The sequence below is a fragment of the Aptenodytes patagonicus genome, chromosome 20 (genome assembly GCF_965638725.1).
Source record: "Aptenodytes patagonicus chromosome 20, bAptPat1.pri.cur, whole genome shotgun sequence".
Taxonomy (NCBI): Eukaryota; Metazoa; Chordata; class Aves; order Sphenisciformes; family Spheniscidae; genus Aptenodytes; species Aptenodytes patagonicus.
Window position 1 is genome coordinate 187,254 of NC_134968.1, and position 126,264 is coordinate 313,517.

The window sequence follows — 126,264 nt, forward strand, 5'->3', positions numbered from 1 at the left end:
CAAGGGCATACTCCCAGGCTGCAAAAGCTTCTGGGATCCAGGGGTTTGAGCGTGGACTTTTTGATTTCCTGCTCTAAAGTGTCTCTCCTCCTCCATAAGGCACAAAGCAGTGCCCCTTTCCATGAGAGCCTCTGACACGCTGGGACCAGGACAGTATGGATTCTTGTTTTTCAGGACCCAGGCATAGTATAACTTCACTTTTCTGACCACCGCATATACCACAAGTTACGAGAGAACCATGACACCTTTGAACCTCAGCTGCTGAGTTGAATGACCGAGATGTGTTAGTACTGGAGTGGTCAGGGCCACTGCAGCTCTGAGAGCGGCAGATGAGACAAGTTGGCTCAGCATTTCATGGGAACCACCATCCCCAACCCCAGTTTAGTTGGAAGCCTCTTAAAGCCAAAGAAGTATTTTTCCTTTGTCCAAGTCTGCAAAAGGATTAAATGCCAAGGGAGAAGCAAACCTTTGAATGATGGGGAAGTGTATATGGAGTGAAAGTTCAAAGCAACCCAGTGCTCTGCTGCGTTACTAATATTAGACACATGGCTTTGCCTGGCCCTGTACTCCATAACTTCAGCAGCTTTCAGAAGGGGTCATCACAGTCTCTTATAAAGAGAAATGCTCTGAAAAGGAGAAAGGTGCTGCAACAACCTGACCAGACAGCAGAGTTCCCTAATAAGTATCTGGCCAGTACATCACCATGAATTTACACTGAAAACTCTGACAAACAGAAGTAATTGGTAGGTGCTTTAAAACATTGTCAGAGTTGGTTGGGAAATTTATGGTTTTTTTCTTGTGAGCAATTCCTAAAACGTTCTTACACTGAAAATTATTACAAGGGAAAATAAAGGTTTATTTCAAAAACTTGGATTGTTGTTTTTAATTTTGGGCTACTAAGAAAGAGTAATTTCAATTCAGTTCAGAGCTGAGGATTTTTTGCACTGTTGCTGCCCTTTACACAGAAGAGAAAGTACAGCGGGAGGCATGAGATCTGGCCAGGCAGGCAGAGGTGCATGAGGGCCTGCAGCTCCAGCAGGATGTGGCCTTTGATCTGGTGGGACAAGGCTGTTTCTCTACATCTGCTGCTCAGGAACCTCACCATCCCCACACCCCCAAAGCATGCGGAGCTGCCCCCTTCCCCAGCTCCAGGGAAAGCACACGTCTTGGCCAGGGGTATCTCTTAGTGTCTTTTACCATTACTCACAGTGGGGTTAGGAAGGGGATTTTCCTAGCTTCCCCATATAAATATATCCACAATCAGAAAAAGAAGACACTATTTACCCCTTCAAGACCAAGAGTGGACTATTCTGTGAGGCGCATTTATGCTGACTTAAAATGGCTTCTAAATAGTGAATTCAAAATTAATTTCATATCAAATACATATTATATTTGTATATCTTCAGGTTTTGAGTATGCCATATACCAGTTTGCGTGGCAAAGAAACATGAACCCCACCCCATCAGAGGCTTCATTCAGAAAATGTGTTGTGCTGTAAATGGATGACTCACTTCTTCCCCTCACTAAGCACCAAGTTCTCTCTGGCAAGCCTACTTGGCCAAACACCAAGACTAAACAGTTTATAAAAAAAACAAGGTAAAAATCTGATAAAGTAGGATCCCCTTTACAGACTTTCAGAATCTGGAGTTTTAACATAATGGTTACTACAGGAAGAAAAATCTCAGCTCCTGCAGCTCTATGACCTTCCAGTCCCAAGGCAGCTTCTTTAGAAAATAAGTTTTCTCAAATTGTAATTCTATGGCTTTTTCTTACTGCTTTTAAAAATGGTATGCAGAGGTTACACATGTTTTTCACACAGCTTCCTGGTGTTTACAAGCGTTCTCCCCCCCACCCCGTTTCTGCTTACATGTAATAAAAAACTCAGAGGCAGCAAGTGAAGAGAAAAACAAAAGGGGCTAAGTGTCCCAGGGGGCAGATTTGCTGTATTACTTCCAATACTTTTAAAATTGAAAATGTGGAAACAGATTTGACTGATACTTCTGCTTCCACATGGACGTTCTTAGCTTCTTTACTGTGATTCATGTGCAAGAATAAAGTCTGTATTGATTGATCAAGATCTAGCTCTGGATAACTAATTTTCCTAGGTACCTGACTTATTTTGCATCACTGAACTTCTCTTCATTTTTATGTAATGAATGGGGATGGCAGATGGTCTAGCACTTCGTAGAAATATTTTACAAGTTAGTTGAGCCAAATTAAGCTTAGCTGGAATTTAATGCATAGCATAATCTGAATGATTAGATTTTCAGGAGGTCTGTGTTAACAACCTCTTTCAAGATGCTTTTCCCAGTTTTGTTGTGATTTAATTATGTTCCCATGTCTGTTGGATCCCTGTTTAGTTTCTGACATAACAGACCAATTTCCTGAGAAGAGGCAGTAGCAAGGCAGAGACTCTGCTTTTTGTCTTCTAGTCTTAACGATCAATCAATATGTCTAAAGCTAGACAACGGAAAGCTGCTTTTGGGACCAAAAGGAGAATCCTATGAGAAATGGAATAAATTTTTTTTTCAACTTCTTTTGCTGGGTGGGTTATTTTGAATTTGGGTGCCAGAAAACCCTTTCCTTCATAATGCACTCTTGGGTCCACCAGATTCATCTTCTGTACTGTCCTAGGCTCAAGATGCCGTGCTGATTACTAGGCTTCTGGCTGACTTCTTCAGTACAAAAAAGCGGAGTGATAATTCTAGGTATACTGTGAATTGACTGTTTGGCAGGAGAAGAAATTAGTTCAAAATCCCGCAAGATGAGCCTGTCACTAGACCAGCGAGCACCATTATCACCACCCACACCGTTGGGTACTCTGCAATTCTCTGCTGTGAACTTCTCAGCTGAGTCTGAAAACCTGACTGATTGCCCCGGTGCTCCCGCTGCTCCTCTTTCCACCTGACAGGCATCTCCTTGCAAATGTGCGAATTACCGAGGGGGAGCCGAGCTGTCTGCAGCGCCCTCTACTGGACAGCAGCAGGACAGAGGGCCTTTTTCTGGCATGACGGCATTCGGAGGGTTAAAAGTCTGCTGTGAGTTTTGTGGCTTCTTTCCAAAAGGTTTCAGTTAACACCAAAGGTCTCCTTATAGCTCACTCGCTTTAATAGATTTTTCCCATTGACTTCTCACTTTATAGACTATCATTTCCTTTTTCTGCAGGGGAGCTATTTTCTGGGTCACTGATCCAACCAACTTAAAAGGGATTTCATTGATTAGGTTTTATTGGTGGTTACTTCAACTGTAATGGGATAAGTTGCTAGTACCTGCTAACAGCTATGTGTCTTGCTTTGGTACCCTGCCTCTGTACATCTACAAGTGAAGTCTGGGTTCCTCTCTCCTGCCTTGATTGAGTGCTCGGTAATTACTAGCACCTTCTTTACCTCCTTATTACCTCAGTTGCTTTTGTCCTTTTTCATTTCCATATAGCAAGTAAGCTGCATGGCCAAGTGTTGCTGACAAAATCCCCCACTTGTTGCACGTGGCACCTTATTCCAGTAGTGTATCTGTGTTTATCTCTGGTCATCCCTGCAGTCACACAAATATCCCCCAACCGAAGAGCTGCATACCAGCCAGCATCACAAGAACAGATGAAGCCAGGAGATCACCACTTTCAAGACAAAACTGAGCGGAGTGTTTTAGGGCAGGGTTTTTTGTGTGGTTTTTTTGTTTGTTTGTTTGTTTTTAAATAGTGAAAACTGAGGAGTAGAGCAAAGGAAGGGAAAGAGAGCAGAGCTTGCAGACCCAACTACATTGAGGGGCCCTCCCCTTGTACTCTTGACTTTTAATGCTTCATTCTGTTGCCTTATCCTATATGAAAGAAAGGTTGGGAGTCTGAAGGTCATGTGTGTTAGAAGCACAAATTGGTAATCAAGGCAGGCATTTCTTCAAATGCCTTACAAAAAAGGTACAGCTCCCTTTTGACTCCTGAACCATGCAGGCTCCATGCTCTAAGCTCCTCCAAGCTTTTCTCAGCATCATATTCTTCATGTTGCTCAAGCTGTGTGTTGCTCTTCCAGCCTTCCAGACTTTTCCCCAAATCCATAACACTTTGCAGAGTGATGGCTTATGTCTATCTTTCACCTGCATATGCCTTTCAGTGCCTTTGTTTTAAGTGCTGACATGCAGACATTTAGGGAGAAGTTGCTATGATTTCTGCAATTAGAGCAATGAAAGTGCCAAACTGTATTATAAGAAAGCGATTACTATAATTATTATAACGTTCATTGCAACAGAATTTAACCTAATCCTTTCCCCTTTCTGGTCAAATTCAGTACTCTGGAAGCACTAATTAATGATGCATCTCCAGTGTCCATTAAGTATATAAATATCTCACCCCTCTGCAGATGAGAAACTGAGGCACAGAAATTGAAAGAGCTCACCCAGATCCAGGCAGCAGTGGAGTTGCAAGCAGGACTCCTTCCTGTCAGTCCCCTGCCCCAACGCTCCTCCCAGACCCAGAGACAGACTGGTGAGTTGCCTGTGTGTACACATGCTGCTGATCTGCCCTGGGGGATGCCATCTATGACCTGATACTAGTTTAATTTTTGTTTTGTTTTGTTTCTGAGCTTCATGAACGTGCAGGGCAGGACCCAAGCAGTCACAGCAAAGGTATGAGCCATATTAAAAAATGAAGCAGAAGAGGTGGTACTGCCTGTGCATAGTGTAAAAATCTATAAGTACCAGCAAGCACAGAGTTATCTTCAAAGATTTTAAGAAACTGATTCTTCAAAGCAACAATACAATGATTTGCAACTTGCTACTTCTAGCTTAATTTCCTTTCCTCTAATACAGCTGCTTTCCTGGCCAGAAACTACATGCTTCTCTTTGTGCTAAACAAAGTGCAATGGGCTTATGGGAAAGGATATAATTTTCTTCCAGCTTCTTTCACAAAATATCTAACAGCCCAGGAGGGTTTGCAGATTCATGAGCGCTCCCAGAAAGGAACGGGATTGCCGGTGGCAGGGCTACTACAAAGCTGCATGGCTCCATTCCCAGTGCTGATAGAGCAACCTCTGTGCTTCTCCCATTTTTTGGGATCCAATTCTGAAGCACTTCTGCTTCCCACATCACTGTCACGAGGAGAGCTAAATGTAATCTTGCAGCATCAGGCCTTGGAAGCTGAAGAGAATGATAGGCAATTTCTCTATACTTCATCTCTCTTCACATGATACGGGGAAAAGGAATTGAGGGTAGCAGACTGCTGCTCACTCCCATTTCCCTAGAAGACATGTCCCATTCTCTGCACTTCATCTCCATACATCCTGAGCAGAGATTTCTCTATTTGCTTTCACAACTGCCCTGGTACATTACAGCAATATGACAATCAATTAACTGCTCACTCTATCACAATAAAGAAGCCACCCAACCTTATATAATTCTTTTTAATTGTTTTCTTACATTATAACATTTTGCTAAACTTATTCTGCCATAACTTACATCATTTAATTTCTCAAAGTGCTAATAATTTAATTGCTTCCTTCCTGCAGACAAAGTGCCTGAACTGTCTTCTGTCATTCAGAACATTATAAAGAGTAGCTGGCATGGACACCTAAAAGGGGCATTTTATTCACAAGACCTTATAGAAAACTGGTTTCTCCAGAGTCTCTGTGTTGTGTCTTAGACAGCCACAAAGGTGCAAGAAACCTACCCAGACACTTCCTTACGTACTGGGACTACCTTCACTATAGAAAGCCACTTAGAGATGAAAAGCATGGCAAGTCTTATAAGCAAAGTTCTATGGGCTAGTGGAAATCTCCTATCATATCACCCCTATACAACATCTTGAAATTAAAACATGAAATTCAAACTATAAATAAATAACTCATGCTACAATAGATCCTCTTGCAGATTGCAGAAAGACAGTGAGCAAAAGTAATCTTTGCAATTTACGTATTCAGGCTTGAGAAAGGGAACTTGCTAGCAGGAAGACATACCGTGCATTTCAAACTTTGATCAATAACCAGTGTCTGCAATTTAGACTTCCCTAGTCTTCTGCTAATTATATCCACCCTGTTTCTAGGAAATATGGACTGATTATGCCAGATCTGGTTTTGGGCTTCATTGGGCACAGCCTTTCTTTACTTCACTTTTTGTCTCAAAATGAGTTAGGATGGGGACACTGCCAAACATCCTTCTTGGAAGTTGGATGACATTGTTTCTTTTACTCATTCTAGCTAATTTTAATGTTGCAGTTTGCAAAATAAAAGGACCAAGAGCAGTTTGTGACTTAGTCAACTGACAATACTCCTGATCTCTGGACATAGCTTTATAAGCAATTATCTGATAGCATTGTTAAAATTCAGTTGTGTTGATGGAGGGAGACTAACTTCAATAGTTAAAGAGAATTAACACTTTTACATCTTAATCTGCCAAAAAAGAAAAAAAAGCAGTTCAAGTATACAAAGTCATCCACATTACTAAACCAGATCATCAAGAACAGCTATAATATCCAAAAAAGTTAAGTGATGGACACATCAGAAAGCAGACTGAAGACTAGCCTGCATGTTACCGAGTGAAAACTCACATTTTCTGTTTCTGTACACCACCCCACTGTAGTCAGATGGTTAGCTACTAAGCTCCACACCACTCTTACCAGTCACTTGCTGAATATGTTGATTTGGAAAATCCTTATTAGGATTCTGGCCTGAATCACTCTTCATCAGACTGGATGGAAGATCGCACATACTCGAGAGGCAAATATCTTTGCCTACAGACTCATCAGCTGCATAGGCTCAAACTTCCATAGCCTGAACAGAGTTAACAAGAGTCTGCTGCAGTGACAGTAGAATGCAACAAAGCTGTGACTGACAGGTTGCAAGGACCCTCAGACCTCTCATGTCAAAGTGCAGGCCACTGTCATGTGTGCTACAGGAGAAAAGTAGCTAGAAACACAGACAAGGTATTTTCCCCTAGTGAAACAAGCAGCAAGAGAATCTGCACATGTAATGCCTGTATGTTGGACTGTTCATTAAAACATAAGCAGAGACATTCCCTCCAGGAACATTCTTTAAATGATGCTTCCTTCAGTTAGCAGTCTCTTGCATTTTGCTTCTCTACAGTGTAAGAAACCAGCTTGATATTTCCTGCCACATGCCAGACAGCAAGAGACAGAGAAGCAGTGACTGAGAAGATTAGGACAGCTCAGGGAACATGCTCCTTCTCCTGAGCCTCTTCTTTGCACACTGTCATTAGTGAGGTTGAGTAGGAACTATACACAACTATTTGGCAGGTGTTTCCAGTGTCAGGATTTCTGTGTTTTCTCAGGTATCGCATCACCTTACTAGGCAAAGATGGCTGATATCGATAGGCAATGACTAGACTCAGCACCTTGTTCATGATATTCCTGTCCAGGGAACAACAGGGTGTTGAAGAGTGGCTGGTCTGATTTCACACCTGATGTCAAGAAACCTAAGCTCTTCATCCATCTGTTTCTTTATTATTATTTTTATAGAACTGCAGGTCTGTTCATGCTCCATTCTACAGTACAGAGAGTTTTCTCAACTTTCAGTTTGTCACTTTCTAAGACATTTGCCATTTGTTCCTGTTTGTGTCAGGCTCTATCACTGGGAGCTTTACATTGCACTAACCATAGCTGGTACAGACTGCAGGGGATGCATCCAAAACTCAGGACTGGGTTTTCTCAAACCAGTACAATAGATGGAAATAGTTAAATCATGGTGGTGGACACAGGAAAGGGAGGGAGATTAGGCACAGAATTCAATTAGTAACTAAGAAAAATAAGCTATAAGCCCAGGGAAGAAATATCTCAGGCATTGTGGATTACAGTGTTGGAATAAATCTATTGCTAATACTTCATAAGCAAGAATCATCAGTTCCCCTCTGGTTTGTGTATCACTTGTGAACTCTTCACACGCTCTACGCTTTAAGAAAAAAATAATGGAAGATAATTAGTCACCCTGAATATTAATTGCTGAGCCTGCAAAGAGAAACTCCAGAATCATATTCCCACATCTGATTAGTCAGCGTTTGAAAACAAATGTGACATATTCATACAACAAGCACATGAGGAACAGAGGAGAAACTATCAAGCAAGCAAGTTATGTAATTTGTTATTTGTAACTTCTACTAACCTTTTGCGCATCCTAAATCTTTTCTGATATAAAGTCAGCAGCTTTCCTAGGAATCCAAGCCTTCTCTCGTGCCCTGTTTATAAACTCTGCATCCTCCAAATTATTAACCAACAATATTTTTACTATTTCAATTTTATGAAAACAGAAGAAAGGATTCATATGAATCACTGAGGAGAGTACAGAACACAGGAAGAGGGAGATGGACAGGAAAACTGATTTAAAGCATGATTCATCCCCTGAGGCCATTGTTGTCATCAAGGGATAAATCAGAGACTGGCCTTGCTCATGATCAGCAGCATCAGTTTCACCTTGTGATACTTAACTCACCATCAAGATCAGCTGTGCCATGATAATGACTGCTCCATTCTATTACTGCATCTCTTGTACTGTTGCTTAATGGTTTCTTTGCTTTTAAGGCAAGGTACTATGTGCTTTTTGTTTCCAGCCTAAGAGCTTGTAATACAAGTGAAACGTGTCAAATAATTGGACTAAGTTTCCCAGACCAGTGGAGGAAAAATATTGTTCTGTTTTTGTGAATTTTATGCTTCTTTTCTCTTTACCACTAATTACTGCCTGGATACTGGAACCCAGAAGTAGCCTATTGAATCCTGCTCAATGGAGTCAGAAAGTTTCCTAGAGACAAAATAAACAATATATCGGTTTATATTAATGTCAAACCCTGCTAATTGAAACTAAAAATCCTTTCCCCAAATCTCTTGAAATTGACTCAAAATCATGAGGTACTTTAAATGATAAATTTAGCAATTTAGTTCCATGTGTCCATTTGCTTTCTAATATTCTTAGCAACGGGATTAAAGCTTTCCAGCTTTTTACTGCTAGTGAATTGCTTTGACAAACAAAAGATGCTAAAACCTGAATGTACTCTAGGAGTTTGGGTTTGAAGGGGAAAAAGAGCTACAATAACATAAAAGTTATAATAACACAGCTTGATCTGGAAGCCCCAAGTTCTCAGTGATTTTCCCTTCAGTGGCCAGTATGTCTAGCCCTAATTAATACCGTCCTTCTAATTAGGCTGTATGGCATTTTTCACAGTCTCAAAAGCAATAAAAAAACCTGCAAAGTTTGCCCCAGATCCTGCCTCTGTGCAGCCCTTGAAAAAAACTTTTACGTAGTTCATCCTCTGTAGAGTACTTTTATAAGTGTCAGGAAAATTTCAGGTATCCTACATAGGTATGCACAGACATAAATACACATACATGTGTAAACATGTATATACATTCACATTACAGAAGGGTCGCAATACAAACAGGGATGAGCTGATCTTAATTTAATTCAAATAAATAGAAAAAGTCATTGATAGTACTAGCAACACATGTCAGTCACAGCAAAAAAAATAGCATTACTGCCTGGTTAGTAAAATGGTGACTTTGCTACCTCAAATGCATGCCATCAGTCACTGTAGCTCATACCTACGCTGTGCCCTTCTGCTTTTTCATTCACACATATGCACTCATGAACTGTAGTGACCACTCTGACTAGGAATCATAGAATCATAGAATCATTTAGGTTGGAAAAGACCTTTAAGATCATTGAGTCCAACCATTAACCTAGCACTGCCAAGTCCACCACTAAACCATGTCCCTAAGCACCACATCTACACATCTTTTAAATACCTCCAGGGATGGTGACTCCACCACTTCCCTGGGCAGCCTGTTTCAATGCTTGACAACCCTTTCAGTGAAGAAATATTTCCTAATACCCAATCTAAACCTTCCCTGGCACAACTTAAGGCCGTTTCCTCTTGTCCTATCGCTTGTTACTTGGGAGAAGAGACTGACACCCACCTTGCTACAACCTCCTTTCAGGTAGTTGCAGAGAGAATTAAGGTCTCCCCTCAGCCTCCTTTTCTCCAGGCTAACAACCCTGGTTCCCTCAGCTGCTCCTCATAAGACTTGTACTCTAGAGAGTCTCTAGTCTCTAATCCCTCTTCACAGTGACAGGAAAGTGAAAAGACAACTGAGCTGAGACCAAAGGCTCCTCCTACATCAGCAGTTCCGTTACTGCCAGTTGGATGGGAAATTAGAACATCATAAAGTAAACAAATTTTACAGTAGAAAATCCCATCTGGTTAGAGTTCAGAGCACAGCCATATATTGAAATCACATCTAAATTAACAAAGGTTCCATTATCTCTTAACCAGGAAATAATAACTGAGAGTCAAACTGCCATTTGCTATGATATGTATAGGTAAAAGTGCAAAGCATGAGTATCTGTTGCCACTTAGACTTTGTAAGACATTTAAAGTATAAATTGCCTAACAACAATCTAACCAGGAGAAATATTCTCTTCTAGTTCTCCAATAAAACTAGGTTAAAAGTAACAGCCTGGACAGTTTGTTACAAAATATATGGAGCAGAAAAAAATTCAGTCAAACTGAAAATTCAGAAGATTAACTCATATGCTTCAGTGATCTTCTCAAACCAGAGTAAGTTTAAATTCCAGTGCTGCATTTAACTACATGTCTACAATGTTTGGGGATGTGGGAGCAGTTGCTGGATGTAAACTTCCTGACAGCACATTTTCGTTCTGCTCCCATAGACAGGTCAGAACTGTGTTTCAGTCAGGTTTCCTGACAGAGTGGGGTCCTGAGAACACTGGAGCTGTAGCCTGCTAGCAGAAAGATCAAAGTATGTATTGACTAGATACTTAAACATGTTATTCTACATAACAGATACCCCTTTCATAATAAGCATATCAGTAGATTACACTGGTGGCATTAGCTATAGAGAAAACATCAAAAATGTAGTTTCCATTTAGCCTTAGGGATAACTTTCCCCTTTCCTTCTTCTTCTTGAGTATCTATTTCTCTTCCAGGAAATGACATTCCATGAATGATTATCTTATTATCTCCGGGTCCCAACTGTTACTGATATTTTTTGTAGGATAAATAGGATCAATAAATGTTAAATATGATCATGGAACTTTAAAGGAGAAATTTGAAAAAATAACAGGATGCATGCACATGGCACAGAAGACTGCACCTGGTATGCACAAGAGCACGCAAAACCACTTTTTTGGTGTGCAAATCCCAGGACTAGATTTCTATTCTGTGTTCTTGTCCCTTAACATTTGTAAGAGTCAAACTGACTTTGGTAGCCAGGGCTTTAACTATTTTCACTCCAGATGCACGAGTGAGATTTTTTCCAAATCTTGTTGAAACTTAAAGAACTTCCCCAGAACAGAGCTGAACATACCTGAAGACTGTTTTAAAATGACTGCAGTGTGCGTGAGAACGGGCAGGCCTGGTCGCGTGCCACGCCGGGTGGGAGTCTGAAAGTGCAGGCTAAGCATACTTCTGCCGCGCACGGCAGGCAGAGTTGGAGCGCCTTTGCAGCCTTTCGTGAATGAACTCCGGGAGGCGTTTTTTATGAATGGGAGCTCCGTCATGAATGAACACCGGAGTACTGCGATCTGATTGGCCCTGAAGGCTAAAGCTACTCCCACTCCTCGCTGGGTGAGGGCCAAAAAGAGCTGGGATTGGCGGGCGTGTCCCAACCCGGAGCTTCATTCACAAATTCAACGAAACAAAGGAGCAGGCGAGCCGAGGCCGTGAGCGAGGCAGTGCACCAATGGGAGGCCGCCCCCGGGCGCACAACGGCCTGACCGCCCGCTCGGGCGGGGCGGGGCTGCTCCAGGCTCCGCGTGGGCCGCGAGCAGCCGCCGGGTGAGGAGTGGGGGCCGCCGTCCCGGTGCGGCGGGGGCTCGTCCCGGCTGGAAGCTGGCGGGCTCGGTCCCGCCTCGCGTCCCAAGTTTCGGCAGCTGCGGCGCGATCGCCGCCTCCCGCGGACGGCGGGAGTGCCGGGGAGCCGTGCGGATCGCGCTGCCTGCCCGCCGGCGGGCCGTTCCGCCGCGGCCGCTGACCTCGGCAGGTGGCGGCCGCCCCGCGGTGCCGCCCGACCGCCCCGGCCCGCCGCAAGCCTTCTCCTGCGCCTTCCCCAGGGGCCCGCCGAGATCCGGCGACCCCGCGCCCGTGGAGGTAGCGCACGGGTGGCAGGATGAAGGGGTACCTAGACCAGCAGGTGCCGTTCGCTTTCCCGCAGGTGAGTGGCGGCTCCGCCGGGCGGGGGGCTCTGGGCCGGGGCCCGCTCCGATCAGGGACCCCGCGCTGATCTGCTCCTTCCGCAGCAGCCTCCGGGCCAGGCGGCTCCCGGTGGCGGAGCCCCGACGAGCGCTAGGAAGAGACCCGGGGACCCGGGCTTGCCGCCGGAGCAGGATTCGGAAGGTAAGGGGGGCCGGCGGGTGGAGGGACGGATGGGGTTGGTGGAGGCTTCTGGGCAGGGACCAGGTCCTCCCCCCGCGCCTCCGCCCCCACCTCCTCGTTTCGCCCGGCGTCTCCGTCGCCGGAGCATCCTGCTGTCCCTCCCCAGCGCTCCGCCGAGGTAACCGCTCGCTTTTCATGCAGACCTCTTCCAGGACTTGAGCCAGCTCCAGGAGACTTGGCTGACAGAAGGTAGGCTCCTTCCCCTTGCTCTGTTTTGTTTTGTTCGCCTTTCAGTTGTTTGTCTTTTGATGTTTGGACTGCTCCTTTGCTTGGTTTTCCTAGCTCCGAAGGTTATTTTTTTCTTCAGACTTGCCAACCTCTGGCTTGTGTAAATGAAGACGCATGAATCAGGCTATTGTGCTGGGTATTTACTTGTGAATGGAACTTGGCAGTTGGCCTGCTTTCCTGCTTACAATTTTCGTTTCAGGCTACTTGTAACTGGTTTGATTTTATGCTAATTTGTCACTTATCTTTGTTGGTTGCCAGAATGCTGATATTTTTTTAAACAAACAATAAACTATTCTTTTAATTTGGGGAACAAAGTGCTTCTCTTAACCCCCCTTTTTTTTTTCTTTAAGATTAATTATTTGAAGGGACTTTCCTGGAATTTACACACTGTTCAGTTTGGTGTCTAAATTGTTTTGCCTTTTGACTTCAAGGAAAAGAAAACTTAAAATCCCAGGGAGTCCCGTTAATTCCAAGTGAAACTAGTTTTAAGCAGTATGGTGAATTTGCTCTAATTCCAGTACTACAAATGATCCATTTTCTAGAAAATTCAAAACATATTCTCAAGTACAGACTCTTGATAAATATAAAAGTACTTACTGTGATATAGGTACTTAACAAATATTTAACAATAATAATATAAAAATATGCATGGCATTTTGAGCAGGGTTATTTCCCCTAATTTTACTATAAGTGAAGGACAATGCTGTCAAACAGGGGTTTTTTGGTTTTTTTTTTTTAAGCCTCAAAAGGTATTTGCCAACTAAGTAAGATTATTAAGGGGGGGGAAAAAAAGTGTTTTATGTTCATTTCAAACTGAAATGGAATTACATTGATCAGGCAGTATTCAGGAGTGTGAGGATTGTAAGGATGCAAGAGGAATTACCTGGAGGCTGTTCCAGGATTGAAACACTCGCCTAACTTACATAAGAGCAGAAAAATAGGTATTAATTGTTGGTCATCTAACAGATCTGAATGTGCACACATGCTTGAGACTGGTTTCTCTTAAATCTTAAAAAACCTTGAGCTGCCAATAAGATAAGTTTGCCTCAGAATTGATTTCTGGTAGACTTTCAATTTTAGGCTTTCTAATATTTGATAATATTTTTAGCTCACTAATCTAAAGAATTTGCATATAAGCTCTTACAATATGTTTGTCAGCAGCAGAGTGTTTGTAGAATGAATTCATAAGTACCCTGGGGTGAAGGGAAGGTCACACATGGTCTCACAGCACTGTATAGAAAGAGATAATCTGCTATTATACATGATCAGTAAATGATAATGCAAACTCTATTACATGTTTTTAGAGTATAGGAAGATATCTTTTTTTTTTTTATAGCTCATAGCATCTAGTCAGAGCCCAAGTGAAATCCTTGGGAAATTCAATGCATGTTTTAATATTCTAGCTTATGATTTTAGACCACATATATGGGGAACTACTTTCTCCCATGGTGACTCCCATTTCCAGACTTTTAACAAACAAAGTTGCCCTCCGAAGCAAACTATCGTTTGTTTTTCTGTATTCACTAGTATGTCAAATCATTTTCGCCATTCAGGAAAACAATTTTTTTTTATTAATGTCTTGTACATGTCTATATGTTAACATTTGTTCACGAGATGAAGGCAACTGAAAACTTAAGAGTACCTTCCTAAACAATGCAGAAGAAAAAGAAAAGAAAGTGAAAATATGAAATATGTTATTTATTCTCTGCCTCTACCACATTTAGTTAAGAAATTTAGCTATTTTATTTACAGTTCTTGGTGTTACTTTTGAAATAAAAGAGAAACAAACCTAGGAAGGAAGCAAACTGGAAATATAAATTCACAACAAGCAATCAGCCATATGAAAAATGTTAACAAATTTAAACCACATATACATGTGGATGTATATGTATGTATATGCGTCATTATATATATATTTGTGTGGTTTCATTCATAGGGGTATTTCTTTGTTAGCTTTTTAGAATATTTTTAATAGTGTCAATTAACACCTGATTTCTCCTTTGCAGGGTAAAAGAATAATGTCTGCATATAGATGACTCTTAAAAGAAACAGATGCTGAAAAATCCTAGGCCTTGTTACTAAAAATCTAAAGTTTTCCTCTACACCATTTTTACCAGAATCTGTTAGAATGCAACAATGCGAAGCTGGCAGTTGATAACTGTATGGAACTAATTTCAAGCCAAATAATTTATAAAAGTGATTTGGCATTCAGAGAAACAAAAAAACTTCCTTGGAGAAAAGTTGCACAGGAATTATCTGTGCTGATTGCAAGGAGGAGAGATGCACTTCTTCTTTGTGTATCCTTAGCCAGAGAGCTTTAGTTAAGGTGCTCCAGATCTTGAAAGCAATGTGGGAGATGGTGAAGCACATGTTGATACATGCAGTCTGAGTGACTAAAATAAGCCCGGGGTTGGGCTTTAAATGTCTGATTAGGTATCCCATTTATTTTAAATATAGATGCTGGAACAAGAAAATGTCTATCTGTATTGCAACTATATGAGGTAGATAATGAATATAAAAATTTATTTTTTTTTTTCTGGCAACTGGTACTTTAGCCTTCTAGTACAGGACTGTAGCTGTCCGCAAGCATCACTGTCTAGCAGTAAGGCTGCATGCGCTCACTCCAGCCATGCCCTTCATTTCACATCTTTTCTGTGGTCTATTGCCTTTAGTATGTAATTCTCTTAGTGAGATTGTCAGCAATGTGATAGACAGTAGTAGCCTCAAGGCAGTAGGCTGTGAAATCCAAGTTCAGCTCATACAGTGTGATCCCCGTTATATCTTCTATTACAATATTGCTTTTTAAAGATAATTCATAAAATGAATTTTGTAGGGTTTTTTTCTGTTCCCCACCTTTTATCGCTTATATTTCCAGTTTGTTGTCATACAGGTTATTTTAAGGAACAGTGATTGCAGTGCAAAGAGCTTGGCTAGTTCCATTCTAATGGCAGTGGCCTGTTGTTAATGTAGTGTTATTCCCTAAAGTTAATTTTTGGTATGTCTTGTCCAGCTTAGCTTCAAGTGACTGAGGTTAGTGGGCTTCCGTTCCTCATGTCCCTTTGACTACATCACCTTTGCTTTAGAGCTGAGAGAGTGCGATCTTTTGTCCACTCTGCACTAACAAAACCTCTAGGTTTGTCTGTTATGTACTAGCAGCAGCATTTGTTTCAGCAATAGTTTGTGAGGGATTTTGTGAAATAACAATCTGCTGCAAGCTCTCCCTTCCCTGCGGTAAAAGGGACATAAAATTAATTGTTAGAAGTAATAAACTATTTGAACATGACATGTGCTATGGTTTGGGTTCTCCCCACAGTTTCTCCCAGGGCACAACCAAAAGCTTAGTTCTTTTTCAGACCTGAATTTAACACATTAGTTGCTGACTCTGGGTAATGGAGGACTGCTCAGGAGGTGGACTGAGGCCATATCTGAGCTAGGCTCTGAGTAATAGAGGCAAAAATAGCTGTGTGTTAAAATACGGGCTAAATTCTGATTAGTAATGCATTCCTGACATCAGGATGGTGTGCCTCTCTTGCTTCCTTAACATCTTTTCTTTCTGTGGTAGGGAAGAATGCAAAGGTATTTGTAAATAAATACAGATGCTGCTGTCAGGGAGAAAGCCAGATTGGATCACTTGCTTTGGTGTCCTATTGCTTAAGGATGTGATTGAGATGTGCTTCAGCAAAACCATATGTTCTAGACTGTGTGTAGGCTGTCCAAGTGTACTGTTCTGTCTTGCTTATATAGCTCTTGCAAAGGAAAGATAGGCACAAACCATCTTGTAGAATGGGGCAAGCATGCACAATTATATTTACAGTTGGAAAATCTGAATTAATTGTTCCCTCTGTGAATGTGTGAGGGCAATGTTGATTAAGGCTTTTCTCAGGAAATAAGGGAAGCAGGAGCTAGAGGAGACTGTGTAGCTGATTGCTCTGTGAAATCAGAACACCACCAATTACATATACACTGTGAAATCAGAACACCACCAATTACATATACACTGTTTCAACACAGGAATTTTATATAATAGCACTATGGACTATTATAACATTTGATTTTGTATGTTGGAATGATCTCTCAAGGACACATCTTGTACCTTGCTGAGTCAACCTGTAGGTGAAGAAGGACAATAAAATCCTTTTTCTTCCACTGTGCCATTTCATTGTCTTAGTATATATTTTGCAATGGCTTCAATGCAACTCAGACATGGGCTAAGGCCACATTGTGGTAGGTGATCCATGAACAGAACGATCTAAGCTGGAGATCAGAAAAGGCAGGCAGCTATGTATAGGCAGATGAGGAATTTGCATGAATGATGCCATAAGGGTGAGCACAGCTGCCAGTCTTCACCGGGTACCAGCTTCCAACCACTGTTACATCTTTCATAGGCATCACAGGAAGAAGAATTCTGATATTTTAAGTTTTAATTTAAAATCAGTATTTACTCTAGGAAGTGATGAAACATACTGTGAAGTACATAACGAAAGACTCTTTTAGTGCCTCCATTTTGGATGTTGTGGGAAACTCTATCCATGTGGGCTTTACAGCTTTTGCAAAGTCTAGTCTTTCATGTAAATCAGAATAAATATGATCCCCTGAGTTATGAAGAGGCATCAACTTACAAAGTGTGCTGCTGACTTTTCAAGTCAACAGACAAACACATGTGAGCCTCACCAGTTTGTCTAAAGGAGGCATTAAGCCTGAAGCTTCTTAACATTGAGATACTAATGTTGTTAACTATTTCACTGCTTACCACATTCAGCAACATCCTGTTCCAGTGAGGTAGGCTGTTCCAACGTAAATGAGGCCTCTGCAGATTTTCAGATATCTTTGTTAGACAATCTTTGAAATACTCAAATATCTTAGACCTTGCTGTTATTCTTGGAGTTGTACTACCAATGCTGTCCACAGAGCAGATGCCTAGAAGTAAGCTTTACTGCACTGATTTGTGGGGAAAGAGCAGCTGTTTGCTGTCAGGTTCTCAATGACTACACCAGCACTTCCTCTTACATTTCCCATTTGCAAAATCACACATACATGCAAGGCACTATTAACCATTTCCCTCTCCTGCTACCGGATAACTTTATTTTTTTCTTCTGAAATGTTCTCCTTCTGCTGATTTACAAATTGTAGCCTATTCCACTAGTGCCAAGCTATCCACTGCTTCTGGAGCTACTGAAAAGATCGTGTATGAAGGCATAGATGTTTCCTGTTCTGCTCATCACTTTGGCATAGCCTTTCCAAATTCATCAGTTGGTAGTTGTTTTTCCCTATGCTAAATGCTTAAAAATCCCTGAATGTTACGTTTCTAATGAAAACTGTGGACCCTGAGCTAATAAACTTGCTGTTGTCCTTATTTCCAAGGTAAGGGAGAAAACAGCCTGACAGTTTCCAAGAGGTGAATCTGAGGCGGAAGAACTGTATTCTTTAATCCCAAAGGGAAACTATCTTTAGTCACTAAAGTTCATCCCAGCAGAAAGCTCAGATCTTTCCTGCATAGACTTATTTCTGCCTTACTGTAAATTATACCATACAAAGTGCCAAATCTAATTCTCTTTCTCTCTCTCTCTCTCCCGCCTCCTCCCCTCCTTCCCTCCCTCCCCTGGCAGCTCAGGTTCCAGACAGTGATGAGCAATTTGTGCCTGACTTCCATTCAGAAAACTGTAAGTAGCATGGGGGTGATCACACATCTCAGGGGAGAAGGGCAGGATACACTTAAACCAAACAAATACATAAATGCAACACACAGACATTGAGGCTAAAGTACTCATTTTATTTCTACATTGTTGTGACGGTGACAAAAAAAACAGGCTAACTGTCCACATCTGGACAATGCAGAAGTGTATTTGGTGGTGGTAACTACCACAGTCCCTTATGCAGAGTGGTTTCAACAGATGTGTATTTTAGTTGGTGTATTTGTGAATAATTCGGCACCCCTGAACAGCTAAGAAAATGCATTACTATGACAATCAAAGGTAAAATTTGTGCTATCACTCCTCCCAAAGCAAAAGAAATTGGACTGTACATGGAATTACAGGTGCTGTGTCTCCTGCATGGTGCTTTTTTTGGGTTCTGCTCACCTGTGTGGCCTCTGGCTGAGCATCTGCTGCCAGCATGGCCTCTGTGAGATGATGGTCCTGTCTGCTGCCTGCCACAGCATGAGGGCACAGTATCCCTGAAGAGATGTGCTCGCTAGCCTGCTTGCTCTCTGTTCTTAGGAACTATCTACTGAACAGATTGCATGTGTTTGCACAGGAGTGTACAGACTGTACCACAAATGTTTGCTCTGAGAACTGGTCAAAGCACTTCACCATACAAAGGAGCTGAATGTTGCACAGGTACAAGTGTACATATAGGAACCTTCCATGCAATGGCCATGCAACTCTTCCTGCTCTTCTCACACTGGGCCTGTTTCAGCTGGTCCTTGGAGCATGCCACCGTTTTATTTGGAAGCTGATGCTGGGCTCAGACTACATGCCTGAAGTGAATACAGGCCTTTCTGAATAGCTCTGTGTTGCGAGCAGCTGCAGGAACCTGGAGCCTGACTTTTGACAGGCACGTCAAGGCTACAAGAAGACGCCTCACTGTTCCCTGGGCATATACATGTCTGGCAGCTAACTGAGAGTAGAGATGTCCATTTAAAGCTGGTGCAGTCAACTTTGGTGCCCTTCCTATGCTGATACCCCTCTCTGCCCAGGACAGTTTTCCCCATGAAAACTAAAATGAAGCACTTGTAGTGGTTGTTCTTGTCTACCTCCTTCCCCTGGACTTGGCCTTGCAGCACAGCCAGGCTTGGTCCGAGTCATATATCTTGTTTCTTCCTCTTTTTGACCTAGAACTGAGGAGAGGGCTGGTCCCATGTTTCACTCTGAATGAATGAGCCAGTTGTAATGTGATAGCCTGCTCCAGCTATTAGGAGCCGGAAAGAACTGGCTGCTCCTAGCACATCTAGCTTCTTGAAACTTCAGTGTACTGGACAAGAGTAATTTGTTTTTTTTTTTCCCCCTGAGACTCAGCCGACACATCGGCATTTTTAGATGGGTTCTATATATCTGTTTACTCCGTACATTGAAAAGAACTGCTGCAGACAGAAGGGAAATGGATGCCCCAGGCATAGAAAGACCCTTTTCTCTTTTGACCCTTCCCTGGGCCTGGGCTGTTTGCACAGATGCAGGAGTGTCATGCTTGGGATACTGAATGCATCCCGGGTGTGGGGCAGGCCCGCTGGGTCAGCACACTCACACCTGCCATCAGTTTGGACAGTGCCAAGAGCTGTTTGTGAACAGGCCCCTCTGCTATGATTGATGGCAGCCCCAGGATTGGCTGTGGGAGCCAGTTGTCCCTGAGAAGGAGTAGGAGCCAGAAACAATATGAGGCTCTGGTATCTTATGGATTTCTTTATGTATATTGATTCTGCCAAGCTGTTTGGATCCTTTTGGGTGCTGGTATGATGTAAAGATGGGCTTTTCTGGTGTAGGCTGAAACCAAAGGCAGGCAAAAGGAGTCAGGTTTGGGTTGTTTTTTTTTCCCCTCTTGCTGAGAAAATTAATTTTGGGGAGGGATGCTTGCCGTAGAAAGTGGCCTTAATATCCTGTGCTAAGAGAGACAGCAGCAGCCCTTTCTCCAGCCCTTTTGATAGTTGCTTGCTGCAGCACTTCTGAAGGGACAATTAATCCTTTATGTGAGGGAGAACTGGCTTGAGGATGGCTGGTGCACATACAGTTCAGGTCGGTCCTGAAATAAACTCAGCAAAAATATGAGGTATTAACACATCAGGATGTTACTTTCCATCCTTAAAACTAACCACAGCTCTGAACATCCCAGGCTTTGTAAGCAACATCGTGTCAGCTTGAAGAGGTGGGAGTAAGCTGGTGAAGGACTGGAGCTAGCCTTATTAAAAGCTTACAGTTTTGATTTGGAGGACAGATCTTTCCCTTGTTTGAAAAATGAGCCTAGATCTATGTACCTTTCTGGGGTTACTTTTCTTTGCTTCCTAAGTGTCAGTGACCTTCTAACAGCAGCAGCAGAGCCCAGAGGCAAAGGTAGAAGATGCTTACCACGTCCTTCAGCCAGGATAAGCTTTTCTGAGGAACTAGCAAAGGAAGTTTTGCTCCCTGCTGGATTTAATTAGGCATAAGAAGTAACAATACCCACATCCTACTTCCTGGTGCTGTAAACTGCAACCCACATTTGTTATTCATGAAACTCTAACCAGCCCAGAAATATCCCTCCTCGTCTGCACCAGGCCATGACCACAGACCAGTGCACTGAAAATGAAAAGGAACCTTTTTACTTTTTTCCTGGACTGTCACTGATGTTTTGGATGAGCAGAGCGGTTATAAGATTCCCCCAATATGTTGGACTGTTAGCATAGAAGAGATTCAACAAAGGGAAACGTGCATTTGGAAATTAATGGGTAGCTGCTGAGTGCCAGCATGGCAGCCTCCTGCCCAGGAATCACAGTATCATGTAGAAAGGCCTGGCCTTTTTCCTGAGTCCTAAAGTATAAACCTGATACAATTAATGAAATTAGATACATCAAAGGGAGGCTACTGAGAGGACTGCAAGCTGCTCTTTGAACTTTGAGGTATATTATAGTGAAAGCAAGGACTTGGAAGTCAGACTTCTGTTTTGTACTGTGCTTTAACACTGGTGCAGTTCCTTTGGAAAAAGGATTTTAGCTATCTAAATTGGTTAGGTGCTTCTGAAAACACTACTTGTGTAAGTTGTCTGTGAGCGAGTTAGCCTGGTGACAGCCTGTAATAGTATGCAATGCATATAATAGTATTTTCCCACAGAAAACCTTCAGGTTTTGTAGCTATGTCTACAAAAACCTTACATTTATTGTCCTACAATACTATCAGGAAATCTACAATGTGTCATCATATTAGTGCATTATAATATAATGCAGTGCTACATGGTAATGCTAGTCACAAGACATGCTTACCAGGTATGTCAATGAAAGAGCATTTTGCATGATGCAAATCAAAACTTTGCTTTTATGTGTTGAAAAATAGAGTATGTACATGCATTTCATTATTTATGAAATAACAGAAAATGTCTGTCCCAGCCCTCAACAGCTTAGGAAATATCCACTCTAAATCCTTTTCAAAGTGCTCTGGATTATCACAGAGCATGTTAACACTACCTTAGATTTGCTTTTTTAAGGTTGATGTATCATACAAACCTTACTAAACCAAGGGCAGAGCTCAGGAAAGTCCAGTGAACAGTTGTGCATATTGGTATTTTGTTTCTCTCAGAGCCAGCTGAACAAGGACAAGGTGGTGGCATCTCAACTGACTTTTTACTGGCTGATAAAAATATCTCTCCATAAACAAGAAAAGTGTCAACTTGACCTTTCATTTCTCTCCCACAGTAGCTTTTCACAGTCCTCCTGCTAAGATTAAAAAGGAGCCGCAGAGTCCCTCCTTGGACCCCACACTGTCCTGTAACCATAAGCAGCCATTCCAGTACCACAATGGCGAGCAGTGCCTTTATGCCAGGTAACACAGCTTACACAGGGAAGGGACAGGAGGTGTTATGAAATCAAGTGCTACTGCCTTATCTAATAATGAGGTGTTATGACAACAGTCTGGTCTGTCTGCTGGGTAAGGGCAGTGCACATGTGCTGCAATACAAATTAACCAGTGGGTCAGCTCATGGCAGCCTGCTTAGACTGCCATTTATTGCACTGGATAGATCAGACCTGTGTAGAGTAGATCTGGGCTTGCCTCTTTTCTTCTCCCTAGTGCTGTTCCTCAGCTGTTCTGATGCTGAGAGCAGTCTTGACATCTGTCATGTGCCCCTCTCTCCCCATTGCTTTCCAAAATCTGTCCCACAAGGAGCTCCCTGACACCATTGCCCACAGTCCCAGCTATTTGCCTGAGTTATAGTATGGCTTCTTCAGTACAGACACCTTCTCCAGTTTTCTGCTTGAAGGGTTATTGCTATTGTGCATGGGGGCAACCAATAATCAAAAAGGAAGGAGTTTGTGCTGGGAGTTTTCTGGCCTAGGTGGCTGCACAGAGGGAGAGCGTGTCTGCCTGTGACGCGTTCTCCCCAGGTACTGCCACAAGTCCTTCTCGGAGAACTGTAATGCTCCAATATCTGTTTGACTGTCCCAGTGCCTATGATCAACCCAGACAAGTTGGAATCAAGTCCCCCAACCCAGGAACCCCGATACAGTCACCGCTCCAACAGTTTCCTAGGCAGGACAGGAGCTTCCTGACCCCTGCGGGGCCACCCCACCCCACGTCCAGCTGTGGATACCTCAACGAAAACAGGTGAGTTACTGCCAGGAGGAGGCAGCCCCTGGCAAGAAGGATTGCCCTCCTTGGTGATTCAGGGAGGAGGGGCTGCAGCATCCAGATTAAAGTGCTCAGTTTCCAGCAATCACAGGATCTCCCCCATCCAAAGTACCTGGGACCCACCACTGCTGCCTAGGGTTTGAAGAAGTCTATAACCTTAAGCCCGTCAGATTCTGTGAATGATGGGCTGTGTAGCTGCCCTTGGAAACATCTTTCACTGGCGTCCCTTCCTTGCCCCAGCTATGCATGCAGCTCCTACAGCCCTAATAACAGGCTGAGGCCGAGGAAGTTTTTGTCCCTCAACCAGCCCTGCACCAGGGCTGAGATCAGAGGGCCAAGAAAGCAGCCACCCCATGTCCTCTCCCCTCTTCTAGCTCTGCGTACCAGCCACCTGTGGAGATGTGCCGTTCCTTCCCCTCCTCCCAGGGCATGGCTCAGGAAGACCCCATTGCCTACCAGCGCCAGATGTCTGAGCCCTGCCTCCAGTACCCTCATCAGGGCTTCAAACAGGAGTACCATGACCTGCGGTATGAGCAAGCAAGCCGGGCGGGCAGCAGCAGTCAGTACCCAGCAGCTGTGGTGATCAAGCAGGAGCAGGTGGACTACGTGTATGACTCAGGTAGGCAGAACTAGCTCTTTTTAGCAGGGCCTGTTGTGACAGGACAAGGGAGAATGGCTTTAAACTAAAGGGGGGTAGATTTAGACTAGATATAAGGAAGAAATTTTTTATGCTGAGGGTGGTGAAACACTGGAACAGGTTGCCCAGAGAGGTGCCAGATCCCTGGAAACATTCAAGGTCAGGTTGGACAGGGCTCTGAGCAACCTGATCTAGTTGAAGATGTCCCTGCCCACAGCAGGGGGGTTGGACTAGATGACCTTTAGAGTCACCTTCCAACCCAAACTACTCTATGATTCTACAATTCTGACTGCATAAACCAGGCATCAATGGGGGTAAGCAACCTTGTGGGTGAACATCCATCACTGGTGGTCTTTGGGCTTTGAAACAGTACTACTTCATCTTCAGGAGCGTCTGTGGTCTGGGAAACTGGCTGCATAGCAGGAAATGCAAACAGTTTTGTCTGTTTACTGCATCTAAGAGAAGGCTGGGACATACACTTTCCATACTGTGTTCTGAGAAGGACTTTCTGGTAGATAGTGGAAAGCTTTAACAAGATATAGGAGCTAGAAGGTGATGTTAAACCCATTCAAACTAGATTAAAGGCATGCATTTTTTTTTTCCAAGGGAATAAGTAGCCATTGGGGAGACTCTCAAAATTCATAATTAGCCCACTCACACCATCAGAAATGGAGAAAAGGGCGTTCCCAGTTTCACAGGGTGTTTTTGTCTTCAGAGGGATGTGTGAGCTGGTAGGCAGTAGAAAGGGAGAGAAGTGAGGTCAGCTTTGAAGAAATTATACTGCAAACGTTCTGTAAATGGCAGCAGAAAGGAAGGAATCAAAATCTTGGAGCTCGTACAGAAAAACTGTCTCAGATCCCTGCAGCAGGAGGGGACCTTCAAGCAGTGGCAGAGGAAAGCTGCTCTGGGTGCAGAGATTGTGCTGCACAACCCTGAGCTGCAGCTCGTGACACTGTCTGGCCCTGTGCCTTTTCCCTGACTGGCAGCAGAAGAATTTAATTCACAAAATGGAGGCAAAGATGCAGCTCTCCCAGCCTAGCTGGTGAGTGTCAGCTTTCACTGCTGCGGTCTCTCACCAGCAGCTGACACCCACTGGAAACTCGCCACAGCAGGTCACAGAGAGAGCTGATGCCCCATTTTGGAGCTTACCATGCAAGATAAACCAGCTTTGTTCTGACAAACAGATCTAAAAGTCTAAAACTAAAACAGTCTAAAGAGACTTGGGTGGCTAATAATAAACTGGTCCAAGGACAGGCATAAGTGCAGAGCGGGATCTGGGTTGACTCAGCTAAGTGCAAGCGTGCAGCTCTGTGTCTCTTGTAGTGTCAACCTTCACCTGCTACTTCCCATAGAAACAGGGCACACAGAGCAGATAGCAGAGATTTCAGAGGATCACAAGAGAAAAAATTTTATAATTCAAAAAATTACCTGATCAATCAGGTAATCCTCTTATTTTTCCACAAGGGATAAATCTTATTTTTTCAGCAGACCTGTCCAAAGACTTGCTACCCTGACATCACAATACCCTCTTCTAGAGGGAATGTTACATGTGGTTTCCTGGTATTTTAATGGACATTTTGAGTTGTTTCCTTTAGCAGAAATAAATACATAAATAAAATGCTCCTATGAGGGTATAGAATCCACCACCGTGGCTATGCTGATATTACACTTTCACTGGGTACTTCTGTCCAGACAGGGGAAGAAAATGTGCAAACCCAGAAGAATGCTTTTTGTAAGAGTAGTTTACAATTGTAATAATACACAGTCAGTCACCTCAGAGTACCCTTCTGCCCTTAGCATCAGCAAAATGTCTGCTGAAAGCAACGGCTATACACAGGAGTATGAGGGAAACGTAAGGTAAATCTTTCCAAAGCTCCCAGTTACAGCTTCCATTTCAGCTGTGGACAGCAAATAGGTTTGATTCAGAAAACACAAGATACAGAAGATATAAATTGCAGTGCCCAGGCAACAATATATGCTGCACAGAGATCATGAAAAGACTTTCTGCTTGTTTTCAAACTCAGGCTATTTTTTCCTTTATCTTTTCTCAACTGTTTGTGAGAATGCCCTATCATGATGTGAAAAAGCCAAGGAGACTTAAGACATCTGAAGTGACATTTGTGAGACACTGTCTGTAGTAAACATTCAGATGCTGCCGCTTTCCATTATCATCATCATAGTACCCCTGGAAAAATGTAATGCCTTCTCACCTCTGAAAACAGTAGCAGAGTGCATAGTTATCTTAAACTAAGATGAGGGAGAGGTGTCATAAAAATTTAGCCTATTGTCCAAGATTTTGTATTGAGTGGTGCATAGGTGACTGGCTATCCTGGCTACTCTGAAGGAAGTCATGTGATAGTACCACAGAAATTTACTAGTGTAATTCATGATTGGAAGCATGAGGAAGACGAAGTTGTGGTGGGATGGCTGAGACATAAAAAGTTATCAGTCTGCCATTAACCCTTTATTTAAGAAGGCCCTAAGAGGACATTGGTTAGACAGCTGCACTTACCTATCCACCTCCGGAGAGCAAGATCATTCTGCCTCCTGTGCTTTTTAATTAAATGAGCTTGTTAATTGTTCTGTAGATGTTCCTGGCTGCCCTTCCATGTACATAAATGTTGAGAGTTATCCAAGCCATTCAAATACAGAAGATACATTAGGTAAGAAACTCAGTGACTGCCGTCTTTTCCCTGCATTGCATTGCCCTTTAGTACTACCCTGTCTTTGTCTATGACTGCCTATGTTGCTTTCTCTTTCAGGCTGCAGCTATGACAAGCAGATGAGGTCCTTTACTGATGATGTCTGTGTTGTTCCAGAAAAATATGAAGGTTGGAGAAAGAATGGCTTCCAGTTTGGGTGTAAGATAGGGTTATCCAGCATCTTTGCTAGCCACTTGACCACTGTCTACATAGTTCGTTACACTGTGTTCTTGCAGGTGTGTTAGCTGTGGTTCATACCTGGCTTTTTGGTATCCTGTTTCTTGAGCTTTTTTAGCAGCAAACAGGCCTTCTAGCATAAGTAGCTTAATTGTGAGGTTCATCAGAGCTCCTCTTGGAAGAGCTGCTGGTGAATTGGCCACTCTGTTTTATATGAACTGAAATAGTCCAGGTAAACATTTGTGAAATGTGCCTTTCCCCCCCCCCCCCCCCCTTCTTTTTGCAACTGTTTTTGCATTGTTACCCTTAGAAACGCCTTGTTTGTTCTTCTCAGCAGGAGACATCAAGCAGGAAGCCGGAGGGTGCCGGGAAGGACCTCCATACCAGAGACGGGGATCTCTCCAGCTCTGGCAATTTCTTGTGGCTTTATTGGACGATCCGACCAATTCTCACTTCATTGCCTGGACTGGTAGAGGGATGGAGTTCAAGCTCATTGAGCCAGAAGAGGTGAAACCATTTAGCTTCTCTGCAGGCTCAGGGGGAGCAGCCGCTGTTTCTGAGGCTGCAAATTCTCAAGAGGCTTTTCCTCTGCCCTGTGAAGGCTTCTGCCTACCAGTGGTACTCACTAGACCCTGCAGCAAGTCAAGGTTTTTAGATGAGGTCAAAACACTTGGGTGACACAAATATCAGGTTTAAGAAAGGCTGCTTGTAAGTTTAGAGTCTCAGCAATGCAGTCAGTCAAATTACCCACTGTCTCCACTTCCCTAGACATTTCACTCTCAAGCTTGCAGTAACTTGTGCTGTCTTATCACGCTTCATGCTTGAGGCTGACATTGAGGTTTGGAGTTTTGAACCCTACTGGTTGCAGAAGTTTTCATAAAAATCTGGAAGAAACTATGTCCTAGTCTAAATACATTTTTATATCAAAATGACGTTAACGAAGGTATAATTTCTAATGCTGCATGTTCCAAAACCCCCAATGATATCTGACAATATCTGGGAGATGTATCTGTATATCTGTTCATATCTTGCTCCAATTAGAGCTGCGTTTAGCACTGTTCTTGCTGCATATCAACCTTTGCGGGCACTTTCAGTCCAGAGTTGTTTTGGTGAGCTGGCATATGCTTATAACAGATTTCTGAGTCTCATGGACAAAGCTGAAAATCATGTAGCAGGAGGAAGAAAGGCACATGGGTCTTCCATTGGAGGTGTTCCCTCGTACTTGGGCTCCTGGTAAACGTGATTCTTGAAGATAAAGTGTAGCATAGGGTGAAGCAGTCCTTTAGCATCCTCAAGCTTTCAGAGTGCTGGAGACTGAGGAGAAGTGGTGACAGCAAATGAGCTCTGTAGTGGCAAGGAGAATGCCTCTCTGTGATATAGGGTACTTCAGTTTAAGTTCTACTCCTCTTGTTGAAAAGCTGCTAAATAATTATTGTTTGAGTCTGTTGTGTAAATATTTGTATGTGTTGTGGCACCATTCCTCAAAAAAGAATCAGCTGGATAATGTCCTTTTGCCCTTGGGCTGGGTTCACAGACATTCATGCACTTTGATGCTTTATTCTACAGGTAGCCAGGCTGTGGGGTATCCAAAAGAACCGTCCAGCCATGAACTATGACAAATTGAGCCGATCCCTTCGCTACTATTATGAGAAAGGCATCATGCAGAAGGTCAGTTTGCAAAGCAGATGCAGTTTTTATGCCTTTAGTGATGCTTCTCTTGTTAGAGACAGGAAGTCTTACAGGTACAGAATGTACTTGAGCTAGCTAGGCATCCTGAGCTTTCTTTCCCCATAACTTCTCTTTGTAGCAGTTAAATCAGGAATGTGTAAAGGAGCTGAATCTAGGCAACATATGGGAAATAAAACAAAGGGGAATCATGATGTCTTTCTTTTTCTGTATGTGTCTGCAGTCAGGAGAGTTGGCAATTATGCAGCTGCAAGGACATATAATCAGCCTGGACCTGCTGTTGGTGAGAGAAAGGCTGCCTGGGGGTTGGTCCTATGTGGTAGGGACGGTCTCTTCCAGATCCAGGGCACTGGAGAGGATAACCATGAGTGTAATTATGTCGCAGTACAGACTGGTCAGGGACTGTTGATGCTGTTGCTACCTGGACAAAGAGTCAGCTAGCAGCATCCCATTTCCCAGGAGCTGTTCCAGGAGAGACCAGAGAAGCAGGATGACAGCACAAGGAGTTTACAACTCTGACATGTCTCAGGGCAATGGGCTAGAGCAGCCAGATGTTTTTGCAAGCCTTCTCCGCTGCTGAGGAGCATTGCCTAGTGCTGCCTGTGTGCCTGCAGCATTCATCTCATGTCTTCCCTGCAGGTGGCTGGAGAGCGCTACGTGTACAAGTTTGTGTGTGAGCCTGAAGCCTTGTTCTCTCTGGCCTTCCCTGATAACCAGCGGCCAACACTGAAGGCAGAGCTTGACCGGCAGATCAGTGAGGAGGACACAGTACCTCTTTCTCACCTGGATGAGAATGCCACTTATCTGCCGGACCTTGGGAGCCTCCCTCCACAGCTTTACAGCAAAGGCTACACATACTAGCATTGCTGGGAGCACACTGTGTCACCCTTGCTTGTGTATATAAGGAGATGTCTGGTTAGTGTTCAATCAGTATAAGCATTTTTCCAGGCCAGCCTAGGGCGGCACTAAACTATGAATACCTGCTTTGGTCAGGAAAAGTGTTCAGGTACACACATGGATAATCACCTGACAACTGACAGGGATCTTGTACACTTGCGATAAGACCCTCGTATTTGTCAGGATGGGACTCATTCTCAGCGATGCATACATCTTCCCAGCAGTGGAGCTGCAGCTTTAGCAGCGTATCAGGTAATTGCTGCCTCCAGCCAGAACAAATGAGCTTGTCACAGTCCCTCTCTTTGGCGAGGGAGGAGATGCCGTCCTACTGGGCTTTTTTTTCAGATATGAGGATGCTACAATGCTGCTGCTGACTCCATTCCTCCAGTACATGTACTGAACCTCTGTATGACCTGCCCTCAGCAAGGGATAGCTCTGACCCACATGGACTCACCTCTGCAAGGCCAGTCTTGCCTTCTTCCTAGGATGGCTGCGACACAGTGGTCACAGATCATATGCCTTCCCTGTGAACTGCTTTGTGGGAATGGGGAATACTTGTTGTCTTGCACGTACATGCTCGTGCCTTATCACCTCCTTGCTCATAACACTTCATGCCAGGGCTATCTGGTATTTAGGCACTCTGAGCAGGGTAGCTGGAGGCACTGGCCAGGATTAGAGCAGTCCTGGAGTACATGGCACTACATACAATTTAGGGGAACTACAGAGCTGCCTGACTGCATTGGTCTGGGGCACAGGTCAAAGCCAGTATCACCTTCAGGTAGAGGGATTGCAGGAGGCAGCAAGGCCTGAGCCACCAGTTCATTGTAGTGTTGTGGCTTTCCCAAACTGAACAACTTCCTCAACAAACATCCTCAGGATCTTTGAAGACCTGTCAGGCTCCTGAGTGTGCCTATCCAGGGCTTGGCTAGAAAATCATCTGAGGCAAGAAAAGAACCTGGTGGAGGTGTGTTAAGAAAATGCTTTACAAAGTAACCTAAACCATACATAGTTCTTAATATCTGAATTTACACTTAACTTCCACAGATGTTTGCATGTTTGAGGGAAATCCTGATGTGTTAGAAAAGCAGCTATCTCTGCAGCCCAATGCAGCACATGCAACTTACTAGACGTTGACTGGTTTTCCACAATAGTGACCATTTATAATGGGCACCACATCCTCACTGAGTGCTGCCTCGCTTTTTAACTAGCAACTCTGACCATGTGCCCAGTTAGACAAGGAGCAGTACAGTGTACCCATACAGAAAAAGCCTGTTTCCTACTGCTTCAGATTGATGTTCCAGCTGCTGAATACAGAGCATCGCCAATGCTGCCAATGCGGTAGCCTGTAGAGGAAATTCTGTATGTTGACTAAAAGCCTGATTTCCCCCGATGACTCTCCCCTGCATGGCTAATGCCAACCCTCCCAGCTTTGTCCCTGGGCATGAGGGCCAGGAAAGGCAGCTCTCCCTGCCTGAGGAGACACCAGATACTCAGAGCAGCCTGCTCTGCTGATGCCTTTGCATGCCCTGTGCAGTCCAGAGACTTGGTGTTCTAGCAGCTCCTGGCCCTCCTGCCTTGCCCTGCTCTCACCTGGCAAGCACACTTCCTCTGGTGTCCCAGAAGTGAGGGTGAAGGGGAACCCTTCCATTGGTATAAGCTGCCTTTACTATTTATGAGTGTAAAAATACCATAATTAATAAATTGTTCTATGTCTTGGCCAGTGCACCTTCATTCAGCCCCTGGCTAGTCCTCCCTTACATTCTGAGCTTGCTTTGCCCATCTCCTTGGCACCAGCTTGCAGCTTTGGGTAGCCGATCCAGAGAGTTCAGGGATGCGTGTTTACTTCTGAATCTTGGTGGAGTTCAAGAAATGAACAGTTCACTCCCTTGACATCCTCACAACCAGTCATACAACCGGGACTGAAAAAATCACAATGAAATATGTAACCTCCGGCTGCACCTGGTGTCAGGGGAACAGTTCTCTGCAGCAGCAGAGAACACTGGCCACTGAGCCAAGCGCCATGGTTTTAATTAGCTTTTCCCTGAACTTCATTTCTGTCTTGAGCAGTGGCACCTCCAGGTTGCTTGCTAGGAAAGCGAGTGTGTTACGACCTGCTGAGCTGGTAACATGATCAGGGCAGTGCAGGGCACGCCAGCAATGAGAGTGGCACCCTGTCCCAGGTGGCAGAGCTGAGAGCTGTACCAGGACACAGCCACCCACATGGGCCTCAGCAAAGGCTACAGCAAGGATAGGAGTTACCCTGAAGTGGAGGAGCCCTTTTACACTGCACCTTCCTCAAGAGAGTCAGGTATCTCCTAAGGGAAGTATTTATGCCTTCTGGAGGCAAAATGTGAGTAAGGGCCGTACCCTGCTGCAACACTGTGTTTCTAATGAATGAGACTAGTAGCTTGCTTTTATTTGGTATCTCAATCTGCAGGATTCCCAAGGATTTTACATTTATCCAGTATTCTTTGGGCTACTCTCTGCCCAGCCAATCTTCCTTCCAGAAAGGGAATTCAGGGAGCTAGTTCACATTTGGAGGAAATTTCAGCTCCATGTTTCACTCAGGTTTGTCAAGTCAGTGCAACAGATCGATAACTGCAGAGCAGTTCTGGGAATCAGCAAGATCAGGTTCTCATAATTGAGGGGCAGTGACCTCCAAATGGCAGAGATTTATAATAACCAGATCAGAGAGTTGGGAATCAATAAATACACTCTGTGGTTCCAGTTCAGCAAGACAGAGAGGCAGCTGATTAGGGAAAGATGTTGGAGGTAATAGACAAGTGTAATAAATTTCTCATGCCAGCCCCATCCCACCAGAGAGAAGATGTTTCAGCTTTGCTATCTAGTCACTCACATTCCTGTTCATACAGCAAAGTTGCAACAACTCTTGATACAAACAGCCCAGCTGTCTTTTCCTGAGTTTAATGCTTTTGGCACTTGAGTGGGGAGAAGTGCATGTTACTGTGTGACAGCATATACAGCCAGCGTAACACACCTTTAACTCAATATCCCTTCACCATACAAATTCACAGCTGAGCTTTGCTCTACATTAGGCAGGTAAGAAAGGTAAGAAATACATCATTCTTCTTCATGGAAAACCCTCTAAAGACAGGGTTCTGCTCATGACAAACAGTCTGACATCTGGATGCAAATATACCTAACATTCTCACACTTTAACCATTGTTTACTCATTATATTCAAGATTTATTCTAGTGGCTTATTCCTCAAGATGTGATGATGCTTTGGGACCAGCCAGAAATAAATTCTCAGCAGTCATTTCTTCCTAATGTATTTTTTTCTAGAATTATTTTCTTTCCGTGTGGTTGCTATTGTTGCAATGGCTTTGCCATTACTCCTGCTATATGAACAGTACAAAGCCCAGCAGGAAGCACCATAAATCTATTACCCAGAACATGATTCAAAGTTCCTTTCTGGTCAAGTAATTAACTTGTAACATTACAGCATGTCCCAGATGTACCCTTAGAGTGTACTGTCTAGGGCAAAGGAATTACCCCTAGTATTAACGGGTTGCCAAGCGGAGCTGTACTGTCTGATGCAATTTGCTGAGGCTAACCCAGGAAGTATTTCTATTACCAGATTCCATACCCTGAAATAAGTATGAATAGTGATAATGAAGAATAAGGACAGCAACAAATCTCACTTTATGGGTTGAGCACTGAACGGGAAGGCAAGAGAGTTATTAGAAAGCACATTCATGTTTTTCAGACTGTATACAACAGACACGGCTGATGTCATCTGGTTAGGCAAAGCCTTGACAATGTGCCTAGGGCCTACAGGCAGGTTGGAAGGGGCAATGCATCATTCCTAGCAGTCCTGAGAAGAGTGCCAGGATGAGAACTGCCAGGAACTAATTCTGGCCTGGCCAGGTCAAGACTCAAAAGCCACATGAACTGAGCAGTGTCACCTCAAAAGATGAGGAGAGCAGCAGATACCCTTTTGCCCCTTTGGTGCCATTCCTGTCCCACCACAGAGCCTGGTGGGAGCATCTAACTCCCTGTACCAGACAGACACACCCATGTACAGCATATTCTCATTCACACTTATTTAAAAGGCTCAGCAGAGCAAAGGAAACCAAAGCTGGCCATGGCCCCTCCTGGTCGGTATTTTTAACCTGAGCCCAAGAGGGACTTGTCTCCTTTGCAGCACTAAGCCTGTCAGTTACAGTGCGGGGTCAGCGTGTGGGACTCGCCAGCTCCCTGCTCTGGTGAGCCACAAACCTTTGGCTTTGCCACAGTTCAGCTTCCAGGAGGGAGATAAGCAGCTCCCACACAACCCTGTAAAACACTCCCATGGAGGTTTCCATAACAGAGTCTTAGGGAGAACTTGTGCTTGCTTTGCTCAGCATTCAAGCTTGGGGATGAGCAGTGTGTAGTTTACACCATTAAGTCAGCCACAGGGGAGCATAGGTAACTCCAAGGGCAATAACACCATGACATTTGACTCCTTGTAACATTTTATGGAGGTATAACACTCCTGAGAAGGACATTGGCATTAGTTTTGTTGATAGACTCAGGAGATTCATTCTGATAAATGAATCAGCCCTAACAACGCCTATACACATCTCTCCATCCTTCTCTGCATTTGAATCACAGCAACGTTGTAATCTACCACAACATTGGAAACCATTTTGCACAATGAATATTGATATCTCTGTACCTTGACGGCTGACACGTTGATGAGATGGCAGAGGGGGAAGTGCCCACCAGCATGCTGAACACGGAGGCAGAGAAGAGCAAAGCTGAACTCAATGGAGGCCTCAGCATGTTTCGCCTCAGCAGGAGACTACCATTCAGCTGACCCTGAGGGCAGTGTTTACTGCCCCAGAGCAGTATTCGCCCCTCAGGCTGGCAAAGACAGCACATTCCTCTCCCTGCAGCCAGGGAGGGCAGCCGTGCACAGCCCGCCTCTGCAGCCCACTCCTCTTTCTGAAGAACACATCAACAGATACCAGCCTATGTAGTTGTAAACTCCTCAAAGGCTTTCCTGTGTCTGGTCTATTAAGAAAGAGTAGCTGAACAAACATACTCCTTTGAACCGCAGAGAGTCACTGCTTAGTCAGGGCCTCTGCTTAGGAGATTAATAACCACTCTCTTGGCTGTTATGGAACTATGGACAGGTATCAGGTGAGAAAGCAAAGCAGTAGAAAAGGGAGGTATCTCAGGGGAGCTTATTAGCTGAAATAGCTAATGATACTTGAAGTGCCTCTGATGTTCTTGCTAAGCTGCTGCTTTGTGGCACCTGTTTCCATTTCCCTGAATTAGCTTCAAGCATGTTTTGAAGGCACTACCATTGCTGTCCTTTTTGCTTTGACTCAGAGACAGAAATGCAGATCCCCCTCTCAGTCAGGGTTACCCGGGCACGTCCCACTGGCTGACAATGCATCTACTAAACTGATTTCTACCTATTTGAAGATTTCCACGTAATTAAAGAGTCCTAATACAAATGAACTAAACTCCAGGAAGGGGAAGAATTATTGAAGGAAAAAATGCTTTTAAACAGTCCAGCAGATATGGTGTTTTAAAAGCATTTGCAAGAACACGTAACAGAAATTATGAAATCTGCCTACTTTTGTTAAGAGAAACATAGCAAGTGCAAACTGCACTAACATCTCAGCACAGGCTGAAGAGTGCCTATTCTGACCATTTATGTCTGTAGGGACCAAGAGACCTCACCAGCCTACAGAGTCCTTGGGAAGTCTCCCAGGCTCTGAATCTGGAGAGGTTTCCTCAGGGATTGTTCCTAGAGGAAGAGATCAGTCCACTCCCTTGCCAGGTCAGGGTCCATGCCAGCTGGAGACTGCTTCACCCCAGCTTGCCCTGATACCACCACCACCACCACCTTGGCCCGGCCCTGTGACATAAAGAACAGTGGTAGCAAGGTGCCTTTGGCTACCCCAGCTCAACACCAGCACTTTTAGCTGAATGTCACCCCCACTTCTCGACACACAACAAATACAGTCCCGAGTGCCTCGTACTCTATCAGCCACTGTCTGTCCTTTCATAGACCATACACTTGTCTGTGAGTAGCAAGGGCTCAGGAGCTGGTGGGGCCTGGGGAAGCATCCAGGTCAGAGGCTTGTGCTGCAACAGAACAGACTCTGCGCACTGCAGCAGGAGACAGCCCAGCAATGCTGCTTTGGCACTGTGTGCTAATCCAATGCTACCCAAGATACCCTGAGGTAGGGCATATTCTACCCTGACTGCCCCCGAATCCTAAGGCTAATTAAACACAGAAGAGACCCTAGAAACCCAACAACCCCCGAGACGAGACGCATAGAGAACAGCCTCCAGCCACTTCCCCTCTCAAACAGAAGGCAGGGGCTGGGAGCTTGGCTTTCTATACTGGCAGCAGCAGCCACCTGTGTGCCCTCAGGGCACTGATCAACACCTGTGTCACCCAGCAGGTCCTCAGCCCCTCACTGGCTCTGCTCAACTCTACTGTGTAAATGAGTGCTCCTTACCTCTGCTGCACAAGAGCTTGTTTGCAACACAGCATGTGTCCTCAGCACATGGCTTTCTCAGAGGGCAGGCTACCTCCAGTCATGTGGTTGATGACAGCTGGTGTTTTTCTGAACACCCTAAATCCTGGATGCAAAAGTGGCCAGGGAATTCCTGCTGATCCTGCTTCAGAGCAAAGCCGAGAGCTTCATGTCTGTAGAGAAGAGCTTGAACGTGAGTGCAGCCCAGAGAATGGAGGAGAGAAACACAGCATTCAAATTACTTAAGTAAAAAACCAAATCCACTCAGGGCCATGAGTCCACCTCAACTTTTCAGGGAGCCAGGCTTATGTATAGGGGGATAGGGCAGAGCAGAAGCTTCTACAACATGCATGTTTAAGTCCTAAATGGACATGGTAGAGAATTAACCAAAGGCAAGAGAGGCTTAAGAATTTATAAGGCTTCTCCCCACACCTCTGATAGATTTTCTTCAAGTTTAGGAAACAAAATCTAACACTGGATTTCCATCAACAGGCTTTTCAGACACTGTCACTGTGGCAGACCTAAATGGTAGAAACTAACATTCATATTCCAAAACACCCAGGATCTGTCACTGACTGAGTGTGATCCAGTTCACTTCCACCTCCTTGCCTTTTTTCTAGTAAAACTGAACTAATATTGAACTCAAATAGGAGATTTTTCTACACTCAACAAAAAAGTGCTACTTTCAGTGTAGCTTGCAGAGCAGAGCTGTGTTTGGACAGACCCACAGGCCTATCAGCTACAAGAAGTACAAGAATATTTTTGATCCAAATAAACCAGCATATCCAGATCAGTGCAGCCCCACTTCTCTTACCCTCTGGTGTATGGACAGACCAGCCAGAGGATTTATGCAAGTTACAGAACATACACGTACAAAACACATTTGCTAAAATCGGATACTCACTCACTGTATTCCCAGCTGGCTTGAAAGAACAATACATTCATAAATGAAAAATTCCATGAAACTGCTAATGGGTCAGAATCACAGCTTTCTGCAATTGTCACAGAAATCTCATGAAAACTGAATTACTAAAGAACAAAACCCCCATTGTGTAAGTAACACATTGCTGTCACACTGGCTCTGGTAACAAGCCCATTAATGAGGTTAAGGTAGTTACTATAACAGATGGAGCATGTGTGGGGCTGGCTGTAAAAAAATCATATTTATCTTTCTTGCATTAAGGGCAAAAGGTTGTTTTTGGATGCGTGTGTGTGGTGTGTACACATGAATGTGTGAGTATTCTTTTGCTGTGAATCCTTTGCTTGTGACAATCAGCGTGGAAATTGGCCTACGGCACATGCTGCTGGAATTTGGAGAGCAAACAATCCTTTGTCTCATTCAGAAAGATTCACATCTCCACAAGCAGAATGAGGTCCCCAGCTAGGTGAGGAACACCACATCAACCTCTGGGGAACCAGAGAGGGGGCAGGAACCAGCAATGCTTAGTCCATGCTACTTGCATTGTGTTCCACAAGCCACAATGTTGTTGAGGAGCAGAGAGGTTCACAGATGGCTTGGAATTCCTCAGAGGAACCACTCAGCACTTCACATTGCTCCTTGGTCTTCCAGGAGGAGGGGGGGAAAAAAGAAAAAAAAAAAAAAGCAACCATAGCTTGAGCCTTCATCTACACCCCCTCCACCCCCCTGAAGGCTGGTGCCATTTTGCCAGCCTCTTGTGGGAATGGCACTCATTATGATCCTTCAATTTATTCTTGCTTAGTTATTCTCACCCTGTCCATATCTGTTTTTCCCCTCTGTTCACTTGTAGCTAACTACTGTTAGTTTGTTCTCTGCCAGGTATAAAAATAACCCCAGTGCTTTGGCAGCCTAAGCTTTTCCCCTTAATTACAGCTGAAGCCTCCTTTCAACACCTTAACCAAACATTACTGGAAGAAGGGAGCCACCCAAGCCTGAGGGAGGGCCTTTCAGTGGCTGTATTTGCTGCTGTTGCTGGCAGTAATGAGATTGGAGATAGGGCAAGCTCATCTCCTCCCGGCACATTTATAGAAACTTCCACCCCACACTAGCAGAGTCTGCAGCACAAGACGTGCTAAAGGCAAGGAGGCTATTTATTGCTGACAAAGGCACGCACGCAAAGAGTGCACACACACACACACATACTTATATTACTCAGGAAATTTTCAGCAGTTATGCTAAACATAACACCTCCAAAAACATTCCAGACTAGACACATGGCCTCTGCTGGCAGAATTTTTGCCTTTAGGTAAGAAACTTGTGTTACCAGTTCTAGTGCATTAACTCAGTACAGTCAAAATGAACCAGAAGATCTACAATTTATACCATTTAAAATAATGCAGTTCATTTAGACAGAGGCAGGTTGGCAAGTGCTTACACAAGCACCTCACACTGGAGAGCTCAAGGAACACCTTCCCCAGCAAGGGGTTAAAATACCTATTCAGTTATGCAAGTGCTGCCAGAATAAAGCATTAAGTCTGTGGTTTTATCCTAGGATCAGGCAGCTTATTTTTAGGTTTTTACAGAAGATAAACCAAATAAAAACCACAAACAGTAGAAGACATTAGGATGTTATGCTCAGAAACCTCAGAGCAGTTAACAGGTTGATAAAACTTGCTTTAAAAAAAAAAAAATGTGTAAGTGGTTCAAGTTTGTAAGCCAGCATTCTTGTTTCACGGGCTAGTTTTGGATGTGGGGCATTCCCAAAGCAAGCAGATGAGGTCAACATGGAAAAGTTTCTGTAAATGAATTAAAGGATATTACTGAAAAAAATTACACCAAGGAAAGAAATAATACACACAAAACAGATGACAATTGTTCACTGAAAAAAAAAAAAAAAGAAAATTTCCTCTGTTGATGCATTTTCCCCTCCCATAGTTAGAAAGAGGCTACACTGGAGAAGCAAATACAAAATGAATTTGGAACAGAAATACCTCAAAGTATGCTGTACAACTGGGACTTCCACTGTGTACATTTTCTCTTTTCCATCTTTCATTTGACTTTTGAAAGTCAAGTGCCAATTTTCATAGAAAACAGCAACAGATGCAGCTGCAGAGTTCGTAGAAGGAAAATATGCTTGGAAGAGTATTCAATAGGACAACCTTCTCTGCCTAATGCCATAATGAAAAACACCTCCAAACTTACAAACTTTCTAATTCTATTTAACTTTATGAAGATGTAACACCATGGGAAAGCTCAGGGCATTTATACAATGTAATAAAACGGTATATACACAACATCCCTGCCCACCTTTGTACGTAGATACAGATTTCCAATATAGCTACTTTTTAGTGTGAAACATTCTTCAAATTCATTGAGTGTAAAACAACCAACTTCATTCTACTAATTTCAACAATAATTTTAGCAACTGTCCCAGCTTTGGGGAAAAAAAAAAAAATTGCGTCTGCAGCTATACAGTCAAATAAGTTTCGTCTGCTTGCAACAGAAAAAGTAATTTACAGATAGCTTCAGCATGACATAGCACACACTGGATAGCCAATTTCTTTTTAAACAAGGAACTGTTACACAATGTTTTACAGACATTTTAGCTGTAAGAGCATATGCTATTAAAAAAACCAGCAGTTGTGATGTCACCAAACATTTTAAGTGGAAATAGAACACATGACACATTGTATAGAAAGTCTAAACATCTGTAACCACTTACGTTCACAGACACAGCCGTGCTACAGAGTGGATGTGGTTAATTACCATTTGATATACTAGCCTTCAGCACACAGGAGATGGTGATGAAGGATAAGACTTGCAGTCTGACCTGTGCCATTGTCCAAGTATAACTGACATTCTAGCTGGGTTTCAAGGGATCTTTCCTGCCTTATCCCAAAGCCACAGATACTAAATATCTCACCACAGATGGCTTGCATAAAAGACAAATAGTTACACTGAACAGGAAAACGCATAAAATAAGAAAAATGGAGAACAAGCAGCTCCCAAAAAACAGCCACTGTCCAAGAGCATAAGTAGAAATAAATCCCTTTAGTAGGGTAAACAAACTATTCCAGCCTCTATTTGTCTGGTCATTCAGAACACAGGTTGATGAACTACTTTTTAATCATTACCTTTTTGTTGCTGTTCAGCTCAGTGCCCAGATTTCCGAGTCTTAGGTTTTGTCTCTTAAAAGGGGAATGACTAAGAAGTGCTTCAAGAACCATTTCTGAAATGATGCAACACGCTGAGGAGACCCAGGACATGTCATGCAGCTGTGGAATCTGAGGGGCAGCTGACATGAGCACATATCGCCCCCTTGTGCTTTTGCTCTGGAAATACTATTTTTTGTTCATTTTGTAGGTAAGCTTCAATTGAATGTCCTTTCTTTCAGGACACTTGCAACAGTGCAAGAATCACAGTCCCACAAATATAAAACCAGTAAGAGTCCACGAGGGAACTAGGCTCATCGCCGTCTGAACGCACGTGATATCCTCCAAGCATTGGGCTCCTCATAGCGATTGTACAGGGGTTCCAGCCGCTGCTGCTTTTTCTGTTTGCTCAGTTTGGTTGGATCAGAAACCTTGAAGAAAGCTGGTGCAAATTCCACCAGCCAGCGAGGATCAATAGTCGTCACTTCACGCATATATTCCTTGGTGGTCAGCACCAGTTCATGATACACCACCCTGTGAAAAGGGACAACAACTTTGGAAATCAGTTTTTCCAAACAAGAAGAGACAAGGCAAGGGCTGGAGTATCTAAGCTTGCCCCTTTATCTCTGTTTCACCCTCCTTCAGCATAAGGCTCCTTATAAGCCCCAACGCAGGCTGCAAAAGAACCATCCAGAAGAGCTATCTTCTTTTTCCTCTCCTACCTCACAACTACTCTTCAGCACAGAAGTACTTCATTCCATTTAAAACAATTTTCTCCCTCCCCGTTCCCTCCCTCCTTGTACTCCTCAACACTCAGCATTTTAAACTCACTTCCACAATACAGAAGCACGGAACTGCAGGCTTCTGGCCTGGTTCTTGGCTCAAAAAGTAAGTCTCATCTCTGCATAGGCACTAATTTTAGCAGCAGAAAGATCCAAAAGCAGACTTGAAACTTTTCTCACTCTGCTCATTGCTGAGGAATCAGCAGCCTATACTTTGATCTGTACTCCACAAATAGTGCACACCACAACCTTTTCAGTTATAAAGTCTGAACTGAAATAGAAAATTACATGATACTGCCTTCCTTACCATTCTGGCTGCCTGTTGAAGAGAGCACTGGATGGGTGGATATAGACTACTTGTTGGTCAATGAGTGTCCGATAACCTTCCTGGGGATCCTTCTTTGCTGCATTTCGGAAGAAGCCACTACAGATGGCCTTCTGGACTCGAACTGTTGCCTTCCCACAGGATACCACATCCAGCTTGTGCCTGCCAGACAAGAGTTAGAGAAAAAAAAAAAATTAGAGTTCTCCAGATTTGGGTGCAGCTACCAACATCAGATTAGCAAATTTTGTTTAGCTACTGCAGTGTAAGAACACTAAGAAAACAAAGTCACTACTTGTCCTTCTCGACATGCTCACCTGTCCATAATGCCCAACATCTGCTTGCGGATGTCCTGCGCCCTGCGTAAGGATCGGGCCTGGATAAAATTTTCATAGCACCAGGGATTTGAAAATTTATTATTCTTCCAGGAATTGTACACAGCCAGCAAAGTGAGGTGGTCACCTTCCGTCTGATGGAACTTGGCTTTCTTTTGATCAGCAAGTGCTTGTTTATCCTAACACATAAAATGTGTATCAATCAGGTATCTACATTGTAGATACAATCCTTGTGCAACATGAAGGCTCTTTATCACTCATACCATGACTTTTTAAGTCTACCAAAAAACAGATGATATAAGACTGAGAAGACAACACAAAATTTTGAGTGGTGAGTGACTAAGGACCAAGTGATGAGAATCTAAAGGTCACTGGGACTGCTCTCACTAAGCCAAAACTATGCCTGTATGAAAGAAAAGCCTAGAACCGTTCTCGCTAAAGAGAGACCTCATGTGGAGTCTCCTAAAGACTCTCCCGTGAGTGACAAGGACCTGACCAGAAAAGATGAAGAATTTTTTTTTTTTTTTTAAACTGATACTTCTTAGTTGATTTCAGTCCCTATTGTTGAAAGGACACTTCAAAGTAAACAGCCCATTTATACTGTAGGAAGTATATGCATGCATTGAACTAGCTAGTTTTTTATTGCTCTAGAAGCAACCCCAATTACTCATCAACAAAGGTGCTGAAGCAGTAGCTTTGACCCTGCTGACCTACTCACCTCTCCCCACTTCTCCAATCTGCAGATAAAACATTAATCAAATACTGTGGCTACACAGATCAAAATTGAAGTTTACAGACTAAACCGCAGCAGGCCATCATAATGAAGAAATAATGGATTCAAGAGGAGTCTGCTGTTGAGGAATCCTACCACAGCATAGTCTGCTGCTTGCCGATTTAAAAGAAATCGGCACAGGATAGGATTGCCATGAAGAAATACTTTCTGTGTATCTGAAAATGACAAAGCCATTCTGAAGTCTAGAGCTGGGACTGATTTGGTTTAGGGTTGTATGTGTTTACTGGGAAATGCAAAAGAGAATGTGACACTTCTAACTACCATCTTCCAAGAAACTACCAACATCCACAGCTACAGGGTGTTTAACCAAAAGGTACATCAGAAATGTAATGTATGAGCACAGTCTAACCAAGCTACAGGTTTATTCTGGCAAATATGCTCATTCTCTAACACCTGAGACAGGCACACAAAAAACACCCAGACTGTAACACTGCTGCTTCTTGGCTGCATTCCTTACCTTTGGCCTGTAGAACACATTCTGTACAGACAGCATGGACACTATTGTCAACATTTCCTCACTGCATCCCAGATGTACAGACATGATCAACATCTTACATAACATAGGCTCCAAGGGGAATTCTGCCATCTGCAAGAAACCTGTTTCAGGGTACCCTGCAACATCTTGGAAAAATGTTGAGTTCTCTCAGTGCAAAAGAGAGCAATGCCCTTTCTTCCGTGCTCCCTTTCCACAGCAGTGTGCTTTACCCAGAATAACTTTGCTCAACACGAAACAAATTATTTGTCTGTATTCACTACCACAAGAATATCCCAATACTTACAGGAAATTTTTAGACATTGATAGAAGTAACCTTATGAACAGGGAGAAGTAATAGCTGCTCCTTAAAAAGCAGAAGATACGTAACTATGGTAAGTGAAAAGCTACCAATAAAACAAAAGAATAATAGGAAAAGGAAACCAAGAGTGCTAGGCAAGTCCTTATACACCCACTCTCATGTCACCCCCTAAATACTTGCAACCCAGCCAGTGCTAAGTAGTATTCTATTTTGCCTACCCTGCGCCCAAGTCGAGTGAGCAGTCCCTCATCATCCAGAGCTCCTAGGGTGTACAGCTGCTCCATGGCAGTTATGAGAGTTTCCATTGGGGGAGCATCCATAAAGTCAAAGGACAGCAAATCATTGATGCCCATAGCCTGAACAGGGGGAGTGGAGAAAACCCAAGTTAAAACACTGAGAAGGAAGACACCAAACTCCAGCCAGAGATATACAACCATCAGACAATGAGGCACTAAAGAACTTTAAGCAACCCTAGCCTCATGTCCTTATCCTGACTGTAACCACAGTCACAAATTGTATTTCTGTATTTCTACACTTGAGATAATCCGCACTGGCCCATGGCTTTCACTCACCATTCAGTTTTCCAGTCTGTTTCTTTGTACTGTTCCATACATCTCTCAAGCAAGATGATTCAATTGAGGAGACGTGCAGGCTAAATGCTGGTTTTGAGGGCTTCCTGCCTTGTAAACTAGTGTGGCTTGACAGCTCCAATGGACACTAAATATATCTCCACCCTTCCCCTTGTTCCCAGAAAGGGGGAAAGGTAGCAGCTTCCCCAGCTACTATGTACTGGGTTAGATCCAGTTTGAGGACTCCCAGAGGGATGGTACACACTTAGAAGATGCATATGTTTGGAGATCAAAAACCACTCTAAAACAGTGTCTTACCTGTTAACAACACAAATGTACCTTACATAGGAAATGTGTACTGCCCCTAAGATTCCTGTTTCTCAAACCTCCTGCAATTAACTGTTCTGTGCAGCTGAGACTTGTAATTTAGGTGGATATTCAACATTAACCCTCAACAGAAAAATGCAGGAGCAAGCTCAGTGCCTGAGAATTGCATTTGATGCAGTCTCCCTTCCAAAATACCTCTGTTCACTAGAAGGATCTGAAATTACAGTAGTACTTCATGAGGCTCATAAAGGCAGAGACTCATTTATTGAAACGCTTATGATCATGTCAGCTTGCTACAAGTTGGTGAAATACCCACCTTCAGGGAAAGTACTGTACTGGCCAAATTTGTTCTCTGGATTTCAGGCACATTGGTGGTTAGCATTTCATCTCGATAAGCACGCTCTGTATATAACCTGTAGCATTTTCCTGGTCCTGTTCTCCCAGCCCTTCCTGCTCGCTGCTTTGCTTGAGCCTAAAGGTTAAAAGGCATCTCAGTGAACAGGTGTAAACAGGCACAGGTGAAAACAAGTAAAATAAAATGATTAATTATTCACAATTTTACTTGTATTAATATAAAGAGATTTCCAATACAACCCAGGAAAGTATGTATTCCTTAGGCACAGCCTCAAGAAGTCTCAAGGTGTTATCAAAAATGCGGTTTTATTATTGCCTCACTTTGCTTCCATGTGCTTGGACACCATATCATCAAGATACACATTACCAGCAGGGAAAAACAAACAAACAAAGTCAAACACAGAATGCCTACCTGTGAAATGGGTGTAACAACCAGCTGGTCAATTCCAGTCTTGGAGTTATAAACTTTCTGCTTCACAAAGCCAGGATCGACTACGTAATATATTCCATCAATAGTCAAAGATGTCTCAGCAATGTTAGTGGCAATGACAACCTGCAAATAACAGTTTGATTCAGTACCAGTTCTGTCTCTGGTTGCCAAGCCAACCCATGCTGCCTAATTTAAACAATCCATTCTAGATGATACAAGCAGTTTGTTATTAATGCAACTACTATCATTTAACATCGAAAGGAGAAATGTGTTCACAGAGAAACAGAAAGAAGTGTTATCTACAGTCAAAGATGGACAGGTTTTAAGTATCTACATTTGTTTTAGATTTGGGCAATATGGGAAAAGAGCATGATAAATTTCATAATTAAAAGCAAGTGAAAGAGCATTATAAGTTTGTAGGCAGACTGCACTGACTTCAGGAAGAATTTTTGCCTATCACTCAAACACAGTCTATGTTTAGAGAAGAATCTTCCAGAGAATCTCTCTCTAGATATTCATTAGCTGTTTGGTAGGAAATTTACATCCAACAGGAATTGCATTTAGACTTCACTGAAGTTAATATCCTTTAAAGGCAGCATTAAAAAACACACCAAGAATATCCCACACAGAGGTTTGCTACACCAGATGTTTTTATATACATTTTCAAAGGCTTAAATAACATGTATAGGCACGTATCCAACCAAAAACGTGCTCTAAGCTACATATAAGCCACCCTTTCTCCAAAACTACATCATTTTCTCTGAAGTTGTAACTAACAGAATCAGAAGTGCTAAAGAAAAAAAAAAAAGAAAAAAAGATGTATGGTTAGCAGTGTAATACACCCCACTATTAAAATGTATCAGGAGAAGATGAAGCCACACTTAGCTGAAATTACCTTTCTGCTTCCTGGTGGGGCTGGGTCAAAGATCCTGGTTTGCATTTCACTGGGTAAAGCTGAATATACTGGTAGGATAATTAACTCTGGAACGTCAGGTCCTAGAGATTTCATCCTCTCATAGAGGATTTCACAGGCAGTGTCAATCTCTTCCTGACCAGTTAGAAACACCAAAATGTCACCTACACAGGAAGTAAATTAAAACATCCACAGACTCAATTCTGTTCAGTATAACTCCCGCATTACCACATTTCCATCCCGCACTTTTTCCATTTAAAGCAGAGGATCCCCAACTTTTGCTAGCCCCTGGGCAACAACTCTTAGCCAGAAGCAACATACTTCAGTCTTTCACCCAACTTTTTCAGCATTTTATTTACGTATTTGCAAACAACAGAGGATAGTGCTGAGAGCATTTTGCTCATGTTACTAATACATGACCCATGACTTACAGAAAGACCTTGCTCATAGGTATTAGTCCTTGAATCACCAATCACCCTAGACCATTCTCCACTCACCTGGTGGCTCTGTTAAGTGGATCTGCATTACTGTAATCAGACTGGCATCCAGATAATCTGTCTCTGGCTCTTTTGTGTACAGAATTTCTACTGGGTATGTTCTGCCAGGAATTGTGAAGATTGGAGCTTCGTAGAAATACTGAGAGAATTTCACAGCATCCAGCGTTGCTGACGTCACTATCAACTTCATATCCTGCCGTTTCTGCACTGTCTATAGACAGTGGATAGAAAGTTCTCCAGTCATTTATTGCCTTTGGGACTATTAACACATGGCACTTGACTTAAGTCAGAGAAATATGACCAGTAATATCAGGCATTTTGATGTCTGAGTAGAGGGGCAGCATCAGTTCATTCCAGTATCCAGAATTTCAAACAATTTACCGCTAAGGTCACATTTCAAACCTTTCTTAGCAGCACCTATCACAGAAAGCCTTTGTCAGAGAAGGAAGAGCAAAGCAAGAACACTCCTCTACTCATCCATCGTTATGAGCATCCTGGACTGCCAATTCTCATTGTTACTGCTGAATTTTGCTTGCTTTGTCTTCACACAGAGGCTCATCTTACGAAAATTTGGACTACAAACCCTTAGGAGCATTTGCTTTGCTTCAGAAGAGACTCTTAGAGCACATGAATGAACATGATTTGTGTGACCTTGCCTTTCCCTGTGCGTTCCTACCCATATGTAGGACAGAGGACATTAAAGCAATAAAAATCAAATGCTACATTACCTTCTTCAGGAGTCCAAAGAGCACATCTGTATGTATGGTCCTCTCATGGGCTTCATCCAGCATGATAATGGCATACTGAGTCAGATCAGGATCTATCAAGCACTCCCTGAGTAACATACCATCTGTCATGTATTTGATAACAGTTTCAGGGCTAGTGCAGTCTTCAAATCGAATGGTGTAGCCAACCTAGAAAGAAGAGTTGCACAGAAACTGAAGCTACAGAATTAAGTTATTAGCACCATAAATTCCCAGTTTGATTATTCTGCAAGGTCATTTTAAAGCCTACAAGGGAACAGACACATGGACACACAAGCAAACTAGCTCCAGTACTGATTCTTCCTACTTTTCCTCATGCTTATTTTGGCATGTTCTTCAGCATGGAAATTCACCTCTTGTCCCAAGCAGCAACCAAATTCCTCCGACACCCTCTTCGCAACAGACATTGCAGCCACTCTGCGAGGCTGAGTACATCCAATCTTTCCTCTTGATGTATATCCTGCCTCAGCCAGGTATTGGGTAATCTGTGTTGTTTTCCCAGATCCTGTCTCTCCAATAACAATCAGAATCTGGTTGTCATGCACAGCCTAGAAAAGGTCATAATAGATACACTTGTCAAAATTTAAAAACAAAAAGCAAACAAAACAAACAAAAAAATCAATACAGTATATCTTGGACTAGGCTGAGCACCTACTGCTCTTGCTCCAGCTGAACCAGACCAAAAATCATACAAGTGTTCTTACTGATCAAGTCAGCAAACTGCTTAACCATTTATCTGACTCATCCCTTGCCGACATGATCCTAGTTTCAATTTTGACTTACGTCAATAAATATCTGGAGCTTTACTAAAATATATAGATATATATAATCCTTTAAAATAATTATTCTGAACTACAGTTCTGCACTTAAAATTATCAACTGGCTATTCACCTGCCAACAAGCTAAACCAAGAATATTTATTTTGAATTATTGCTTGCTCAAACAAGAATACCATTTCAAGAGTCTTACTTGTATCAGCTGCTCCTTCAGTCTGAAGATTGGGAGACTCTCTCTCTGCTCAATGATGGAAAGCTGGGTCTTCTTACCATAAGAAGCTTTGTTGCCACCAAATGCATGTTTCTTCCACTCTGGGATATCATTGGGCATCATCCCAATACCTCGCATGTTTGCAGCTATTTGTCTTCCATCCACTAGAAAAGAAACAAATTTCACCATTACATTTAGATTCACACAGTACAGACCCTGACAATCCTGCTCCTATTGTTCCATCATCCATGCCTTCTATACTTGTGTTTTTAAGTATTTTTAAAGTTCCTACATGTATACCCCCACTATCGCATTAATTTCCATGTAAAAAATTGCTTCACCATCTACCACACCTTTTAGTAATGCATGCTTGGTAGATAGCAGGATATACCTGTACATTTCCCTTGACATTCCTATTTCCACTTCAGTGGAAAAGCATTTCTTCTTTGCCTCACTTTTAAAGTGAGGCAGACAAACACAATATCAAGAAATTGCTCCTGGGTTGCTCAACTATTACAAAAAAAAGAAAAAAGGCACAGTTCACACTTAGATGTGTTCAGAGATACCATCAGGGAGAGGATCCACCCAGTGTGTGTTGAGTCCCATGGGGATAGAATCCATCTCTGCTTCTCTCTGGGCTTGTTTAAGTTCTCGTCTTTCTTTAGCCAAAGCACTCTGCATCATTGCAGCCTGGGACAAGGATCCATCTGGATTCTGGAAAGCAAGAAAAAAGTTAAGATTTCAAGCACTCCCAATCCTTCAACTTCAATTATCTCTGTCGCCACTGTCCTTTAGAAGCCTCTTCTGAAGATGCTTTAGAAGATGTTAACATTTTATCTATTTGAGTTTCAGGATATTTCCATTAGCCCAGCCTCATGAACTTCCGTGGTCATGACTAATATGGAGTATCCCTACACTGTTCAGTCAGAAGGATTATGGGCACAACCAGTGAAAAATAAGTATTTCTCTACCACTTTCTACTTTCAAAAGGTAAGAAAAAGCCGAACAGAGAAAGTATGTTCTAACACACTTATGTGAAATGGTTGCTGCTGCAGGCTAATGCACATTTCGGTTCTATTATTCCACTTCACTATCACCAGTTAAGCAAGAAACCGGCTTTGTAAGTAAAGAAAGGATCTTCAGTTCAGCGGTAATGTTTTTCAGGGCTCTCAGTAATGTCCAGGTGGAAAAGTGGTTGTTAAATTCCCAAATGTTTATTTAATTAAATCAAGTATATCGGTTTTAGTCCTGGAAATCTCGTACCTTTACTATTTTGATGGGACTCATATCCATGCTCTGTTTAGTATGACCTCGAAGGAACGGTGGCTCTTCTTCAACTAACTCAATCTCAAGGTCCTCATCTAAAATCCACAAGTGACAATTTTTATAGAAAAGTTAAACATCTCCTTTCAGGTACATAAAAGTACCTCTTCAAACAGTGCTTCCTGTGTATTCTTATATTGTATGCATTATGATGTAATTAGATAGTTTTAGAAGTGAAAACACCACAAATAAAAAGAATGCATAGACAAGGCACATCCAAATGTCACTAATAATAAGGCCAGAGCAACCCTAGTTCCAAATGTTTAAGATGACAGCAAATTGTGAGATGCTTCACATCCACTTATATCATCATCTCTTTTTGAATCAAAACATGTCCAGAAACACAAGGAATTTACAACAACAGTAAGACTACTTGGAAATACTACCTTCTTCATCATCAACTTTAGGAAGAATCCCAGTCTCCTCATCAAAGTCAGGAAACTCTTCCTTGGAAAGCACGTTAGCTGCAATCATCTGGGAACAGAATGAATACAACATTAATTTGTCCCCATGAATGAAGACAACTCACGCCTACGAGGTCTCAGTTTTAATGCTATTGCCAGACTTGTAAAACAGGAACAAAGGAACGTTGTGATTTCAGAACAAGGGAATGGTCCTACATTCTGGCATGCGTCTCCCCAAGTCATCCAGTCTCTGAGCAAATAGTCCTTTTGTTATTCTAAATACCATCAGTGTGAGACAGCTGGCTTATGCATGGCAGGACTGCACTGATAATCAAATACCACCTAAGTGTTGCTGGATAAAGATCATGATTCCCCAGGTCAGAGTGATCTCTGGAGGTTGCCTGGTCCAACCTCCTGCTCAAAGCAGGGCTAACTTCATAGTTAGAACTAAGCTAGAAGTCAGCAATTTAGAAGGAATAAGTTACACAAACAATCAAGGAGCTGTATTCTAGTTCATGAAACTCCCTAGCAATTTTACTGACTGACACCCTATTTCCCTGAATACAAAACACACCTGTTTTATTTCCCATTTCTCTGGGTCTGAAATTCGGGTGAGGCGTTTCCGTTCAAGGCTATCATCCTCCACCTCCGGGGCATTCACCAGGGACAGGTGACTGGGTCTGTCTGGGTTTCTCATAGAGGTTTCTTCATTGGTTTCTCCAACCAGGTTTCTCCTTCGGTTTGGGTTCAAGTCTTCCCCAGTGTCTTGATCAACATCCTACATTAGATTGATTAATCAATCAGCTCTACGTATATTGAACTTCTCCTTATCTATTAAGATGGGTGCTTCCTCTAACACAAGAGAAAAAGCAGAGTACGTTTCTCAGAGAGACTACTGCCAACAACAGCCCATACACAGAAAATGCTATTTTGCGTGCTTTTTTTTTTTTTTTGCTGGTTTTGTGAGGCAGGTACACCCCAAGGCCTGGAACACCCTACTCTGCCTTGGCAATGGCAGCGCTTTCATTTAAAATGAAATGATTCTCTCATACTGAAAAAGGAAGACAAACATAGCAACAGCTTGAGGTTTACCTTGTCACTTAGCTAACACATCAAGTCAAACAATTGTTAGGAACGTCACATCAAAAACAAGAACCTACAGAAAATGAGTAAAAAGTAATAGGCCACTTAAACACAGAACAGTAACTCAATTTTTTTAACTCCCCCTTGAAGCGTTATGTATTCATTTTCATCAAAAAGAGCAAAAAATAGCAAAAAAGGCATAATCTTTAAAAATGTTGGCGCCACAAACTCTATTATAAGCACTACAGAATGTCTTCCATACCTTCATGCTCAGGCTGGTTTTGGATCCAGTAAAGGATAACACTTTGACTTTTACTCTTTGTCCTTTGCTCACAACGTCAGCAACATTGGCAACCCGTCCTTCTCTTCGAAGCTCTGAGATGTGAACCAAGCCCTCCCAACGCTTCCTGTAGGTGAAACAGAGGGGCATGAGATGTTGCATGTTATTACTCCGACAAGTCCTTCAGATCATTCAGTCTGGATTAAAATATTTTGTTGTCAACTGATTGTTTCTGTACGTTCATAAACTGTTTTTCACAAGGAGAACGTTCTCTGCTGTCGAATTTAATTTTCTGAAACAGACCTTCATTTCGGCATCAAAACCCAGCATACCTTACTGTAGCCTCATAACCTCTTTAAGATACTAGCAGAAAAGAGAACTCAGATGGAATAGTACCAGATTTATTGTGAACATCAGAAGGTACCTTAGTCCCTCCAGCTGCACAAAGCATCCAAATTGCATTATACTTGTGACTTTGCCATTGTAAATGTCTCCAATGGAAGGCTCCTCAGGTGGTGGACGGTCTATGTGCTTGTCTCTCCATCTCTCACTGCTCTTCTCGACGTACTTCTCTCGATCCTTACGGTCCCTACTGGGACTTTGACTTCTGCTCCTTGACCGGTATCTGGATTTTCCCCTGTTCTTATCCCGAGTCCTAGAACGAGACCTAGAACGAGATCTGTGCCTTCGTTTCCTGTCCCTGCTACGACTTCGGCTCTTCCTCTTTTTCTTTGCCCTAACAAACAAACATTACATATTTGCAGTGAGATTCCACATAAGAACAGAGCGAGCAGGCAATACCAACTGCCAATACCCATCCCCCAAAGACACACCAGAAACCTACCGGTGGTCACTATTCCTTTGCCTGCCTTGCCTGTCTGCACTAGGCATTAGAGCTTCAAGTTCTTTAAGTGCATCAGCTGCCACTTTCACATCATCTTCATCCAGCATATTCTGCAAGAACAGAGAACTATTCTGTAAGAAGGCTGATAAAAAGTCTGTCACAGAGAATTAATCTACAGAAAGGATAATCGCATGCATATCTATTTAGAAGGAATGTAAGATAAAGATCAGACAGAATACGTGATATAGGGGGGAAAAAAAGTAACAAAAAGTTACCGCCCTATTTTGCCACAATATTGAGACAATTCTGCTTTTGTATAAGACAGCTTCATTTCAACACCTCAAATTATTACAGAAATATAAAATGCAAGTCCCTCGTAGCACCTGAATGTCTAATATTTTTCTCTAGTTTGTAATCCATCATTACTTTGAACATTATGTAAGAAAGGCCAGGCCACAAGTTTCGTGTCACAGAATCTTCCAGGTATTCTGCAAAACAGTATCAATGTGGCAATTGCTTAACAGCTATTCCTGATAACTATGTGCAATAATACCAGCCTTCTGCTGCTTTTACATTTAATTTCTCATAGTCCACTTTTATCTATACATTAGGAGGAGACACTCAAATTAACATGAAAAAAAACTTGAAACTAAAGAGAAATAGGGAAAAAAAAAAATTATGTTTTCACATACTTACAAAAGAAATCTGAAATTATGACCTTACCCTGATGTTAGGATTGTCTGGCCTGCAAAGGGCTGGAAACAATTCCTTCAACTTTTCCTTCTCCGATTTGGGTTTGACAACTGCCTCTGATTTTGAGATTTAAAACAAAAAACAAACAAAAAACCCAAAACTTAGAAGAGCTAGAACGATTCACTCTTTTCTGTAATTGAATATAAAGTTTAACTTTCATCTGAATACAAAGATTGATACAGATTTTAGAGATTCAATTTAAAGATTACAATGTTACTTTCCTACAAATAAAATTCTGACTATTAGTGAATCTGTGAAATACATACTCTAAATAGTGCACTCAGTATGTTTTTAGTGCCTAAACAGCTTTGCTAACCTACCACTAACAACAGCGAGACTCCCACTGCAACAATAAGATACAAACTCTTGCCTTACAAGACCAGAACAATAACTACATCAATCTTACTAAACAAGGCCAAAAACTACAAAAGACTAAGAGTTTTGGTTTTCTTTTTACACTGAACTGATAACAGGGACAAGATTATGCGTACCTTTGCTCGTAGATGGCTTTGGTGGAGGCCGCATTGTCTGTATGAGACGGAGCAAGTTACTGATAAGGGAATCCTGAAAAATTTAATAAAATACTTTAAGAAATTACTGCAATGCTGTTTTTTATTATTAGAAGAAGGCACAAGTGAGGGCTTTCCTAGTGGGACAAAAAAAAGCTCAATTCTGAAGATGCAGGTTCATTTTTGGAAAGTGTCACTAGACTTCATGTACATCCTGAAAAGATATAGTAAGTTGAATCTGAAAATGATTATGATATTCCATTTAAGTGACTTTTCTACTTGTCATTTTTAATCACCTATTTAATCCAAGTACAGTTATTTCTGGGGAACTCATGAACACAGCATCTAAGTATCATAAAAAGACTTACAGCAGCATTTACCTTCGTGAAAAGTCTTTTCTTCCATATTTTATATGCTCAGTGAGATAATAAGCAGTTCGAGTCCTCAGAAGGATGCTTTGCAAAAACTACAGAAGTTTTTAAAAAGGAGGAGGGAGGGGGAGGCTTGACTTGATGAGACAGGAATACTCAAAAGCTAATTAGTGCATAGTTTTCCAATTGAAGAAAACCAATAATCACTCCTTGCACTTCTCTCTCAAAACCAAAAAGCTCTATGAAATACACCAGGACAAGAACACGTAAATAACATTCAGATCTGACTTACAGTGAACTCAGCACCATTCTTTAGAAGAACTGCTTTAAACGTCTCAAACGTAGTATTTTTCTCAGCAAGACTTATCACAAACTCGGCTGCGAAGAAAAAGCAGAAAGTAGATTAGAACAAATAATTAAAAGGCAGTACAAGCACTTCGTATTTGGATAAAAGCCGTTCTCCCGGCAGCGCGGTGACCAGCTAGGTCTGCCTACCTACGGAAAAGCTGCCACGCTGCTCGCAATAGTCGCGGCGTCGCCTCCCAGCCCTTTCGTAGGAGCCCAGATCGAAGCGCGCTCGCGACAAGTTTTTTTTGAAGAAAAATCATGGGGTTTTTTCTGAATTCGGAAAGCCCCTCCGCAAAACGCGTCCCGGCCGACAGGAACGGCCCCAACAGCCCTTCCCATAGCTGCCGTCGGGCCCCTGACGCGACAGACACCGAGCCGCGCTCGCCACGGGGATCCCCAAAGGCCCTGCCCAACGGCCCAACCCCCGGCTGAGGCCCGCCTGACTCACCCAGGTCCTTGTCGTTGATGCCCAGGTGGTTGTCCAGCTCGGTGCAGACCTTGGAGACTAGCGACAAGTACTCGAGCTTCGCGAGCTCCTCCAGAGCCGCCAGATCCGCCATGATTCCGCCCCCATCCACGCACGCGCACACCCGACACCACTTCCGCGTCCGGGGCGCGACGGAAGCGGTGCGGTGACGGCGCGGGAGTCGCGCCGGCACCGATCATAGAGAGGGCGGAGACTCGCGGCCGGGGCCAGTCTACGACACCGGCTTTGTGATTTACGGCGGGGGTGAGGGCGGGAGGAGGCCGCGCCCGCTCGGCTCCCCCCGCCGAGGGCGCGCAGCCGGGCCAGCCCGGGCGAAGAGCTCACCGCAAGAAAACCGGCAGGGCGGCCGGGGAGGGTCGCAAGGACGTGGGCAAGGAGAGCGGGCTGCAGCCATGGAGGCTTTCCAGCTCGCACGCAGAGTGAGCTGCTTTTTTCCCACTGGGATGCTTGCACCCACGTGTGCCGAGCGCACAGCTGGCCACAGCTGTCTGATTCGGCCTCAGGTACCTTCCAGGGAATGGCTATTCCCTGGTCTCAGCTCTGCCTCTTTCTTAAAGCCTTCTCCCCGTAAAGTCTCCCATCTCCCTTCATGCCCACGTACCTGCTGATGAGCAAGTCACTGTGTCGCTGGAGCTGTACAGCGGCTACAGCAAGGGTGAAGACCCACCGCACAGAGACAAGTCATCCACCTCTGGTTGCACAAGGCCCTTTATTTGCGAACAGACAACAATGGTACAAGTGGAGGACAGCAGTATAGAAGCACAGCTGGAAACCCAGCAGCAGGGGAGGGAAGTGCACAGCAGAATCAACAATATGGCAAATACCAAAAGCACTGCAGAGATGCGACGAGCAGGGAGGATTTCAGTATGGGACCTGGAGCTTCTTCATCCCTGCTTCAGGGAGGAAGCTGACTAGTTACCATTTCAGGGTGATCTCAATGGATGATATAGTGAGGAGCAAGACTCCGCAAGAGTGCTCTAAGAAGTGCTGGTTTAGGAAGCATTATTTTGAAGACAGGATCAGAGACTTTCTTCAACAGTCTTCAACTATTCTGATGCTTTGGTTCTATCCTTCAGTGGGACAGACGCAGGAAAATGCTGAACCGCTGAGTAAAAATTTTAGTCCAGCAACTCCCAGGCTCTTATTTTACTATCTAGAATGCATCAGGCAGCATCTAAACTAGAACCTAAAAGAATAACGTTTAACTCCTCCATTGTTTGGGGGATACAACTGCCAGCTCTGGGAGGAGACAAGGCTGCCAGGGCTGTTCCTCTTGTAAAGTCTGTTGGGTAGTTTTCCAGCTTTAGACGAAAAAAAAAAAACAAACCACCAGAAAAAATCCCAAAGAACCCCAAAACACCACACCCCAGAACCAGCTGTTTCCTGATATTTGTGCAAACTAAGCTCTTCCAGTCAGAGATGAACTCTCTCATGCTTGTTCAGGTTGAAAGCATTAAATGCCAAAGCATACAAGAAAACAATACAGCAAACAGCATGTGCTGGCCACTACACACCACTGCCTGGAAAGTAGCAATCTTTTTGGTTCATGATACAAAATGCATTTTCTTCTCAGTGAAATGGATGCCATTAAGGAACAGCTAGCAGATGAGCTTGTTTTAAAAATACATATATACAAAAATGCATATTCTCACCTCCTATACTGGACAGCTTAAAACAGCAGTCACCCAAGAGTCACTTTCACAAGGTGTTTTGGCATGACATGCAGTAGTTTTTCTTAAGACCCAGACATATAGAGACATCAGTCCTGTTTCTTGCTCTTGTTGCACAGGTTGTACAACGGTCATTAGATTCTGGTGATGTCGATGCAATCCAGCCAAAAAGTCTCATCACAGTCCTTTTTCAAGTTATAAAATACTTAAATTCAGGACAGAAGTGCAAAATTACGCAAGGAGGAAACAACTAGGAGTTAGTCTGACTAACAGGGCACTGCCTCCAAAGCAGTAGTGAAACAGGAGTGTGGCCCACTCCCATCAGCCACGCAGAGACACCCCCCCATACACTGGTCACTCTGCTGAAGCATCAGCCATGATAAGGCACTGAAAAAAGAAAGCTGCAATCCGAGGGCAGCAGAGTCCACATTCATAAGGCCAAGTACGTTACCATCTTCGCACAAGACATGGAAGTCTTATCCTGTTTAAGGCACAGAATGAGAAGAAGCCCCAGAAGTTTGTCTCCCTATGACTTGCCTTTGTGGTAGAATATGCTGCACCCAAAAGCTCTGCCAACCTGGCCCTGTCATGGCAGGCAGTGGTACAATGGGCGAGGTAGCGTGGCATTCCCCTGGCAGTCCACGTACTGGTAGTCTTCAAAAGTCAGCTGCTCTGAATGACACAGGTACGTGCAGGTCAGGGTACCCCTGCAAGGCAAAAGCAGACCAGAACTGCACTTGTGATTGTCCCAGATGAGACTTCTCATAACGTAAAGGTCCCATGGTGAGCTCCCACTGCCATCCTCTTTTGCCTCTATTACATAGCCCCAGAACACAACAGTCAAGATACCCTCAGCTCAATTTCACATGTTGGAGAGGGAAAGCATCTTTCAGATTGCATTAGAGACAGCCTTTACAAGATGACTACCATCACAGCCAGGTGCTTTGGCCATCCTAGAAGCCCATTAAGACTTCCTACCCCAGCATAACCCTCATGTGCCATTTCACCATTTACCTGTTCCCAAAGTGCTAGTGCATGTCACAGTGGGTGGCTGTTTATGGAGTTAGCTAGACAAAAGCATGTATCTTTCAATCACTATCTGTCTGTGCCACCTGCATCAAGTAGTTTCTCCTAACACTATGCAATCCATCAGTGGGTAATATTGGCAGGAGGAGATGTGGTGCAGAAAAGTGTAAAGATGACTGGAATCATCTTCAGCTTCTGGCTAATGGAGAGCTTGCAGGTAGAGAGATCAAAGGTCTTATCAGCCCATAGCATCAGCTAAGAAGGATAAAGTTGCCTTAACAGCCAGAGCCATTCTCCATGCTGTCCAAAATGCACCATTTTTACCATGCTTTGAGTAGCATGGGGCTTCTCTGCGTACTTTACCTGCTTAAACTTCACATCACTCAGCACTGATTACAATTAAAACCTGCATTAAGTCCCATAAAACAAGAAACTTGACAATACAGCCCTTCAAATTGCAACAGAAGACCAGTATTTAAATATTTGTGTTTCGGGAGATCGCCAGTGACATTTCTTTAGTGACTTGGGAGAATTCCAGCCTGGCATGCCTCCAAGAGATTCACATACTTTCTCCAATCAAATGCTTTTCCTAATATTCACAGTCCATTTCCAGATAGAGCAGGTGAAGCCCTGGCTTTAGATCAGCACAAAAGACCATGATGCAAAAGAAGTTCCTCCTTCCTGAAGAAGTCATGGACTCGGTGACAACAGTCTGCAGATGGTGAACCTAGAGGTCCATCTTCAAGAGTAGGCTCACAACCTGGAGTCTGTCAACACAGATGTGCAGGGAGATCCCTCTAGTGGACACAGGCTACACAAGGAGACAATTTCTGCTGCAGTTCTCCAAAGTGCAATTGAGTTAAACTCAGCTAATGAAGACCACTTCTTTCACGGCTGCATGGAAGCCTTCTAGCACTGCTATACCTCGCAAGAGCTTCCCTGTCTCACACACCGGGCTTAGTGCTAACTCCAACCAGAACAGTAGCAACCTGTCCCAGCAGGATCTGTATTATAAAACTGCAGTTATACTCCTTCCTCCCTGGCAGGGAGGAACAGCCAATCTGCATTTGCTTTCCTAGCAGGGCCTGTTGTACTCTAAAACACAGTCAAGCTGAGCATGGTCCTCTGGTCCATCCCCCAAACAGGAACTGCCTCAGGCAACAGAATCTGCAGAAGAGCCTGCTTTCTCCTGCCTTGCTCTCGGCAGCTGCTGTCAGAACACTTGGAGGCAATCATCCACACAGAGTCCAGGCTGAATGAGTCTGCCCCAACACCATGAGGCAGGCAGGCATAATTGAACTAGTCAGTACTTCTAGCTCTAGACCAACAAATTACTTCCCAACAGCTACAATCACTATTCCAGAAGGAAGTCTGCCAGGCCAGCTTGCCTTAAGCAACAGTGACAGCTTGAGCTGTCAGTAAGCCTGAATCCAGGGGACTCCCCAGGGCAGTGATGGCTTTGGAGAACCATCTCCTCCTCACACCTCAGCACACCTATCTGGGTAACAGCACATTCACACTGCAGGCAGTCCTGCTCTCAAAGAACAATGACTGCAGACGTTCTTGCAGGGAGCTGAGAAACAACGTAGATGACATGGATGTTAGTTATAGCTCTGAACCAGGCATCACTTACTGTATATGCAGCAGAATATTGTGAACTTTGACTTTTGTCCAGGTGCAAATGTTACTACGAGAGAAAAAAAGAGAGTTAATTTCACAGGAGCTGCCTGCACCATGTGTCTCCTGTCCCCAGTTATTCCATTGCTTCTCTGCTTCTCCAAAAAGATCCGCCTTTGCAATATTCTGACAACAGCTACGTAGGCAAAGTTCTTCAAGCACAGCAGCATGTACACCAGTAAAACATGTTTTTGCTGGTGTTAACTCTGTAACTGTGGATCTAGTAAGCATGGGCCTTGTAAATATGCAATGCACCACCCCGTCTGCATAGAAGCTTTGGTTGCTCTGAACTTCATACAGTTTGCTGGTCATTTGCAGAGAAATGCAGTTTGTACAAGGTACCCTTAAATGCTCCATTTGTGAGCAGCAAAAGTTGACAACCTAGACATCAAATTGATATCATCACTTACTCATCAGAATGTATGGAAAATGACATTGTTGAGCCAACACTAAGCAGAGAATACCAATAAATAGAAAAGGAAATGAGTTTAAAAATGGATGTGCCAGACTTGTATCCAGATCAGCTCCACACATTAAACTGAAAAGGACACGCTCACTCAGCTTCACTCTACAGACAGGACCAGCAGAAGAAATCTAGTCATGAAAAGCCTATAAGCATTAATGTTATTCACTAACCAAGGGAAGAAATCTTCAAGAATTACTCACTAGGTGTTGTCGTCCAATATCCTACTGGCCACCATATAATAGATCTGCAAATGTGAACAGAAGAGAAAGCATGAAGTACACAAGAACTACAGTTATGTTTGTATACAATTCAGAGAGCTGAAATAGGGAGAACTGGACTCTCGTTAGATGTCTGAACCTGAATTTCAAGATCTAGCCTAACAATTGTTTTTAACAGTAAGTAAGAAAATAGAATCAGAAATTAGATCTAAAAAGGCCTTAAAAACGTCATCTAAGCCACACACCTGACCTTTACACCAATAGATCAGCTGTGCTCAAACTGTTCCCACCAGGGTTTTGTCTAACCTGTTTTTAAGCTTGCCATCATTTTATGGCAAGCACACAACCCAGCCCACTACTCGAAGAGCAGACATATGTTCCTTGCCCAGGAATGTATTAGCTTCAAACTCAGCAACACGTAAATTCTTACAACACCCCTTCCCAAAGTGGGATGTGGGAAGCTGCATGTGGAAGAGCTTTGAGTACTTGGCAGACAGATGACAAAGAAGTGGGTCAAGTATACAATAAGCACCTCCCTTACCCAGGACATCCAGATTAGTTTAGGAGAAAATGCAAAAAACAGCAGAGTTCACCTGGCCGCTCTGCAAAGGGCTCATATTCAGCAGGGTTTTCATGGTGGTCTTCCCTACTACCAGGGACTGGTGCAAAACCTCTATGTCTAGCTGCACAACAGTGACCAGGTAGAAGTTGTTATTAGTTATGTTCAGCACGTTCTAGGGAGAGAAACAAAAAAAACCCAAACCACAAATCACCTTGCAGCAGGGCTATATGTTACTGATGCAAAGCTACTTTAAATATACTCCTGCTATGACCTTACAGCAACACTGGACCACATCATCCCTTTCAAATCCTCAGACGTACATCCAGCCTGGCCACAAAAGCATGTACGCTGCAGTGTCTCCCATGACAGTCAGAGGGGGGCAACCAAGCAGCTCAAGGATGCAAAAGAAAAAGGATTCCCAGAATTAATCACAGTGCTTCTTCTACACAGCCACTTTGTGCGACTTGCTCACTTGCAGCCAGGCCAGCCACACCTCTGATGCTGTAACACACTCCAGACATTGATTCCAAGCAGCCAGAGAGTGGACTGAGATGGTGGGAATGGTATGACTAACTTCAGCCAGTGATCAGTTAGTTAGCCTACACATGGAGTGACACAGGACATAAGCAGGGAGCCCTTCAGATCCACTCTTTGACTGTGAGCTGAGCACTTACCGTCATGTTGAGATATATACTGGTGGTGGTGGCATTAAAGCCAATGGAGGAAGCTTTCAGCCCTGCAGGCAGCACAGTAATGGAGCGAGGAAACAGGAAGAAAATACCGAGAGATGTTGTCAGCAGGCAGATCGTCACAGCAAGACATACATAGAGTTTCCTGCAAAAGAGCACCAGGGCCACAATCATTCTCTTGGTTTGTCAGCTGCAAGCACCTGCAGTTCTGCTCCAGCTCAAAGGGAGGAGACAATAAAAGCTTGGGTGCCAGAAAACCGGAATGGGTTTGTGCAGAACTATTTGCCAGCTACCAAATCACAACAGAGGCAGGGTAGAGTCCCACACACTGACAATGGTGCATTACAGTACAAACAGCTGGAGATCCCAACAACTGCACACAGAAGACTGTCCGATATCTGCTGTTGCTGAAAAGACACAGTAAACACCAAACTTACTGCAAGTCAGAGCACAAAGAGCAAAACACCCAAAGTACTGAGGCTTTCCTTCATACGCAGAAGAAACATCCAAAAGATGAGAAAAGGGGAAAATTTAACAGGACTTACGTTCGTCTAGGCTTCAGCCTTTGGTCACCATATGGAATCAGAGCCACCAGCTGCTTCTCTTGCTCTGAAAGAGGTGGCAGCAGATCAGAGACCACGCTAAGCACACAAGTAAATAAAGCAAATTGCATTGCAGGACATTGCACAGCAGCCTAGTGTCCATCTGCACTCACCTCACAGGTGATGCTGTCCAATTAGAAGGCAAGTGTGATGCAACTAAGACTTCAGTTTGAGCATTCCCATCTCTGGGCAGAAACAACAACTCCCCAGGGGCTCCAGGGTGGGCTTTGAGTAATTATCTAGAAACAGCACTACCTGCCTTCCCATCCCATCCTCCCCCAATAGAGGCAGCCCACAGAAGTCAAAAGTGAGCTGGTGGTACCAAGACAGGACATTCCTAGACTGGATACAATAAAACCAACTGGTTGAACCAAGGTCTTTAGGCAGAGAGACACATACCAACCTCAGAAGACTCAAAAAGCACTGACACAGCACGCAGAAGAATCACCTACCCCCGGGGATCCTTCCTGTTCCCTGACACGTTGGACAGTTGACATAGCTTCGACGTGCAATGCCCACACAGGGCACACAGGATGTAGCAGAGTCATTGATACTAGCGTAATTGGGGATTTCATCTTCAGCATCCAGTTGCCTGGGTAAAATCGGTTTGCTTTCACTCTCCTTTTGGTCAGGTGTTTTCCAGAATGGTGAAAGTTTTCCACCCATGGTGGAAAGAAGAATTCTCACTAGGTATCCAACACAAAAATGCATTAAGAAAATTGTCTCTGTAACTCAACCTCCAGGAGCAGCACCATTAGCATTTGTAATAGATCACAAGTATCCTAACATTTAGCAAGTTTCTTAAAGCACAGCTCTGAAGTTGCTTTAAAAGCTGACTTACTGCAAGTAACTCGCTCTTTTAAACATTCAATCTTCTAGATACCCTGGTTCAGGAAAAGTGTCTGAGAATGCCACCCTACAGAATAGCATACCAGATTCTTCTTTATCTCATAGTATTTGGTAAGAGAGGGGAACGCTGACTCAAAGCTCCTGAAAGTTTCAAGATGACCACATAGCCCAGAAGAACTGCCAAGTTCTTGACTGGTCGTTACTCACCTACATCCAACAGGGAACTCACCTGAACATCAAGAGCTTGGCATTCCCAATCAAGCACAGTGTTATTAACAGTAACAGTAGCCTAACTAAAATCAAATAGTGTGCAAACAGAATCTAAAAATAGATAAAATAATAGAATCTAAAGATAGTATATTTTTTAAAAGTTAAAAATACAGTTGAACTCATTTTCCCAGGCTTCTGACCATCAAGAACTTTTACATCAGCTCCTAGTAATCCTCCCAAAAGCATTAACAATACCAAGCTGAGGAAAAGCAACTGTATTTTCATCACAAAGACATGAGTTGAATGCAGTTTCCTACCTGTGCCAGTCTTTCCTCCAGGCAGTCTTGTTTCAGCAACTCAGATATAGGTAAGATGTTTAGCTTTGATAAACAGCAGCTTCTACATTTGCCCAGATGAGCCAGAGGCTTTGCATGAATAACCCCTCAGGGCTCAATTATAAAACATACTGGAGATGAAAATCACCATTTGGCAGTGGAGAACCACCAGAGTTGCAGAGCATAGTGCTCATTCCACAGCCCACAAACCTGGGCCACAATGGCAGGACACGGGCTGATTCCAGGGGCAGCTGCTGTTTTCCTTGCTGACAAAGGAAGAACCAGGATCTCATTTAACTAGCAGAGGCGGACACGGCTGCAGCACTGCCCATTCAGCCGTGGAGGGCCACAGAGGGACCTTTCAGCAGCCCCAGTACCTCAGACTACAGAATTCTGCAAGACACTGCTTGGAGGCTCAAGGTAATTCAGTCTTCCCCACCCCCTTGCAGCATGCAGAGGGGAAGGGAAGGACAAAGATGCCTGAAGGATCTGGGCTTTTCTAACACGGAAAGGGCCTCGTTATATTGTACCACAAATCCCCATCTCTGGTCTCTTGAGGGCCCCAGGCAGTGAAGCTGCAGCTTTACCTACACTCTCAGTTAACGTTTACTAGCTTTTCAGAAACAAGCAGCGAGGAAGAGCGGCAGCCTTTTCACAGAACTGTGACAACCAACCACGAAAGCTAGGAAAGTCATGAGTACGTATCAGAGACACCAAGCGAAAGGCACAGCGGGTAACGTTTAACCCCTTCATGTACTGCCCTTAGACAGCCTTTCAGGTTCACCATAACCCCTACCACCCCCCCCCACCACCTCGCGCACCAGTGCCGCCAGGGAGAGTCCCGAGGTCTGCAAGGGGAAGCAGAACGCAAAGGCAACCAGCTAACGCAAGCTTCGAGGACCTGCGCCCTGCTACCACGAAGCGCCGCAGGCGCAAGGGGCACCGCCGGCTCCCGCAGGCCCAGCTCGACCCCACCGTTCGCAGCGTGCTCCTCCGGGCCCCACCCCTCGCGCCCCCAGCGGGGCAGGGCGGACCCCGCCCGGCCCGCAGCTGCTCCGCCGCCCGGGGAGGGCGCTGCCGGGCCCCTCCAGCCACCCCCGCTTACCGGGCGCCCGCCATGGGCGGCAGCCGAGCCCAGCGAAGCGGAACCGAAAGCGCCGCGGGGCGGAACCGCTCCGGCCGAGGGCACGTGCCCCTCGTGGAAGCGGGGGCCCTCATCACGCCGCCGCGGGAAGGCAGCGGTCCAGGGGAGCGGGGCAGGCCGCGCCGCCCACGGGCGCTCCTGCCGGCCCTGCCGCTTGTAAAGAGCCCGAGGGAGAGCCGGAGGGAGAGAGAGTTTTATTGTAATGACGGAGGAAAAGGCGCTGCTCCCCCTCCTCCCCCCCAGTCGCAGCTGACTTGAAAGTGCTCACCCTAAATAAGATACAGAGGTCATATCTGCACTATAGAATATATTATAAATTATACCGTGCATCCATTAACAAAATATACAAAGCCAACAGAAATATAGCTTAAGCCTGAGCATACATTATCTAAGCCCTAGTAAAAAGTAACTTAAAGAAACCAGCATTTCACACTTCACATTTCAATCTGCAATGAAGTGTTCCTCCTCAAACATTTTAGTGTTTTGTTAAATATAGAACACATTAACATTCCAAGTATGAAGGTAAACACAGAAAGAACATGTGTCCTGCTGGGCATTCCAGATCAAAGCAGACAACCATGCTACGCTTAGAAATTTCACCAGCTATCACACCTTATCCATGTCCTTTCCTCCTCCTTGAGTAGGCATAAGCCCAAAGGTACTCAAAACAGTACGCGTAAGTTAGGGTGGGAAAAACACAGTAGTTCTAAGTTACAGAAAGATCTTTATCTGGTCCACAGCAGACAGTTGTATTGGTGTACAGAGAGATGGGAAAACACTGCAAAATAGTTCTACTGTATTTCAAAATAAACATTTAAGAGTATATCTTCCACAATCTATAAAAATAGGTTTAAAACAAAAATGGTATGATACATTTTTTTTTCTTCAATTATTTTAATGGTATCTTATCCGTAAGGGTATTACGTCTTTTAAAAAAGTTACTACTACTGATCACCTGGTCAGTCACAATACTGGTACTGCTTCAGCTATGTTGTGACAAAACAGGAACACCTTAGTTCGAAGCAGCAGTAATAAAATATTTTAGGATCGATGGTCTCTTACTGCAGCAAGGAAAAAAGTTTGCTTAAAAGTAAGAATATAGCCAACACTGCTGTCACCTTCAGAGGACTGGACTCTGAAAAGTTACCTATGGATACACCACTGCACAGCAGTGTATGTTGCTCGTTTCTCGTGATTCTTCAGAATCAAATCTCTCTCAGCACATTTAGAAGGGAATTCTTAGAGTTCCAAATTAAATATGGGCATCTAAAGCAAAATCTTGTGAGAAAAGTGAATCCTAGATGTGTCTATGGAAACATGGGAGCAGCCAGAACCATCACAGGAGACTGTACACTTAAAACTGCTTAAGTTAATGCATTTTTCAAACTATAATGTAAGTCACACAATCCCTACCTCAAGCACTCTTCCCGTTCCTAAACTCTACCAGAATTTGTACTCCAATTCAGGCCTAGGTTTCTACACATTCTTCAATTCTTCTATGTGGTATTAACAGAATAAGAAGTTTGCACTGTACTGAAAAGAGATAGTGGTCAATTTTTTATCACTTTTACAAAGAGCCTATAAAGATTCTTAGAAAGACCTTTCCCACCCTTACACTCCATTTTTAACAAAGTATTTTATGTAGGCTGTTAGGGATATGTTTTATGCTGTCATTACTAGAGATGGTTCAACTGCTGCTGGTAAATTCACTCTCCTGCTTCATTCTGCTACAAGAAGCAATGACTTTCCTGGTATTCAGTTTAACAGTGGTTACACCTTCAGACTTTTCAAAAGTTGTTTGCTGGTTCAAGATGGCTTTTGTGTATGAGTAATCTTTTTCTTCTAAGAATCATTTGTAAGGTTTAAAGTCTGTTACATTACTATCATGCACTGGACAAATCAATCACTAAATCATATCAGAAGAAACAACTTGCTAGGTGTGGGCATCTCTTGTAAATTAGGCAAGACTACATTTTACAGCAGCATTTTACATTGGTTCCTATTCCAAAGCTTGTTAAAAGTCAACAAAACAAGTTTCCAGCTGCCTAAAAAAGAAAAATCTTACACACAATAAAAGGGGAAGTTCTCATCTGGGTGGAAGGTTAAAGTAATGCTACAGGATTCCCTGATAAAAGGATTCAGTATGAAATTAGAGACTTTAAGATTACTCATTTAACTATGAGGTCCAAGTAACAGTTGAAATTCTGGTCTCCAATTCATAAGATGCTGTGACAAGCACTGTTTGACATTTCCATGACAAAAAAAGTCGAAAGCTCAGAAGAAAGCCAAAGTTTTAGTCACACCTCCAAAGAGAAAGCAGGTGAGGAGTCACCTGCTACTGTTGCAGTGTTTAATGACAGTTTATGCAATGAAAACGATTCCTCCCTCCACCATGAAGGTTCAGCATCTACTGCTGTACCAGTCACTGTTACTGATCTGAAGCAATTCAGTTACCACTTGAACCATATTATTGTTGTGTTTCTTCAGCAGCCGCAGGTTTAACTGCCTGTCACAGAATCCCATCTCACACAGACTGGATAGAAGAGTGGCAGTGTGCTCTTCTGTAGCTGCAGGCTGCTGAAAACAAAAGATTGTAAGATAAGCTATAAAAAGATAATTTTTGCCATTTGAAGCAGTGGTCCTGCGTTATACTGGAATATAATTAAGGCACAGAGGACCTTTTGTCTACAATTAAGCTGTTAATATTGACTTTCACTCTTCACTCACAAAGGTGAATTACCACTCTTGCATGACGCTATAAGAGACATGCTTCTATCCCCATGGTATGGATTTCCCTATCTGCTGGTGGAGCAGCATACTTCAAAGGGACACCATCAAGCTTAATGTTTTACTGTTGCATGAAGTCCTATACAGAATATTGATACATTTATAAAACATAGACCTATAATTTTAAGGTTGACATTCTATGCAACTCACATAGCATACAGGAAAGACATTTACCTGTTCTATAGTGAGTGGTCCAGCAAATAATGCTTTGTAGGCAGAAGCAGCAACTGACAAAGCTCCTTTAACTAGTTCTCCTGCAATGCTGCCTCCTTGAGGGTATCTGCAGAGAAGTCAGATACTACTTTAGGATCAGTACAGCCAAGTGTCTGTTACACATGAAATGCAAGTCTCTCCCTGTTGATGTGCCATCTGAGATTTAGTTCTTGTTGGAGAGAACAACCTATGATCCAAAGGAATCATTACTGTTTGGGACTTGAGCTATCCAGGAAGCTCATTCCTTCTTTCTTGGTATCTTCTATTTAATTGTGGTTTTATGCTAAAGCATATTAGGTTGCTTTCCATAACATGGCCGTTTGTAAAGAATTAAGTAATCTCACCCAGAAGAGTACATCTATACACGAAAGCCGGGCACTGCGATACAGCCATTCAGGCCAGAGTAACTTCCATTTGTTTTCCATCAATTCTTAAGTCACTTAATATTCTGCCCAATGTTTTGTCTTATTCCTCCAGTCTCAGTATCTTAAGGTGCTTAACTTTGTAGCTAACTTACAAAATCCCTATTTTAAAAATCTTGAGATTTTCCAGGAAAAAACACCCACAGAATTTTAGGATTCGGCTTGAGCTCTTCATACACTTTTGCTTGCCAATTCTGCATCCTTCATATTTGTGTCTAAGTAGAAACTGAGATCTTATGAAAATACAGCGTTATATAATTCAGCATACGTTTCCTTTAAGGAGGCCTTTCTACCAAAATACTGACTACAGGAAATCTGTAAGCCTGTGCTTTTTCCTAGGTGCCTAATTTAGCAGTTCTTAGTTTAAAACAGTATCTGGGAAGTCACAGCTTCAGCTTCATTACCTTGGGTATTCTGAGCACTTCTGTTTACTAGTTAGAAATCCAGAAGATCCTGGTCCATGACTGTCTTCACCACTGGGTTCTGGAACAGGAAGAAAAAAGTATCATATCAACATGTCCAGTTAATGAGAAGCTGAAGACATGCAGCATGTGCATAGAGGGAACGGAGTGGGATTCAGTCCAGAACTAATACTTTCAAGTTTAGTTATCCAGACACAAACTAGGTATACAGGATTCTCACTACAGTCAAGACAATCAAAAGAATCTCAGAAGTCATTTGGCTGATTAGTCAGTGGGTGTTTACTTTAAACATGACATGAACTGCTGTCTGAGCTCCCAGTAACTGTAACAACAGCTTAAATACATAGCTCATTAATTCCAGAGCAAGGTAATTTTTCAGACGTCTACAAATACTTCTGAGTACCCTCCTACCATTTCTAATTAATAGATGCTCTTAGCTGATCCACAAAACTAATTATTCCTTTATTCAAATCTTCTACATAGTAAAATTTCAACACCCAGAGAAAAAACAATCATTACTTGTTATTCTTGAGGAGAGCAGAATCTACCAAGACACCAAATGCAGTACTAGGCATAAGGAATAGGCGATAACAACTGTGGATGCACCCTTCATTAAGTACTGTCAATACCTTCTCTTATTTGATTATGAGAAGTGGAAGAGAGATTCTCTGAAGCAGATATGTTTGGTTCTTGGAAGATATGATTCTGAAGAGATGCAAGATTCCTGAGAACGTAAGGCAAAAAAATTACTGCTTTCATTCTACATGTAAGTAAGTCAGGATCAACAGACAAAAAAAAGAAGCTTCACATGCTCCCTTCTTTCCCTCTCTCACACTCACCTAATCAGCGAGTACAGGCCTTATAAAAAGTTGCAGGATTTAGGATGTTCACTCCAGTATGAGACAAAACTTTTGTTGCAACAATTTCTGTTTGGATGCTGAACTTCAGCACAACACCCAGCAACACTAACATAACCATGTTGTTCTTGTCTAAGAAGCATACCTTTGTGTCTGGGGTAAGGTGTCCGCAATCTCTGGGGTTAGTGGTACTACAGCCAGCGTTTGTGAAGTTGTCAAAATATCACTGACACTGTGGATCTGTGGCTGGCTGCCCCCTTCTGGACTCTCTGCTCCTGTTTCAGGTTCTCCTGTCTTTTCCAAACTGGGCTGAGAAAGAGCAGAACTATACATAGACTCCCCTAAAGGACGACTGGTGTCAAAGCACTCGGGGAGAATAATGATATAATCCTCTGATGAAGCAGAGGAGCCTTGACTTTGAACATCATCTTCTTCTTCTTCATCAGAATTGCCGGTATCACTACAGGGGCTTGCTCTCTCATCAGACAGTGGAAGGTCCCCTAACAGGAAAAAAAAGTGAAGTATAAACAATTGTCCGTTTTGTATGGATAACAGCAAAGACAGTATTGTCCCAGATATAAAAGGCAAGTATTCAGAAACAACTGTAAACCTTTGCTGCTGATATTAATGGTATAATTTTGTCTACTGGAGGGAGGGTAGGGGTGCAACGTGAAAGAGTAATAGATCTTACTGTTAAGCTGTACTGGGTTTGCATAGCAAGGTTTTGGTAGCAGGGGGGCTACAGGGGTGGCTTCCGTGAGAAGATGCCAGAAGCTTCCCCCATGTCCAACAGAGCCAGTGCCAGCCGCCTCCAAGACAGACCCCACCACTGGCCAAGGCCAAGCCAAATCAGTGACGGCAGTAACGCCTCCGTGATAACATATTTAAGAAGGGGAAAAAGTTGCTGCACAACAGCAACTGCAACTAGGAGAGAGGAGCGAGAATATGTGAGAGAAGTGAGAATATGTGAGAGAAACAGCTATGCAGACACCAAGATCAGTGAAGGAGGGGGAGGAGGTGCTCCAGGCACCAGAGCAGAGATTTCCCTGCAGCCCATGGTGAAGACCATGGTGAGGCAGGATGTACCCCTGCAGCCCACGGAGGCGCAGATATCCACCTGCAGCTCGTGGAGGACCCCATGCCAGAGCAGGCAGATGCCTGAAGGAGGCTGCAGCCCTGTGGAGAGCCTGCGCTGAAGCAGGCTCCTGGTAGGACCTGTGGACCTCTGGAAAGAGGAATCCACACTGGAGCAGGTTTGCTGGCAGGTTTGCACTGTGACCCCGTGGGGGACCCACGCTGGAGCAGTCTGTTCCTGAAGGACTGCACCCCGTGTAAAGACCCACGCTGGAGTAGTTTGTGAAGAACTGCAGCCTCTGGGAAGGGCTCATGCTGGAGAAGCTCGTGGAGGACTATCTCCCATGGGAGGGACCCCACGCTGGAGCAGGGGAAGAGTGTGAGGAGTCCTCCCCCTGAGGAGGATGAAGTGGCAGAGACAACGTGTGATGACCTGACCACAACCCCCATTCCCCATCCCCCTGCGCTGCTGGGGGGAGGAGGTACAGAAAATCAGGAGTGAAGCTGAACCCAGGAAGAAGGTGTTTTAAGATTTAGTTTTTATTTCTCATTACCCTACTCTGATTTGATTGGCAATAAATTAAACTAATTTCCCCAAGTCGAGTCTGTTTTGCCCGTGACAGTAATTGGTGAATGATCTCTCCCTGTCCTTATCTCAACCAATGAGCCTTTCGTTACATTTTCTCTCCCCTGTCCAGCTAAGCAGGGGAGTGATAGAGCAGCTTTGGTGGGCACCTGGCATCCAGCCAGGGTCAACCCACCACATAAGCCTATGCAGATATACTGCTGATATTAATGCTTATAATAAAAACAGGAATAAGAGCTACACTGAGAACTTAAACAGTAGTTTTCAGCTCCTAAATTACATGCATCAGAAAGTTCAAAGCACTGACTTCCATATTTTGTACATGTAGCTTGAAGCACCAGCCATGCTTAACATACGAGTGCTTATTTGAATACCCCACTGGAACCTTTATGTCTCAATCTCACTTTCTTTTTAAGCAGCTGTTAAACTAGCTGCTTGTTCAGAGTACTGACACCAATTTTCTGATGTAATAATGATTCTCTGGATCTAAGAAAGATCAATTTCCTGGAACAGTGTCAGATCTTTTTACACCTGATTTTTTTTGTAGTCCTTATTACAGCTTTATCTTAAATTCAAACCTATTTTACTTACCACAGTCATTTTCTGTCATTGCCTCTGACTGATGAATCTTTGCTTCCTTTTTAGAAGTGGAATTAGTTTTTATCCTAGGAGATTCTTCATTTATGACATTGCAACTGAAGGTGTCTTGTGATGTTTGTAAAGAATCTAATAAAATCATCAGGAAAAACAATTAAAGTGATATCACCACCTGCAGTGCAGGGCAATTTGTGGCCAATGTCCGACTGCAAAAAAGTAAAGCCACAGAAGCCAGCTAAAGACAGTACTTACTCTGGAGGATTTTCTTTTTTTGTGGGGGCTTATGGTCAGGTGCAGCATCCAGGGTTAGAGAGCGAATTACAGTTTCACAGACAAACTGAGTCCCACTCATATCTTCTTCCCCTTCCTCCTGGTTCAATGGATGTTCAGCTTTCACTTTCACTATACAAGTATCTGCAGGAAAGCAGGCTTCCGCCATTCCTTTGAAAGGGAAACATAACATATTATTTTAACACCACCACAAGGAAATGTAAGTGTAAGAAGAATTTTTTAGGCTAGCCAAGGCTAATAAAAAGAATTAACACACAGAGTTGTTGTTAAGAATTGAAAGATTTTGGAATTCAGTTCAAGTTGAATGTGAAAGTGATTGAGAAGTATGGGGGCCACACCTGGAGTGTTTGAGTATGATCTCATCTATAAAGGGCAAATTGTTAGTTCTCCCAATTTTAGTAGTCGGACAATTCAAGAGAAGCATTTGTATTTCTGAATTCTACATGTATTATGCTCCAACCTCTACAATCAGAGAGTAGCATCAGCCTACAGGTTTATGAGCCAAACAACTGTTTGTTTTTACACAGAAGGGAAAGACAGGAGTTAGAATTCTTTTTAGATATCAAGACTACTGACCGCACAGAAGTGACAATATGCTCCTCCCCTCACCCCCAAGCTCCCCATGACTACTACTTACCAGGCACTGGTTTAAATCCACTCCCCTCATTCTCCTCCTCTATCTGACCTAAGCCAGGTTTCTCCAGCAAGGGGCTATCATGTGGCAAAGGGGACATGCATGGAGTCATGTCTGAAAAACAAAGGTAGCAAAGATAATTGGCACTAAAGGAGTAGGAACTTTCCTTCCTCCAGAAGGCAACCTCTTAAGAAGTTATCCTTTAAGGGATATTCTTCCAAGACTGAAGAAACCCAGTTATCTTACAAGATAATTTGGTGAAATAAAGAACTAGCTTTGCATTACACTGGCACTGGTTGAGCAAAGAAAATGGCAGCCTTCTTCAATGTCTGGAATCTTATGGTCTTGGGGATGTGAAGCTGAAAAGAAGCCAAGACTGAAAAATACAAAGGATACAAAGCACTATCAAATATCTCCTCTAAGACTGCAGTAAGAATTAAAATGAAGAGACAGGAGAGCTGGGAAGACACTCTAGCCTGAAGAACAAATAAGCCTTTTGCACAAGTTCAGCTTTTCATTGGGTAAATAGTTAACTCAGAATGCTAGAGACAGCACACAGAATATGAGAAGAACCTTACCAACAGGAGTATTGTGTGGCACTCGCTCCAATTCCTGCACAATATTTATGTCCAACAGCTCAAAGGACAGTAAATCCTACGGCAAGAAACACCACACAGTTTTCATCAGCAAACCCTGAAACGGAATCTTATGCTATACTTCCCATCATCAGATCCCATTAACTTACAAATAAGTCTACTCCACTTTGTTAGTTACTCAGCATGATCTCAGACAGGGGGCAGTTTTCCCATAACTTACATCCATGTCATAGAATACGGTACACAAATTATGGCAGCAAGAGGCAAAGCTAAGTACTCCCTTGTTAAGAGCCACAGAAAGACCCAACCCCGTGACTCTTTATTGAGAATCTTAGTCTGTCCTGCACGTACCTTCCATATAGTGACAGTCCCCGACACTAATTCAAGAACACAGTTCAGCTATATAAAATGCAATATACTCTTCCTGAAAATACAGTGGCTATTTTAGAGCTCAGAAGCTTTTTATTCTTATGGATGTCTATGTACCTAGATATCAAACCCAAAGTGGTTTTTTTTATCTCAACCTGAATTTTAGCACTTTACCTGTGCAGTGAGGAGATCAACAGATGGGATATAAAATTCTCTCTCACTTGGCAAATTTTTGATCTTTAACGGAATAGTTGGCAGAGGTATTTCAGCCTGCTCCATGATTTCACCCATCAGTTGAGCACCTGCTTCTGTCTTTAAGGAAGCATCCTGCAAAAGCAAAAAAAAACACATCCCAGAAGCCCCTTAGGGCAGGCAGCAAATAAAACAATTACAGGAAATGTAAAGCCTGAATATTGTTTATAAGAACACAAGTAACTTGAAGAGATATAATTCAACTCATTTTAGAGCCAAAAGGACAAGATGTAACATAAAGAGAAATCCTGCAGCGTTTCAGTTTAATCAAAGAACTAGAGAAATAGCTGCTACAGCCCAATAACTAATCCCGTGCCTGTCAAAAAGAATGACCATTTTAGAACTTAGAAATGCAATAAAAGTTGTGTTTCTTTTCTATTAAAAATAAAAATTAGAAGCAAACAACTAAAAGAATCCCCTGGAAATCAATATAGTTAGAGACACTACACCATTACACCAAACAATATTCATTGCTCCTTCTGCTAGGCAATTCAGAACTGCCCCAAATACCGTGTGAGTTACTTGCCTGTTTGGTGCTGGAAGCTTTATCCTTCTGACAGGAGTCAGAACCCTTCCAATTGCTTTCTAAATAGTCAGTAGCTGGGGAGGGATCCACAACAATACTGCACCATATCCTGGGTCCAAATTGTTCCCCTCTGTGTGACAGCCTCCAGTGAGAGGTGTAAGTTCCTTCTATATTAGGAGCTACAAACTCAACCGAAACAGTTCCTACTTGTCCTGATGGAAGGGATGGCACTAGCACATCTTTTTTTTCAGAAGATGCCAAGGTCAGATTTCCCCACATAAGTTTCAGCTGAAATATACAACAGAAAAAGCAAAAAAGTTAACTTCACAAGCTTCTCTGCAAACTGTGGGCAGTAAGGAGCACTTAAAGTTCCACCGCTGAAAGGCCTTGTAGATACTAGGCATGAAGAAGACAGGCTGCTAGTAAACATTCTCACATTAGTCACTATCACCACAAAGTAAGAAGATACCCCCATCTTTAAACATGAACTCGGTCACTTACAGAAGAAAAGCTTTTTGAGTCATAAAAGCAACACGCCTGTTGTAAACAAGGTCGAACTGTAACATTATAACAGCACTGGAAGACATGTTCAGTGATGTTAATCTTGATTGCTTTCCTCCTATAGTCTGCAGTTGTAAAGAATACCTAGACAGCTTATTGCCCCAGAATTCCCAGCTTGTGAATTAACAGGCCAAATGAAATCCTAAATGGGTTCTGACAAAGAATTCAGATTCTTAATGCATACAAATATTATCTTCCAGAACTATTTTAGTGTGTAAAAGTAATAGCAAAGGAAAGATACCTTTGTGTCTGAGCTCCATTCCACATTGCCAGTATTTTTCATTCGCCAGTGTTTGATAAACTTTGTTCCTGGTTGCAAGTGAGTCCCATCTGGCAAATTCTCATCCACAAATACTGCACTTAGTGTTGGGACAATTGCTTGGAAGGGTTGACTAGGACTCCTGGGATTGGGGGGGGAAGAAACAAACAAACAAAAAAATACACCAAAAAACCACCAAAACTGAGGAAGTCGTTCAGCTGCTATTTCACTGGCCAAAAATGGAGGCCATTTAGTTTGTTTTCTTCTTTTATCTCTACAAGTGTTTCAAAATTCTAACATTTTAGCTACTGTTTTCATCTTGAAGTCTAAACACCACATAGCAGTTTGCTTTCCTTTGCTTAAGGTAAAGAGAAACACATCAAACCAAGATTTTCTTATTTGGAAGAATATTATTATAATTACAGAACTCATGTTTAACAGAGGAAAGTTCACTGTTCTTCACTTGATTTGATTTAGACTGACAGCACTTCGGGTTATGCTATTCTGTTAGAGAATGAAGTAATTATCTTTATGATGTTGAATCAAAAAGATGGTGCTATAGTCTAAGCGCTAGCGTCCCTTATTTGGCCTTATAAGCAACATTTTTCAGCAAGATACTACAGTTTTCTCCTGAAAGGGGCTCAAAAATAGATTTAATCCAAAGCTTTACTGTTAATTTGGGCGCACTGAGAGGGGACTGGTGAAGCAGCTCATATGCACGCCAACTTTAAAAGATCTAAAAAAAATTAATTTGGACCTAAATTAGCATTGGTTTTGTTCCTGTAATATGCCTGTTCAGCAAAAAGGAAACAAAGATAGCTATTTCAAGCTCCCTACAAATGTAAGTAACTGGTTAATGTTAATTTGACTTTTAAATGCCCTAAATGGAAGGGATGAATTAAAGAAACTAGAACTATACAAGTTTTACACCTGTACATTCATAAAACCAAAGTGAACAGAAAAGGCAAAGTGGCTGCCTGCAAAGGCTGCTGTCTAATGAGCCTCAGCCTAGTATCACATGAAAAAGGAAAAAAGAAGAGAGAGCACTGAACATAAGCACACAGAACATACTTGACTTTATGCAGAGGCAATATAGCAGGAAGATACAGACTTTTTTAAAACTGGCAGTAATGTTAATTTACGCTGTATGCGCATGCATGCATATATAAGTAATCCTACGCATTCGCCTTCCTCCTAAATCTGTATAAACCTGTAAGTTTCTGGTAATAACCATGAGTTGCTTTTTTTCTTCTCCTACTTTCCTCCCAAGTAAAAACTATAAAAACACTCCACCTTGCAAATTCCATTTAGACAAAATTCTCACAGGGTCCAATGACAAATGACACTTTAAACAAGCAATTTCATAACCTTCCTCCTGTTACTTTAACTTGGTCTCATCACGAAAGGACAGACAGCACAACTAAGAAATGCTCAGCTAACAACATCTCTTACAGGAAGGTATTAGGTTGGAGACTCTCAGATTTCAGAGTAGGTGAGCCACTAGTTTCCAATACATGGACAGAGTTCCATAGATGAATTTTCCTGTGCAATTTTAGCTGCTTTTTGAGCTCTCGGACCTCTGCCTTTCGCTGTTTCTTCTCTGCTCGTAATCTTTGCTTTTCTGCCTTCAGAAATCTTTTGTCCATCTGTTTCTGGAGCCTGCAGAGAGAATAAACCACCTTGTTACAATACATTAAATTGATTAGGATTTAGCTTTAGCCAACACAGTCTTAGTCTCAAAGGGAACACTTCAGGAAATGTCTCATGCTTCTAGACTGGATACCAGATGATTTTAAAAGAACGTCTCCACAGCTGCTTGTGAAGATATTTTGAATGGCCTCAGTGAAAGAGCAAACTTAAAGGCAGATTAGAGTATGCTCAAAAAAAAGCAAGCTCTCAAAGTTTGCTACCCACCTATGACACAAAATTCTGTCTTTTCTACTTTGTTATTAAAAATGCTGTAAGATTCGTGTCTTAGGCCATTTATATATAAGCTATTTTTAGCTACTCACAATAAAGTTTGAGTACCATTTTCATTTCTTGTTATCTCTAAATCTAAAATAAAAGCTGAACATCAACCCCAATACAGGTGTCTCCACTTTGCTATCAGGAAAATCTTGTCAGGAACTGACAAGTGCCACCATTTACCTAACTTGCTCCAGAGTAGCAGGCAGGCAAGGTGAAAACTCTGCAAGGCTGTAATTCTCAGCAATACATAGTACTGGTCTTCGCAGCTTTAACAAGACATGATTAGGATCATGTGCATATGTTCCTGCTTCACACTGTTCACAGATATTGTAGGCTGGACAAAGGCTGCAAAGCAGAAAAGGCAGAAGGTTATCAAGAGGCAGACAAAGAATTAATGCACTAGAAAAAGACACTGAAGGATAATTAATCCTTACATTTCTGCAGGGAAACAACTCTGTATCATATTACCATTCTAAACAGTGCCTGAGTGAAACAGAAGCTGGTTTTCTCACTTATACATCAATATTTGGAGCCATCTGGAATATCTAGATCAGTATCTCTCTTCTTGGCAAAACTGCAACACAGTTCTCACTTCCTTCTTAAATACACATAGAAAAAACCTGATGCTTCCTTTAGCATAAGTGACTAACAATTATTGCTATAAAGGATAAAATATTATACTGAAATCCAATGCCAGAAACAGCCTCATACTTATGAAAATACAGAGGATAAGTCAACTGAATATTCAGGGATGCAAAGCAGATTGCTCCTGCAGGAACAGGACTGGTAAAAAACAGACTGTCAACTCCTGCCAGCAAGAAAAATAAACATCCAAAGAAAAACCCCTGTTAGCATTCCATTCACTGCTGCTGCCTAGTCCTAAAATACTCACCTTTACAGCAATTGCCTCATTCAAATAAAAGCCTCATTTTTGACACCTCACTTAAGACACTCATGAAAACCTATTTCACATTATTAAACTGACAACAGTGAGATCATTTAAAAAAAACCCACATGACATGCTTTAGTCTCATTGACTGTCAGAACTAAATAAAGGACTATTACAAAGTGGTGGTTGTAAGTTTTGCTTTTTTGTTTAGTTAACTGAACGAAACATTCTCCTTTACAATTACTGCATGTTATATGTAAAAAAGGTAAACAGTGTTTGAGAATATAGCAAGAGTTATAAAGTTCTCTCACTTTGTTTTAACAATCACGTTTTCTCAAAATAGTATTAATCTTGCTCTTACGCAGATAAGGTCTAGTCACCACAGCAGAGAATATAAGCTGTTTGTGAGACACATACTAGAGGTTCTGAAATGTACAGCATGCTGCAGATTAGAAATCTAGAAGTCTACAACACCAAGATAGTTTCTCAGACTCATTCACATGCCTTACATGTTAGAATATGATGGGAGTGTGGGAAACCTACCTGCACTGGTAGCGAACTCCAACAATTCGGGCCTGGCAGTTGCAGCAGGAGATCAGCCAGTCACACTGGTTGCCATTCCCTGATTGGCTCTCTGAAGTTGGAGGTGCTGCTGTAATAAAGCTCTCAGAAAAATCTGGAGGCTGGTTGTGATGAACAAGCTTCTCATATAGCTTCTGTTCCAGTTTCTCAACAGTTTCCTTAACTACTTGTTCCCTGAACTGGAAAAAAAATTGAAGCAGTCATGGATGAGACCTACCTATGCAGCTTCAAAAGTTGGATTACATTATCGCAAGTCTCCCAATCCATAAATCATAAAGCAGCTCAGAATCCACTTCCCATCCCCCAGCACATTCCAGATGAAATTAAACAAGTATCACATTCCTCAAAGAGGATCTGTATTTTAGGAAATACCAGCCCATAGGTTTTAACAAGGCAAATTAAAAATCATATATTCATGGAAGAACCTCAGTATTGTAAGCATAACCTTACATGAAGGGAAGGAAACTAATCTCCGAGACGATTAACAAAACTCCCAACAAACCCCTCTGGAGTCTCTATCATTAAGTCCTGATTTTGTCCACCACAGATGTTTTAAATACAACCATTAAGTTCCCCTTTTTTTAGTTTGTAGAAAGAGGTGGCAAAGGAAGGGAGATGCTAGAAAAAAAAGCTTAAAGATAAATCCATATACTATTGTACCGCTGTACCTTTTAAAGAACTCACTAGCTAATTCTCAGCATTTGTATCTAACTGCTTCTCAGTGATGTTTATTAGCTGTTCAAAACAAGTTAGCACCCACATCTTATTAATCTATAGGTTATACTCATTGGCCTCCTGGAAGTATTTTCTTAAACTGAACAATCAAGAAAAGCAAGGTCATCAAACACTATGCTTCAAATCTCAGGAAACCCTAAGTATTACCCTACTGAAACTGGTCAAACAAGAGTCTCCAACAGCAACACCGTATTTCATGCTCTCTCTCATCATGAGTGCCCTGAAGTTCCTATGACTATCTGGAGTGCAACAAGGATTCTAGCATGGGAGCTACTTAAAACTACACTCAAACCAATCAAGTGCATAAACCAAACAATCCACTTCCGACAAGAAGTGGCATGTATCAAACTTTTTTTTTTAAAGGTAACACCTACACTGTACAGTCATAGTTAGACATCTAGTTTCCATTTATCACTACCAAAGCAAAGTGATTAGACACCTAAATGCCCTTTAAGATCCTGGTCACAAGTACTGAGAGCAAGTGTGATCAGATGTATAGAGTTAGGCATCACAGGTATCTTTTCCACCCACAGCCTCTTACATATGCCTTTAAGTATACTAAATTCAGAAGAAAACACACTTACTGTTTCCAAGTAGCTAGTAAACCATCCTGGAGGATTTTCATTTGCTCTTCCTGTTCTAGTGTGATTTAACTTTTGCTGGGGAAAAACAAATAAACAAAACAAACAAAAAACACACCACAGAAATAAGTCACAAACCTTAAGTATGCAAAGCTGCAAAAAACACTCAATACAGCAAGTTAACCACCTTCAAATAGCTCTCCCCTCAAGTGTCTTTACAAAAAAAAGATTTCAAGTTCTTTGGAAAAGAGTGGAAAAGCAACACAAGGAAGCCACTGACATTTTCCTGAGAGATTTCTGCCTTGTTAGCATTTGAGTGTAATTACACATCAAAGCCAAAGAAATTAAGTCAACCAGAAGTTACTAGATGGCAATCAGGGCTTCAGGAGACCAATTGCTTTGTTTATCAAAATACTTAAGAATGGTCAACATGAAAGAATCTGTATTTCTAAATGCAGCATCAAAATATCCTCTTGAAGACATTCAAACAATTTTGCGAGCTTCAATGGGTGCAGGTAGCTGCAAACCAAAGGACCAGCTGCAACTTCTGAACTCACGAGTTTTTATGTATGGGTAAAGATGACTATCAGTCTATAAAGTGAATTACACTTACGAATTCTTTGTTTTAATGAATATATAATCCAGCTCTGCATCCTACCTGAATTGTCAGCTCCTTTTCATTTTTTAAGACTTCCTCTAACCCCCGAGCTGGCATGGAATACTGCGAAAGAACTTTCTTCTCATCTTTAAGAGGTGCCAACTTTTCTGTCACAGTTTTTTCATGTAGTTGCAAAGAACAAGAATATGAAGTTTCTTTCAGAGAAGAGTTTTCTTCATACACATTCATCTGAAGTTGATTTCGTTGTTTAACTGCAATCTAAACAGTACATACATATACCATAGTCACTCCACTTACAGCCAACATACAAAATCCTGTAAAAATACAGCACTACACTACACTGGAGAGGTTGGGGAAAGACTAACACACACAAAAAGAAAAACTGAGTGAAATGCCAAGGTACAGTCAGCTGATAGTCTATTCTGCCTTTCTTAAAGGTTACCAAATTAAAAAGTTTATTATAAGCAAAAGGTTAATTATGCAGATATTCTGCAGGAATTTTTCAATCTACAATAAAGCTGTTCATATGAGCCAGTAAACAATACAGATTCCGTCCAGGAATTTACAGTAAATTTTAATTTATGATTATTTTCAAATTATCAGATTTGAAATTCAGAGCATGAGCAAAAAGTTCTTGAAAGCATTAGTACTGCACAACTGAAATTTAAAGGAATGCAATTCTTATTTTGTCTAAGTAAAATTAACTGCTTATAAAGTAACTAAGCATTGATACCAATTAAAGTTTTATTGCCAGAGTACAACATTAGAGTCTATGTAGCAAGATTTTTAAAGGGACCCCATTAGAGCCCAGTATCTCCAAACATGGGATTAGTGTTTGAGAAAGCCAGCCATTTAACCAATGAATTGGCTGCTCAGGGCCCTGAATCACAACTGCCTATTCAACTAATTTATACAAATCAAGATTAGCCTGGATGGAAAAAAAAAATTGTAGCAAAACATTCAAGCTAGCGTCCAAAGCTAGAGACCTGAGCTATTCTGATTTCCATGGGCCAGGTAATGCTATTTTTTTCTCAGCTACACCAATTTTAATTGGAGAAGGATGAATATATTGAAAAAAGTCAAAGAGAGCATTTACCTTCAGAGCTTCTTCATATTCCTCTAAAGAAAAAGGGAAAGAAATGTGAGTTTTCCCTATCTCAAACAATAGATGTAAGTTTAGCACACAGTATTTAGGGACCCTTACATCAAGGAGTGTCTCCCATACCTTCTGTAAATTCTTTTAAAATAGTGCTACTGAAGGAAGAAGTATCTATGACAACAAGCAAACATGTTCTCACAGCCTAGAGACTTAATATTCCATTAATTTTGTCATTTCCAATTTGTCCCTATGGATCAAAACCTCCTTCCTTTGGGAAGAATTTGATGCCCAACCATACATAAAATTCAAAAAAATCAAAGAGCAAGCATTCTCAACTGCTTCTCCAAAAACAGGAACAACAGTTGGGGTCTGTTTACTGATTTCACTTCAGTAAAATAGCAGCTCACCTTTGCTATTCACAGAGACCTGCAAAGAGAAATAATAGTGAGTAATAGCCACTGATACGTTTTTGTGATTGTCTTAAGAGTAACACACTTTCAGAATAAATGTACTTTTATTCAGAGTTGCTAAAATACCACTCCTTCAGATACTTGTTATTGCTGCCATGTTTAATCATTAATCAATGTTGTGGTGTTCCAGAGTAGACCATGTTCTTTATTAGATTTACACAATAAGCAAGGTCTCTGGCACCTACTAGCATCCAGAACAACTGTGGTCTCATCTACTGGAAGTAAGCTGGTGCCGGTAGCACTGGGTTCGCTATCAAAGTACACAGAGGTTGGACCCAGTTGCTTCTAATGCCCAACATGAAACACTTAACCATTCTTTTGATCTAGGTACAAGCCAAGCCCATCTTCTACATGTGCTCATTTATCAATTTTGCACACAGAAGTTACTAATACAAGAAGCTATTTAATCACTACAGAATTGCATGATTCTGAACAATGTTTACTCTATTAGTATTTGAAAACGATCTTTAACAGATGCATCTATATATTTATATAGATACAGGCTGGAAAATACAGGGAGAATCTTCCCCTGAAATGTCGCTGGAAGCATCTTGACATTTCCCCTTAGGGGGAAAAAAAAAAAACAACAACAAAAAAACCCAAAAATCCCCATCTCTGCAATTTAGTAGAGCTACAAACCAAGTAGTGAAACACAGAGTTTGCAAAAGTTATGTTCTGTTTGAGAGCTATATTCTACTCTAAATCTCTAGATAAACAGAGAGAATATGAGAGGGTAAGGTTATGCCAAGCAGGAAGTTACTCAGCAAGGACAACTACAAGTAACCGATTTGTTTTCCGAGTCAGTAATCTGCTTGGAGATTATACCATTTGCATAAAACAAGCAGAGGATTTGCGTACACCAGATCACTGAAGTAAACGTATGTTAATGACAGGGGACCTACGTTTTTCAGAAGAAAGAGTGTAGATTGAAGAGACAGGGCTTCACCATGGCTGCAAACATAAATAGTTACAACTACCTTATTCTGATAAAATGAAAAATTGAAAAGTCCCTCAACAGAAGCATCCCTCCCTCAGAGCACGTAGAACCACTGGCTGTTTCTATGGAGTAAGAAAGAGAAAGGCAGTAGCTTCTAAAGGAATATTTTAAAATAAGTATGCTACATTAAGAGTGAAACCACAAGACTAATAGCTATTTTCTTAGAGGGGCAAAAACATCACCTCTGATCTGCATAATAGACACTCCTGAAGAACCCACTACAAGTTATCAAGAGGCAGAAAGGTTCACACCAGTCATATTTTCATAGACCTGTTGGGAGGGTGGGGGTTATTTATTACCTCATCATTATCCTCATCAATGTATTTGATCTGAATGTTGTCCAGGTCAAATGAAACTTTAACCTGTAAGGAAGAAAGAACACAAAACTACAATGAGACAGGACTACAGATGTTTTCAGTTAATCATGATTATTAGTAGGGAAAAATCTTTTAACCCTTCCACCCCTCCCTTCAGTTTCTCAGTTGAAATAAACAGTTTTACAAAATCCATTCTTCTGGAGTTGAACAACTCTCCCCAGTGCCTTGCCTCCAACCTTTACTAACTTGTTATAATGAAAAGAAAAAATTCATTTTGTTCATTTTTCACCTTCCCTAGTTAATGTTTACCCCAAAATAAATAATAATAACCTTTCCATTATAAGGGGACTAGTTTAGGGTTAACGAACTCAGTCATAGTAAACACTGCAATATACAAAGGCTAAAGCCAGCAATCACTGAATGCTAACTTTTACATTAAAAAGCACCAGGAAGACAGCTCAGACAGGTGAGCCGCCTTTTTTCCCCAAAAACTATTTGTGTTTTGAGAAACTAGGATTAATTCAAGTACTAAAAAGAGCAGAGTATCTCATTCTGCTACTCACTGACTGATGCACTGTACATCTGAACATATAAACCCATTACAGAGAGCAGAATTAGGAGAATAAAGCTGAGCAGCTATTTTGTATTTTGCATTAATAGGGCAGAACAAACAGCATTAAATGACCCATATATGAAGGCAGTTGTTTGCCTATGTTGTATAACAGTTTTTGAGGCTCATGTGCATTTTTGTATCATTTAGCTACACAAGCTGTATTTTTCTTGACAAAAACTCTCTCTGAAAAACTGCTATACCCAAGACACATTCTGCTAGCCTGGACCTAATAGAAGAACACTAGCAGCCTTAGAAGACAGCAGGTGCCTGGGATTTACATAGCACGAGCACAATGACATAGTTACATACATTCTGCAATGCATGTGGTACAGGCAGGTTCCTCCAGTGATATATCCCAAATTAATTTTGGGAGTGCAGCAAGAGAACCAACTCAGCTTGTCAAGAAGAAACTGTGGTCTGTGTCTACATTGTCTAGTACCACAATTTGTTCCCCTAAAACTCAAGGTAGAACCAGAAATCAGGTTATCCCTTATAAACACCAGACATGTTTAATAATACATTAAAATATAGGAAAGACACAGTTTAACTGATACCACCTTGAAACAGTAATTTACACAACATAGTTCAGAGACACACAGTGGTACTACCTTGATTAGAGAAACATTATTGTAATAGAACACCACACCTTGAACAAACACACCCTCACTCTCAGACTACTTAAGATTAAGGGCAACACCATGCTTACATAGCAATCTGCTTCCAGCTTTGATGCAAGTAGGATTCTGACTAGTTCAGACATTCCTGCAGGGTCTACTTGCCACCAAGTATTTTAAGCCTGAACTAGCGCCTCTTCTAGAAGACTGAAATACAATGAGTGAAGATGATGCAGTTCAAACTTTGAATTTGAGTAATTCACAATACAAGAACCTCCTACAAGGTACGCTGGAATATGTTAGCTAAAAAAAGAACTGAAAGAGAGAAAATAAAATACTGGCAAGATCTCTTAAGATGCAACTTTGAGAGTAAGCTAAAAAACCACAACAGTTGCTACAGAATTTAAAAAAAAAAACCAAAACATAACTGCAGCTTCATCACAACCAAGGGAATCCTCACTACACAATTTTAACCTCGGCCAATACTGGAATTTTCACTAAATAGCACTGGAAATAAACATCCAAACAAAAACTATTCAATATACCAAGTGCACGATATACAGCCCTTCATAAGCAACTGTCTATGCATGCATGGCCCACTAACAAGAACAGTTATATCCAAACTAACACACAAGGCACTAGGAAACAAGAAACCAAAAATATATATTAGAGACTCAGTACCCCAGAAAGCAAAGATAAATCTTCAGGAAAACGTTCTATAAGCAACAGAAGAGTGTTACTTCACCATGTCTACTTAAGTGAGTAAGAGAATGGCATATAAGAGGAACAGACTGTACTTTATAGGGGTACAGTGCCAAAACCAAGTATCCGTAACTGTGGAAAAGAGCAAAGTACACAGCTAAGGCTACCTGCTCACACAGAAAAACAAGCGACCCGTAAGAAGCTTTATCCCAAACAGACTTTTCACGCCACTCTAAGTATATAAACAGGAGTAAAAGTTACTGTTAACGCTAAAAGAAAAACCGAGACCGCAGCAGAACAAAACACCAGTTCTAACAGCCTGTGAAATAGGGGAAGCCAAGAGAGAAGACGCTGGGGCCTCGGAGAGGCGCTTACACTCCCAGCGCTTCACCGAGACGGCTCTCCACGGCTGCGGCACCGCGGCTACAGCAGCGCTGCCCCTCGGCGGGCCCTCCGCTCTGCCTCCTATGGCGAGGCGGGACGGGCAGCGCTTACCATGGCCTCCACATCCGCCCACGTCGTGTGCGCCGAGTCTGACACCAGGAAACTCTGGGTCTCCCCACGGCAGGTGACGCGAAGGTTCACCTGCGGCTCCATGCCGCGCTCCTGAGGAGGCAAGCGAAGCCCTGTCAGGCGGCCCGACAATCCTAACATGGCGGACAGAACGCGGCCAGCCCCGCGCCCTCCGCGCGATACTATTGGCGGTCCCGCCTGCCACTCATCCTCCCCACCGCCCTGGTTGGCCGACGGGGGCGGGGCCAGACGCCGTGGAATCACAACAATAAACACAGCCGGGAGCGCGCAAGCGGGGGGACGCGGCGCGCCGCCAGCAGACACGCACTTCCGAGGCCGCACTGCGGATCCCACAATACGCCGCGCCGGCCCCTGCGCACTACCAATGAAATACGTGCGGCGGGGTCACACGGCTGCGGCAGAGCCAATCAGCCATGCCCTTCCCTGCACCGCCCCGCCGTGGCAGGGGCGGGAGTGACACGCGACAGGAAGGAGCTAATAAGAGGACGCTTCTCGACCCACGTGCTGTGGCCTGAGTGCAGGATTGGCCGCTCGGGTGCGCTACGTTCCGGGGTGGTGGAAAGGGCGCGAAATGCGATGCTGTAGGGCGGCTCCTGAGGGTGGGTGAGCGAGCGGCTCTGGGCCGGGCGGCCGCGACTCGGTTTTGCTTCTGTCTCGGCAGTGTCCCAGTGGGCCGCACCAGCAGCGACCGGCTGTCCCTGCAGCGGCGGGACGGCCGGGGCCCGGCGGCCGGAGCGCGGCGAGCTGGGTGCTGGACGGCTCCGCTTCGGCCTGCTGCAGGGCCCGTCCCTGCTCCCGAGCTGCAGCCGCGTAAAGGTCTAAGTGGTTTCTCTTTGTTTTCAGGATTTGTGATACTTGCTGTAGGGTCTTACCTGTGCCGGTTGGTGTAGGCAGTTCCCAGGGTCCTTTGTGTAAGCGTGTCTGCTGTCTCCTTTACATGCTTTTCCACCTAGAAAGCTCCTTTTTTTGCTGTGTTATGCTTGTGTGTGCCTTTGCCGAGTTTCTGCTGAATGCTACTTCTGTAAACCCTTTCAGTTTGCCCCTTTGACTACAAGAGACTTGACAGGTTTTAACTGTAAACATTCAGAGTAAGAACTCCACCAGCGCTGTAAAGCCTCTTCTCAAGAAATAGCAGGTAAGTATTCGATACTGTTCAGCATGTTACAGAAAAGCCATATAGGAGAAAACATGGTCACGGGATGCAACAGATCAGAAACAAAGCTGATTACTTTTTTTTTTTCTGTAGAGTATTTTTGGATGTGAAGGATGGACTTCTCAGTGATTGCTATCAGAGATGTACAAAATGTGCTTTCAGCTATGCAGAAGAACTTGGAGTGCCCAATATGGTATGCCAGAATAATGTGAACTCTATATTAGTATAGTAAATGAGCCTTTTGTTTTTCTCTCTCTTTCTTTTCCTTTCTTTTCAAATGCTTTGTCGGTTCTATGGGTTATCAGAAAGCAAGAAGAATTGTATTTCAAGGCTAAGTATATTGATGTTTTGTAAGGCTCAAGTGAGAAAGTGTAAGGCAGAACCTGTATTTTGCTCTTATGTTCTAGTAAATTTTGCTTTTCTATTACAACCTAAATGTGTCAGTAGTCCTCTATCCAGTGAGGAAAAAAATGTAACTGATTGGATTAGAGTATTGTTTGTATGGATCTTTGTCCTTTGTCTCTAAAAGGTAAGAGAGGTCTGTAGTTCTTTAATGCAAACAAATGCTGAAATAGCATAGATTCTAATTAAAGCCTAGATACCTGGAATGTCTGGTAAGCTTTTGAAAGACTCTTGCTTCCATTGAACCAAACTGCTGAAGTATTTTTTGTCTATGGTGGCAAATGTTTTTAAATCCTTACATTTTAAATCCATTTGGAAAGATTTTACTTTACTGCCATTGGAAAACCAAAATAAATTCTGTGTTGGTAATAACATCTATTACAAAGGCACAGAGCAGAAAGCATAGAAAGTCTGCAGCACTATGCAGAAAAAAAAACTTGCATCCAAACTTTTCTGAAGAGGCAACATGCTTTTTGCTGAGGTATAGCCATTGGATGGTTGGCTTGGTTATTCGTTGACTTAACAAACAATGTTACAAGAGCTAGACTAGAAACTGTTTCCTACATCTGCTGTTCTTTATTGCATGTGGAATTCGACGGAATAACGAAATATCTCAGAAAGTGACTTTACACAGTCTGGTACTGCTGATTGATGGGAGGAAGCCGACTTCAACATGGAATGGAGATTTTCAATGTCCACTTTTTTTGCATTTGTGCAATAAAGATCACAGAAGTGTGTACTGTTTAGCTTAAATAGCAAGACAAGTTGTGAATGGCAGTTCAAAACCAGGGTTTTAATGCACCTCGCAGTTTTGTTGGTAATTATTAACTGGGCAGAAGGCTGTGAATATGGTGAGGTTGGGCCTGTCTCGCTTTATTTCCATATGTGACATCAAGGCATAAAGGTATAATCTTTCTTTTCTATTATGGCAAATTAAAATATTAAAACATCCAAAAATATGAATGAATGAGATTGGGGAATGAATAATGCATGTAAAAGTAATGCTGAGGCTGTTTTTGGCTCTTGGTGTATATTTTACTATAGGCACAAGTTAGACTGTTCTGCAATAATAGCGTTATATTTGTTTTGGCCGTTTTCGTCCAAGTTATGTTGTTGTGGCAGTTTAATTGGAATCATTATATAAACTTTTTTACATACTGCTAGGTTGTAGACAGAACACAATCACAGAGAGGCTTCCTTATGTACATACACAGTCTATGAAACTCATGAAACCTTTCTTATGTAACTGGTATATGCCTAAATTAGAGCAGTATTTTTTAAAATTATTGTTTGTTTATTTGTTTTTAGTATGTGTTCAAGGTAGATTATATTTTAAGGTGAGTTGAACAAATTAATTGGTTAGAGCTTTTCTGAAAGCCCTAATATCAAGTTAAATGTTAATTTTCACACTGTGCTAGACGGAATGGGTTTAGAATAGAAAACCAGGGGGGAAAAGGAATAACTTAAATATTTATTTGTGTTGACGCATTTGTGCATTTGGTTTATACAAACATAGTAAGAGTCCAGTGGGCTTCTGAACCCAACAGAACTACACTGTCCTTTACTCTTGTCACAGGAGGTCAGCATTGAAAAAGAAGACATTGGTGTTCTAACACCAAGTTTCCTGCCCTGCTGAACTGGCATTTCCAGAAAATGCTCTCTTCTTGCCAGAGGCAGACAAAGATTGTGAAGAGCTAGTAGATATGTATATTTCACATAATGACAGTATTTGTTACTGTACCTGGTTCTCAAATGAAAAATTGTCAAATGTGTCCTATTTTTCTTCCTGACCAAGATTTTTTTTTTTAATTTTTTTTTTTTTTAAGTTCAGAAAAGTGACTGTATTTCTGAATCTTATTTTGTTGCTTCTATTTTATATATAACTTCTGTGTTGTTGTTTTCCTTCATTTTTCTTTTTGTAGCTTGGATGTGGTAGAAGAGCCAGTTTCAACAAAATGTGATCACATATTCTGCAGGTAAGTTTGAAAACTTGCAATTGTGATGCTTAGTCAATCTGTTCTTATTCTGCATGTATACTTCTTTAGTGCTGATGGTGTATACTGTGTTTTGATAATTTAATGTGTAGCTATTTTAGGGGAAAAATCAATTCTGAATAAGAAATAACTGCAGTTTCACAGACGTGTCAAAGGGGATTGATTAATTCATCATGACACCAAAACAAGAATACAGGCATTCAACTTGATAATGAAGGATTTCTACTAAGTGGTGCACACCTAGGCTCAGTTTTAAAGAAAATAAAATTCTCCCTTTTGTTACCCTTGTGATTATTCTTTTTTCCTAGGTTCTGCATGTTCAAACTCCTCAGCAAAAAGAAAAAAGGTGTGATACAGTGTCCGCTCTGCAAGACTGAAGTTACCAAGAGGTAATGCATCTTTGCAAGTGGGCTTGAGGATGAGAAGTTTGAACTCTGAAGAAAAGTTAATCATTGTCTTAAAAATGTCTTAGCAGAAGACAAGGAAAAAAGGAAAGGTGGTTATTAAGTAAACTGTCAGTTTCTAAAGGAGTAATTCTTTAGTGCCTTACCTCAATATAAACTTTTTTCAAGTGATTGCAGGTGAAGACACCATTCTTAGCAAATGTTTGTGCTATCAAGTATAGACTGTATTATTGTTCAATCATTACAACTAGTTTCTCTGTCCTAAACCTACATGAGGAAAAATAGAAATTTTCACTTTGTGATAGTTTTAATTCCCGTAGTAATGGTTGTTTTGGGGAATTGTGATGTTCTTCCTTGGCAACAATTTCTCATTATCTCATCTTCCACTATGCAGTTTTACTCCTTTTTTTGTTCAGCCTAAATTCTAGGAGAACTATTAATAGTTTACCCATACATTTGTCTTAAAACAACTCATGTGGTGATGTTATTTCAGAAGTCTGAAAGAAAATTCCAGATTTAAGCAACTAATTGAAGGATTGTTGGAAACTATCCATGCATTTGAGCTTGACACTGGGGTAAAGTGTAAGTGTTGTGAATATATACCACCCCTTTTTTTAATTAGATTTTGACATTTGTATCATAATTATTTGCAGGGTATCTCATTTACTGTGCAGTACTCAATATGGAAAGAATTATCAAAAGTTTTTTCTTGGATGTGGAAGCATAAGTTCCATTAAGTTCCCAAGGTTTTCCTACAATAACCTCTTGAATAGTCTTAAGGGTTTTTACTGTGCGTTTGATGACTCCAACCAATCTTATTTTCAATTCCTGAAATATGGCTGAATGTGTATCAAATAATCTTTAATCTATAACTGTGTGGCACAGTCCTGCTCTTGATTATGCCCAACCTTGCAGATTTAATTTCTTAGACAGTCTTAGAGCCTGAATTAGCAAGAGCTGTAAAAGTGTATGTTAACTTGTCCCATTCAGATATATCCTTTTGGAATCCAAATTTTTCCTTTCTAGTATTCAGTGCCTTGTAAAGAGTATTGGCAAGTCAGACGCATGCTGTTTTATATTTTGGGAAACAAGATGATGTTGGTGGTGGTGGTTTGTGGGTTTTGGTTTGGTTTTTTTTTTTCTTAGTATATTGTGCTATAAAAACTAGACTTTCTTTTCAAATTCTTTTCAACTTGTTCACTAATTCTAAAATCACTAATAGATCCTGTTCTTGCTAGATTATCCATATAAGCAAAATTGGTTGGGAAAATTAGTTGGCAAGATCAAGATTTTACTTAATACTTGAAGAGTACTCATAAAGAACAATCAGACTAATAATTCAATCAGATTTCTCTCTGATAATTGTATTTTAGCTGTATATGTGCTAGTTGCATAGGGTCTATGCAAGGCTATTTTATTAATATATAATACCTGTTGTCATGCTCAGTGTAAGAAAATATTTTTGCTTTTTTTCCTATTGACATTTTTCAGTTTTAAACAGTCATCACTTTCCTAAAACATCCACAGAAGCCACTGCTGCTGAGTTCCTGTGTAAAGAAAGTTCTGTCATCCAAAGTAAGGGCTTCAGAAACAGGAAAAAAAGTGCTAAAGAAAATGGACAAGAAAACTGCAACTTGGTATTATTTTTTTCCCCCCAATTTATTTTTGTGGATTATTTAGTGTTTTATTTGGAGTGTGTATACATGCATATACATAAATGAATGGAATAGGAGTTTTTGGTTTGTTTTCAGATTGCTGTTTGACTTGAATATTATTCCAAACAAGGACATCTAAATATTGTCTTCCTAACCTACTTTAAAAAGTTTGCATAAATGACCTGAACTTAAAGATAATATTGCCATAATGTATTCTGTTACTGAAACTAGGGTTGAAAGCTTTTTTTGTACTGCTTGTTTAATGAGGCTGTCTAACTCTTGGTAGGCTTTTTACTTTTTTAGAGGCAAGACCATGAATATGTCTTAAGAATTCTTAAGACATTACCCAACTTAGGGTGATTGCTGTGTGTATGAGTTTGTTCATGGTACATTGTTTCTTGTCTCATCTGCTCGATGCTGAATAGAATGTTAAGTAAGATAAAATTGTTAATGATTTGAGCTGTTAAATGCATGATAATTGTTTCTATTAACACATTCAATTACTGATATCAGTATGATAAATTACATGTATTGGATTTTTGCATAGAGGCTGCCAATTTAAATACTTAGTTCATATGTATCAGCCCCCCCTGCTGTAGTTTAAATAATTACTACTCATTTTTTGAAAATAGCCTACTGTTATAAATAACTATCCCTTTCTATTCTTCTGTCAGCAGGAAGCTAATGTGGATACACAGCTTACAGATACCAGGGTCAAAAGGTGTCCTCTAAGAAACAAAACCCAGAAATGTGACTCTGAAAAAGGGATTTATATAGAGTTCGGTAAGATCTGTTGTAGATCCACACTGGTTGAGCTTATATATAATGCTTGGAAAGTAATAAAAGGTGATGAAGTTTAAAGTCTTATAAACACTAATTTCTCCTTAACACCCAAAATGAGAACAAAGGGACAAATCAAAGTTGGTAAATCAAAAGGGTTTTTACATAATTTATTATATTGCAGGAAATAATGCTGCTGTAGTAAACCTTTAAGGCTCAGTGTACAAGATCCAAAGAAGAGAAGATGCTTACAGATGTGAAAAAAGTTGCAGTTGTTATAACTAATGATAACTACTGTTTTCTAAAGAATATTAAGCCTTGTCACCAGTGCTTGAGGCTCTAGTTAATAACCGGAGATAACAATGAAATCTAGCTGAGAAAAGAATATTTCATTTCTTTCTATCCTAGCTTTTCAAAACTTCCTTTTTATCTGGTGCTGACTGCTGTGAGAAACAAGATAGATGCTGTGCATAGTTTATTTTCTCCCTGTTCCTTCAAGGAAAGAATTGCTCCTTTTAATAGAGAGCGTTCATTGCCTCTCTCTTATCCTTACTGCTTCTGCCAAGATCAATCAAGGGATCTGAGACGGAATTCAAATATATTGCTCTGACTTCCAGTTCAAAATTCTAAATACTAGCAGCTGTTTCATGTATAAATTTAGAAATTAGAAACTAACTCTTAGCTAATTAACTTTTAGTAGATCTCTGTTACCAGTCACTGTATTTAAACATAAGTTTATGCAGGAGCCGTGTAGATATTAATACATAGAAATAATTACAATTAGGCAAAATCCTGTACAATTGAACTTGATTTCATCTGATAAAAGTTGAAAGCATCTACCTCTAGAAAGAACTAAGCATGCATGCTTCTGTGATAATAAACACTGAGTCTGGCAAGTCATCTTTCTCTGAATCATTTCAACCAGAGTAACAGCCGATTTGTTTTTAGGCTCTGATTCATCTGAAGAGCTTTTTAAACAGGCAAGCAATGCTGGGTAAGTAAAGGTGATTAAGGAATTCATATTTTCTAAAGACAATAGTTCAGTATTCTCATTCCTATGTTTTAGTTCTTAGCATAGGACTGATAGAATTCTTCAAGCTGACAAGTGATTTTCAACTTCGAGGGCATCAGGGTAGAATGGGTAGCTGACTCCCATCAGTTTCTCATGTAATATGCTTTAAAGCTCTTTTCTAAATGTTTTGTTGCTTACACAGACATTAGATCTTCAAGAGAAAAGCATATACTATGCTTTAGAAAGTAAATGTAAAAGATCCCCTCCCACATTCCTGAATTTAAAAGACATAGTCTGAAACTCTGAAGGGATCTAGTTGTGGCAAGTGTCAATCATGAAGCCTGGCTTCTCCAAAAACTATTTCAGAGAGCAAAAAGGGAAAATTAAGTATCATCTTCTATTAAGTCTATTGTAGTTTTCTCTGTAGTGAAAGTAGATTTTCTTTCCCAACAGGTTAGAAGACAAAGAAGCGCTTCAGGTTTCATCTCAAGAAAAGCTAGAAGAACTTAAGAGTGCTGAGAAGGGGAATGAATATTCTTGCAATACACAGCCTGACGAGCTGGGTGCTAAAGAAATAATTCTACCAAATGTCATAGGTGTGTTTGTTATTTTGGTGACAAAAATGATTAAGCTTGAAAGAAAGACCACAGGTTAACATTTTGATTTCGCATGATTAAATAGATATACTTGCAGTCTTGTATGTTGTAGTTTTGTTGATGCCTACAGCTAGTGACAGTATAATACGAGACTGTACCTGTAGACTAGATACTTAAAATGTGGATATTCTGTGCACAGGAACAGAAGGGAAAAAAGTAACTTGATCAAAGTGCAAAACTTACTCTATTCTACATAAGCCATATTATCCCTTATAATACAAGTTGAGAGCACTGTCTGGTAATTCATGTAAGAAGTTGGATGAACATACGTCATGTAATTTGATCTTTCTCTAGAGGGAGATTTGTGCAGTGTAATATTCTGTTTTGGGGGGGAAATAAGAACAGTTCTTTTAAAACAAAGTAGCCATTAAGCTTGTCATTGTTCTTGTGTGTGTAAAATAGGGCTTAATAATTTATAATACCTATAAATCTTCAGGTGAAAGTGATTTCTCGAAGGAAGGCTCGAGCAAGAAAAGCATTCGGAGCATCACTGAATGTACCAAACCTGGCCAAGTGAATATGACTGAATACCAGAGTTCTCCTTTAAATGTTCTTGCTGTAGACGTACTCACAGAGCAGTGTGACAGAATAGGTAATGCCAGTGCCTTAAGGAATGGGGACACATCTATCTTTAAGAACACAGAAGAAATGGATGCGGAGCAAACTCGGTGCAATAGTAAAAGCAAAGAGTTTGACTTAAAAGATAGCTCAGAGAGCAGGCTGGATAAAAGCAAGGAAATAGATGATGTTGTACAAAGTGTGGAAACTGTGGAAATGTATGAACCTGAGAATGATTCTTTCCATGAAAAAGAACTTCCTCTAGTGAAGCTACTTCAGCCAGAGACACTTCACTGTGCTACCCTGAATCAAGTCTCGAGGAAGAGACTGAAGCGAAGCATTCAGAAAGTCAATGAATGGTTTTCAAAAAGCAACGAGATTCTGTCTTCCAGTTCTTCCCAGGATGATTCTGCTGGACCAGCTGATGATTCAGGTGAAGGAGATACATGTTTATCAGATAAAGATTCCTGTATTTCAGAAAAGACTGACCCTATGGTAGATTCCATGGAAATTGCAGTGGTTGAAGGAAACAAGAGATGGTCAAAACAAACAGCAGATAGCATCAAAGACAAAATATTTGGGAAAACATACAAGAGAGAGAGGAAGTCAAATCCCCCTACTATCTTGAAAGAGATTTTACCTACTACAAAAGAGGAAGATGTGGCTGCTGATAAGTGCTTGAATAATTCCAGCAAAGACAGACTAAAGCGAAAAAGGAAGACTGCCCGTGTCCTGCAACCTGAGGATTTCATCAAGAAAAAAGATACAGAAGAGGTGGATGGGTGCCCTCAAAGTGCTAACTGGTGCCTTGGAGATGCTGAAAAGAAAAGACGTGATGAAAGTTCTGCTGTTACTGAGAGTCACCTCTCTGAGAATAGAGAGGATAATACACTAGCAGAACTTGAGGAAGGAGGAGGATCCATATGGAAAAAAGCTACTGAAAAGGTGACTGGCAAGTACTGCGATGGGGAGCTAGAACTGAATAACTGTGATCAGAAAAGCACTAAAAAAAGAAGTTCTGCAGCAAAAAGATGCAGGCATTCTACTAGAACCATGTGTGCCCAACAGTTAGTAGTGGATAGAAACTCTGTTTCCCCTGATCCAGCTGAGCCACAGATTGATAGCTGTCCAAGCAGTGAAGAACCAAGGAAAGTTGATTCTGAGCAAAGACAAGTCAGGCGCAGCAGGAGGCTTCAGTTACTTTCTGAAGAAATGACAAAAGAAACAGGAAAAGGAGTAGTAATTAAGGGAGCAAGAAAGTATGACAGTGATCATGAAGGGTCTTTCTCTGGAGACCAAAGGAATGTGTTAGTTCACGCTTCTGAATGCAAAGACCTGTGTGAGCCCCAGGGTATGTTGAGTTACAAGCCACTCACTAATCTGAAGAGTGGTGATTTGAAAACAAATGAAACACAGATTAGTCTAAAGAATTTATCTGACACTGCAGAAAGTGGAAAAAGTCTCTTCGATCCTACATCTTCATGTCAGCGTTCAAATTGTAGTTCCATTGCACCTGATGTAGGTTCTCAAGAAGGTGAAATACTAGGTAGCCCTTTCCTCCTACAGTCTCCTTCAATGACTGTTGTGCAAACTGCTTCCCACCCCACTGGAGAGATGACTGAATCATGTCCACTGTCCCGGGGAAAAGTAGTACATGATACACAAAATGTTCCAGGGGACTTCAGAAGCGAAAAGTTGCCAATGGCTAAAAATGTTTTGGAATTGACCAAGGAAGCTGAAGATAGTGACTTGGACACACAGTATCTGCGAAATATATTTAGGCATTCAAAACGCCTATCATTTAGCCTTTATCCTACTCCCATGAAGGCGTGTGCAGTAGAAGATGCTGCTTCTGAAACTTTAAAGATATCATGTGCTGATCAGTTAGAAAATAAGCATAGCAAATATTTTAAAACAGAAAACTCACAAGAAGAGAAAACAACTGCTGAAAGCTTGAGTAGGGGTTGTGAGAAAGAGAAGCTTAAGGCCTATATATCTGCTTGTGTTAGTCCTGTGACTTGCTTTGTTGGCAACACTGAATGTATGCACACAGGGGAACATCAAGAAGATGTTTCACAGGTTGCAAATCAAGAGAATGTGACACCAATAGGAATGGGTACTGCTAGGACTGAAGACAAAAACAGATCACAAAAAGGAGAGCAGGGAAATGAAAAGACAGTGTCAACTGACATAGGGATAGAAAGCAAGTTGAGACAGAATCCAATAGAAAGTAATGGAAGCCAAAGTGATCAGAGTAATATAGAAGAGCACGTTTTCAAAAGAACTGATTTAAACACAGTTGATGAAATACACTTCAGTTCAGAAAGGAATCAAGCAGGAAAGGCCAAAGTTGTTGATGGCAAAGAACTAATACTACATTTTCAGTCCAGATCAATGATTTGTTCTGCAACTTGTCAGCAAAGGCCTGCTGAATTCAGCTATGAAGTCACTGGAAAAAAAAGTGGCAAAAGAGAAAGAAAACACATAAAGGGGAATGAAGAACAAGCAACCCGAACTGCTAGCACAGGGATGCCTGAGTATTTAGTTACAGAGGCTCTAGAAGAACCTCTTAAAGGGAGTAGTGATTTTACAGGTTTGTCTGAAACCCCTGATGGCTTACTGTGCTCTGATGACAATATTGAAGAGAGCACCAGCTTTTCTGAAACTGATAGGAAAGAGAGATCTGCGGTGTTTGTAAAAAGAAGTGACAATGCCCTGGTAAAAGAACTACACAATAGAAATGTTGGTTCTAAGCCAAGATCTCGAGGTATTCAGAGAACTCGAAGAAGAGCACAGAAACTGCAATCTTCAGATGAAGAATCTAGCGAGGATGAAGATTTACCATGTTTTCAGACATTAATATTTGGCAAATCAGTAAGCACACCTTTGCAGATCAATAAACAAGTGACATCTTTGGTAGATTCTTCAGTAAGTCCCATCACATTGCCTCACAATGGAAGTCATGATGACAATAATATGCAGAAAATGCCTGAAGCTGCCCTAAGTAATGGGTGTGTTTCACCAAGCCAGGAGTCAGAATGCTCCGTCAACTTATTTTCTTCCCAGTCCAATGTGTCTGAAGCATCAGTTGATGGAGCACAAGAGCTGAAGAAAGCTTTAATACAAGTTTTTACATCCAAACAAGTGAGCAATGTGAATGAGAGTAAAGAAACTTTTCAAAGTTGTAATGGAGGGCTGAAGATAAGCAAAACTAACTTCAAAGATCAGTACCAGGAAGACCCAAACATGAGAGCAAACCTAGGTACAAACAAGATTTTTATTTCTGCAGCTGTGTTTGTAATGTCATTGCACCTAGGTTTTTGGTGTTTGCATGGGAACTTTGTTCTGTATTTATGTGGTGCTTGCTCTTTTAAAGGAATGTATCAGCCCTAAACAATCAAACAAAAAACCCTCAGTGGTTTATTTCCTGAAAATTAAGTTCTCCTAGTATTATTTGTTCAGAGCAAAAATGAATAGATTGGGCACTAGAGGCTGGATTGAGTCTGTCTGATGGGAATTAATTTTTGAGTGAAATGTGAGCTCTCTTACTGCAATGTGATACTTGCATCTATCAGCAAAATTTCATAAAGCCTACCTAAGCTGTTTCACCAGATGAAATGTTTGTTGAAATTGGCTGTAGAATTCTGTAGTGCTTATTTTGACCTTTTTATGGCTTTCATAAATATTTAGGACTCTTTCATCACTATTGAAACGCTTTGAGTTCTATTTACTTTGCCACATGTGTGACATGGTATTCTTTGAAATGTTCACTTAAAGTAGATCTGTGCTTCTAACTTAAGTGTTTTCAAAATTTGTCTGAACTTTGGCTAAAAGGTCTGTGTGGTAAGAGATTATGGATAACGTTTGTTTGGGTGTTTTGTGGTTTTTTGTTTGTGGTTTTTTTTTTTCCTTTCACTAACTCAGATTTTCTTCCACCTTCTTCAAGGTGAAGCATCTGGATATGACAGTGAAACAAGTAATGTAGAAGATTCATGTGGACTGTTCTCTCAGGGTGAAATCCTTACTACACAGGTAAGTGAGTTTATGCACTAAATTCTAAAAGTAGTTTGCATTCTAGGATATAAGCAAGTACATGAAAGCTGTGAAGTCAGTGTAGTGGAAAACTGCTTTCATCATAATTCTTTGTGTCGCTAGGTTCCAAGAGCATAATTAATGAAGAATTGTAGAACTGCTTCTATGCTACTGTTTGTCCAACTTTGCCTTCCATGGTAACATTACATGCTAGTGGCCATCACTTGTTATGTGGTATTGATTACAGTGCTTAATTGTGGGAGATGTTAGGTAATGAATCTCACACTTGACCACTGCTGGAAACCTCAGCTTCCTGTATTGAAAAGCTTCATTGATAGGAATATATAATGATTGCTGATAAGGATTGGATTTGCTACATTATGATATTTAGAAGCATGGAGACTTGCCATCTAAGGGTAAAGATTAAATCAAATCATTCCATATTAGAATATTATAGATATAAGGCCCAACAGGCAGTGTCCAATGAAAGGTGTGTCTAGCACAGTATGTTTTCTCTGCTATTAATTTCCTGATTACTGCTTAATGGCCTGACTGTATGTATTGGGTGATTGGTGTGGGGGTTTTTCGGTTGGGGGTTTTGGGGTTTTTTGTGTGTGTGTTTTGGTTTTTGGGTTTTGTTTTGTTTGATGGTTTTTTTTGTTTTTTGGTTGTTGGGGTTTTTTTTTGTGTTGGGGTTTTTTGTGGTGTGGTTTTTTGTTTTTTGTTTTTTTTTCTCCTCTGTAACTTCAAGGTAGGTCTTATGCCAAATCTCTCTCTTCAGCATTAACAGCCTCATGGGTTTTAATGTATGTCAAAGAAGAATGAATTTCATTTTTGTGCTTTATGGGTGGTTTTTCTGTTTACTGCATCAGTGCAAAATGTGGTCAACTGGCAGGACATTGCTCCCTGATGTAGCTTCATTGATAGAGATTCTAGGATAAGCCTGGGTTGAATGGAATAGTGGCAGTATGGATTGGTGGGGACTTCTTTGGTTTGTTGTGTGGTGGGGGTTTTCTGTTTCGTTGGGGGTTTTTTGGTGATTCAGTAACAAGGAAGTTCCACACGGTGCCAGTGCTACAGCTACAAATGTAGTATTCAGTGCTGTGGAAACTCCTTTATCCTGTATGGTGAAGGTTCTAGGTTTTTAAAAGGATCCTTTGAAGCCCTGAGCTGCTCTTATGAGGGGGTGTATATGGCATGTTTTTAAGAGAGGTTATTGTAATTTTTGAGAGAGAAAGTAAGGAAGAGTAGGATGAAATATTTCATTCCTTTTAAACGGTCTTTGGGGCTTTCAGTAATGGTGGAAAGTGCAGTGGCTCAATACTTGGTGTTCATGATTAAATTTTAAATTAAGTGGCTAATGCAAACTAACGCAGTTGGGGCAAAATGACTTTAAAAGAAAACTCTGCAGAAGTTTGTGGTTTTTTTTTTTTCCCCAACTGATTAAACTGTGGTGAGCCATCTAAACTGAAATAATTTGAACAGCAAAATGACTGTGCAGTTGGTTATTTTTGTTTTTTGGGGTTTTTTTGTTTGGTTGGGGTTTTTTTGCTTTTGACTTAGCTTGTGTGCATTATTTGTTACAGTAAAAGCACCACAGTCACCTTTTGAACACATGGTAAAAACTAATTCAAAATAATTTTGCTGTTTCTAATTTTCAAGCATTTGTTAAAGAAATTAGTCTTACTGTTTAAAACTGAGTTTGCTAATGTTGGCACAATTGTGTATCCTTTGCAGCAGAAGAATGCTATGCAAAATAACCTAAAAAAACTTCAGCAAGAAATGGCTGTACTTGAAGCAGTGCTAAAGCAGCATGGAAGTCAGGACTGTGAATTTTTACCTATTTATAGGGAACTGCCACATTCCAGTAGTGAAGGAACACTTGGAATGGAACAAATGAGACAAGAAAGAGGTAAATAGCGATGAAAACCTTTCCCAGCTTTCTTACAGTTGTGTGACTATTACTAGTTCTTTTTTCCCCTCTAGCACAAATTATAGTGTTAATTTAAAATTGATATGTTAGCAGAATTTTACCTAAATTCAGCTGTTCAGTGAGACATACGTGTTTTATTTATAACTTAGGTACTACACTTAGTCTAAAAAACTCCTGTTACAGATCTGTGTGAGATTACATGATGTAATTGTATAAATGGTGTGAGTAGGCCTTGTGGCTTGGCAGTACTAATCCATGTTGCTGTTCTGTCAGTTCTAGTTACACTCTTGTTTTCTGTCACTGGAATGGGTAAGGGACTGGGAGAGTGGCTGAACACCCAAAAGGACTTGGCCTCTATTGTTGTGGTAGAAATTGTCCTTTAGCATATCAAGGAACAAGACAGAAATTAGGTTAGGTATGTATTGGCTGTCAAAAGTAGTACAATACAGGTCAGGCTGCTGATGGGCAAAGAAGAGAAGAATACCTATGTGGTGTGTAAATCTCCTGAACAGGGCATGAACACAGAGTCCCTAGCTGGAAAGTGCACAAGGCAGTAAATAAATGGTGAAGAATACTTCAGTAATCGCCAAAGGCTTATTGTATATTGAGGATAAAGTGAGTTGCTGCCAGCTATGTAAGTGATGGTGAGAGGGCTTTATTTAAGGTTTTTCTTTAAGGCAAGACAGATACTGAGATTACTGTTCTGACAATCTATGTGCAACAGAGCATAGAGCATTCTTTGAACAAAGCCTACAGTAAGTCCAGATGTTCATTTTTGAACTTTTCAGTGTTCTAGAAAGGCACCCAATGCTGATTTCAAGATTTCCAAAGTTGTAATGCTTATTGAACTCTTAGATAAATGGCACCAGTGCTTTATTATCCTACTTGCTGCTAAAAATTTATTTCTAATTCTGTGGTCTTAGTTCAGTCAGTTATCTTTATTTTCTGAGGGCAGCTACAATAACTTAACATCCTGGAATTCAAAGTTACTTAGTGTCTTACCATGCCTTTACTGTGTATGGTTTTCACTGTGGAGTCTTTTCTATCTAAATTCAAAGGCTTTCATTACTGCTGTAGGTGCTAGCCAAATATCACAAAACGATCTGTAGATTGCTTTTGATCTCCTGAATGATAGTGTTGTACAGTGTGAGGTATGAGGCCTTTAGATTAACCTCTATCTTAAAAAAAAAAAAAAAAAAAAATACAACAAACATGAAATTGTTAGCCAATATGGTGCAGCTATACCAATGGGTCTTCTGCTTGTGTGTTAGTAAGTTAGTTTTTGTTGTCAGAGTGTCATCTGCATCAGGAAGCTCCTTCATGGAGAAAAGAGAGCTAAAACAGAAAAAGTGAAGAGGCTGAGCCTTTGAAAGGTACGCAGTGGTTTGTTCAATTCATTAAAAAATCTGAGGTAACAGCATCCTTCCAGTGGCTGCTGCTTTGATACTTGGATTCCTGACAGGAAAGTAGGGCCATTTATTGTGGAAGAAATTCGCTTTAATCCTGTCCTGGTTTCAGCAGGGATAGAGTTAATTTCCTTCCTAGTAGCTGGTACAGTGCTGTGTTTTGGATTTAGGGTGAGAACAAAGTTGATAATGCACCGATGTTTTAGTTGTTGCTAGGTAATGCTTACACTAGCCAAGGACTTTTTAGTTTTCCATGCTCTACTGACTGAGAAGGCTGGAGGTGCACAAGAAGCTGGGAGGGGGCACAGCCAAACTGGCCAAAGAAACATTCCATACCATGTGACGTCATGCTCAGTACATAAACTGGGGAAAGCTGGCCAGGGGGGGCCGCTGCTCAGGGACTGGCTGGGCATCGGTCGGCGGGTGGTGAGCAATTGTACTGTGCATCACTTGCTTTCATTATTATTATTATTATTATTATTATTATTATTATCATTTTATTTCAATTATTAAACTGTTTTTATCTCAACCCATGAGTTTTTCTCACTTGTGCTCTTCCAATTCTCTTCCCCATCCCACAGGGTGGGGGGAGTGAGCGAGCGGCTGCGTGGTGCTCAGTTGCCAACTGAGGTTAAACCACGACAATCCTCTTCTGATTTTGTGTTACTGATTTAACAGCTGCACTGTGTTTTCAGCCTTCTATCTCACCTTTTGGACATCTTGAGCCGTTAAAACATTAACAGTGTATTTAACACTAAAAGACTGGTTACAATCCATACTTAGTTAACAGAGCTCGTTGAATTGCATGGCATTCAACCTTACTATGTTTGAGAATATTATTTCATAGAGAAGACTTTGAAATGTGATATTTCTAAGCCCCGTAGGCCAAATTGGTAAGATGACTATAAATAGACTGCTTGAAGATTAAGTCAGCAAATCAATGGTTAGTTTCCTTTGGATGGGGAAAACTACTTAAAATAATTTCATTAATACAACGCATGTTTACATTGTTATGCTAGAATATGGATTTCTGACTCGTAAAAACTTAAACTGATTAGAGTTATTGATGGTTTGATAAAAATTACAGGCATCTTTAGCTATCAAATAAATGCCTCTAGTGCTTGTGAACAGATACGGTAATGTGTTGAGGGGATTCATAAACAAACTGCGCTAAATAGTGTAAATTTGCCTTTGGCCTATTTTATATCCTACTTTTTCCACCTAAGACATAACTGACATCTTAGTTTTGTAGATGATATAATATGTGAAACAAAATGTAGTTGTTAGCTGTGCTTCAAATGGCTTAGTATTTTGTGTAGACTTCTGTTCTGGGACACTTGCCTCTCTGAAGGGTATCTGGATTGAGATTTTAGAGAATGCTTGACTTCTTACCTGAAGAAACAATTAAGAACAGTTACTTTTATTTTGCTTATTTAAGAATTATTTTTCTTTTTTAAAGGGGTAGAGTCAACCTCAGAAGGAAATTTTGAAAATCATAAATACAGCAGTTCAAAGGGATTTTCAGCCAATGATTTCCATGTTATGCCAAGTGATTCTCTCAACAGTAAAAGCAAAGAGTTAGAAAAAGAAAGGTAAATGTTTTGTTTTGTTCTGTTCTGTTTTGGGTTTTTTTTGTCTTCTAATCTTGTATTAAAAAAAAAAAGAAAAAATCTTGAAATAAATACCTCTCAGCTTTTGAGCAATTACAATAGCTTAGCTGTTGCTACATGATTCTAATACTTAGAAGAGTAAAAAAGGTATTAAAACCAATTTCCCTCTCTCAAGGTCTCCAGAATTGTTGCTTCCATCTTCTAAATCCTGTTTGTTAAAGAGAACAGATTTGGAGAAAGGCCTTCAGTGTGACAGTGTTCTGAAGAGCAAAGCTTCTTCTGAAAAGGCAAAACCTGTGCAGGAAGCAGTGCAAGAATATAGTCAGTGTCAGCTTGAAGCAGGTAACATTTAAGAAGGATCCAACACATTTTGCTTTCTGCTTTTTTTCCTGCTTGCCCTGGTTTTGGCTGGGATAGAGTTAATTTTCTTCCTAGTAGCTGGTACAGTGCTGTGTTTTGGATTTAGGATGCGAATAATGTTAACACACTGATGTTTTAGTTGTTCCTGGGCAGTGCTTACACTAAGTCAAGGACTTTTCAGCTTCTCATAGTGCCCTGCCAGCAAGGAGGCTGGAGGTGCACAGGAAGCTCAGAGGGGGCACAGCCAGGACAGCTGACCTCAACTGGCCAAAGGGATATTCCATACCATATGACAACTGACTGGGCATTGGTCAGCAGGTGGTCAGCAATTGCATTGTGCATCGCTTGTTTTGTCTGTTCTTTTATCATTACTATTATTTTCCCTTCCTTTTCTGTCCTATTCAATTGTCTTTATCTCAACCCACGAGTTTTACCTCTTTTCCGACTCTCTCCCCCATCCCACTGGGGGGGGTGTGAGCGAACAGCTGTGTGGTGTTTAGCTGCCTGCCACGTTAAACCACAGCACTGCTTTTTTTATGTTTTTACATACCAGCACAATACAACTTTTTATTGTAAATCAAGGATTTTAATTTATATATTCCTGGTCAATTTAAAACGATGTTACTTCTTGTTTGGTTGGTTTTGTTTGGTAGCCCAGCTGTATCGCTGCCCATCAGGATGGGGTTGGACAACATTTTGACAGTAATGGGAGTTATTATCTGTCTCGCATATAAATTTATCCTTCTTGACAGATATGCTACTAAAAGTTTCACAGGTATTCTAGTGTCTCAGCTATAGACCAGGAAAAAGTAATGACAGAGGCAAAGGTGAAGTAATAAACAAATAAGGAGAGGAAGCGACTGCAGCATTTAAACTTAAAAGGTAGGGCAACAGCCTTCCACCATGACTACAAGAAGGATGAAATTGTTTCAAGGAGTAATTTCTCTTTTCCTTCAGAAAACGCACATGAGCAGAAATCTGGAACCAGGCTAAACAGTGCATCTGTCTTACCAAATCTCTCTGGAAATGTGACCAGGAATCTAAATAGCTCTTCCTCTTCTGTAAGGCTTCTTAACCCTCGAACTGCAGAAGCAACAAATAGTTCTGTTATAGCTCAGAATGCTAATAAAAGCTGTGCTCAAGAATGTAAATCGAAGAGAAGTGTGTGTTTTCCTATATCTGTTCCGCACAATGCCGCTGGGAAAGAAAATGCTACAAGTCCAGTTGTGACTAACAGGAAAGAAATGTCAATTGTGGCATCAGGTCTGAATCAAAGTGAACATGTAAGTATATTTCAGAAGTTTTAGAGATCACGTGTTAATCGTTCCTGATTACCACTGTAGTCCTCAACATAGAGACATCTAAGTATAGTGGAAGCTAATCTTACAGGAATTGCAGATCAGTAATACAGCAACTCAAGTCAAACTTTTTCACTCCTAAAAGTATGAAGAATGCTGCCTGTAAATGGCACTATTAAGCCTAGTGAGGTTTGAACTTTTTAAATGACTGCCTACTGTCTAGGGGAAAACCACATTATTCCAAAGCAAGAGGACTTTATTTCTAGAAAGCCCTGGTGCTTGGGGGGGAGGGGGTTGTTTGGTTTTTTGGTTCCCTTCATGTTCTCAGATGCTGCTTCTTTACTCAAATTCAGATCCATAGTGAGGATTTCTATAATTAATCAATTCTGAATTGCTAATAAACTTGTTTCTACAATTCATTTCCAGGAGCATATGGCTTTTGGTTTATAAACTACTTACTGAGAGCTCTTCTTTACTTTAGCCTGTTGAATGGTGCCAAAATTATTGACTTTTAAGGAAATGTACATTCTGTGTGCCAACACAAATAAAACCATTACTTTAAAGTAACTATCTTCTTATGTTATACTCCTATAAACTGGAGTTGTTGGGTATTTTTAATCTGTTTTGCTAGTTATTAATTTTCTTAACTACTTTTCAGTTGGTGGTCCAGAAGTTTGCAAGAAAAACTGAGAGCACTTTATCTAATCACATTACTGAAGGAACAACCCATGTCATAATGAAAACAGGTTTGTTGGGAGCTATGTGAGCAAATCCTCTATTTATACACCATATAGAATTTTAACTCTAGGCTAACCAACAAGCAGACAGTTCAGCAATAAATTTGAATAAGTTTGAGGGGAAGGTATTAATTGTTTTCTTCTCTATCATAATTCTTTTGTTTAAACTTGGGAATCTTTCTTATTCTATTTCACAGAATCAGAGTGAGGGTATGTTTTGTTTCCTTGTGTGGTTTGAAGTTAGTGTTACTTAATTATTTTTCTTTCTCCAGCTGTTTGGTCACAATTTTCAGGTGTTTACAGCATGTTAACATGAAGTAGTTCAGAACCAACCAAAAAGAAAGCAAGATAGTTCCTAAAGAAATGGGATACAAACATTCTGGAAATAAGATGCTATTTTGGTTTCCTAATTCATTGCAGGGATTATAAATGCTGTTTCATTCTAAATTTTGGAAAGAAACCTTATCTTTAATAGAAAACTGGAAGTGGGACTTAACTGTATGTGTAACTGATGGTAGTTGATAGTGAAGGTGTGCTTGTACAGGAACAAAGCAGCCCTACCATTTCATCATAACTATTATCCACATGCTTAATTAAGGTATTTAAATTAGGTTTTGCTCTTTGGTAGAGCTCAAGAATCCCATTATTAAAAGCTTCAAGGAACTTTATAGAAACTTCAGTAAAATACTACAGTTTCAAATTTGACAAATGTATTCTGAAACAGATAGCATTATATTGACTTCAGGAAAGCATAACGTTCATCAGTAACATTAAGTTACTATATCGCTGTGTGTAGGCACAGGTTATATTTAAGCTCTCTACTGAACCTACCACTAGCTTTTAACCAACATTTTCTTAAAAAGCAAAGTATTTTGAGCCAAATCTGGGTGTGGGTATGCTATATACTGTGCTTGCATTTTGCTTCATAGAAGCACTTCTAGCTGGCTCATATTTGGATACAATCTATCACATCAGCCTTTCTTGCTTGTGAAAACCAACATAGAAAAGGAGCCAGAAAATCCTGTTACTTCAAATCTATGGACTCCATTTTTGCCTTTTTCTTCAGGAAGTGTATCACAGACACCGTGACCATATGTTTTTGGAGAGGTAGATTGTTCCGTCTTCATACAAAATAACAGATAGGATAAACTGCCTTCTGAAGTTGTGCCTGTTCTGGTAGAGTAGAAGACTATCTTAAATGGCTAGTCATCTAAAAGTTTATGCCAGCATTAGGCACTGAATCCTACTGTTAGCGTCCTCTGTCTTGACTAGTATTCATGCTTTTTCTTGCTTCTTATCTTTACTGAATAACTAAAAAAGCGTTCAGAAGTTGTACATGTAGTTAGTTTCTGCTCATTTCCTTCAGTTTAGTAGAATCAGGACAGTAGAATTTTGGAAGCTTTCTATAGATGGTCTTGATATTTTGCTGCTGCACTTAGCAAAAAACTTTTGCTTTTAGGTACAAATAACGCCAGCTGTTCTTGGGTTTTGGTGGGTTTTTTTCACTAATGGCAAAACTGAAAGAGATCTTATTCTTGTTTGCTCTGCAGATAAGGAGCTGGTGTGTGAACGGACACTGAAGTACTTTCTGGGTATTGCAGGAAGAAAATGGGTAGTTAGTTACCGGTGTAAGTACTATTTGTTTTGGAGCTAAATGGTCTCTGCCCTTCTACCACAAATGTACTCTTCACTTGTTCCAGTTTAAAAAAAAAAAAAAAAAAAAGGATCTCTTCATGTCTTGGCATCTGATGTTTTGCAGAGTTTCTTCTAAATACTTTAAAATAAATAAAAAAACAAACAAACAAAACAAAACCAAACAAACAGCAACATCAAGCTTCTTTCTCTTCTGAATACTTTTCCTGCTTTCAAATAACCACATTGGATTGCTCGCTACCCTGACAAAAGCCTTTCCTCCCTCTTAATTTAAATCTTTGAGATGCATGGCATCAGTTAGTGCAAAATTACTATTATTTATAAAAGGTAAAAAAATTATTTAAGTTCTTTCAGGCATCATACAGTATTCAGTTTCCCTTAGTACAAATACCTTCTGTTTAATATAGCAATGAAGTTAGACTATTGGCAATGGAAGGACAATTTTGCTGGATAAAATGACTTGTCCTGTTCTGATCTTTTTATTTAGGGGTAATTCAGTCTTTTAAAGAAGGAAGGATACTGGATGAGGTAGGTCTTTTATCTTAAGACTGAAATGTCAAATGTGTAAGCAATGCTGTTACATTGATAGACCTATTAGTAGCCTCAGATACTGTCTAAACATTTAATATATGGAAATTTGGCTCTGAAAACTGGGATTCTAGTCTTACCAAATGCTAGGACCGAAAGCCACGCTTAAGCTATATGTATTCATTGTTACTGAAGACATAATGGGTCCCTGTTATTTTTTTGTAACAGATTATAGGCACTTTTTTTTATAAGTGTTCCTACTGATGTTGATGGATTACAGCATAGAGGAAAAGATCTGTTGTCTGCTTAAGGAAATAATGTCAGAACATAGCTATATACATAGTTTTGTTTTGTTTTTATACTTTAGAAACTCGTTCCAGCATTTATTACCTTTCCTAGTAGAAATGGCTTATTTGATACGATCCTGATTTAGGTGGATTTTTATATTCCCAGGTAGTACTTGGATTTTCATTCTCTAGTACAGATTTCTGGATAATGTCATGTTAGTGACACAGTACGGATTTCATATATCTAATGAGCAGAAATGCCCACTTTCTGGTGTGAAATCCATATGCCCTTTTGTCAAGCCAAGGGTGAAGAAGAAAAATCTTAGTCCCAAAAAGGCCCTAGGAAGGGTTATTAAAGGCCCTCCTGTGCTTGGGGTGAAAGGGGGAAGTTGCTACAGAACTTACTGGGAATGCTAGAATATGGGACAGCTGTTAACATTGTCACACACTCTCACATTGCTTTAAGCAAGGAGAAGAGCCTCCAATTACAATGAAAACCAAATTTTTTTTTTTTCAAGTAAACTGGAAATAATGCAGCTGCTCTTCATAATCTAGTAGCAGGTTAGACTGCATGGAAGTTTTGGAGAAGTTTCAAGAAAGTATTGGAGAAGTGGGAGTTTGAGTCAGATGTAGGCCTGAAATTATCAAATGCAGCACTGTATTTGTTATTAATCTATATACTAAGTGAATGCCTTGAAATAAAATAGATGTTGAAGATCTAGAGGTTATGTACTGATGTCTCATTTGATAGAAATTAATTTTTACTGATGGAAGTTAATTATAGTCTTGGAGTGTGCCCCTTTTACACAGTTTGCTAGACTACTATACGGTTTGACTATAATTTGTTTCTTTAAAAATTGTCTGATGCTGCAGGGGTTTCATTACTGCTCTCCATCATTTTTCTTCAAAAGCCTTTTAATTAATTTTCTGCACACACCTAATTGTAAGGTTTCCAGTTCTGAAATCTGACAACTTCTTCCTGTTCTGATCCAGAATTCTGACCAGCAAAGTGTTCTCGGTCTCTAATTTCTGATTGCTTGTTTATGGTATGTTCCAGGAGAACTTTGAAGTTAGAGGAGATGTAATCAACGGAAGAAACCACCAAGGTCCTAAGAGGGCTAGACAGTCTCTGACTGAAAAGGTATGAGCACATCAGGGAGGAAAATCCTGTCCTGCTGTGACTGTTTCAGATATGTGGCTATGCTAGCTGAATATCTGGAATGTCTTCCAATTTCTCTGCTGTTCTGTATATACAGAGTTGTACAAATTAAGCATTTTTATACATGAAAGGTGAGCTCTGTCAGCAGCAGTGCAGATATGCTCTGTCAGCAGCAGTGCAGATATGCTCAAGTGACTCACTACGCTTAGAGTGAATGCTGTCTTTTTATAACATCAGTATAGGATAGCACAGGGTTGGGGGTTTTTGATGATGATGTTCTGTTTTGTAGGTTACGAAGAGCTTCAGATATACTTTGTGAAACAGCGATAGCTTGTTAACCAGTCCTAGAAGTGCAGTGAAACCAGCATATTAAGTATTGTCCTTTAAAGATGCCATATGTACTCTGTTAACATGTTCCTTGTTTTTTCAGATCTTTAAAGACTTTGAGATCTGTTGCTATGGACCTTTCACTGATATGACTACAGGTGTGTCATTTTAGTGCAATTAAATGAACTCTAGGATAAAAAAATATTTGGAGGGGGATTGTGTGCATTCATCAGAGTTTTACATTTGACCTCTCCTTCGATACTCTTGTACCTCTTTTACTCTGAAAGTTTCAAAATACCTACATGAGGTATAGTGTAGGTAAAGAACTTTATCCAGTTCTATCTCCAGATAGAATGGAAATGGTGTTCTCTGCTATTTGGACGTCCTCAGAGAACTGCTCTGGCAATTTTGCTGCATTTCCAAACAAGCCTTTTATCTAGTTTATCTCTGATTCTCTAGCAATGAAGGAAAAGCAGTAATATGCTGTCTGGTAATTGGTTTAGATGCTGTTGAACACTTGTATTTGAGCATTTTTTTCTTCTGTCTTAGTAAACAGTTCCTAAGTATTGTTTTTCTAGCAGTTGACACATCCTCAGTGTAATCTTATCTCTAGCAGCAGATGTTAAAAGTGAAACAGACAACAAAGCCAGGAGTTTATATATAAAGAAAAAGCTGGGCAGGATAGCTTCTTTTTGTTAGTTTAAAATTAAATAAAGTATTGTAGATGTTTTCAAAATTTAAGCTAGAATTTTTCTACTTAAAATATTTGTACCTCTCTTCCCATTTTTGTAGCTTATTCAGCAGGTACTTTCTGACTTGTCCAATATAACTTCATTTTTGACTGGAGAAATATCCTCACATCTCTTGACATTTACAATCATTACTACAGAGGATGCAGTGCTTTCACCTGCTGCAGTGATCATCAATTATGGCTCTTATACTTGAGAGACTTACTTATCTTCACTATCAATTCAACAAATTGGTGGAAATTAAATACTTTGGCTACTTTTGTTAATGAGATAATCACAGTTCCAAATTCTGATTTTTAATTTTAATTTCATGTCTTATATCCTTATGATAAGAGGAAATAAATTGTTAGTGACTTTCTCTTTAAGTTTTGGGCATGTGGTGTTTTGCTTTTTCAGGGTTTTTTGTTTTGTTTAGTCCTGACTAGAGGGTGAGTTGATGTTCCTCAGCAGGCTAGAAAGTGAAAGGACTTATTCTCTACTAAGGCTTTTACATTTCTTTCAAATGGTGATAGTTTATATCTTGGAACAAACACATGAGGGCTTAGGGAATAGTATCAGTTTCAACGTGATAAAAACATCGAAGTAATAGACTGTTTATCTGATATCTTCAGAACATCTAGAATGGATGGTGGAGCTTTGTGGTGCCTCTGTAGTGAAGCAACTTCATCTGTTCACACACAAGACAGTAAGTATTAATGAATGTTACACTTAACACAGTGAACGGTCTATAGTTATGTAATACACAACATGTTGAAAGATTACATGGGCTTGTCAAAGACTAACATACCTGTATGCACCAGAGAGAACTGTCTGCGCAGTAATGATGCCAAACTGGCATGGCAACAGTTCTTGTGTTCTAGGCCCTGGCCACTCTCTATTAGAAGACAGGCTAACTTGTAGTGGAAAAGTGATCAGAGTACTCTATGTAGGCCAGATAGCTAATCTCTCTTGAAATCAGCACTGAGCCTCACTTCCCAGCACAAAAAGCCTTTAGTGCCTTAACTTAGTCACAGCATTCCTGGAGAGAGATCACAGAAAAATCTTAGAACTAATGTCTTTCTCTCTCTATTACCACTTCTTAGTCCTCTCTGAAGCAGAGTTAGCCCAGTTATCACTCTCTGCAGTAGGTGTGAGAGTGATTTAATGACAGACAGATAACAGTAGCATTTTTATTTTCTTATCTTGAAATCCTAGAATTCTACTGCTGTTGTGGTTGTGCAGCCAGATGCGTGGATGGAAAACATGGATTATAAAGGTAAAATGACTCACTGTCATGGACTGTTTTATGATACACACTGAATGTCTTTATCACCTCAGTCCTTTTAATAGTTAAATATCAGAGAGGTTTGTAGAGGAATCAAAGTAAAATCCTACTGCATCTAGAGATGAAGGTATGTCTTGGAAGAAAAATCTGAAAGGACAAGGTATATTATCTCAAGAATCAGCAATAGAGTCTTAAAAGATAGTCTGGCAGGCAAATCCTATTCTTGGCTCAGTTGCCCTGCATATCATCAGCTTTACGGAAACTTTTCTGATTGGAGATAGTTTCCAAAAGGTGGGGAAGCATGCCCCATGGAGGACTAGTAAGATCTAGGAGAAAGCTTCAGATGAGACAAGATTCTCTTGGTCTGGAAAGAATATCTAGCTACGAAGTGTTAACTGATATAGCTTTGCCTTTTTTTTCTTTTTTTTATCAAAATGCTCCAGAGAAACCATGAGACTTTGAAAGTGCAAGTGTTCCAGACTAACTTACTTTTAAATGAGAGTGGGAGTTATGGGATGAATGGGAGCTAGTTAGGCTACAGTGGAGTTCAACAAAAAAATTGAGCAGGAGGATGATGTAAAAACAACAGCTGTTTCCATGGCACTGGGAAAATGAGAAAATAAAGAAAAAGATCCTGAAACAGTGAAGAACAGTCTGGGAGCACTTCAGTAATTTTCTGTTGCTTCTCTCTTAATGAGACTCATTGCTTGTCACATACTCAGTATGTCTGAGCAGACAGGAACTGAGGCTCTGTCACCAAGGTCTTAAATTAAAAGATAACAAGGACTGCACTCTTTGCTTTTAGTGTTTATTCCATGGTGTTCAAAACTTCCTGCCTGACCATTTGCCAGACAGCTATTCTTTTTGGAGCTGCAATATTACCTGCATTGTTAAAAGGAGTAGTAGTGCCACATCACTGTTTTTAGACTCTTGTTTTTTTATCAAGGCCTTTAAAATGTTAAAGCAAATAGCTTAATCTGAAAGACATCAGTAAGCTCACCTTAGGCTTGCTCTGACTCATTGATAATAGCTTTATCGTTTGTGTCTTTGTCTTACAGCAATCCAGCAAAAGAACAATGTTGCCATGGTGACTCGAGAGTGGGTATTAGACAGTGTTGCTTGCTATGAGTGCCAGGAGTTCGATGCTTACCTTGTGTCCTAAGGGTGATCTGCAGTTCTTTTTCCCTTGCTCAGAAATTCTCATCAGTGCTGATATTTTGGTAATTATTTTAAGGACTGGGAATTTTTAAGTCACTTATGCAGAGGTTATGTGCATGTAGTGTTCTTGTTCAGAGTAAAATAACTACATTTTTATTAACAATAAAGTTACTTAAACAACGTTGCCATATAAAGATGGAATTACCTGCTATTCTTTAACATTTCTAATTTCAAAATAGTCCATTAAAATTAATGTAAAACAAATTTTAAAAGTTAGAAAATTTAGAACACGGCCTCCTTGGAGAAATGGTGATGTATTATTTACCATTGCAGCCAGTTCCTGTTTATATACTTGAGGACATTTTGGAGGCAGTAATTTACAAGAGTAATTGGGCTCAGGGCTTGAATTAAAACATACTTGCACTCCCGAGTAACCTCCATATTTTCATTTTGCATAAATACATACCCTAAATAAGGGTGTATACCAATACAATGGAATATTATTTTGTGATTACTAATGCATCAGCCTTATCTTAGGCCATGAATTACAGTTGTGTTGAAAACTATACAAACAGCTTTCCTGTTGTATATAAAAGTGCCAACTTGTCCTAACCAGGAAAATCATCCACAAGTACCGCCCCTGAAAAGCCAATACTTGATTCTCAATGTAAATCAATCCTTAAAACCACAAGCCTATACCAGTGTTGTGTCAGTCTTATTTCTGAGAAGTGTAAGTGGCACCTATGAAGAGATAATAAACAGATGCACTTTAGTATCCCAGTGACCTATAATAAGCCCTATAAGAATCTGCTTCTAATAGTCCCTGCCTGCAAAATGAGACTGCAAAGAAAATAAATTGCTTTTTATGGAAGAAAATGTTGCTTCTTTCTGTTGCCAAGCAATTCAACTTCATAAATAATTTTGTACTTTCAGAGCGGAAAGAGAACCTGTTTTCAAAAAGTTGTTTTAAAAAAAAAAATGTAGCTAAGTTCAGAGAATTGTTTGGTGCTCAGATGCTGCTAGGTTGTCTTGGAAAGTTATAGAAAGTATGTTTATAAATATTGGAATGCTCAAAGGAAATAAAATTATTTTGGCAAGTATTTTACTTAATTGTTTAGCTCTTCTGTGAAACAGTCACTCAGTCTCTGCATTGAGGCATATATGAAAAAAAGTATCTGAAGCCCAGCCTCCTGGAATGGGGGAAGGGAGTGGAGACTTGGAGGAGGTCAAAAATGTAAATTAGAATCTCAGAGCTGGAATCAGAATTGTAATTTCCATCAACCTGAGGAGCAAATGTGTTACCAAGTGTCTTGCAGTTGCCAAGTGGAAGCAAATGTAGTCTAACTAGGCATTGCTACTGGTTGTGGAAGTGCTGAAGCATTTGCTCAGTTGACATACATTACTGTTTTCTTCTATGTGACAGTATTTCATAACTATCGAGGCTGTTCAACACAGCCTCACCTTCAGACTGTGCTCCTCTTATCTCTAGAGCCCACATTGTTTTTTTTTTTTTTATAATCTACATTTCAAAAGATAGCTGGGGGAGACGACTAAATGCTGCCTGTTAGATGCGAGTAAAAGGCCAAGCAAGACTGTTTTGCATCTGCCACTGTGAAATTGTCCCTCAGATCTTGACACAAAGGTTGTCGTTTCTAGCAGGTAAGGTACTAGCTCCGGCTAGATAACTGTCTTTAGGAATGAGACCTGTGATAGTGCCCTTCTTCCCTGGAGATGACTACACTAGATCTGTGGAAACTCTGTTTCTAATAAAGTAAGTATAATCGTTGAACTTCTGTAGTAATCTGCATCTCATTTAAGATTTGAATGAAATGAAATGGTTTGAATAAACAGATAGCTAGATAAAGGAAAGATATGCTTCCAGAGAAGTAAGACAGTTTAAGGGGAGCTGACATGGCCTCCATCATCGAATCCATATTGACTAGTCTGACTTCCATCTTCAGTAATAAAGCCCCATCACTTGGAGCTTCACAGCCACCATATGGGTTGGAAATGCCATTTTATACATGAGGATCAAGCTGCATTTCCTCCCTGTTTGCTCATATGCAAGAGCAGCTTGCTTTATGACACTTCCCAGGGTAGGAAGCCTCTGAGGCGAGTGCATATGAGACATAGCTAGGCCATACTGTGCCATACTGTGCCTAGCCTGTAATTACCTGAGGACAAGGAGTAGCAGAATCAAACATCATTAAAGAACTAGACATCTAGTTAAAGGGGCTGCATACAAACTGTCCTAGTAATTGGCCTGCGCCTTGAATGCTATTCACTAGGATGAGGGAAGAAACAAAGGAAAGGCTGGTGCTTGCTGTAGGTTTGCCTGAGGCTTTGCCATCAGGTAAATACTATATTTGTAATTAAAACTGTTCTGCTTTTGTAATTTAACAGGAGCTTTTCTTGATGCAGCTGCATCAGGGTCAACTTCCAAGAAACCTGAGCTCTGCTGTTCAGTGTACATACCTCCTCCCATGGTCCCAGCTGCAGGGGGAATCTATTGGACACAGAGCTTTGACCCAGGCTTTCTGGTCAGTACTTTCTTGACATTGTGTTCAGGCTATGTTTTCTCTGAATCAGTAGGAGCCAGTGCATCAGAGTAATGTTTTACTGTATGGAAGTTTTCAAAACTACATGGGGGGGCTGGAGCAATTGACTTCTTTCCTTCCCCTTTTCTCTAGGCTATTAGATGCTAACTAATTCCTAATGCAAAGGAGAGGAATTTACTACTTTTGGGGAACAAAGTTCATCCTGTGCTAATGAGAGCTAACCTTGCACTGGGGCAGTAACAGGCTGGCTTTGTCTCGCAGCCACTGCACTAGCATTGTTGCAGCCCATCAGTTTTTTCCCCTTAAGGTGTTGTTGAGAATCCTTAGCGTCTGATTCTCGGTGATACATTTTGCCTGATGCCTGGCTATGCCATGCACGGTTTCTGTGGAGCCTTCAGCTATGTAGAGTAGGAATCACAGCTGTAGCACCAGGCAGGCTCATCAAAAACATTTAGCCTGGATCTTGTCTACTGTAGCATCTGAGATCAGGCACAGCCCAAAGCCTCAGGCCCTGCAGGGGTGTTCTGGGGCTCTGTTCCTGCCTTTTCACCAGCACAAATGAGTTGAAGTATTTCTGTGAGCCTGCCTTATCTCACCAGAGAAACTGTTAACAAGCCATGGAGGGGCAGAAGCTGTCCAGGGCTTATTTTCTAATATATGGGAATGAATTCCTGGTTAAAATTCATGTATGTTAATTAGGTATAGCTTTGTCTTGCATCGTTATCAGCTATGCTGATGTGAAGGCCAGCAGAGAGCAAGCAGCCTGTTACCAATTCAGACTGTCCTTTACATTTTGCTGCTAGGCAGCATGGAGTTATGCATTAACAGAGCCCACTCAGGTTACATTAATGTTGCTGGAATAAATGTGTAATTGCTGTTTGCTTCATAGCTATTGTGGAGCCTGCAGACTGAAGCAACGGGGAGAGGTTTGTGGACTGTAGGGGGTAATTAAGCATCAAAGTAAAAATATTACTCAATAGTTAAAAGCCCTTTGCATTCGGCAATACTGAATTTTCACGTAGGATTCTACTGCTTCTCAAAGGGAGTTTCTGGTCCTTAAGAGAACAAAACAGCAGACTTTCTCCTGGAACATGGTGCAGCATATCTGTGTCTAAAACGTTTGTGCAGTGCCTCTGATGCCTTTCTCCTTGCTATACCAGGTGCTTCCTGCATAAGGGGGTGAGAGTGAACCATATTGTCACTCCTCTTTTTCCCTCCTTGGTCTAGTTCCTTGCTCAGAACTCTTTAACATGCAAGAGTCTGGGGCCACCACAGCTGCTGCTGCTGATACTGGAATACCTGCATGGCATGCATGTTGAAGACTGATATGCTGTAAGAGTCCATATGCTAGAAATTCCAGCTGGGTGTGTTTAGCCTGGAGAAGGCTAAAGCAGTAGGGGGTGGGGTATAATTGAGAATCCCCTTTAATACAGCTGCCAAATTATGTCAGTTTTTACTATGTGAACATGCAGGATGGTGCCAGCACACTGCTTTTTCCACCTCTGACTCTGCAGCCTGATTTTGTAGACTCGTCATTACACAGGTAGGGTAATTGGTGTTGGTGGTGGCTGTTTGCTGGGGAACACCCTTTACATTCCTGATAGGTTATGGATGGCAGCTTCTGCTCAAAAAGGAGGTGAAGGGAGGCTTGCTCTCTGATACAATGTAGAGATTTTAAATGCATCTACTAGCAGAGCCTTGTAGTCATTATGCATCGTAAATTAGCTTCTTTGAGGCTTGCTTGAAAAGAATATTAAAGTGGCAAATCCATTTAACATATGTAGGAGGCAAAGGAAGGAGAAGACAGCAGCTGGGCTTCCCACAGCAGGCTCTATTCTGACTGGGCTGTACAGAGATCTCCCTTGTTCTTTCCTGCTCGGGGTTTTAGATGGGGGGAGGAGCTCTTTAGCCTGCACTCCCCCTGCCCTGCCACTTCACTTTGTCATTATTGTTTGCAAAGGGACTTTAAAAGTGCATCTTTAACTTATTGGCACTCCAACTTGCCTACCTCCTTCCCTCAAAGGAGCGGTAGCTCCCTGCTTATGGGACTGATGGCAGAATTTTTTTTGGGGGGGGTGTTAGTGTGGCACAGGGCTTCCAGAAGGGAAAGTTGGATTCCAGTGGGGCTGCAGTGTTGTCTGGCTAGGGTCCTTCTCTACACAGCGCCACAGCAGAGCAAAGATTCATGAGACTTCACTGATTTATAGAGAGCGCCTGAGCCTTTTCTACACTGAAACTGGTGCAAGCTGACTAAAGGACTGTGGGGTCTGGCAAGCATGTTGTGCTGGCACTGCCTAGATTACAAGGGTCAGTCATACAGCAATCACATTAAATGGTGGATCTCAAAACACTACAGATATGATTGATTCTACTCTCCTGTTCCCCTTCTGCTTGAGGCTGGGTATTACTGCCCCTACTTTATGAGTTGTTTCTGGTCCTAGGTAGATCAGAAGTATTTTTGTGTACAGGCTGGAGGCATCCCAGCCCTAGACAGTGTCTGTTTGCCAGACCAACTGCTCCTTCCCTGTGAAAGGAGACTGACAACAGCTTGATTGTGGCTTGGGATGGTAGGGATTTGTTCAACAAAGGTATCTTTTGCAACAGTTTTATTCTGCTGCCTTAGACTGGCTTTTCTGTGGGTGCCTAAAATTTGAAATAGTGTTCCTTTTGATTTCTGTAAAGTTGTACGTCGGTACCTGACCTATTAATACTGCTGATAAGCAACAATGACTACATGTATAGCTTTTTGCTGAAGTAGTTTACTCTTTCCTCCCTCTGCATTTGGATCCATACACAAAGTTATTTCCTTGCAGATCTGAAGCCATTTATAAGAGAGCAGCTTATTCATGGATGCAATTAGAACACTTGTCTCACTCATTACTAGCGTTAATGGTAAATCAAAGAAATATTCAGTACGTTCCTATAATTATTCTTGGTGATTTGCTGGATTGTTTTCATCTTGGGTCTGGTGTCAGTTTTATTTTGCTGATATTACGAATAAAAACCTTGTGCATGATCTATAATGATCCATCTTGGTAGAAAATACCCCATGAATTCATCTGGTTCACAGGACAGATGATGCGAGCTGAGGCTAAGCAGTAAAGGTAAGGGCTTTGTCCTCCTCTCCCTATGTTGTTCTGGGTGTTTGCTGGCTCTCCTTTAGAATCTTAACTATGATCCTGAGACTGCAAAAGGACTGTTCAGACTCTCCAGCTTTTGTGCAGGGATTCTTTAGTGCAAGTTGCACTATGCGCCTTTCTTCGCTGAAGATGTATGTTAAGCGTTTGGCTTGGATCAAAGTGGAGTCTGCTGAAGAAGATGAATTTGATATAATGTTAATAGTTTGGAGTATAGGTAATAGCTTTTCTTGAACAGGCAGTAAGAACAGACACCTTTCCAGAAAAGAGGTGAGAAGGGCCCTTCTGAAGGGATTTTAAGACTTGGGCTTATGGAATCAATGCAGCACTTTCAGAAAGGTGGGGGAATGTGTGCAGGGGCTACCTGCAGGCTAAGGCCGGAAGGCGTGGAGGCCAGGTGCAGAGTACAGGCTCTGTTCTTCTGGGGTGGCAGAGGCAGTCAGAGACTGTTCTGCAGGTCAGAGGTGGGTTCATAAGGTGCCATGTTGGACTAATATAAGAATGCCTGCACATTAGGTCTTTGCTTTAACAAGTCATTCCCCCGTGAAGCACAGCAGTGCGTTTTCTAAAAGTCAAGAAATCTTGACTTCTCTGGTGGCAGTGTGACTGTATCCTGTAAAAGGTGCTGGAGCAAAGCGAAACTGTGGATTGTCACTTGTGCTGCCCATCTGATTCTAGGGCCACTGCAATAGATAAAACAGCCAACACAAAGAAGGCTGATCGATACTCAACCACCTCTCCCAGAAGAAATGGTCTGAGTTTAGGAGTCACTTAAGGAAAGCAGAGAAGCAGTTGGTGCTGACAGTCCTTCCAGGCATTTGTGTATGAACTAATCTCTTCATCCTGTCCTGGGTAGGAATAACAGACTGTCTCTTGCTTTGCCTTTTGCCCAAAGCATGGAGACAGTCCATCTTCAGTCGCAGCTAGCTGCCAGGTAGCAGCAAGACGAGGGCTGAAGATGTTTGGTTTTTTTTTTTTTTTTTTTTTATGCCTTGCAGTCTATGAAAGGGCCAGGATCTGAGACAGGTAGTTTTAGCCTTGGACCAGCGTATTACCAGGAGGTTACAGAATAGAGGAGGGTGGTACAGTTGCTCTTAAGTCATACACATTAGACTCTGAACTCATTCTTATCTATGCAGGTTCATCTCTTATTTGAAAGGATGTGCTATTTGTTATGTGCCTACCAGCAGCTTATAAGCCTTAGCTTAGACTTGAAAAGCATCAATTCTTGTTTGCTTGTTTCTTTGATATAAAGAGCACTTCTGCAAAGCAGTTCCCTGTTCTGCTGTGGAGCAAAGACATTCACAGCTCATCAGGCTCTGAGCCTTTAATGTTGAGAATGCTGGAATGATGGTATTTGGCAGGCAACAGGTACTTATCTTCACAGGCACATGAGGGAGGGCAGATTCTGCAGGCTGTGACTTATTCATGTGTTGAGTGCTGCTGCTGCAACATTTAATTAAAAAAAAAAAATAACCAACTTTCAGGAGATGATGTACTGTTGTCGTGGTTTAACCCCAGCTGGCAACTAAGCACGACACAGCTGCTCGCTCATTCCCCCCCCAGTGGGATGAGGGAGAGAATCGGAAAGGTAAAAGTGAGAAAACTCATGGGTTGAGATAAAGACAGTTTAATAGGTAAAGCAAAAGCCCCGTGTACAAGCAAAGCAAAACAAGAAATTCATTCACTGCTTCCCATCGGCAGGCAGGTGTTCAGCCATCTCCAGGAAAGCAGGGCTCCATCGTGCCTAACAGTGACTTGGGAAGACAAATGCCATCATGCCAAACGTCCTCCCTTTCCTTCTTCTTCCCCCAGCTTCATATGCTGAGCACAACGCCATATGGTGTGGAATATCCCTTTGGTCAGTTGGGGTCAGCTGTCCCAGCTGTGTCCCCTCCCAGCTTCTTGTGCCCCCCCCAGCCTGCTCGCTGGTGGCGTGGAGTGAGAAGTAGAAAAGGCCTTGATTCTGTGTAAGAACCACTCAGCAGCAACCAAAACATGCCTGTATTATCAACACTGTTCTCAGCACAAATCCAAAACATAGCCCCATACCAGTTACTATAAAGAAAATTAATTCTATGCCAGCCAAAACCAGCACAACTGTAAAGTTCAGATTTTTAGCAGAACACAGTCTTTTTCCCTAAAGCAGGATGCAGAGCAATCATACCTTCATGTACCTGGTCAAATCAGTAGCCAGGTTCTCCCTTCTACATTGTTTGCTGCCAGGCCTCCTAAATAACTATAGTACATAGTCCTTAGAGAGGTAGGAGATCTGAATGCAACTCAAGATAGGCATCTGGCTGGACATGGACTTTTGATGTTAAGGCGATATGCCACCTGCCTGCAGAGGAACAATTCCAGTACTGAAGTTGCTGTTGGAAGTCAAAAGGTCACAGGAGAAACTTGCTGGGATTTTTTTTTTTTTTTTTTAAATGAGCTGCAAGTCTGGTTATTGTAGGCTTTGAAATGAAGTACTTAGTTGTACAAAGTTTTGACAAGTTCTTTCTGTGAAAAGCAACCTTTGGTCTGACTCCTTCCCCCCCCCCCCCCCCCCCCCCTTTCCCCGATCAGTACCCAATTCCTGGATGAAATGCATGAAAGAAAGGCTATGCTCAGTTGGACCAAGCTGTACAGTGAAACAGTTCTTTCCTTCCAGTTCCCTGTGGGGATGGTACCCTACAACATGAGAGCTGGCTTCTCTGTATCTGCTGAACAGTGCTACTGTCCATCAAAAAAATTGTTCAGGTGCACAGCTAATTCTTCTGACTCTCTGGAGTGCTAGCTGTCCTGGCTCCTTGTGCCTACCATGCAAGGGTTCATGTTTCCATCAGACAGGATGGGCATGTAGCTAGTACACTCGTGCTCATTACTGTCCTTTCTGTTTCTGTCTAGTGACAATCCATGCAGCAAACAGATTCCTGGATGCTATGGCTTTATCAGCTAATGAAATCTGAGACTGTGTCTGTTTGGGCATCTCCCGAGCAACCTCTAAATTCTCTTCCCTGGAAACCAAAATGTCCAGAAATATTAATGCTGCATCATTACCAAAGAGTTTCCATGCATGCATCTTGCAGATGTGTGCAGTGCAATTACCTGTGTTCACATGTATGTGCTGAGTGTTTCCAAGCTAGCTGATGAAGACACATCTGCAAACAGGCTCACAACATCAGTGCCCTGTCCTAAAGATGGGGAGAATTGCCCTAGCTGGATTTGGGTGGAGGCTGTGACTGGTTTATCTGTGGGCTTTGTTCTAGCAGCCTGTTGAAGATTTGAAGGGGTGGTACTGAACTTAGAGCAAATGAAGTGCTTCAGTCAGGGCTACGCTGTAGTGGGTCTGTGTTAGGCTGGAAAGTTGGACGTGTCACACTGTGCCAGGTTTTACTGAGCAGAAAACCCTCATGAGTTGAATGGCAAGCCGAAGACAGAAAAGCTATAAGCATGTGGCTGTGTCCTGCTAATGAATCCTGCTGAAATGCAGTTTGTAAGCTAGATAAAAGCACTATTTCAGCTCAAGCTGGTGTTAGTGCACAACACTGTACTGTACGCTTGCTACTTGGAGCTAATTCCTTTGCATAGTGCAGGGTTGCCAACAACATTAGCTGTGTTAGGTCTGGCTTAGCTCTTCCAGCCAAGCCAGGTTATGGGAGCCCATTTGGTGGAGAGGTGCAGGACAGGAAGAAACCCTGAAGTAAGATTGAGCCTTCTCCTGAAGCTGGCTGAGATACTTTTCAAGCATTTACCAGGCAAGATTTGACAAAGGGCAGACTGATCCAATGTGAATGCAGTGAATCAGGGCAGCTATTTATACTATTCCTGCAGGGATGCTGGGTCAACCATTTCCCACGAGCTCTTAATTCTTTTGTTCGCTTTCTCCCATTCCCAAGAACCTCTCCAGAAACTTTCTTAGGAGGTGTGCGGAGGCTTCCCCCTCTGCTTGCACTCTCACACATTTTTCATTCCTGGCTTGGAGGATTTTTTGATGCACTGAGGCTCTATTTCTTAAGTAATCTCTCGGGGGAAATCATCAGTACTGGTGAGAGAAATGCCTCAGACCTGTGCAGGATTAGACAAACATAGATCAAAAGCTTATACCTTAGAGGAAGAAGAGTTGGTGCCCAAAGCCTCACCATCGACCAAATACTGACAGACTGTCACTGTAGCTAGAACTGAGTGTGTGTGAGGGACATCTTCGAAGAATTTTCTATAACCTGTTTCTCAGCTGGTGATTGTGATTATTTGTCATGGCAGGGAACTAGAGCCTTTACTTGGATTGGAGGGCTTTAACATAAAGGGAACTCCAAAGGCTGATGGTGTTCTTGTCCCTCTGTTCAAAGCATCAGGTCTGGCCTGCCTTCTTGATGCTGGTCTGGGGAACTAAGTTCCTATGTCTAGTGCACCCAATTCTATAGCCTATTAGGATGCCCTTTTTCCTCACCAGGCTTTTGCTCTAGATTAGCAGATGAAGGAAAGCTATTTTCCATTGTCCCAGGAAGAAAACCCAGTACTGAGTCCCTATAAAGGATGCAGACTTCAGACTGTTCAGTGTATCATATAGAGTTCTGTACCCGTTCCTTGAGAACTGCTGAGCACAGAAATACGAATTTTAATTTTTAAATTATTAATTATTAATTAATTTTATTTTTCATACGGTCAGTGAATTGTAGAGAGGTTTGTGTGGTGTGTCCTGCAGTTAATACTCCTCTTGAGAGTTGCAGAGGAGGGGGAAAGAAGGCTGAATTGTCTCTACCCTTAGCCAAGCAACCAGACATGCATCTGTGCAAGTGTGTGCTGGTAATACTAATCAAAGAACTGCTGGCAGAACCCTGCCCAGAGAACTCTGTTTTACTGTAGCAGCTCATTATTTTGCTGATCACCATGCAGTTTTCTAAAAACCACTGACCCCTTCCTAATCTTAATTTGACTCTGGCTACCAGGCTACAGGGGTTGCGGTTTCCTCTGCCAGAGTCCCATAGCAAGTACAATGCTTTCTGCTGTTGTAAATGAAAACCAAGCAGCTGAGAATCTGGCTAGATGTGGGGAAAGTGTACAAGGGTAAACAAGTAAAGACATGGACTTACACCTGACCTACAGAGCATTTCTTTAAATCTCCACAATTATGGAGTGTTATTAACAAAAACAGCTGTAAAAAGCCAAGGCTAAGCCACAGTGCTGGAAATAACCATACAGAGAGGCACAGTGTAATTTTCTCATACCTCCATCAGATAAAATCTGTGGAAACCAACACCTCTACATGAACTGTCTCTAATTGATCCTGTAAATGGAGGTAGAAGGCTGGAAAAGGCCTGGAACCATCTCAGCGCTATGACTGGGAGATGTGTGAACTTTTCTCTTGCAACATGTCCTGGACATACTTCTTGGCCTTGACTCCAAGCAGAAACTGTTCAATGGGCTTGTGACAGGAGGGAAATGTGCTCCTGAGTGAAATGAGAGCTGGTTTTCCTAAGGGACAGAGTCTTGCCAACTGTTTAAAAAGGTTTTCCTTTCCCTGAAACATCCAAAACTCATCATAAAGCTCATAACTCTATAAGAACAACGTACAGAGTAGTTCAACCTAGAGCTAACTGCTGGGAGCAACTGGGACAAAGGCGCTGCTGGAGCAGCGGTGGACATGCCTGATGAGGTGCTGGGGACATCTCTGTTGCAGACCACAGCATGGTGTAGAGGTGCATAAGTGGGCCTGGAGGAAAAGGTAACTGCAGCAACACAGCCCGGTTCAATAGCCTGCAGGATTGACAGAGCCCCAGGTATGTACAGACCCTTGCCAAACTAAAGCTAATGATTACCCTGAGGCCAGAGGCTGTGTCGTTTCTCCTCTCCTTCAGGGAGCACTGCTGCAAGGGGCTATGGCAGTGTTACAGCAGAGGTCTGGAGCACAAGTCTTATGAGGAGCGGCTGAGGGAACTGGGGTTGTTTAGCCTGGAGAAAAGGAGGCTGAGGGGAGACCTCATCGCTCTCTACAACTACCTGAAAGGAAGTTGTAGCGAGGTGGGTGTTGGTCTTTTCTCCGAAGTAACAAGCGATAGGACGAGAGGAAATGGCCTCAAGTTGCGGCAGGGGAGGTTTAGATTGGATGTAAGGAAAAATTTCTTTACTGAAAGAGTGGTGAAACATTGGAACAGGCTGCCCAGGGAAGTGGTGGAGTCCCCATCCCTGGAGGTATTTAAAAGACGTGTAGATGAGGCGCTTAGGGACATGGTTTAGTGGGCCTGGTGGTGTTGGGTTGACGGTTGGACTCGATGATCTTAGAGGTCTCTTCCAACCTCAATGATTCTATGATTCTATGATTCTATGATTCTATGACTGTTTTGGGCAGCATGCTTCAAGCCCAGTCCTGCTGCTTTCACTTGGGCAAGACTTCTCTTGGAAAGACTCCCACAGCTGTATTGCAAAGAGGGCTAGAGACTACTCTAGCCCGCTGGTAATAGTCATAACATATCCATGCAAGACTGTAGCTATCAGGCAGTGGGAGCCACTCTTCAGTTTCGGTTACAATTTCAAAGCAACATGCCAGGCTTGTTCTACTACCTAGATATTAACAAGCTGACTCAAAAAGAAGGAGGAAGCTTCATCTGTGTCTTGCATATCATTATCATTCCTATTTGACTGCCTTTGTGCCTCCCCTTCCCACCTTTCTGTGGAGATAAATCAAAGGCCAAGAACATATTCATGCAGCACAGGCAATAGCAAGAGACTTGGGGAGGAGGTTCTGTTTATGGAGCCTCCTCAGGCCAGAGCCTGGCATGCTGTTACCTGTCAGAATATACATGTTTAATTACCTGCATTAATATTCAGGCCATGAAGTCATCAGCATTTGTATTTATTCATTTATATAAATGGAACAAGCTTTCCAGAGCACTGCTGCTGACAGCATGTTCCCTCAAGGCCCTTCCTGAGAGAAGCATTTGCCATTTTGCATACATACATTTCAATTAATTACAATGGGTTGATTGATTAAATGAAAAAAGATGATTAATTAAATGACAGTTGTAGAAATCAGCTGAGGTCAGAGTAAACACATGGAAAAGACAAGTGGTTCACTTGCAGTTTGATTTTTCGCCTCAGATCAATGGTTCTCTGTCATTTCTTAGATACAGGGGTTTTGAGCACTTTATTGGAACAGTGCATTGATAAAACAGAAGAAAGAACTTTATGACAGAGGCAGACACTGTTCACTGAAAAACAAAGCAGCACTATTGCCAGGAACCCCAGTGTCTACATTATCTATTTGCCATGACTGTGAAAGGTTAATGGTACTGGTTAGAGCTGAGAACAATGCTAGAATCTTACATTCATCTTTTCCCATCCCTGCACATGCACAAATTGCAGCCCCACCCTGCAATACTGACACTGCTTCAGTCTTGCTTCCAATTGCTCTGCTGCAGTGTTATACCAGCCTGTCTCTGCATGCATCTCTTGACAGGCTGCCTTTCTCCCCACGGCACCTCCTGGTGCTCTAATCCTGGTCTTCCTCTGAGCACAAAATAGGTGAAACCAGTCCTGTGCTTAATATCTGATTCAGTAATAGATGGAGAACGTTGCTGAGGTAGGGATAGGATCATCTAAAGGGTATGTGCAGCCTAGTAGAGTTTTCTGAGGGTCCAACCTTTCAGTAATGTATATTTAAAAAAAAAAAATTCAAAAAAGCAATGGTCTATGTACTTACAAACCCAGCCTGGACTCATGTCAAATTCCTCCTGGAAATTAGTTTGTCCTCCAGTGTGCCAAAATGTGGGGATTGCTCCAGGTTGCTTTACTGCCCTTGGCCTTTTGTCCAGAACACCAAGATTGCTGTAAAGTTAGCTAGCAAATGCCACGTGATCCTTGGGCCACGCGAGACATGAGTGAAGCGGGTAAACCACACCCAGGGAGTGCACAAAACCACACAGGACCTGAGAGTTCAGATAATGCTCCAAGTATTGCTGAGACTCGAGAAACACAGAGTTGTTCCTTCTCTTATCTCCTTCCAATCTATGAAGCTGTGTGCTAAGATCAAAGGGCTTTTCACTAGAAAAAGATAACTATTGGAGGGTGTCTGCAGAAGATCTCAGGGGACCAGATCAGTGTGTCTAAACTCAAAGGCAGAATTTGGTTACCCCAGTACCAGATGTCATCTACCAGCCCTGTTGCAGTGGCCTGTACTAAAGTATGTAATGATGCTTGGTGCCTGGAGTAAACCCGAGTATGGTATTTTCATTGAGTTTGCCCAGCCAAGGCCATAAGAAAGGAAAATAGACTCCCAAAAGGCTGCTCCAGTGGACCTAGGTTCTAGCATACAAATTGGAGCTGGGGGCGGGGGGGGAGGAAGAGGTGCTGAATCAGCAGAGGGACAGGGCAAAGGACTCATAAGGATACCAGTTCCTTAGCATCAGGAAACATGTTTTAATTCTACAGTCACACTGTTAGGATTGGCTAGAGGAAGCTCTTGCCTCTTCCTAAGACCCTGTAATCCTTCCCTTGGCATCTATCTTAAGAGTTATAGAAATCGGATGTTAAAGACCTCTTGTATCTTCCAGTCTATCTATCTGTCAATGCAGGATTGTTCCCAGTAGCCTGACAACAAGGTGACTTGTTGCCTTTGACTGCGGTGGGAGGTAGTATGTTTTAGAACTTTGGCATCTGGTTCCCCACACCCTCTGCTCTGATACCTGGCAAGTCTGCACTCAACATTTTACAATTTATAACTGTGTAATAAACCCATAATATGCCATACAGTATTTTCCATATATCTGCATGTCAGACTTGATTCTATCCTTAAGTTAGACTGATGTGGAGCTGCAAAAGTGACCCCAGTTTTGACAGGTGAAGAAAGATACAGCAGTCCAGAGAAGAGCCTGAGGGATGGGATTGAAGCAGGGTGGGGTGGGGTGGCTGGATCCCCCTCACTGTGGGAAGCTGGGCATAAGCAGAGGCTAACAACAGCATGCGGATCCATCATCCAGTAGCACCTAGTACATGGGATCCCAAAGTG

The 126,264-nt window shown here is 41.7% G+C and overlaps 5 protein-coding genes across 17 annotated transcripts; 2 read left to right on the forward strand and 3 right to left on the reverse strand.

The window, feature by feature from the left end:
- The first annotated feature begins 22,841 nt into the window (after positions 1 to 22,841).
- ETV4 (ETS variant transcription factor 4) lies at positions 22,842 to 30,725 on the forward strand. Of its 2 annotated transcripts, none has more exons than XM_076356749.1 (7): positions 22,842 to 22,886; positions 23,285 to 23,529; positions 26,136 to 26,210; positions 26,310 to 26,378; positions 26,761 to 26,933; positions 27,993 to 28,094; positions 28,752 to 30,725. In XM_076356749.1, exons 2-7 carry the CDS (start codon positions 23,310 to 23,312, stop codon positions 28,971 to 28,973), a joined length of 861 nt encoding a protein of 286 aa, XP_076212864.1. In that variant the 5' UTR covers positions 22,842 to 22,886; positions 23,285 to 23,309; the 3' UTR covers positions 28,974 to 30,725. The 2 variants fall into 2 exon arrangements, with proteins under 2 accessions (XP_076212864.1, XP_076212865.1); XM_076356750.1 differs by having other exon boundaries at positions 26,764 to 26,933.
- A 4,791-nt stretch (positions 30,726 to 35,516) lies between these two features.
- DHX8 (DEAH-box helicase 8) lies at positions 35,517 to 53,943 on the reverse strand. Of its 3 annotated transcripts, none has more exons than XR_012996904.1 (24): positions 53,813 to 53,943; positions 53,309 to 53,394; positions 52,628 to 52,700; positions 52,107 to 52,192; positions 51,384 to 51,493; positions 50,964 to 51,275; positions 50,522 to 50,666; positions 49,751 to 49,954; positions 49,159 to 49,246; positions 48,713 to 48,810; positions 48,016 to 48,163; positions 47,432 to 47,613; positions 46,816 to 47,010; positions 46,427 to 46,612; positions 45,699 to 45,909; positions 45,184 to 45,365; positions 44,271 to 44,411; positions 43,821 to 43,976; positions 42,827 to 42,964; positions 42,272 to 42,400; positions 41,004 to 41,200; positions 40,672 to 40,851; positions 39,565 to 40,116; positions 35,517 to 35,684 (listed from the first exon to the last, which is right to left on the reverse strand). XR_012996904.1 is itself a non-coding variant. In XM_076357069.1 (23 exons), the coding sequence occupies exons 1-23, from the start codon at positions 53,922 to 53,924 to the stop codon at positions 39,897 to 39,899; spliced, it is 3,579 nt and encodes a 1,192-aa protein (XP_076213184.1). In that variant the 5' UTR covers positions 53,925 to 53,943; the 3' UTR covers positions 37,564 to 39,896. The 3 variants fall into 3 exon arrangements, 1 of the variants encoding a protein (XP_076213184.1); XR_012996903.1 differs by lacking the exon at positions 35,517 to 35,684 and adding an exon at positions 37,564 to 38,536; XM_076357069.1 differs by lacking the exon at positions 35,517 to 35,684 and having other exon boundaries at positions 37,564 to 40,116.
- Positions 53,944 to 54,545: 602 nt separating this feature from the next.
- On the reverse strand, positions 54,546 to 63,292 carry TMEM106A (transmembrane protein 106A). Of its 5 annotated transcripts, none has more exons than XM_076356796.1 (8): positions 63,261 to 63,292; positions 61,214 to 61,447; positions 60,705 to 60,768; positions 60,145 to 60,304; positions 59,502 to 59,642; positions 58,891 to 58,934; positions 58,181 to 58,234; positions 54,546 to 56,228 (listed from the first exon to the last, which is right to left on the reverse strand). In XM_076356796.1, exons 2-8 carry the CDS (start codon positions 61,425 to 61,427, stop codon positions 56,108 to 56,110), a joined length of 798 nt encoding a protein of 265 aa, XP_076212911.1. In that variant the 5' UTR covers positions 61,428 to 61,447; positions 63,261 to 63,292; the 3' UTR covers positions 54,546 to 56,107. The 5 variants fall into 5 exon arrangements, with proteins under 5 accessions (XP_076212911.1, XP_076212909.1, XP_076212910.1 ...); XM_076356794.1 differs by having other exon boundaries at positions 61,214 to 62,421; positions 63,261 to 63,283; XM_076356795.1 differs by lacking the exon at positions 63,261 to 63,292 and adding an exon at positions 62,138 to 62,915.
- A 301-nt stretch (positions 63,293 to 63,593) lies between these two features.
- On the reverse strand, positions 63,594 to 84,619 carry NBR1 (NBR1 autophagy cargo receptor). 5 transcript variants are annotated; one of them, XM_076356974.1, is made up of 22 exons: positions 84,427 to 84,518; positions 81,985 to 82,047; positions 81,591 to 81,639; positions 80,626 to 80,644; positions 80,216 to 80,238; positions 79,159 to 79,377; positions 78,504 to 78,578; positions 77,146 to 77,363; positions 75,894 to 76,058; positions 75,198 to 75,404; positions 73,728 to 73,887; positions 72,926 to 73,213; positions 72,322 to 72,474; positions 71,761 to 71,836; positions 71,186 to 71,296; positions 70,510 to 70,698; positions 70,252 to 70,386; positions 68,146 to 68,500; positions 67,773 to 67,867; positions 67,126 to 67,204; positions 66,261 to 66,366; positions 63,594 to 65,876 (listed from the first exon to the last, which is right to left on the reverse strand). In XM_076356974.1, exons 1-22 carry the CDS (start codon positions 84,438 to 84,440, stop codon positions 65,700 to 65,702), a joined length of 2,976 nt encoding a protein of 991 aa, XP_076213089.1. In that variant the 5' UTR covers positions 84,441 to 84,518; the 3' UTR covers positions 63,594 to 65,699. The 5 variants fall into 5 exon arrangements, with proteins under 5 accessions (XP_076213089.1, XP_076213088.1, XP_076213087.1 ...); XM_076356973.1 differs by lacking the exon at positions 81,591 to 81,639 and having other exon boundaries at positions 63,594 to 65,873; positions 84,427 to 84,619; XM_076356972.1 differs by lacking the exon at positions 81,591 to 81,639 and having other exon boundaries at positions 84,427 to 84,619.
- A 415-nt stretch (positions 84,620 to 85,034) lies between these two features.
- BRCA1 (BRCA1 DNA repair associated) lies at positions 85,035 to 112,678 on the forward strand. 2 transcript variants are annotated; one of them, XM_076356620.1, is made up of 24 exons: positions 85,035 to 85,064; positions 85,501 to 85,600; positions 85,712 to 85,811; positions 87,943 to 87,996; positions 88,323 to 88,403; positions 88,912 to 89,000; positions 89,910 to 90,055; positions 90,748 to 90,856; positions 91,802 to 91,847; positions 92,319 to 92,461; positions 92,958 to 96,341; positions 97,026 to 97,111; positions 98,849 to 99,023; positions 101,910 to 102,042; positions 102,236 to 102,402; positions 103,378 to 103,703; positions 104,377 to 104,464; positions 106,006 to 106,083; positions 106,596 to 106,636; positions 107,981 to 108,064; positions 108,513 to 108,567; positions 109,770 to 109,843; positions 110,353 to 110,413; positions 111,481 to 112,678. In XM_076356620.1, the coding sequence occupies exons 3-24, from the start codon at positions 85,732 to 85,734 to the stop codon at positions 111,582 to 111,584; spliced, it is 5,604 nt and encodes a 1,867-aa protein (XP_076212735.1). In that variant the 5' UTR covers positions 85,035 to 85,064; positions 85,501 to 85,600; positions 85,712 to 85,731; the 3' UTR covers positions 111,585 to 112,678. The 2 variants fall into 2 exon arrangements, with proteins under 2 accessions (XP_076212735.1, XP_076212734.1); XM_076356619.1 differs by lacking the exons at positions 85,035 to 85,064; positions 85,501 to 85,600 and having other exon boundaries at positions 85,723 to 85,811; positions 90,751 to 90,856.
- The last annotated feature ends 13,586 nt before the right edge of the window (positions 112,679 to 126,264 follow it).

Excerpts from the sequence above, each read along its gene's own strand:
- DHX8 (XM_076357069.1), bottom strand. The coding sequence starts at position 53,924 with ATGGCGGATCTGGCGGCTCTGGAGGAGCTCGCGAAGCTCGAGTACTTG. Across the intron at positions 51,494-52,106 it reads CAGACAATCCTAACATCAGG|AATATGCTGGATGAAGATGA; the intron begins GTAAGGTCATAA and ends CTGTTCTTGCAG. Across the intron at positions 45,910-46,426 it reads TCTTTGGACTCCTGAAGAAG|ACAGTGCAGAAACGGCAGGA; the intron begins GTAATGTAGCAT and ends CACTGTCTATAG.
- TMEM106A (XM_076356794.1), bottom strand. The coding sequence starts at position 61,472 with ATGCATTTTTGTGTTGGATACCTAGTGAGAATTCTTCTTTCCACCATG. Across the intron at positions 60,769-61,213 it reads AACAGGAAGGATCCCCGGGG|AGCAAGAGAAGCAGCTGGTG; the intron begins GTAGGTGATTCT and ends CACCTCTTTCAG. Across the intron at positions 58,935-59,501 it reads GCCCTTTGCAGAGCGGCCAG|ATCTATTATATGGTGGCCAG; the intron begins GTGAACTCTGCT and ends TCACATTTGCAG.
- ETV4 (XM_076356749.1), top strand. The coding sequence starts at position 23,310 with ATGTGCCGTTCCTTCCCCTCCTCCCAGGGCATGGCTCAGGAAGACCCC. Across the intron at positions 26,934-27,992 it reads AGCTCATTGAGCCAGAAGAG|GTAGCCAGGCTGTGGGGTAT; the intron begins GTGAAACCATTT and ends TTTATTCTACAG. Across the intron at positions 28,095-28,751 it reads AGAAAGGCATCATGCAGAAG|GTGGCTGGAGAGCGCTACGT; the intron begins GTCAGTTTGCAA and ends TCTTCCCTGCAG.
- NBR1 (XM_076356972.1), bottom strand. The coding sequence starts at position 84,585 with ATGTTAGGATTGTCGGGCCGCCTGACAGGGCTTCGCTTGCCTCCTCAG. Across the intron at positions 73,888-75,197 it reads CTCCAACCTAATACCTTCCT|GAGTCCTAGTCAACCCTTCC; the intron begins GTAAGAGATGTT and ends CCCCAATCCCAG. Across the intron at positions 72,475-72,925 it reads AAGCTTCCAGCACCAAACAG|GATGCTTCCTTAAAGACAGA; the intron begins GCAAGTAACTCA and ends TTGCTTTTGCAG.
- BRCA1 (XM_076356620.1), top strand. The coding sequence starts at position 85,732 with ATGGACTTCTCAGTGATTGCTATCAGAGATGTACAAAATGTGCTTTCA. Across the intron at positions 87,997-88,322 it reads TGTGATCACATATTCTGCAG|GTTCTGCATGTTCAAACTCC; the intron begins GTAAGTTTGAAA and ends CTTTTTTCCTAG. Across the intron at positions 110,414-111,480 it reads GGAAAACATGGATTATAAAG|CAATCCAGCAAAAGAACAAT; the intron begins GTAAAATGACTC and ends TTTGTCTTACAG.